Source organism: Acomys minous, assembly GCF_964271855.1.
Source record: "Acomys minous genome assembly, chromosome: 3".
Classification (NCBI taxonomy): domain Eukaryota; kingdom Metazoa; phylum Chordata; class Mammalia; order Rodentia; family Muridae; genus Acomys; species Acomys minous.
The window spans coordinates 42,467,695-42,611,873 of NC_140485.1; the positions used below are offsets into that span (position 1 = coordinate 42,467,695).

At 45.7% G+C, this 144,179-nt stretch overlaps 2 protein-coding genes and 1 long non-coding RNA gene across 8 annotated transcripts; 2 read left to right on the top strand and 1 right to left on the bottom strand.

The window, feature by feature from the left end:
• Positions 1-12,369: 12,369 nt before the first annotated feature.
• Positions 12,370-58,662, bottom strand: WT1 (WT1 transcription factor). 6 transcript variants are annotated; one of them, XM_084775600.1, is made up of 10 exons: positions 58,081-58,662; positions 52,569-52,691; positions 52,068-52,170; positions 42,369-42,446; positions 41,304-41,354; positions 21,114-21,210; positions 18,250-18,400; positions 16,748-16,837; positions 15,840-15,923; positions 12,370-13,762 (listed from the first exon to the last, which is right to left on the bottom strand). In XM_084775600.1, the coding sequence occupies exons 1-10, from the start codon at positions 58,517-58,519 to the stop codon at positions 13,641-13,643; spliced, it is 1,338 nt and encodes a 445-aa protein (XP_084631726.1). In that variant the 5' UTR covers positions 58,520-58,662; the 3' UTR covers positions 12,370-13,640. The 6 variants fall into 6 exon arrangements, with proteins under 6 accessions (XP_084631726.1, XP_084631725.1, XP_084631729.1 ...); XM_084775599.1 differs by having other exon boundaries at positions 15,831-15,923; XM_084775603.1 differs by lacking the exon at positions 58,081-58,662 and adding an exon at positions 55,466-55,486 and having other exon boundaries at positions 15,831-15,923.
• On the top strand, positions 55,511-58,091 carry LOC311594141. Its single transcript, XR_014777978.1, has 3 exons — positions 55,511-56,154; positions 57,071-57,217; positions 57,958-58,091. It is a non-coding gene; the product is annotated as an uncharacterized lncRNA (long non-coding RNA).
• A 126-nt stretch (positions 58,663-58,788) lies between the features above and the next one.
• LOC311594139 (uncharacterized protein) lies at positions 58,789-90,292 on the top strand. Its single transcript, XM_084775611.1, has 5 exons — positions 58,789-59,199; positions 61,799-61,851; positions 74,562-74,641; positions 76,423-76,456; positions 84,030-90,292. The coding sequence occupies exons 1-5, from the start codon at positions 58,970-58,972 to the stop codon at positions 84,083-84,085; spliced, it is 453 nt and encodes a 150-aa protein (XP_084631737.1). The 5' UTR covers positions 58,789-58,969; the 3' UTR covers positions 84,086-90,292.
• The last annotated feature ends 53,887 nt before the right edge of the window (positions 90,293-144,179 follow it).

A 144,179-nucleotide genomic window follows, 5' to 3' on the forward strand; every position in this document is an offset into this window, starting at 1 on the left:
GCAGCCCTAGGATCAGGATCTGGGGGTGTGGGTGGGTGTCAAACAAGCAACGCCATTTTGAAGCACTTACCAAGTCTTGTCGTGTAAAGACTTCCAATCTGAGTTGATAGAGTGACCTCTCTTGGGCCAGTTCTTCCTACTGAGTAATTTCCTGAGCCAGGATAGGTACCTCATCTCCTATTAACAAGCCTATGGGAGCCAGCTCTGAAGACCCCTATGGTGCCAGCCCTGAAAAAGAAAAGTGTCTTTTTAGACACTGGCCCGTGGCTTCCTCCCTTGTGCTGAGCAGATTAAGAAATTGCCTGTCCTTTTAGTTTTTGTAGTCCTCTCTACCTGGGAGGCTCTTTCCTCTCCTCCCTTCCTAAAAAAGTCCTGTGTGTCTTCAAGACTCAAAACCCACCCTACTAAAGCTTCCCTCACTTTTACAGGTGAAGCTAATTTTTTGATGCTTGGTCAATGTATGTGTGCATCACCTGTTAGCATTTCTGCCTCTCCTAGAAGACTGAGGCCCTGACAGGAGAGCAACATCTGACTCAGCACTAAACTAGGGGTTGAATACTCAGGAGGTCTGTAACAAATGTCTGCTAAGTGGATTGATATCGCTCCCTGGCCTACTTTAAATATCTGTGTCTCCAGAACGTCACAGGAAACTGGCCGGTGATGGACTTGGCAGCACCAGCTACTAGGTTATGTTTCTTCTCCAACTGTAGACTGCAGCTGGTCACATCAGGGGACAGAGCCCCCTCGGCCACTCTCAGATTTGAAAGACCTGCGGGCACCAGAAGCACTGTTCTGAGTGTCGGCTTTATGACAGGGCAACCAGGTGGGAGAGGTGGATTTTATGACCAAAATTTGGTCCATCTTCTGTGTTCCCTGAAAGTCTCTGAGTCCCGTAGCCTTCTCTATGGAGGGCTGCAGGCAGAGAGTGTCCTGCAGGATGTCCCCTCAGGATCTGTCAAGAGAACTTGAGCATCAAAAGGAAAGGATGCAGGACTGTGGGTGCGGGTTAAGGACAGGACCTGCTTAGCATGCCCAAAGCTCTGGCTTTGAAAATGGACACTGATAGCTCCAACCCCATACATTCCCCCAAAATAGCTAAGAATGTGGCCCAGGACCAAAAAAAAAAAAAATCATAGGCTTACTTAAAACATTATGGGGGGGGGGGAGAGGTTGCATAGATGTTTTGTGTTTTTGTTTGTTTGTTTGTTTGTTTGTTTTACAACTAGGCTATATGGTTCTCCATCATGAACTTTGCAGATGACAATGTAAGAGCCTAGACCTGTTGCCTCAAGTGGGGATTTGTAGCCTGCAAAAGAGAAGTGGGAGACGCGGGGAAAGAGAGCAGTGAATGAGAAAGGACAAGGCCACTGGAAAAGAGTAGTAATGGGCTCTACATAAACAGGTGATAAAAGCTGATAACAGCAATGGCAAAATTCAGAAAATAAAAACACTGCTCAGAAGATTTATAGACCAGCTAACGTGGAGCTTCGTTGGCAATAACTCGAGCTGATAAAAAGCAACAGGGCATCAGCCACATAAACACCCAGCCACTTCAATGCTTCCATGTATATTATGATGACCCTGGTTTGTTGACACCGAGCCACCCCCCCACCCCACCCCCCGTGACCCGGCACCAGGAACAGTGCCCGATGCCTCGGGAGGAGGTTGTGCCGGGTCGAGACTGCCAAGTAGCTTTTTCAGAAAGACAAGTTATGTTTGACTGGATGCAGATGGCCCAGTGAAAAATGAGTCCTGCCAGCAGACCCTGCCTTTATCAGCTGCAGAAGTTCAACAGGAATGAGACTTGCCCACCCCTGGCCCAACTGACAGAGCCTCTGGTTTCAGCACCGTATCACAGAACGTCCTAATGAATTCCTCCAAGTGATTGGAGTCAACACATATCTGCTTCTGGGAGTGCATCCGGGGCTCTGGGGCATGGTACGGAACATGCAGGGGCGGTGAGGATGTGGGGGGTGGGGGTGAGGGGTGTGGGCGGTGGGGTGTTCTGCCCCTACAGGGTTAGCAAAGAATACTGACAGCAGGAAAGGAGAGTGAACCCCACCAGGGGTAAGTACCTATCCCTCCCAGGGCTGTCCTGCCCTGGTCCTTTGGTCTTCCAGCTATGGTAGAAGATGCCCTGGAAAGGTCAAGAGGCTCCCACAGCACACTATGCTGAAGGACCCACATTTTGGGGCTAAATAACAAGTGAAAGTGCTGTGATGTGACTGACTTTCCTTTCTGTGTCAAACACTATGAGAGGCACTTTGCCTCACTTAATCATCCCCTGCACAGTTCTAGCACTGTGCTTTTCCCACCTTCTGACCTGTGGCCTCTCAAACTGTAAGCCAGCACAAGTCCTCCATTTTAAAGTTGCTTTTTTTTTTTCAGGTAATTTGCCAAATCAATCAGAAAAGGTAATGAATACTATGAGGGAACTGGGCATGAGAGAGGCAATGTTTGATACCCACTTAACCAGGCTGGGTAAGACTGTGTTTACCGGACAGTTAAGAAGGAAGTTAATCCTGCAAGGATCATGGAACTGACGAAGGTTTTGGGGGCTTCGCTAAGCTCCACAGAGAGCCATGCTCTTTGTGAAGTGTAAGAGGCTCTGGAATGACCCAGGCAATCAGGTCCATAGGATGCTAGCACAATCAAGAAGAGATAAGTCATACATACCTGGGCCATGAAAAAACAGATGTAGCAATATTTGGGTGTAGCTACAGTTCTGAGGGGAAACAAATGGCAAGAAGCCAAGGTCAGCATTTGGGAGATGCTAAAAGGTAATAAAGCCTAGACAGCAAACTGTCTGCTACTATGGAGGGAGGCACCATCATCCATACCCACCCAAGCCACTTTCTCCCTAACCAGGTAGTGACGGTTGCCTGCATGAGAGGTCAATGAGCGTGTGTGTGTGTGTGTGTGTGTGTGTGTGTGTGTGTGTGTGTGTGTGTGTGTGTGTGTTGGGCCCTGGCAGTCACTGGAAGCTTCAGAGACAATGAACATCAGTGGAGATGTACATAGGATGGTGCAAGTGAGGGGGGTTGGGTTTGTCCTGGCATAGGCAACAGTCCTCCCAGATAGGACACTGTGCATATTTCTCCCTGCAAAAAGTACATTGCCTGAGTCATAGAGATGGTTCCTCCAGCCCAGGGCATTTTCGGCAACCGAATGTGCCCAACTGAACCAAAGGGAGTGGCTGCAGTGGAGTTTGAAAGCTTGTCAGATCCAGAGGTCCAACTGGAAGAGAAAACACAGACCTGTTCCCACTGGCCCCAGGGTGGGCAAAGCAATGCAAGCTAGCCCTACCTAGCCCCTGGGTTGGGGATAGGTGGTAGCCCAAAGAAGCATCCCAGGATGAGAAAGTTGTTTCGTGAACAATAATCATGGACCATAGAGCATTAAATAAAGTAGTACCTTCTAGCCACACACTCTCGATGACATTACTCTTTAAGGAAATAATTGATACAGGTGGTGAGACCTTTTCATGCTAATATTGGGCTTTCTTAACTTTTTAAAATATCTTTTTGGCTGCTGAACCCCTAAACCAATCAGTATATGCCTTCAGAGATCCTACCTACCTGCAAAAGTTTTCATATTATATTGCTGCCCTCTGAGGGTCTTACAGGTGCATAAACACATACAGAAGATACATGAGTGTGCCTATAAAAGCAAAGATAGGAAGTCAGTGTGCACAAGGTGAAGAGTCAGGCACAATTATGAAATCTTCAGGGAGTTTTATGGTTGTTGAGGCATATTATGATAGTCAACAAAGTTATTAAGAAAAAATCTTGGATGTAAAGTGAGTAAATAAATTAATTAAAAAAGAAAAATCTTACAACAGCCTATACCTTAAATGCTACAGCAGAGTTTAAAGAGTTTAAATGGAGATTGCCTGCATGGAAGGAAAAAGATGCTCCCAGAACTCATAAGATCATTGAATGAAAACTCCATGTTAAGGGTAAGTTACCTCCCTATAAGTTGTGGGTCAGGAATGTCTCTAAAAGCCCTGACACACTCCAAGCTAGTGCCACAGCTCTTGGTTGCATGCCAGAGCTAAATGCTAAGATTCTGCTATCTGTATTACTAAAATGACCACATACTCTGCTTGGAATATATAAAGAAATCAGAAACAGAATTCTCCCTTTCTGTCAGAGGGGCTATGCAGGCTACTAAAGGATATTCATTGAACAATAAAGGTCACTAGCATAGGTTTTTACATCTAAGGTTACCAATGGATTTGTTGTTCATCTAGAAAGATAGTCTGTTAATGCCAACAGCATGCCAAACAAGAAGTGTCCACTGGTATAACAGTGGTAAGACTGTTACAGACACAATTGTTTCCTAATTTGATTTAAGGCACCTGCCACAGACAGGAGCTCACAGTTAATATTGTAACACAAACAAAAACATGCGGTCAGGAAGGTCATATGCTCTAGTGGAGAAACTTCTACCTTTGTTTTGTTAATTATATATAATATGCCTGTCAAATTGTTTTCTAAATAATTGTGCTTATGCCTATAGGTTATTATTGATGTTGGCCTTGGTTAACGAAACTTCTTTTTGCAGACTCATAGGTAATCAAAGTACAAAAATGGAAGTCCAACAGCAGAAATGATGAGAGAATATACGTATAATCTGGACTTTAGCATCCCTCCCAGGCTCAGGAAACATCTTGAAAGAAGCGGGCAGAAGAACCTAAGAACCAGAGGAAGGGGTCGAGTGCTGTGGAACTCTGCCCTGGAGGCACAGCATGACTGCTGCTGTCTTAGAAACACAGCAGTTTTGAGTGTCCACACCAGAACTTTGAAAGACCAGGTCCACTAATGTTGCTCTGTAGAAGGAGGGCGGATCACAGGGCCCATGAGGCAGATGAGGAGGAGGCTCAGGAGGCATGTGGGCTTTCTCCCTGAGGATATGGGAGTGGTTAACAATTGCTGGGGCTGGGGGTGGGGGGGGAGGGTGTGCATATCAGTTGCCCCTACGGTTCCCAGGCTTCTGTAAGTAACCCCTCATTTTTGTTTCTTAATCTTATTGGTTCGCTAGCTTGACTGGATAAGACCATTTCTTTGGTCTGTCATTGGTGCCTTATTTAAGGCAAATACATGTTTGCTGTATAGCACCTGGTCACCTCAGTCACTAGAAAACAGTGACAGCTTCAAATCAAGGGAGAAAGGCAAAGACTATTTTTGGGCAGAGTGGGCTTGTCAATGACCTGCTCAGCACCCAGTGAACTCAGGGCATGTTTATCAGATGAGGCATCCACAAATCGAGGTCAACAACTCCTCACAGCTGTTTCTGGGGTGGAAGCAAGTGCTGATTCGTCTAGATATGCTTGCTGTCACCTCTCTTGCTACAACATTATCGTGAGCTATTACCAGATGGCTCTCCGCTTCTCCCCCTTGCTAGGGCAGAGGTTTGTTAGGGTGCAAGATGGAAGGGAGGTTGTTCCCTCGTTACCTCAAAAGGGCTCAGAAGTAAGGGCAAGAGACATCACTGAAGGCTTCACATGTTCAGTGTTTATGTAAATGTGTTCGTGTTCATGTGTATACACATATGTGCATGTGGGTGCATGTGGGTGCGGTTGTGTGTGGAAGACAGAGGCCAACTTCAACTTTCTTCATTAATCATTCTCCAAATGTAGCCTTCCTCATATGGATGGTAAGAACTCAGCTGCGTCTTACAAAAGTGGATGTTGCCTGCTAAAAAGAAGGGCAATTCTATCCTTGGTGACACGTCCAGATGATTCTACCACCACCACCGTCACTACAAACAGCTTCCTCCCAGTCATCTCCTTTGCATGTAAGAGCTCTTTGGGAAAGCAAGACACTGTTCTCTAAGAGAGATCCCTGACCCTGAACTTTTGAATGTGTTTCTCAGTTTTCCCCTTTTCTCAGTGCCAGGCTAACACCATTCTCTTGTCAGTTCTTGAGTTCTGGTATGTGGTATAAAATACTGAATGAACGTATTAAGCAAACAGGCTCTGTGCCTGAATATAAGAGAGGGAACGTTTTGCCAGCCATGCCTGATGTCTCTGGGAATGTGAGAGGTGTCTCCAGTGTCCTGTAGAGTGAGTGATCACGGCAGCTGTGACATTGTCTGCACAGAACTACTGCTACGGCAGAGGGGTTGTGCAAGCCTGAGAGCAGAGGAAGATACAGAGCAATGTAAGAGGAGTTAGGAGCCGGCCATGGGCCATTTAGGCTGAAGTCTCCATTGTGCACAAGCTGAACAACCCTGTGTGAAGGTGAGGTGCTTCTCAGAACCCCAGTGTCTTCATCTGCAAGGTGGAGATCAATTGTTCTTAGAGCATGCACATGCAATGGTGCTGACATGCACAGAGATTCAGCAGTGCATGCGTGCAACGGTCCCCCGTGTGCCTTAAGCATCCAATATACAAGTCCTAGGGATGGTGCTAGCAGTGCAGGCCCAGGTTCATACAGGGGTCGGACTTGTCAGACCCCAACCTGACATCCACACTTCATTCCTCATCTGTCTCATTGTTCTTCCTGGCCGTGCCTTCCTCTTTCTACCCCTCCGTCTTTCCCCAGGAGTCTGCCTGTCCTCTCAGCGGACCTTGGAAGTCCCTCATGTCAGGCCATCCTTCTCCACCACTGTCAGCCTCACCAAGGCTCCAGGGACGATGCAAAGGAGGAAACCCACTTGTTCCAACCATCACCCCATGACATTTATCTCAGCCTGGTCCCCCTGGGCCACCCTTCAACCCTCCCCTGTTCCATGAAAATCACTCGGTGTTTCTCCAACACACAAATTCAGAGTCTGCTCTGCTTCTGCAGCTGATGCCTGTCTACAAGCTCTGCCCATGGCCTCCTGATAACCACCTGGTTTTCAGGCTGTGCTTACAGGCCCTGCCTCGCAGAGCCCTAAATTCAGGAGCACCCTCGTCTCCCACTCCCTAGCCCCTTGCAGCCCATCCCTATCTGGGAGACTATGCAGAATCTAAGCACCAGAATTGCTGAAGTAAGGCCTCCTGTGGACTATGCTAGGAGTTTTCAGCCTTCTGAGACACCCCTCCCTTTGTTTTCTGTCTCATTCTCCTTGAAATCCAAGAACTAACAGAATCAGGATTTTGATGAGAAAAATAGAAAAGCCCAGAGCATCCCACAGAAGCAGCTACTTTCTCAGCATAGCATCAATGATGATGGATGTTCTACCAGATCTGAGACCTTCATCATAAAAATTTATTTTTGTTATATGTGTTTGCACTGTGCTTGTGAGGCCGGGGTTGGCGTTGGGTGTTCTCCTCTATGGCTCTCCACATTACTCTTTTGAGACATGGTCTTTCATTGAACCCCATGCTCATCAGCAGGACAGTCTAACTGGCCAGAGAGCTCTGAAAATCCACCTGCCTCCGCCCCTGACACTGAGAGTTTGGAGGTGTGCTGCCACTCCGGGCTTTTTATGTGGACTCTGGGGATCTGAGTTCAGATTCTTGTGTGCATACAATGGGCATTTTGCTGTCTGCGCCGTCGCCTCCTAAACTTGTTTTTGTTTATTAACATCTGCGTGATTCTCTAAAGTGATAGAGATTTCAATCACTTGGTAAGTGATCACTAGAAGAGAAGGCTTCAGTGAAAAGAGCCAGGGGCCTCTATATTGTCTTCATTTGTTTGCCCTGTAGTTCATCTGCATTCATCCCAGAGCCCTACAAGCTACTCTGCCTGCTCAGACACTTCAAAGAAAAATGCCTCCTCAGAGTACCTATGTGAGAAAAGTGGATTCAGACATCACTTCTAAAGTACAGTTCTGAGGCACTCGTTCTCCTCTCTTAGCTGGTGACAATTCTTTCTGGCGAAAGTGACTCCTTTCTTCTATGCCAGGATCTCTCAAACCCGAGGACCACTGGCATTCAGGGATGGACAGTTCTTTGGCAGAGAGGATGGGTGTCCCGGGCATGATAGACTATTTAGCTGCTTCTCTGGTGTGAGTACCAGTGCACCTGTCATGATCACCCAAGACATGGCTGATAAGATCCTAGAGGTGCAAAGCCACGCCCTGCTTGAAAGCCCTTGTGCTGGTTAGTCTTATGCCAACTGGACACACAAACCGGAAGTTCTATCATCTTAATGGACAGATGTAGGCAGCTGTAAGGCATTTTCTTAATCAGTGGTTGATGTGGGAGAGCCTAGCCCGTTGTAGGTGACATCATCCCTGGGCAGGTGGTCCTAGGTTCTATAAGAAAGTAGGCTGAACAAGCAAGCCATGAGAAGCAAGCCAGTAAGCTGCCCTGTTTGAGTTCCTGCTCCGACTTCTTCGATGATAAACAGTGATATGGAAGTGTAAGCCAAATAAACCCTTTCCTCTCCAACTTGCTTTTTGGTCATGGTGTTTCATTGCAGCAATAAAACCCCTAACTAAGATAGCCTGGTTCTATACACGTGTGCATGTGCACACTCCCTCAAGGACACACTGGCTAGCCTGGGTTTGCTGTGGGTGCTATAGTCATTTGAATGAAAATGGCCACCATAGGCTCTTATGTTTGAATTGTCCCCAGTTGGTTGAACAGTTTGGGGAAGGATTAGGAGCTGTGGCCTAATTGAAGGAAGCATGTCATGGGGGAACACTTTCAGGCTTCAAAACTTCCTGCTATGCGCAGTGCACTCTTTACCTCCTGCTTGCAGTTTTGAGATATGCGTTACTCCTGCCACTGTACCTTTTTTCTTTCTTTCTTTCTTTCTTTCTTTCTTTCTTTCTTTCTTTCTTTCTTTCTTTTTTTCTTTTTTCTTTTCCCCATCATGGACTCTAACCCTTTGGAAAGTGTAAGCCCAATTAAGTATTTTCTTTCATAAGTTGCCTTGGTCATAGTGTCTTATCACAGCAATAGAAAAGTGGCTAATACAACCCAGATCTAGCCAATGGACAGAGCACTCTCCACAGTAGAGTGTAGAGTGGGATATGACTTTCTCACATACTCTGGTGCCTCACATTTGACCATGTCCCCTGGAGGAGGAGACCGGGTGGCACTCAGAGGAAGGACAGCAGGTTACCAAGAAGAGACTTGATACCCTATGAACATATACAGGGGGAGGTAATCCTCCTCAGGAACAGTCATAGGGGAGGGGAATAAGGGGAAAATGGGAGGGAGGGAAGAATGGGAGGATACAAGGGATGGGATAACCATTGAGATGTAACAAGAATAAATTAATAAAGGAGGAAAAAAAAGTGGCTAAGACAGAGGCTGGTACCAAGGAGTTGGCTATTGGTGTGACAGACATGACCTGGATTTGGGATGAATGTGTAATATGTTGAGACCGTCAATCAGATGAAAGGGAATGACAGGGTCTATAAAGTAACCTCCTCATGGCATGTGGTCCCTGGGCTAGAGTGCACAGTTCTTCTGGAGCCTTCTGCATGACCCTCTTGACCGTCAGCCCCATGGACTATCAAAGCAGAACCCTGGGCCATGGCAGTGGCCATTATCAAAGGTTAGCATAGTTCAGTGCCATCTTAGTATGATCGCATGTGCGTGCCATTGTCACCTTTGAGTCCCTTTTAGCAAATACTTGTTGATCCCACCCTATAGGTCCCTGTTACATGTCTCCTGTCTGCAGCCCACCCCACCCCTGGTCAGGAATCACCTGAGAGTGAGTCAGAATGCAGGTGGTCAGGTCTTCTGCTTGGGACTTCTCCAACAGAGCCTGTACCTCAGCAAAGGTGAGGTTTGGGTGGTTTCCATGGACATTAAAACTGGGAATCAGTGACACAGGGAAGGGGAAAGAAGCCCCATTTAGAAGTTCATATCAGCCAGGCATCGTGGCACATGCCTTTAATCCCAGCACTCGGGAGGCAGAAGCAGGTGGATTTCTGTGAGTTCAAGGCCAGCCTGGTCCACAAAGTGAGTCCAGGACAGCCAAGGCTACACAGAGAAACCTTGTCCCAAAAACCAAAAACCAAAACAAAACAAAAAAACAAAAAAAGAAAAGAAAAGAAAAGAAAAAAGTAGTTCATATCATGGTTGAAAAGATATGACAGACAGAAATGAAACAATGGTGCAGCATGTGGGTTTTTGTCTCCAAGCATGCTTTGGTGGGAAATGGATATTTATGACTAAGTCATTCCTCACCTATGCATGATCACTGAGACTCAATGTCTTCATCCGTAGCATGAGGACATGTTTCCTGTGTACCTTATAGGACTGCCCTACAGATTGAAACATTATACAAGAAAATATCACAATGACGTGGGGCACTGTTTAATGATATATACCCTTGAGGCTAGAGAAATCCAGAGATGAAAGGGTGAAGGACACTTTGGTATAGTGTCCAAAGATCTAGCCAAGGGGACAGAGAAGGCTAGAACTGTGGAGCCAGGGACTAGAGTAAAACAAGATGGAAAACTGCACACACTGACCAGCCTCCAGACCTGACCACAGGGATCACCTAGGACCACCACCCACCAGCTGCCTCCTGACAACCTGCAGAATGTCAGCACCATGGGTCTCAGAAACACAGGGTCAGCGGGTGCTTTGTAAAAGAGTACAAAACAAGCAGATGTGGTCTTCACGGCAAGGCTGGCAAGCCCAGGTGTTGCAAATTAATTACTGTGGTTCAAGGTACAGAGGAAGGATATTCTGTCAGGGCTGACTTGTGAGCATGCCCAGACACTGCAAGCAAAGGATGGGAGATGTAGGAAATCCACAGGTGGGCAATAATTCTAGAAAATTATCCTAAGCCGTTTTATATACTAGATTTTGTTTACATCTAATTGTCCTGTGCTCGTGTCAAGGAGGGTGCTATTGCTTTCTCATAGGTGGAAAAAAAAACCTGCAGAGGTAGGATTTGAACCCAGATCCTTCTCCTTTCCAAATCCATGTTCTTCCCTGTGTGCTGCAGTGCTGCAGACTTTTTTAAAAATTTATTCCCTTCACATCTGGATTGTAGCCTCCTCCCTCATTTCCTCCCAGTCCCACCATCCCTCTCTCTTTCCTCCTCCCCTAGTCCTCAGACAGGGGGAGCCCTCCTCCCCTATAATCTGACCCCAGCCTATCAAGTGTCATCTGGACCGCCATTCAGAAGGGCAAATAGAATAGACACCAGAAGTGGTCGAGAAGGAACAGGACAGAAGTCTACCATAGAGGTCCTCTGAAAGACTCCACCCAGCAGGGGGGAAACTCCACCCAATGGATTGAAGCAGATGCTGAGACTCACAGCCAAACTTTGGCATGGAGCACAGGGAGTCTTATGGAAGAGTTAGGGACCAGAAGGACCTTGAGTGGGCAGGAGTTCCACAAGGAGACAAACAAAGTCAACAAATCTGGCCCAGTAGGGGGTGGGGGGCTGCAGAAACTGATGCTCCAAGGACCATGCATGGTGAGGACCTAGACCCCCTGCTTGGGTGTAGTTGATAAGCCATACAGTCTCCTTGTGGGTCCTATACTATGGGGAGCAGGGGCTACTTCTAACAAGACACTTCCCCCTGGTGGGGCGGCCTTGCCAGACCACAGAGGAAGAGGATGCTGCAGACTTTGAATCTCTGTCCTGCCCTGAGCAGTGGGAACAAATGTGGCTGGATTTTTGTTGTGAAACAAGGTCTCTGACTCACTGGTGTCTGCCATGCTTGTCCTGATCTTCTCCAGAGAAATTCTGTCTTCTGGCAGGAAAAGATAAAAACGGCTGATACACATGAGTCAGCGCACTCACTATAATTAACGGTGATGCAACAGCCAGATGCAGAAGAGAAGCCTCCAGACCCTGCTTTCAGGCTGTCCCGACTCCGAGCTGCCGAGAACCTCTGTGGCTAAACTCCTTTGTGCCCAAGGTCCTTTTAAATAAAGAAGCAAAACCTGGAATGCATGCAAGCTCTGAGACAATGAATCTGAGAGGGGCTGAACAAATTTCCTTAGGATGGAAAATCATACACCAGGACCAGAGAGAGTTTACAGACCACAGAGAGTGTAAATCTTTGCTTTCCTACCCACTTGCCCTACAGTTGTCAATACAGTTGTGCTGGGTGTTCAGCTTCTGCCCTCCTGATCCTAGAAAGGTATCAGTGAACTTTTCAAAAAAGGCTGGATATCAGTAGAGCCTCTCTGTCCTCTCCTGTTCGTCTGGAAGTGATGTAATGACTATTTGATTAAAATAAACCTAGAACCACAATACCCACCACGCCTTGAGCAAGCCACCCAGCTGCCACACAAGGGCATTCCCTTCATGGCGTCGGGTGAAGGTTTCCCCCCATGCAGCTCTGATGATGGATCATTCCCAGAGCCAAACAAAAAGAAGTCAGTGGTGGCCAGGGACCTGGAAGGGCCATTACTGGTAACTATCAGTGTTGATGGGTGATGATTACCTGTTTAAAAGAGGCTCAACCAGACCTGAGATCTGAACACGATATAACCAACAGACTCCTGCATTATCTTTTTGAATAGACTTTAATTGACAGCCAAGTGAAAAAAAATGCAGGTTACATTTTTAGTATTATCATCAATGCACTGTAAGATTGATATCCACACAGTGATGTAGCTAATATCCGTACACCTCCTAATTGTAGTTGACAAAGACCACATCATATATATACATATATATTCACACAGTATTTCAAGCAACAGTAAATAATAAACTCCCTCCCTTTAAAAAAAACAACAACAACACACACACTTTTAAACAATGAATTTCTTCACAATAATATCTCTTTTTCCCCCCCACATACTTGCAGATTCAAAGATAATTAAGTTACTTAAGAACAGTCTGACCAGTGAAGGTCCTGGACCAGCCCCTAGTTTCTAGTAAAGTCATTTTAATTTGTACAGCTTGAAGCCACATAGCCAGTGTGGTCTGCACACTCTGAAGACACCCCCCAGATGATTGGAAATGAATTCTCCCACTTCCTTTGCATGAGGAAGAAAGTATATCCCTGTTGATGTACCTAATTGCAACTAAAAAAATAAATCAAACGCATTTTTAAGGAAAAAATCTCTGCTCTTAAAACATCATTTCTCAAGAGGACGGTGCTAACATTAACAGGGAATAGCTGAACAGGAAAGGGCCTTCAGGCTTCTACACAGGGGTTCTGGTTAATTCTAATCCACTACGCAGTTACTTAAAACCTATGAGCTTCACTAATCGTCTGGCAGGATTACATCCGGCTCTCCAGGTTTCCAGGGTTGCAGCCTGGCCTCTGGAGTTCTGTGCCACACTTGGCCCTGGTGCCTTGCTCTCTGATTTCTGTCTTTCTAGGGCTGTTAGTACATGGGAACTCATGGTAATGTTTACATTAGCAGACACATACACATGCCCTGGCCTATAAATATCCCGCAATAGAAAATGGAACAATCGCTCCAATCCTGGTGAAGATGAGCATAAAGGAGAAGAGGAAGGTGAGGAGATGCTACCAGCAGTGGCTCTTCTAACAGTAGAAAACCCAGACCTAACGGCAGTGTGCTTTCAAGACACCGTGAACCACTTTTTCAGGCCTGGGAGTTAACCAAGAGCCGTCGGAGCACAAACTCCTTCCAGCAAACCTGATGGGATGTAGTCGGACACGCGTGCTGTCTTGGAAGTTGGATGAAGATCCACCGCCATGTCCTTTCGTCGGCAAGTGGAGAGGAATTGCAAAATCAGAGCTGGAAGCAGGTTTGCACACTGTCCTGCCTGGGATGCTGGGCGGTCCCTGGGTCAGACCCCTCAAAGCGCCAGCTGGAGTTTGGTCATGTTTCTCTGGTGCATGTTGTGGTGGCGGACCAACTCGTCTGACCTCGCAAACTTTTTCTGACAACTGTGCCACCGACAGCTGAAGGGCTTTTCACCTGTTGACACAATTGTCAGTCAGAGACGTTTGCAGAGTGACTGTGCACAGATTCAACTATCAAAGGCCCGAATTAAACCATCACAGCCCACCCTGGGCTCCCGTGGGTCGTTCCCTCAGCTAACCAACTGACTCTTCGTCAGCAGCCTGGGATTAGTGATAGCGAGGCCCTTGGAGGGCTTGAAAACCAAAAGCACTGAAAACACAGTAAAATGGAAAACTTGGGAAATGGGAGTGAAGTCTAGGCTGTGAGGGTCTCTAAGCAACTCATAAATTAAGAGGATTTAGGAAACCTCTGTTTCCTCTCTAAGGATGTTCTGCGACCCGTGCAAATGTTTCCCTGTTGCTGTCTAGGTGGGACCTGAGCTCCAAGCATCTCTTGAGCCATCACTCTGGATACTGTTGATTGATGACAGGTCAGCAGTAGATGTGGGACTAAAGTTTTACTCTGTCTATATAGATAAAAATAAATCTTGCATACCAATGTGTATCCTATTTGCTTCTTCTCTCTCTCTCTCTCTCTCTCTCTCTCTCTCTCTCTCTCTCTCTCTCTCTCTCTCCTTCTCTCTCTCTTTCTAGTGTAAAGTATGACTCAGAAATGAGCCATCTTGGAGGGAAGGTTTTAGTTGCAACACCCATTCTGCCAAATGATGAAGACTACTTGCTCCATCTCGGGAGCTCTCATTATCATTAAAGCCTTATAAATAGCTTGTCTGTAATGCCTAACACACGGGCATCACTTATAGAAGTATGTTCATTGCCCTGTGTGTTCCCTAAAAGGGTCTCACAAAGAAACGTTATCTTCACTCTGCAGATGAGGCTGTACGGCTGCTTCAGACAGATCCAGGCAGGGATTCAAATCCAGGCATGGCTAATTCTAAAGCCCACACTTAGCTCTGTATCACACACCCCACCCCAGGCTTGCTGAGGAAAATGCCAAAGGAGCCAAGCCCTCTGCTACAAGGAGGATCTTCCCAGGGTGTTGACAGCACCACTGAGAACTGTCCCAAAAGATGTGGTGTTTTGAAGACAGACTGGGTGGCTGATAAAATATGGCAGTAAGCAGTTTGTTGGTGGCACCGGCTACAGGGGACACTCCCTAGACTATGAACTTGGGACAGACCGGAAGACAATATGTCAAAGATACCCACTGGGGCACAGGTGCTCTGACGTATCTTAAGGTATATCCTGTCGCGGAAACGTACAATAATGCCATGGCTTTCTCACCTTCTATCACTGTCCATCTGCTTTTCCTAATCTGGCTCCTGTCTGCCACTCCCACCTCCTCATGGGTACTTTTCAACTCCTTCTCATGTTGGTCCTCTCTGTGGCACCCAGTTTGGCTGACTCCAGATTCCTCTTCAAGTCCCTGGCTTCTCGGGACAGCTATCTGAACTCATACTCTATCTCCAACAGAAAGTACAATGGGGCCAAGGTGGGGCACACCTACCCTGCTCTCCTTGCAGTGATGGCTCAAAGAGGCAGAGCTAAGCTAAGAGCTGATTACTTCCTAAGGATGCAAATGTGCAACCAGGGGCATGCTATGAATCTCATCAGCCCTGTGGCAGGCACAATGGTCCAGGAGCCAATGGCTATGCCAATCCCCCATTCTCCATCTATCCATGAGTTTGTGTTAATCTGGCAAAGACCTAGACTCCTCCCAGAGCTTTAACTTGAAGTAATCGAGGAGCACTCTCCCCAGTTGGGTATGATACGTGAGCTCTCGGCAAAATAGAATATCTTGAACTCAGATCAGGCTGCCTGGTTGATTGTTCTATCAGTAATATAGCAACCTGGGGACAGTAGGGAATCAGCTTATCTTTCTAGCTTTGCTCTGAACCCCCTGAACCCTCTCTTCCCATCTCTTTCCCACTCAATGCTCTTCAACCCTTTCTCTGAAAAAAAATTTTTTTCATTTGTTATATAAAGATAGCCAGGCATTGGCATTCTCTAAATGGATTCTCAACTCTAGAACTTTTTACATGAGTCTTTCTCATTACAAACAGTTTCATTTAACAGTAGTAGCTTAGAAAATAATGAAAAATAAATGTGAAGAAAAGTTTACGCACTTGTTTTACCTGTATGAGTCCTGGTGTGGGTCTTCAGGTGGTCGGACCGGGAAAACTTTCGCTGACAAGTTTTACACTGGAAGGGTTTCACACCTAAACGGACAGAGAAGGTCTAGCCTCGGCCCTAACAACGCGGGGCACAGTGAGACAGACCCATTAGGCTGGCTTTCTGGCAGCTGGAGGAGGCCGGCAAATCCATCACATCAGCCAGGTCGGCATCTGCCTGGACCTCACGTTTCCTTGACCCCGAGGCCCAGCAGAAGCCGCCTGATCCAGGAGCTGCTCCTGACTTGGAGAAAACCGTTTCCTAACCACAAAATTCAGTTCTCACCACCGGACAAGTGTTAGAGACTGAGAAGGGTGAATCACTGCAAACCACTGCCCTGGTTCCTAAATGCACATCAGTTCATCAACAGCCTGCTGTGAGATCTCACTTGTGCTGTGGTTCTCATGAGAAACCTGAGCCATTTCCTTTCTTTCTTCTCTCTTCTTTATAAACAAAAACTTAGGATTTTTTATTATTATTTATGGGGGGTGTGTGTGTGTGTGTATGTGTGCATGTGTGCATGCGTGTGTGTGTGTGTGTGTGTGTGTGTGTGTGTGTGTGTGTAAATGTATGTCATGTGTGTGCACTGCCCTCTGAGGCCAGAAGAGAGTATCAGTTCCCCTGGAGCCATGGCTGCAGGCAGTTATGGGCCACCTGATGTGGGCACTGGGAACCAACCCTGAGTCCCATGACTCTTAATGGCCAAGTCATCATCTCCACAGCCCCTCTCTTTTTTTTAAAAAAAAAAAAAAGAAAAGTCTTCAAATATGGGGAAGGAAGTTAGGAAAATTAAAGAGACGCCCTCTCATCCATGTTCAACAGAGAAGACAGTCACAAAACCAGCTCTGACCCAAGGGCTGACACTACAAACCTGTGTGTCTCCTCTGGTGCCTTTTGAGCTGGTCTGAGCGAGAAAACCTTCTCTCGCAGTCCTTGAAGTCACACTGGTACGGTTTCTCACCTTAAGGAAGACACACACCATTCTGAGTACAATGCTGGAAACATAACGTCATCACAGGCAAGCCCTCCTAAATGCAGAGGAAGGAATCCCAGAATGCTCAAAACACTTCTGGGAGCTTGTTAGGGTAGTGCTGTGGACTTCCAGGAAGATAAAAATTCCCCTTACACACATGCGCACGGACACAGGGAGGAGTGAATGAAGATGCTCTGACTCTTACGATGCTGGGTGTGGCACAGTTCCCTCACTGTGAACCGAAGCCAATAATCTGACAACTTCAAAGGGTTCATGAACAGATTAGACTAGATCACCCATAGAGGGGACAGACTGGTGCCTATCACTGAGGCAATGCTCAAAAAGTGTTTATATTAACAAAGACTATTTAGACAAGGAAAGGAGAAAAGTTTGCTTCAAACCCCTTGGTTGAATCAGAGATAGAACTTTGGGTAGACGCGCCTTGAGGCTGGCCTCGTGAATTAAGTGTTCTATGTTTTACAGCCTGAAGATTTGGTGTTCTCTGCTACTGACTTCTTGTTCTTGGGTTCAACATCAATGATTCCATGGTTGTGAGATTCCCCAATTAAGCCAGAAGCCGGAGCCTTTAGCAAGATTGCTGTCCTTTTATCTGAACCGAGTCAGCAGGAAGATTGTGCAAGCCGGGACTCAGAAAGAAGGGCCGCACCCATCTACACAGGGAGAGTTCAGCCCAACAATGCGAGAAGAGCCCTCTGGGGTGCACTGGGCCTCTGCAAACGTTCCTACCTCCTAGAATTCTGACTCACTGAATTCTGGGATGGAGAGCTAGCTACTCAGAGTCAGTAGGGTCTTTCCTTTGATGGACGGCTCCAAGTTACCTTGCCTGCCTCACGACCTCTGAGTCATCTGATTGTCTTATCCCAGGCTTGTCTTCCCTGATAAGGATGCTAATAATCCTTCAGGAATAACACTACCATTGATTCAGGCCTAGAGACACAGATCCTATGCTAGGTGCGCTACACCTGCAACTCCTGTAATGCAATTTGAATTGAAATGCATGGCTTACGAATCTCGCAGTAGGCACTGGCATCTTTGCTGTCCATGCAGAGCATGTGGAGTTCAGAGGGATGCTGAGCAATTGGCTCAAGGTCTCACTAGGCGGTGACGAATGCAACATTCAAACGTGTGTCACTTTTATTCCATGACATTTGCTTTCCACCATCCTGTTCTGCTTTCCTGAAAATGGTTTCCTGGTTTCTTTAATAAAGGATGGGAAACCAGCATGCAAACAGCCCTGCAGCTTGGCCAGTCACCTTGCCCTGGCCTTTGAAAGTGCCAGCTTTCCATCCCACAAGTCACCTGTGTCCTTAGGGTGTGTGAGCCCAGAACGGGAGCTCATGAACCAAGAGTGCTCGAGTCTGAGCAGCGGCCACACTTACCAGTGTGCTTCCGGCTGTGCATCTGCAAGTGGGACAGCTTAAAATATCTCTTATTGCAGCCCGGGTACGCACACATGAAAGGACGTTTCTCACTGGTTTCAGATGCTGACCGGACAAGAGTTGGCGCCACTCCAGATACACGCCGCACATCCTGCAGGCAAAATATAAGAGGGATGGAGGCCTTGTGCCATATGTGAACACTCATGTCAGTACCATGGGGAACTGAGCACTGAAATATACCAAAAGAAAAGAAGGAGAGTATGCCATGAGACAAGACAAAGTAAAAAAAAAAAAAAACAACAACAACAACAAAAAGTTATCTCCATATCCTAGATGCCCATGTCAGACATCACTAGCAGATGATAGAGTAGGAAACGCTATGATGCAATGTTCTGATGCCATTACTACTGATCACCAGAACTCAGATTTGAAATGGAGCACTCTGGGGTCCCTGATACAGAACCTCTAGAGAAGAAACATCATGTCTGGAAGAGTTCTCAATCCATCTCTCACTTCTGAAATTCCATAGCCCCAGTCTGTACGTATGCCCTCCCAACTGGAGACGTGACCATGTGACTACGGACTATTAAATAACAGATGAGAACATTGTTACTAGAGAAAGACATGAAACACCGAATGAGGCCAAGACTGACCTGAGCTTCATGGGTAATAGATGGTAAAGAGGTCTCTGGATCCACCAGAATCCTGCAGCATAGGCAGCAGCATGCTCTTTAACAGTGACACAGGAAAACACTAGAAGCTGTCTGCTTTCTGTGCAATCTGCATGTCCTTCCCACAACCCCCACTGGTCCCTGTCGTCTAGCAGGGGAGGCTTGGTGAGTCCTGGATAACAGGAATGACCCCTCTTTGCTCAATTACAGATGTGCCAATCAAGGCCAAAGAGATGGACTTCTGACACAGAGATACACCTGTGATTGTCTGAAGACCTAGAAAAATCTCAACCTTCCTAGTGCTGCGGCCCTTTAATATTGTTCCTTGTGTTATAGTGACCCCCCCTCAACCATAAAATTGACTTGTTTTTTGCTGCTTCATAGCTGTATTTTTGCTATTGTTATGAATAATAATGTAAATATCTAATGTAAAGAATATTCTGATATGTGACCCCCTAAACTCAACAATCCCCTACTTCATGTGTCTTCCAATCTACCCACACTTACGTCCTTGTTCCTAGTTCACTTGCCTCACCTGAGAGGGCACTTTATTATTTGTAAGAAAAAGTTCTGTAATGCCATGCAATACTGTATTAGTAGGTGGTATACAAGTAAATGGTAGGCCAGTGGTTTGCTTGGCATATTCTAGAAGAAAAATAACAAGTTGGAAAATAACGTCTGTACAGAGGGGAGTCTACTAAAGGCTCCAGCAGTAAATCTGAGAAACTGAGTCTGATGGGAAGAAAGGAACAATAAGCCTATTCATATCTTTTCATCCTACATGAAGACAATGTAGAAATAAGACTGAAAAGCAGCCGTTACTGCCGGCCTGCGATCTGGCAAAGGATGTTCATGAAGTCTGCTCAGGACACTCAGCTGACTTCTTCAAAACTCTGTCACGTCTCCGTGTTTCTGTGGCTTGTTTATTTCTCTCCACAGAGGAGCTCGGGGTGGCAGGGCACACTGTCCGACTCCATGAAGAGCTCCACAGAGGAGCTCGGGGTGGCAGGGCACACTGTCCGACTCCAGGAAGAGCTCCACAGAGGAGCTCGGGGTGGCAGGGCACACTGTCCGACTCCATGAAGCAGAGCTCCTTGCTACACCACACAGGACCTGGCCCACATGCAACTTATTCCCAGGGTCTTAACTTTCCATGAGAGGATACGCTAGATATTTCTCTTGTGGCAGCCACTGAGTTGTGTTTGTAAGTAACGGATGTGAGTCTTTAGTAATTGTGGTTCTGACTACCCAAAAAAAGGCTTGAGGGTCGGGTGAGGCCTTCCCTGAAAAACCTATATTCTCTGAGATTGTCCACTCACCCTGGAGACCTCTCCCACCTGGTTCCACTGATAAATAATATTGTTTAATTTCCACTAGCGAATAATATTAATCAGTAAGACAAAGGTTATAGAGTCCAATAAAATGTGTATTACACATCTCAGCTCCAAGTTTCCACCTATGTGGTCTTAGACAAGTCTTATCTTCTCTTCAGTTTCCCTAACTATAAAATTTCTCCTTCTTCAATGTGCAGTGAGGGTCACATGAGAGGACAAAGGCCACACATAGACACACAGGAGTCATAAAAGCACAAAAGAAGTTAGCCTGAAAAACTGCAACACAGAGTATCCAACACTCGAGAAAAGGGAAGTGAAAGATGGAGAAAGAGAGGGAAGGAAAAGGGCATAATGTACAGGTGGTGGGGTATAAAGCAGTTTTGAGACAGTAAACTATTCCATATAATAGCATATAGATAGATTAGACAGACAGACAGATAGATAGAAAGATAGAGATAGATAAACAGAGATAGATAGATAGATAGATAGATAGATAGATAGATAGATAGATAGATAAACAGACAGGCAGACAGACAGATAGGTAGATATATGGATGGGTGGACAGATAGATAGATGGACATTATGTGTGTATCAAAGCCCATAGAACTACATGACAAAGCAATTCAGTTATAAATAATATTTTTTTTCTCGAGACAAGAGTTTCTCTGTGTAGCCTTGACTGTCCTAGAACTCACTCTGTAGACCAGGCTGGCCTCAAACTCACAGAGATCCTCCTGCCTCTGCCTCCTGAGTACTGGAATTAAAGGTGTGCACCACCACTGGCCAGCCAGTTACAGATAATATACCAACATCCATTGTAACAAGTGTGGCGTACCAGAGGACATTTACTAGCACTCACCTGAATGCCTCGGAAGACGCCGTGGGTGTGTATTCTGTACTGGGCACCGCAGAGGATGGGGGTCGTGTGGTTCTCACTCTCATACCCCGTGCTGTGACTGCAAACGAAAGGTTGAGGTTGGTTCAGGGGCACCTTTTGGAAATACTGAGTCTGGCCTCCTTACTCTGGAGCAGAGCTCTGTGAAAGCCCCGGCCACTCTATCTACGCATTATCACCTTGCAGCCGCCACTACCCCACCCCACTACCCCACCACGCCCCTAAATTCACACTCAGAGTCAAATTGTCTGTTTCTTGTTCTGTGCCTCGCTCAGACAAGCCAATAAAAGCCACAGGGGCAGGATCTCATCCCAGGGCAAGTTGTTTACCGTCTGAGGCGCGGGGTGACAGCGCGAGCATCTCAGGAATGAGCAGAATGCTCCAGGCTTCATGTGAAGCACACTGGGGTTTTGTCGGCACCTCATGACTCAGTTCTTACCAGATAGCACCAAGAACGTGATGGCATTTTACAAGAAGAGATGTCACGTCCGCAGGAGGGGGCGGGGCATGTCTGTGGCTCCACTCAGTCCCACTGATCAGTTTTCCAGATCAAGTTGAACTCTGTGTGTGTGTGTGTGTGTGTGTGTGTGTGTGTGTGTGTGTGTGTGTGTGTGTGTGTGTGTAGTTGCATGTACATATGTATAAATGTTAATGTGGAGGTCCTGAATAGACATCCTGTTTCTTCCTTGGTCTCTATATCTCACCATTATTTTTTGTGACTGGGTATCTCACTGAACCTAGAGCTCAACAATTCAGCTAGGCTGGCTGCCCAGCAACCCTCAGGGACCTCCCTGTCACCACTTCCCCAGTGCTAAGATTGCAAGCACATCTGGAAGTTTTAGATGGGTTCCCGGGAGGCATCCAACCAAGGGTCCCCTGTCTGCATGGCAAGTACTTTACCGACTGAGCCATCTCCCCACTCCCAAAATATCCTGACTTTTCAGGTTGTTCTGTTTGAAGCTTACTTCAAGTCCCTGAGGGCTTCCCTCAAGTCCCAAACTACCCGCAAGCAATGCATTTCCTAGGATCTGAGTCAGCCTGGAATGAAGGACAATTGTCCCACACTCACTGATGACCACTTAACTCTTTGTGGGTACCCTGGCCTGAAAAGACTCTCTGCTTCAGGTACAGTCCTGGAATCCTTTCTGCAGTGATTTTACTTCCAATTCAGGCAGCACAAAAATTCTCACCCACGCTTTCCGTGTAACAGAATTATGTTGAGAGTCACTGTGGGGAGGGCGATGAATCAGCTTTCATGGATACCTCTGTGAAAGGAGGCAGCTACTTCAAAATTACCTGTAAATCCCACCAAAGAATAGCTAAAAAGTGGTCATATTATACAAAAATCCTAGCTGTATTCTTAAGAGAAATAAAAGCAGATGTCCAGGGGGAAAAACATTTTTATACACCACTCATTAGAAGCCTTCTTTAGTCTCAAAAACCAGAAATGAGAATCAACTAACCAATCAACTGATAAAGGAATAAACAATGAAATATATTCACACAGTGGAATATTGTTTGGCAAGAAAAAGTGAAGTATTGATACGCTAAAGTGAATTTAAGAACTAAGGCACTAAAGACCACATATTGCACTGTTCCATTTATACAAAATATCCAGAGTAAACCGATCTATAGAAAGTAGCTTAGTCATTGGTTGCCTGGGACAAATCGAGCTGGGAAAAACATAGGAGCAACTCCTGAAAATGTCATAACTACACAGGAATAGTCACACAAGTCTGTAACCTTTATTAGAAACCGTTGCATTGTACACTCTAAGTGGGGGAACCATATGGTATGCAAAAGCAACAAAGCTCCTTTGAAATGTTTCCTTACAAGCTGAGCACTGCACTGCACACCAATAATCCCAGCACTTGGAAGGTGGAGACAGAATGAGCGGAAGTTTGAGGGTAGCCTGGGCTACATGAGACCTTTCCTTAAACAAACATACAAAACAAGAACAGCAGCAACAAGCTTTGTAGTAGCATCACTAAAAGCCTCCAAGAAAAATGAGCCGGCCGTTATGCTGAGGACCTGCCCCCTGGGCCCCTGTTGCTCCAGCCTCACGGATACCAGGATACAGACATGGGGACCTACTGGATCAGCCACTCTGTCTGATGGACTGAGGGAAGGCCTAGGACTGACTCATCCTTAACTCCCCAGGGGAAAGAATTCCTGGAAGAGAGAAGTGTCTGCCAGGACGGCTATAGTGTCCACATAGCCCAGGGCCACAGCAGCTGTGGGGTTTCACATTGAGTTCTGGCACAAGCATTGTAGAAAGAAGGGTCTGTCTTTTTTTTTTTTTGACAGTCTGGGGAGGGAGGTGGTTGCTCTGTTGCTCTGTTCCTCCTACACTACACCATCTCTCTATATACTGAATCAAGTGATCTGAGGTATCTTGGCAAGGGAAGGGGAGCCTCAGAAAGCTAAACCGGGATCAAACATGCAAAAGTTGGGGGGGGGGGGAACCACCAAACTCTGACAGCATCTGCCTTTCTGACCCTCAGAGTGTACTCGTCGGGAAAGTGAGAACGTGACTGCCTTCCCAATACACTGTTCCAAACGCTCGGAGAGGAAGAGCAGATGTGATGGCTGTGGCAGCACAGAGTCTGCAGCTGAAATGAGCTACAGGACACTGGGCCTCAACGGTTGGAAGACACTGGTTTTTATTTGGTCCCACCATCTGCATGAAGCCAAATTGTGCCTTGCACACTTCCCTGGGCTGAGAGGCATAAACGGAGAAGTCTGAATTACTCTAGGGAGAAGAATTAACAATTTTTATTGGCAGCTGTTCTCTCTGTATTGGCTGAGTTCTTCCAAGGTGGAAACAGGGAGCATGGAAAACAGATTATTATCAAGATCCTTGTCCAGTGACAGAAAGTGTCGTGTCACTCAAGGGAACAACACTGAGCATTGATCCTCAGAGCCTCCTGCAAGCCAGTAAACAAGAGAAACCACTAGAAACAAGACCATGCCTGCTCTGTCATTCAATTCCTCTACCAAGTCTGTGAATAAGAAAAACAGTTGGCTCCTGCCTGTTTATGCTTCTGTCCCCGTAAGACAGACACCCATACCATTCCACATGGCAGAAACTCTGCAAGCCAGCTTGATTCCCAGGGTGGTACGCCCAGAACACCAAGTACAATACATGGGCATTTAACTAGCAACTCCCCTCACCCCACCCCCGCCCCCGCCCAAGTCTCTCTCTCAACAAGGAAAGCCAGCTGGCTTTCATTCCATAGCCCAAAAGAAGTCGAAAGCACCTAGGAAGGTCATCTGCTTAAGGAAGAATCTCTTCTAGGTCATGCCCATGCCTGGTGACTAGTTTTCAAAATGATCATCTCATTTGGGGTCAGTTGGCTGAAATGTCCCTCACCAGGGCCTTCTAGTGATGCACGCGGTGAGTGTTATTAAGTTCCAGTCATTTCTTTGACTCAACGCTAAATTTGACCTTGAGTATAGAGTCGGCTCCCTTTTCTGCAGGCTGTACCCCTAGTAACTGTAGTAGGTAGGATTGGAGCCCCACACACATTCCCCAGGCTGGCCTGAGTCTAAACCAAGTTGTTTCAGCTATAGCAAGGTGAAATGGGGTTTATAGATTTTAGAATCAGAACTTTAACCCGAGTCCAAGAGGCTGAAGAAGTGGGACTCATCTGAAGGTATTCCATCCAAATTACTCAAAATCAGCATGTTGGCCAAGCAAGCATATGTCACTGTGGTTGTGGTCCACAGGCTGCCGGTGCTCGAGCCTTGGGCAGGAGCTCGGGCTGCTCAGCTTACTGTGGACAGAAGATTGCTTGTAGGATGACTGAAAATAAAGTTCCGCTACCCTCCAGCCACACTGCTCTTTCTCAGTCTAATACAATCTCCAGTTCTCCCCTATTCCATCCCTAATGAGCATGAACTGAAGATGGTCTCCATGGCCTTAGCTTAAAGGTGTCAGTAGGAACTGAGCACCACATGGTGACATTTTAAATTCTATCTGACTTGTCTCAGTGAGCCATGCCCAACTCCTGAAATCATTCAGATTCTGGATTTGGCTTCCAAAACATGTGTCTTCCATCCCCATATCATCTCTACATTGAAAAGCACCTTCCAAGGACTGAGGAGTTGGCTCAGTCAGTAAAGGGTATGTGATGCAAGCATGAGAAACTAAGTCCAATACCCAGAAGCCATGGTGATGTGTGCTTGTCCTGCCAGCTCTGGGGACATAAAGACAGGTGGATCTCTGGGGCTCACTGGCCAGGGAGTTTAGCCTAGTCAGCAAACCCCAAGCTAATGAAGAGACTCTGTATGAAAAAGCAAAGTAGATGGCTCTCAAAGGACCACTCTGATGCCATCTGGTCTCCATTAGCATACACATGCACCCCAAATGCACACTCACAGACACATATGCACACAGAGATGCCCTCACTAGCTGTTGATACGTGTTCTATGTCACATAGCATATGACAAATATTTCTCTGGGATATTGAGATGATGTGATTCCAGAAGAGCTCTTCATGGGACAATATGAAGGATGTCATTACAGAAAAATAAGTCTTACGGCCAGACTGCCAGGGCAGAAGTTATCCTAAGACAGAAAAGCTCGGAAAAAATGATGGTGGCCAATGCCACCACTGAGTGCTGAGCACCTCGTGCTGGCTCTATACCAGGACAACTTTCCTTGCCACACCTCATGACTCTGCTGTGGATGAAGCAAACCAAGCTAGGGTGAGGGTAGGACTCACAAAGGCAGAGAGCTACAAAGCCTGCCAAGAATGACAAGACGCATAACAGCCGTGGTGAACATTTTCCTAGAGGCAAGGATGCACATTTCAAATAAAAGGATCGCAGGCAGATCCAGCGACAGAAAGTGTTATTTACAGAGCTGAACCTAGAAAACAGGTTCTAGAGCATAGTGCGAACCCCAGTATGACAAATATCCAAGGGGGTTCCTCTTTCTGGGAAATGTAGGCAATGGCTTCCCTACCTCCCAACCAAGACAGCAAGGGAAATGAGAGAGAAAGTGAGATGTATGCATAGCAAAGTATATGAATCAAGAGTAAGCCCGGCCTTTCTTAGGCTAAGAAACTTGCTTCATAAATAGCATACCTAGTTTGCTACCTCACAAGCTTCCTCTTAAGAATAAACTACTTGATTCAACTGAACAGCAGAAGAAAAGGGTCAGATGACTCTAACATCCTTAGGAGGCCAAGGGGTTTGCAGTAAGATGTGATTGTCGGCTGAGGGTCCAGGTGGAAAGGAGCCAGTGGGCTTGGTACAGGCAGGTGAGGGTGTGAACGAGGGAACCTGGGTGATGCCGTTACTTTTCCCAGCCTGAAAGAGCTCACTCCGTTCTAGACGTCAGTCACAAAGGTTGACAAAGACACTTCAGACCATCTTTGATAAACCAACTATGAAGCATTTCACCCCTCCCCATCATGCCCACAGAACTTCTAAAAGAACTATGAAAAAATGACTTTTTGTAATAGAGATTCACCATAGCAGTTACCTTCTCCTCTCGGGATGGTAGCCCTACCAAAGAAAAGAAGTAGACTAGGGCTTGTGTCTTCTATATGACTGAGCAACTTTGTTTCTTACTAGTTTGGTTTCTTCCTTGAATTCTCTGAAAGCTCCAGGGTTTCCAAAATTCAAGGCTTTTACTCGTCTCAACTCCTCCATCACCCCTCTCATTCTGCACAAGTTGAGAGAGTATCAGACAAGGGGACATGTGTTTGATGACAAAATGCGGGCTTGGTTCTTTTCACTTAAAGCAGAGCCACAAACTCAGATATCCCTAATGGGTTCAAGTAAACTAAAAGCAAACAATGGAGACCCTGAGGAACTACAGGCCCCTCAGCAGAGAGTGGCCCCAGCTATGCTGCCTATGTGTCACATGTCTGCCAGCCCATCACTGTCCCCATGAACCTACGGCTAGTCTCTCCTCCCATTCTTGAAGGACTTCTCCAAGATTCCCTGAATTTTGCATTCTTACAAATAACTTCACTTTTGAATCCTTTTTCTGACCTAAGAGCTACCCATCTGCATCTTCTCCTTCCAAAACCTCTTCCAGTCCATGAAAACTTAAAAGAATGCAATGGCCCGGTGTGGTGGTGCACACCTTTAATCCCAGCACTTGGGAGGCAGAGGCAGGTGGATCGCTGTGAGTTCGAGGCCAGCCTGGTCTACAAAGTGAGTCCAGGATAGTCAAGGCTACACAGAGAGACCCTGTCTTGAAAACCCAAAAAGAAAAAGAAAAGAAAAGAACGCTATGCTTGTGTGTGTGTGTGTGTGTGTGTGTGTGTGTGTGTGTTTGCCTGAATGAATGTATATGCATTATATACATATACATATATATGCATGCCTGGTGTCCATGGAGGGAAGAGCAAGGGACAGATGCCCTGGAACTGGAGTTATAGAAGTCTGTGAACAATGGGTAGGTGCTGAGAAGCAAACCCAAGTCCTCTGCAAGAACAGTGCTCCTAACTTCCAAGCCATCTCTCCGGCCTCCAGGGATGCTGTACTTACACAGCAGGAACGGCCATTGATGTTACAGCAGAGTCTAGTTTAAAACTGTAGGTGTTCATGATTAGCTTCACTAGACCATTAAACAACAGGTTTAAGCACTGATGTTATAGACAGAAAACCATGCCCATCACACCAGCAGTCTAAAAATATTAGTTTCTCATGACCGCTGTAATAAAGTAGCACAAATTGGGGGGCTTAAATCAAAACAAATTTATCCTCTCACAGCTCTGGGCAACAAAGTATCATCACTGAGCAGGGTAAAGCAGGAGGATTGCTGCAACTGTCAGCCCAACGGGCTACACAGTGAGTACAAAGCCAGCCTGGGATAGAGAGGGAAACACTGTCTCAAAAAAAAGGATGTTCAAAATCAACCTAAGTCCCAGGATACTGGGAGGGCTTCTTTCTTCCAATGGCTCTGAGGCGAGTGTCTTCCCTGGCCTTGTTGAGTTCCTGGTAGTTGTTCACATGTCTTGGTCCCTTTTTCCACGCATGGTACCTGCTCTCTGCCTCCTCCGACTTTCCTGTAGTCAAGTACCACCACTGTCTCCGTCTCCCTATTCTAAGGACACTGCGCTTGCATGTAGACAACTGAGTGCCCCCTCCCTGAGATAATCCTGGGTCATGCCACCATTACCACCTCATGACCCTAGCTGAAGCATTTTGCCAGTTGCCACATAAGTCAGCATGCATGGCTTCAGAAATTAGGATCCAGATTCTAGGTATCTCTACGTACTTAGCCAATCATACTGAGGGAACCGGTGTGTTGCACTTCTTGCAGATGGCGTTGAAAAGGCTAAATTCATCTGGATCTTTCATCTCCAGATTACTCTGAGGACACATTGTTCCAGAATCCAAAAGCCTGAGTCCCAGGCCCACTTCTACCACTTACTTTCCCCCCTGTGGCCAATGAGTCATCTCATTGTTTCTGTAGCCAAGATTCATCATTTGCAGGATGAGACTAATAGCCTACTTTGCAGTTTTGTTTGAAGATTAAAGAGGTGAACTATTCAGAGAGCAAAAGCTAAATATTTCTGAATCACCCTAACCCAGCAATATTCAGGAGGTCTGTGAATGTCAACACTCAATGACCCACACCCATAAAAATTATTTACACCATGCTTCATATGAGCCTGGTGATGAAAACTGATAAAATTTGTATTTTTTTTTTATCTTGAATACAATCCTAGAAACAATTAAAAATGCACCCATTCCCTCAGTTCAATGACTTAGTTTCCCTGGGCCCTGCTCCATGTAAAGTGAAAATAACAGTGCCAGCCCTATATGACTGTGAGAAGCCCAAACCAGGTCAGGGAAGCATTACACAACACTTGGAGCATCATAGCCATTAAATAAATGTTCAGTGTTGCTTCCATAGTTACCACTGTCATCTCATTACAAAGTATTCTGAGGTTTAAGGAGAAGTTGAATTATATGACCAATGTCAGAAAAGGGACAAATGGCAGAGCTGAGGTCTGAGTCCAGTACATCTCTGCTCCTTTTACAACTGGCAGGACAATGTTTGTGGTACAATCCCATGTTCTATCATCATGACACTTGAATGACCTCCAGCTCTTTCCTCCAGGGTCTGACTCAAGTCAGGCATGTTGATGTTTTAACTGTAGCCAGGGGAAGGGAGGAAAGAAAAGGGAATGTGTGTACAACAAGTTGAGTTGAGCACACTGTGGCTTCTACTATTAAACTGTATTTAGCTAGGTATAAAAACAATTCCAATGCTGGGGTAGGGGGCTGGACCGGTCAGGGAAGGGCTTGCTGCAGAAGATGAAGATCTGAGTTTAGATCCCCAGCACAGATGTAAAAAAAAAAAAAAACACAAAAATTTAGACACAGCATGGCTAAGTATATCTGCAATCCCAATCCTTAGGGAGGCAGAGCCTGGAGGATCCCTGGGAGTTGCTAGCCAGCCAGCCTAGCTGAGTCAGGGAGTTCCTGGTTCAGTGAGAGAGCCTGTCTCAAAAGGTAAGTGGGTGGTGATTGAGGAAGATGCATGATGTTGGGTTCTGATTCTAAACACACACACACACACACACACACACACACACACACACACACACACACACACACGCACAGGCGCCCGCGCGGGCGGGGGGTGGGGTGGGGTGGGGGGAGAGGGGGTGGGGGGGCGGCTGAGGAGGTACTGTGCAATGCTAATTAATGGAAATGCCCTGCTAACAGGTGACTGAGCAGTCCAAACTGCCCAATTTTTACAAAAAAACAACCTCTTTCCTTTCCATCAAACCATACAGAGGTAGTTACAGCACAGCGCACATCTGCCTTCATTCCCCCAAAGCACCATAGACTGTACAGCAGCTTTCACAGGCATACAATATGTCCTGAGAAAGTCTGTTTTCCCTACACAGCTTTAAAGTATATCAGCACACATCCAGAGAAAGCTTACAGAAAGAGGAAAGTGTCCTTCACAGAACGCAAATGATGAACCCTCTTCTTTCTAAAAATGTGTACACTGAGGTCTGGCTCAGGAAAGACACAAGAGCATTCGACGAGAAGCTTCTTTAGAAATGATTAATTCTGATATTCCACAGGCACAAGAAGATTAATAAAAAGGAATTGAGGTTTTACAGATGAAGAAAACCAGAGTTCTCCTGAAAGCCCTTACCAACAGAAGAAGTTAAAAGAGAGAGAGAGAGAGAGAGAGAGAGAGAGAGAGAGAAAGAAAGAAAGAAAGAGAGAAGTGCCTTTTAAAGGCAATTAGCATTTAATATGAATATTCTGAAAGAAAACATCTTGGCTTGTGATTTTTTCCCTCCACCTCTAGTTATTGAGCAAGTATGCAAGCCCCTACACTCCTACACCATCACCACCTCTGCCTTCTCACCTCGACAGAGCTCATCAGGGAAGGGTGCAGACAACCTGTAGCTCTTACGCATCAGGCCATGGAATTTACCCAGAAGGCTCTCTGCACTCTCTATCCTCAACACCCAGGGTTCAACCATGAGACATGCAAATAAGTGCCTTTCTTATTGGTGTTGTCTATAAACTTTGCTGCAAGCCTTGAGGCCCAACACCCCCTTGTCTAGTGTGCAATTTCTGAAGAGAAAAAAGACTTAAAAACTGTGACTTCCTTGAAGGTTAAGCCCAGGGCTGAAACTGAGCTCCCTCTGCATCACTTACCAAAATATCCTTGCCTGAAGCTAAAGAAGCCCACAGCTGGCCAAGCCTCTAGATTTAATTATCTGATTGTGGAAATGCAGGACCTCAGGGTCTGATGTTGCAAGTCTGACAGAGGCAGCAGTCTCCCAAACAGCTGTCAAGTACCTCAACAGAGACAAAGGCTTCAAGAGAGGATGGTCAACAAGAGTCAAACAACAGGAGCCTCCCAAGGAGTACTCAGGGAGAAGCAGGATGGACCACAGCCAGCTCAAACTAGAACACTTGAGGCCAAACGACCCCAGGAACCAAGCCTGGAAGTCCCGGTAGTCATCAGTGAACGCTCACGGGTAGAGCATCACAGAATGAACATCCAGCTTCCTTGTAGCCAGAGGCATTTCAAAACCCACTGTCATAAATGCAGATGAGATCTAACTGGGGAAATGAAGGGCTGCCTGATCATCTGCATTCAGAGCTAGTGACAACCTGGCATCAAGGCGTCTAGATCAACGTGAGCGCTACTTCATTCTGTCTGACTGTGGTCACCTGAGAGCAAGGTAGAACCAACAGTTATACAAAGCCATACAGCCACAGTCATCTCTTCGTGAAATGCACTTCAGTTTTTCTAGTGACCACAACACGTTGATTAATATGCTGGACACACCTGTCAAAGTTCAAAGACCAACTGACAGTGGTATACCCCAATTCCAATGGTTGCATCTACAACACAGCCCCTATGCCAGAAGCTTAAGGAATATCTCAGAAGAAGGGGCAGAAATAAGAGCCAGAGGACCAAGATGTCCGCTGCTAGATACTGTCTTTCATTGTTACAGAGAAGCACTCGCACGCATGCACAACTCTCAATGATGTGATCTCACAGATGAGACCCAAAAATGACAGCAGTTAACATGGCATCATGGATGGGGGCATCTCACAAAGCCTTACCCTGAGATGAAAAGCTTCAGGTTATTAATTGTTGCTGAAAAAAGGAAGAATCAGAAACAAGCCCCTGATGGGTGCTCCAGCTGTAAATATATATACATATGAGCAATACTAACTAAACTCAGCAGTTTGCACTTATATGTGTGTGTATGTAAAAATAATTAAAGGTCTGGGCGTGGTGGCATATGCCTTTAATCCCATCACTCAAGAGGCAGAGACAGGTAGATCTCTGTGAGTTCGAGGCCAGCTTGGTCTACAAAGTGAGTACAGAATACCCAAGGCTACACAGAGAAACCCTGTCTTGAAAAAAACAAAAACAAAAAACAAAAATTAAAGAATAGGAGGCCAGGGGGCTGGAGAGATGGCTCAGTGGTTAAGAGTACTGTCTGCTCTTCCAAAGGACCCAGGTTCAAGTCCCAGCACTCAACTGGCATCCCACACCTATCTGTAACCAGTACTAAAGGATCTGATACCTTCATGCTAGTGTACATAAAATAAATCTTAAAAAAAAAAAAAGAATAGGAGGCCAAGAGTTTGGAGAATAGTGTGTGGGAGGGCATGGGTGGATTTGGATGGGAAAGGGGAGGGGGATGATGTAAATAGAGCACACACATAGACAATTCTTTTTTTAAAATGATTGTTCTGAGCTACTCATATAAAGATGAAGCTAGAGAAATGTCTGCTTTTACTATACAGCACAGTGCATAAAGACTTAAAATCAAACAACCAAGCTAATCCAACTTCGCAGACAGATGTACAGAGAAGGAGAGGGGGGGGGAGGGAGGGAGGGAGGGAGGGAGGGAGGGAGGGAGAGAAACAGACAGACAGAGGGAGACAGAGATAGACAAAGACAGAGACAGAGACAGAGACAGAGAGAGACTCCTATCTATTTATCTGATAACTCAAAAGCAGAAAATTTCCTCAAAACTAGCCTTAGAAAACTAGCCTTATTTTAACTTGGAAAGTGTTGATTTATTTCAATTTAGAGATTAAAGAAATGTTTTGGGTTTTTTGTTGTTGTTGTTGTTGTTTTTGCTTGCTTGCTTGCTTGCTTTTTAGGAAAAAAATGAATTAATTAATGTGGTTGTGTGTGTGTGTGTGTGTGTGAGAGAGAGAGAGAGAGAGAGAGAGAGAGAGAGAGAGAGAGAGAGAGAGAGAGAGAGAGAGAAGGCCCAAGTGTGGAAGTCAGAAAACACATGGAAGTTGGCTTTCTCTTTTCACTATTGAGTCCTGGAGACTGAACTTGGGTCCTGGGCTTGCTAGCAAGCACTTTGACCTACTGAGTCATCTTGCCAGACCATTTCATGCTTTAAAAAGGAAAAAACAAAAAAATTGATTTATTGGAGTGTTTTGGCTGCATGTGCGAATATGTACTAAGAACTTGTGTACCTGGTTCGGAAGAGAGAGTTGGGTCCCACGGACCTGGAGGTCCAGGCGGGACTGATCCACCATTTGAGTACTGAAAACCAAACCTGTGTCCTCTGCAAGAGCCACAAGTGCTCTTGACGATGGCGCTTTCTCTAGCCCCTCATTTAATGTTTTTCTAAGTATTTCGTTTTTGAAACTATAACACAATTTCATCACTTCCTCCTTCTCATCCCTCCCTCCAACCACCCCCACAGGCCCCCTCCTTGTTCTCTTTCAAATTCATAGCCTCTTTTTTCATTAATTGTTGTTATACACATATATGTTTAAGTCTGTACACATATATTCCTAAATGCATAAGTATACTCGGTTCAGTCTGTCTTATGCTATCTGTATTTGCTTTCAGTGCTAGCCATTTGTCACTGCATAACCAATTGGGATTCTCTTCTCTTGAAAAGACTATTATTTCTCCTGCTCTCAGCATTCGTCAGGTGCCTCTGGCTCTTTGTGTAGGGTTGAGTACTTTTTTTTTTTTTTTTTGAGACAGGGTTTCTCTGTGTAGCCCTGCCTGTTCTGGAACCTGCTCTATAGACCAGGCTGGCCTCGAACTCAAAGATCTGCCTGCCTCTTCCTCCTGAGTGCTCAGATTAAAGGTGTGCGCCACCACAGCCAGCCTTGAGTCCTGTTTAACAAACCTTTCCCTTGAGACTGAGAAATCACACGCTGCCATCCACCCTTCGCTCCTACTCCATCCTGACTTACACATCTCATGGCGTCCATCTTCCTATACTCCGTATACCCACTCTACCATCACCAGCTCTGGCGTTTAAAACTTCTTCATTGAATATCTCTTGTTCTGGGGCTCACAGACCTCCCCCACCCTTGGATAAGAGCATCCTTTGCCTCCTCTTCTATTCACATCCTCAGCCTCACAAACCGACAGCACTGCATACCCCAGTCACAGACCAACCCAGGAAGCCTTTCTCACTAAGAAGCTATGGATGTCAGAATCCTAAGCTGTTTTTACCACAGTGGAGAGAGTCTACCTGAAATGGCAACCTATACAGACAGGCAAGAGACAGGTGTCAACAAGACAGTATTCTAATGGCTGCCCAAATCCATGAATCCAGGCAAACCTTTTAAAATACAATAAAAGTACAGCCGGAGAAATGGCTTAGTGGTTAAGAGAACTGTGGCTCTGCTCCCTGCGCCCATGTTAGTCAGTTAATGGCTGTCTGTAACATCAGCTGTATGGGACCCAATGCCCTCTTCTGGACTCTGCAGGCACCTGCTCCTATATGCACATATACACATAATTTAAAAATAATAAAAATAAACATTTTAAATATACAATAAAATAACATACTGAATTCCCCCTTGATTTCATCAATCACACCTGGGATTCTGCCTATGCAAAAGGGCACGATTATCTAATAGTCCCGTAAGGGCAATTGGCATATAGACTCTTTACCATTTTTATCATTTAAAAGATACCCGTTTGACTTTCACATGAACTCTGGTGCCCCATATTTGACCACGTCCCCTGGATGGAGAGGCCTGGTAGCACTCAGAGGAAAGATAGGAGGCTATCAAGAAGAGACTTGATCAACCCTATGAGCATATACAGGGGAGGAAGTCCCCCTCAGTCACAGTCATAGGGGAGAGGAGTAAAGGGAAAATAGGAAGGGAGAAATGGGAGGATACAAGGGATGGGATAACAATTGAGATGTAATATGAATAAATTAATAAAATATATTAAAAAAATAAAAATAGTAAATAAATAAAATAATAAAAGACGCCTGCTTATTACATCCACACTGTTATTGCTAAACCTTGACTATAACCCCTTTTTTGAAGGTTTCTTTCTAGATATGGCTCATTTGTCTCCATTCGCCATGCAGCCTGGTCCTCCATCACGGTTTAATAAGAAACACAGACTCAGTGGTTCGTAGCCACTTCTCCCGCTGTATAACTCAGCCCTTACTTGCAGCAGAATCGTCACCACATGCAATGGTACTCACACTTCTCCTAGCTGATCTCGTCATATTTCACACTCAGAACAGAGCCACAAGACACTCTGTTACCCCGTGTCTGCTGGCGCAGGACGCTCAGCACAATGTTTTCAGGTGGAACTTCCCTTCCTACATGACACGCAGACACGGGAACCCCTAGTGTCACAGACTACATCATCAGACCACACAAGAAGTGTCTGTCGGGACTGTCCTCATCTGTCCCTGGCCATGGCATGCTAATCTATCAGACTCGCTATTCCATCTAAATTATGGGGTTCTTCTGTGGTCTCGATAGCGTGGCTCCACGGCAAGATGCTTCTACTGGCTTCACCTGAGAAGCAGCAGGACCCTAAACCTAAATGACAGGTGAGCTGCTCACCCCTGTGATGGAAAAGATGACGGGGGCCTTCACACCTCGGTTCTCAGAGGGACACATCCAGCTCGCTCGCTCACTCTTGCATCTGAGAAAAGCTATTCCAACTATGTAAGAACTTCCAGAAATGAACCAATGGCCCTCAGTCCTCAGTCCTGGACCAGCACAGGGTTCTGGGCACTAAAAGCTTGCACTTCCAGTTGCAATGGAGACACGTAGGGGGTTAAAAACTTCAAAACAAACAAACAAAAATCCCATCCGACCCACCCTTCAAAATTACCCTGATTAGCAAAACAAATGGGCTGGTGAGGTTGTCCCAGAGGTAGCATGCTCACCTGACATGCAGGAAGGCCTGCATGGGGAGATGGGTTCAATCTCCAGGACAGAAAAAAATAAACAAACAAAAACCTCAAAGAAGCAAAGGAAACCTTATGTAATAATTCAAGTGAATCCCACTCTCAAAGAGATTATGGCTTCTACTATAACACTAAAATCCTTCTTTCTTGGTGTTGGTGATGGTGGCTTTTTGAGACAAGGATTCTCTGTGTAGCTGTAGCTGTCCTGGACTCACTTTGTAGCCGAGGTTGACCTTGAACTCACAAAGATCTACCTGCTTCCAACTCCCTGAGTGCAGGGATTACAGGTGTGTACCACCACCCCCGGTTTCGTGAGCTCAGAGATCTACCTGCCTCTGCCTCTTGACTGCTGGAATCAAAGGCATGCACCACCACTTCCCAGCTAAGAAAAATCTTTTACCAGAAGGAAAAAAAAAAAGCCATTGTCAAGAATTAAAATACAAAAGAGACACTATCTACAGTACATGTGACAAGGAAAAGACCTTGTATATGCAGGCACTTGTGACGTAATACCATTACTAAATAAGTACTCCAGCTTCTATCCAGCCTCTCAGCAGAACCGAAGGGGCTTCCCCTGGCCCCTACATTGCTCCATCATCCCGTCTAACATCCAGTTGTGATCATTCTCACCGGCAAACAAATATGCTATGCTTCCTGTTGCCTAGTAACTAAAACATTTTTTTTTAAAGCCACCCTCTCTGGACCTGCTTCCCCAAATCAGCCAGAACTCTTGCGTTTGGGTTTCTGCTCTCATTTGCGTAGAGCTACCTGAAGAAGATGTCTTTATGGTGTGTCTTCAGTGCATCCCCTCCCATTAGCCCTTGGTCATGTTAGGCAAGCACACCGCCCCTAAACTACACTCCGGCCTGTTAATACAGGCATACTGCCAGTGTTTTCTCCCTGCAGATACACACACAACAAATGTTGCTTTTTTTTAAAAAAAAAAATTATCTAGGTGGTAAGATAAAGGACAATCTCTTCGTAATGGTTTAGCACTGGCTGAATTATTTTTTAATGAGAGATTTATGTTATTTTCTAATCAAGGGGAAAACCGATTCCATCTTAGATAAAGTGAGCGTCTTTGCTTTATGAAGCACTCCATCTGTGGCTTGTTTCAAAAGTGAAGAATTGGGAAGAAAGCTAAGACAAATAAGCGTGTTTGTTTTCAGTAGAGAAACACCTACTAAAATATGCAGCAGTCCCTCATTTCTGAGAAACATTTGCAAGACTTTTTAGAAGCGTACATTCTAGGTCCATATTTTATCTCCCTAGCTGGAGATGATTATCTCGCCTTGGGCAGAGGAGAGAGAGAAGGATAAATGGTGGTTGGGGGGGGGGGGTCTCGGAAAGGCTGGGAGGAGCCAGATCTGAAACACTCCTTGAGTCATAGCACATCCCTTCCCTCATCTCGTGTGTTCTCTCTTCCTATAACAGCTCATTCGCCCCACCACACCCATCAGAACACTCACGAACTTCACCTCCTCTCCAAGTGCGGAAGCTGCCATGGTCCTCATTTCCAAGTTGCCCCCCTGGTACCACTTTCCTTTCCCAGCTTGTTCTGAACAAGCCTGTCATTTCCCTCTCGTGTTCATGAGAGCAACAAAATTCTCACCTTAGCACTCAACAGCTAGAAACATACTTTTGGGCAATAAGCCTACAGTACTCAAAATTTTTTTTAATTAGAAATAATTTTATGATAATTTTAAGGGAATATTTTCCAATAATCAACACTCTTATAGGTGTGAAATGTCAATTTTATGATGGTTTATCAATATGTATTTACTGGACTCAATAGGTAGAGTCAATCACTTCTTAAGAACAAAAATGGCACGGGGTAAATATATATATACATACACACACACACACACACACACACACACATATACACATATATATCTACACACATAGAAAGTCTAAAGAAATGTGTGTCAAGTGGTAACGATACTCCTTTGGGCTACTGGATTGGGGAGATAGTTGTTGCCTTCCCTATTATCACTGCATTTTTCTTGAATGTTGTGGTTTTCACAACTACTTAAAGAATTTTAAAAGTAAATGTGCTAACTAGTAAATGCTCAAAGAGAAAGAGAGGGAGAGTAAGAACAAGAAAGCAGAGCAAGTATTCCTCTAGTCAGAGGGGGGAGGACACTGGCCTGAATCTTGAGTCTCCAGCGAACCAAGCAGTCCACTCTTTAGAGTGTACATCTATCAGACCTCAGCCAGATCCAAGGCGAGGCAAAAACACACAAGTGTGGTTTGGGCGGTGCAACTCGGTGGCAAAGAACACACTTAGCATGCAAGAGATAGGAGTTCCATCCCAGCAATCCAAAAGGAAGAGGATTGCTTCCACAGCATACGTGGGGCCATTTCAAAGGCTTGGGGCAGACAGTCAAAGAGTGAACTCAGGAACGGTCTATTCACAGAGCTGCTCATGTTCCTGGAATCAGGGCTCCCCACCTTTACTTTGGCATCTGAAGCACAAGGAGCTACTTAAGAGCGGGTTGTATGTTTTCCAGAAGTAAATCTCTGGGACAGGTATTGTGTGCGCAGGCGCCGAGGGGAGGTGCTGGCTGTGCAGGAGCTCCGAGCCGGAGCCTCAGCTATCTCTTTTGGCAGAGGTTCTCAGGGATGAGACCATGTCTAGTGGGGATTTTCTCCAGCTTTGACAGCCTTGGCCCCACCAAAATACACAGCTTTGTTTCCCCCATACATCACTCCTTGGGAGTCTTCTGGGTTTTTCCTTTCCAGCATCCACAGGTCAAATACTGTGTGTTCCCAACAGTCTGGGAACTTCTTGGAGCAGCAAAGGGACTTTGGTTTTGCTCAGCACTCCTTTTGAGTTTCTATTGTGTTGGATTTCCCACTCCCCCTACCACGTCCCCAGAGAGTAACTTCCTCCTTGCTCTAATAACTTGGACCACAGTCAAGGTTGATGTGTTTCTCCATTTTGCAGGCTATTTTCTTCAGAAGAGACAAAACAGAGGCCAGCAGGGTAGCTGAGGTTTGTCAGCAGCCTTAGGAAGTCAGCAGCCATTAAGAATACACAAAGAAAAATGTTATCAAACAAATACAAAGTAGACAGAACAAGACATCAGAAATAGAAGTGTTCAAAATGGAGAACTTATGCTCTGCAGGGACTCCCCAGAAATGTCTTGTCCTAAGAACTCACTTTTTAAAAAGAATGGATTTTTTTTTTTTTTTACGCCTCAGGAGATGACACAGTAGGTAAGAGTGGTTGCTCTGCAAGCATGAGGACCCAAGTTCAAATCCCCAGCATTCAACACAAAAACCCACACATAACACCATGTGCCTATAACCTCAGTATTGGGGCCCAGAAACACACAAATCCTGAGAGCTTGCTACTTGCTGGCCATCCAACCTAATCAAAAGGGAAAGACCCCACCACAAGCCAGTAATGTGGAAATGACAGAAAAAAGTGCCCAATGGCCTTTTTTTTTCCTTTCTCTACACTCATCTGCAGACCACACACACACACACACACACACACACACACACACACACACACACACACACACACATTCATTTGTCTATGGGAAAGGAAAGAAAGACTCCACAAAATGCCTTCTCTCTAACTGAAACTGAGATACAGGATTCTCCCATTCAAGGTGATAAAAGCAGTGTGATCCCCAGGGACACGAGGAAATTAAAAACTAGGCAAAGAGGAGCTGCAGAGATGGCTCCACAGTTAAGAGCACTAGCTGCTCTTCCAGAGGGCAAGGATTCAATTCCCACCACCCTTGTAGCAACTCACAACCATCTGTAACACAAGTTCCAGGAGATCCAATGCCCTCTTTTGGCCTGTGTGGGCACTACAGGCAAAACACCCATAAAACGATAAAATAAAATAAAATAAAATCTTAGGGGTAGGAGTGAGACAGGGTCTTTCTAGTTAGGCCTGGCTGGCCTTGAACTCCCTGGCTGGTCTCAGTGATCACCTGCTTCTGCCTCCTTGGAATGCCAGGCCAAAAAATAAATCTTTAGAAAGATAGGTAGATAGATAGAAAGGTGATAGATAGATAGATAGATAGATAGATAGATAGATAGATAGATAAAGAGTCATCTCTTCCAGAGTGGAAAATGGGTTCAGTCTGAGGCACACGGTATTTTAATTTTAAGAACTGACATTTTTATGAGTGATATGTGAAGTGCCTTTTTTCTTGAAATTATGAGTCCAACTGTCAGTGTTTCTCATCACTGAGGAAAAATTAATTCCTTTCACACAGCACTCTAAGTAAAGTCAGTATTCAAGAAATCCACTTTTATGTCAGAACTCTTTTTCCAAGATGAAAATAATGAATCAGCAAAAAAAGTTTCTCCTTTTTTTGCACTTAGCAGCAATTTCCAGCCACTGCCAATGGCTGCATTTTACACAGTCAAGGCAGGCATGGTGTCCTACTTGGGAGCCCAAGCAGGAGGATCTCTATAAGTTCCCAGCCATGCTGATCTACACAGTGAGTTCCAGGCTAACCAGGGATCCACAGTGAGACCCTGTCTCAAAAAAATAATAATAATGGGCTAAATAAAAAGATATCAAAATTGTCTCCATCGTGGCAGGACTCAGAATCAAATACATGCCAGGATTCCTTACCCATAGTTCCTGGACTCAAACCATGAAGCCTGTATTCTGGCATGAATAGTATTTGAAAATTAAAACACACTGCATACTTCAGAATCACACTCTGGCATTTCACCTGGGGAGAATTACTGAATTCTGAATGGTGAAGAGTAGAACCCAAAAAGCAAGGAAACAGTGGAAATGGAGAGGGCAATGTTTCAGAACTATAGAGGTCTTTGCTTTGCTTTCAGATCCACAGAGAGGGAACAGACACCTGGATAAAATAGCAGAAAAACAGAAGGACAGGGAGAGAGGTCTCAGAAGACAAAAATGTGACTCCTCTGATGGCTGAAGGCGAACTTATAAGAACCAACAAAGGAAGGAAGATGAAGGCCAGTCCTGATGTTTAAGCAGAGAAAATAAAATCAAAAGATAGCCCCCAGAAATGTCCCAGAGCACAGCCTACAGGGCTGGCGAAGCAAGTGCACGTGTGGGGATGAATGCCTTTGCAAAATCTACCCACACAAAGTCACGGTGGTAAAAAGTCGGCTCTCTCTGGAAAATGTAAATCAACGGGGGAAAGCGAGGTTAAGTTAAGCAAGGCCGAAAGACCTGACTGACCTACAAGGGACACATTCGACGCCACAGATAGATTGCTCTGTGAGACAAGGACATGAGCGGGGTTCCGGCTGCATGGATTTTTAAAATTGCTTTGCATGGATAATGATGAGAAAAATATCACCAGCTCCATGTGGTCTGCAATAAGTCTACAATAAACAAGAAGGCTGATGTAAAGATAGATAAATCTCCCCCGCCCCCAACTTCTACCCTGATTCCCCACGTAAGGCCTAACTCCTACTTTGTCCCAGATGCCGGTCAACAAAGCCATTGTCCACTCACTTGCTCTGCCCTTCTGTCCATTTCACTGAGCTGGAGCTCCCAGCAGCCATTCTAGAAGAGAAGAAAGGTAGGAGATGGGGAATATGGGGAGGAGGCATGGTTCCGGCAAGCCCCCTGGCTCCCGGAATCCAGGGAGAAGTTTTGAAACGAACGGTCTTGTCAAGAGTGCTGAAATACATGCCCAGTCCCACTGGTTGGGGTCCAAGGCACCCTCAGAAAAGCTACACAGAGTCTGAGCTTTGGAATCAGATCTGGGCTTGGGAATCCAAGCTCTCCCGCTAACCGGATGGGGACTTGGAAAGCGATGTGACTCTGTAGGATGTGTTAACTCGTCTGTAACACGGGTGACAGTGCCTGGGGTCCAGAAGCCAAGATGCAGTGGCCTAGGAGAGCACCTGAGGTCATCTTCTCCGACTTGTTAGAAACTGCAAGTGAGCTCTTAGACTGTTGAAAACCAGCCCCACCTGCTGTCCTTGTTTTCCTTTTTTTTTTTTTTTTTAAGGCGCAAAGAGAAGCTCTATACATATTTGGCAGCAGTGGGGGGGGGGGGGGGAGGCCACCCATGGCTGTTCAGCAGCTGGGGGGCCCCCCTCCATGGTTGTTGTACATCTTATGTGAGCAAAGCCTGTCAGTACAACCTGGAGTGGACACATCTAACTTCAGACTGTTCCAATCAACATCACACCGATACAGTCCAGATTGTAGACTTTGTACATGCAGAGCATTTCTTGATAAGATAATATAATGGTTGCATCAGTGATAGCGCCAGTGGAAACTTAAATACTCAGTGAAGGTTCATGGGCACGGCGCCTTTGAAGAATTGTAAAACATTCAACAAAGAAAGACCACACTGAGGCTTCCCAATAGTCCTTGTCCCTGCTCCAGACAAAACCATCCCATTTACATTTTTGAAAATTTAATGTTAAATAGACCCCTCCTAATGGGAGAGGGAGAAAAGCCTCTGAGTGCCACTGTGAGCTATGCCCCCTTTTAGGCCTAGGCCTATGGTCCCTTCAGAAGCTATAAATACCATGAAAATGATTTAAGCAGGAGTAAGTTCCTTACCCCTTTAAGGTGGCTCCTAGGTTCATCTGATTCCAGGTCATGCATTCAAGCTGGGAGGTCATTTGGTATAAATTGTCACTGCGGAAAACATCACAGTTAGAAGCACAGCCACATACACAAGGACAGCGCTATTTCTTTAAATGAAATTGAGTTTTTACTTTAGAGCAGGTACCTCCGCGTTTTCCAAAATGATGATGAATATGTGAATCTGAAATGCTTTTCATTTTATACCACTGATCTCTGCATACACACACACACACACACACACACACACACACACACACAGCAGAAAAGGTGAGAGTAATTTGGCTATTAAAGAAAAAAGCCTCAGTATAGTGAACTTTGGAGTTTCTAAAGAGATATTAAACCTTGGAGGGGAATGGGCAGGGGAGTAAGGCTTTGAATGGTAACACAGGCTGGATAGCTCAACATTAAAATTAAAGGCCTGAAGCTGAGAATAAAATGACAGCAGATTAATTATTCGTGAAAAGGCCATTACGTTTGTTTAATCAAAAGGATAAGTATCATGTGGATTATGAGGGTCCAAAAGGTCAGAGTGATAGGTGATTAATAGGCTAATACCCAAGGATGTGACGAGCAAAAAAACAGGGCAATACTCCCAGCACACAGGCAAGGAAGGATTTTGCATGTATTTTATAATTCTAGTGCAAGCCGAGTAAAGTTAAAAAAAAAAAAAAAACTTAAACAGCCCATGATTTACATTAATAACTCAAAGGTGAAAATATACTTCCATGTAAACCAGCCAAGAGCTGTTCTCTCTCCGTTGTGTTTCTCACTACTAACACATAAACCAGTGACCAGAAATCCACAGTGACCAAGCCCTGAAAGGGTTAATTATGAAATCTGAGGCCCAAGAGAGTAATGGTTTGTCTGGAAACCTTCGGCCTAAACGTATTACAGGAGAAAATTTTCACCCTACCTTCACAGCAGAAGTGAAACCGAGATAAGATGCGTCCAATACCTAATGCATGAAACCAGATCACAAATCCCGGACAATCTCCTGTCTTGTCCCAGCATTCCTTTCTGTTGCTTCATCTGGCACAAGCCATATGAGTTGTTTTTTTTTTTTTTTTAATTCAGAAAAGAGTTTTCTGGGCCAACTGAACTGAGAACTTGTGGAGGGCTGACAGAAGTCACACTGCTCTGAATCAGTGAATCCTGCGCGTGCTCCCTGGTTCTCAACCTTGCTTGATAAACAACAGCAGAGTCCATCTGACTCTCTTCTAATCTCTCTGCAAATTATTTAGAACTCATTAAGGCCAGAACATAGGCGGCTGAGGAGGGAAATCAGCTTCCAGGAGGAGATTTTTTGCATATGAAAAGTAAAATGACTTCAAACTCCAAGTATGTGTCGCTTCATTAATCAGTATATATCTGGGCCCCATCATTCATCCCTGGGTCTGACGAGTTATTATGCTACCACAATATCCTACATATCAACGGGGGAAAAAAAAAGATTAGTCTCTGCTGGAGCTTCTCCATTTGCTGCAGCAGCCCGTGCTGGTCTGTGCCACTGCATCTCACAATTCCACGAATTCTTTCTGTAAGGCTGATGTAATTAATTCCTGAAAGACCCCAACTTTTTATTAGACGGGCCAGCCTTGCAGCCTCTACCACAGCCCAGTTTCTTGAACTTTCTGTGGGCTGACAGTTCATTAATAAGTGGCCTCCTCCACAACCTCTCCGCTGGTTTTTGTTCTCCTATGCCTTTTCATCAAGCGACGCATTTATTAATCGTGCCATTAATCTCAGCCAACGAGCATTGTATTCCCCAGGTAGCTCTAGATTTTTGTCACTGATTTTTAAAAAATTGTTCACCAACTAAAATCACTCAGCTGCAGCTGACAATTTTTCCTGGGCCCCGTTGGGACGTGGGGGGGTCTCTCTGGGCTGATTTAATCCTTACATGAGACCCAGAATATGATCGTTTTCAAGAAAAGCTGGGAAATAAGGTGAGTGGCAGCAGTTGGTACATAAGGATGAATGACTCCCAAATATCTAGAGATTTTCCAGACTCAATGCACAGTCCCATTGATTGCTAATTGCGTCATACAAAAAGCTGTCACAAACAAATATCATTAAATGTATTTCCTTGATCCCTAGAAAGAATTTTCTCAAATACAGAATGTATATCTTATGTGTATGTGTTTTCCTACAAGATAACTAACAAAAACTCTGTATTGCACTGGCCAATATGGAAATCACTAGCCTGAAGGGCTTTTGAACACTGAAAATAGAGCCTCATTAAGATAAAGTTTGGGCTATACGGGGTCAAGTACAATGTTTTATAACAAGCTTCTTTTTCTTCTTATTTTAATGTGGCTACTAGCACATTTCAAATACACATACGGCTCATACTATGTTTCTACTGGACGGCGGTACTTACGAGTGGCATTTGGTATGTCCTGTTCCTTTGGAAGCATTTGGCATCTGTGTCTAGTTCTCATTTCCATCTGTATAATAATCATACTCTTACCATAATCTCATAATACAATTTTTAAATACTACTACTAATTCTAAAAAGATATTTTCTCACTGTGAGCTTTCTCTACAGAAGCCCTTAGGGATCAATGGGATTGTGTTTTGAGTCTATGTGAAAAATCAGAGCAAATTGCTGTTGGGCTCTCTGTGCCTCAGATTTCTCATCTATCGAGTGTGAAAATTAATCTTCGTCTCATTCTGTAGGGTATCGTAAGGCTCAGAGAGGCTGATTCTCATAATGGCTCTCCGAGGATGGTGTAGAGAGTATACTGTCTTATCTGGCACATTCGCACATTCTGGGTATCGCTCTCAACAACTTCATGAAGTCATCCCCACTATTTGTTAGACAAGGTCTGGGAGTCAAGGGGTTACCTGGTGCTAGAACGCCTGATGACACTCTTCCTGCTCCTTTAGAGGGTCCTGGGCTTGACTCAACGTCTGAGCCTGTACTATCATTTATACAACAGCAGGACAGAGAGAGGCTGGAGGTGAAAGATGACACACACAAAGGAACGTCAGGACCAGAGACTCCTGGAGGCTGCAAGGATGCAAGATGCCTCCTGTATCCCTTCCTACTCACTCTGCATGGTGCATTCTCCCTGCCAGGTGACTGACCTCCCAACCGACCCTTCAGTTGTTCTGATATCTCAGCTACAGGCCTTCAAAAGAGGGAAATGTAGAGAGATGGATTGGGAGAGAATGGGTAGAGGAAAATCCCCAAGCTACTAGCGGACTTCCTTAACCGTATCCTGCCTTCTGCTGGCTGGAGCGCCACAGAGGCTCAGGGGCTGCGTGGCACAGCTTTTCCTCTAAAGCCAATGGAAGTAACAATTACTGCTGCAGCACAAAGCACAGAATGTCAATGCGAGCTAAAGACACTGAGTCACACCATAGGCGGATTCTGATCTCCCTGGGCAATCAGGCAACACCCACCTCTCATCATGGAAGCCTGTGGAAAGAGGCAGCAGCATCCAGGGAATACTGACCTCTGGCAAATGAAGCATTTACTCACTGAGTGGCCATGGTCAGTCTCTGGCACTTCATCCCCAGAAGGGATTAGATAAGCAGGTGGTTTGGCTCAAGGCAGGCCCAGTGGTCACGTAGACAGTTCAGCTCCAACCATTAAGCTCTGCCTGATCGGAAGTGGACTCTGAAGCTACAGGCTGCTAAAATATATTCCCAAAGTCATGATATCCTTTATAATTTTAAGGAGATTTTTTTTTTAAGTCACTTGTTTCCTATGTAAGACATGTTTGAAGTCAGAGGCAAGGGAGAGAGAAAAGAAACTTCTATAGCTGGGATTAATGTGAGTTGGAGTAAAATAAAAGGAAGTCAGCCCTAGCAAAAAGGGGAACTTAAAAGGAAATCAGTAGTAGATCATATAGTTTGTTTTGGCCTGGATTGCAGAATTACTGTGTTCTTGACCTCTACACAAAAGAAAGGAAGGGGAGAAAAAAACTCCACTATTATCTAGACCAGAAACTCCCCTACTCTTCAAATGCTGTGGACGCAAGCACGTTTTCATCTTTAAGTGTGTTTACTATACTCAGCTGAACAAGGCAGAAAGGATCCTCTTGGAATCCGCTAACTAACCTGTTTGGGATCACAGTTCCTTCTGCCACTGCTTCTGTAGCTGGACAAAGAGAATCACAGCAGAGGCAAAGCTTCCCCATCAGATTAAAAGACAGTTCAACACTTTTGTTTTTTGTTTTATAAGTAGAGATACCAGGCAATGGTGGTAGGCCTTTGAGCTAAGGGCTTCTGCTATGACGGCCTAGCCCTGCACCAAAAGAGAGGTCTCCGTGGCCTTGCCTCTACCCCTTAAGCAAGGTGCATGAGGAAAGACTTCCACAGCTCTTTTCCTGCACTGATTTCCCCCTCCATGGCGCCATGGAGGCTGACTTCCCTGAACTTTCTGCCCAGCAGGCTACAGTGAATAATTATTTCATAGTCATTCTCTTGGTATTGTATTTTCCCTCAAGCTCACTGGCCAACCAAAGGAAACCCCACTAGGGATTCAATTTCTAATAATAAACACTTGGTTAGCACACACGTTACAGGAATATTTGGAACTAGATTTTTCTCCCTCCCTGGAGACGGATTCAATTCAAGCCTGTGGCTTTGACAACATGGCCCACCGCCCTGGATACCACTTTAGACCCTTCCACCTTCTGCCTGCTTCTGCAGGAAACAAACAGTGGTGTTGTAGCACATAAAAATATGCTGCATAATGTGCATGGATCCACAAGTGAAGACAGGCAAAATTAATGGTGATTTTATTTTGAGTACAGCTGTCGTCTGATTTACGACTTAATTGAAGTCCAGTCCACATGGCAAGTCATGGATATCCCTTTGACCTCCAGCTTCCAAAATTCCACAGAAACTCTATGGCTTCTAAGGTGGTTGATGCCCTGTAGGTCAGGGACTCTAGTGACCACATCAGTATTAGAGCATCATTAGCATTCCTTTGAAGCATAAGTTTTTAGAATTGAAGAAATGCTATCTGCTAAAGAGCAAAGATGGGGAAAAAAAATCTTCTCACTTAACCCTGTAGCACAGCTAAAGAAAGCCAAATAAAGCTATGGGCTAGAGCAGTGATTCTCACCCTGTGGGTTCCAACCCCCACAAGGGTCCCATATCAGATGTTTACATTACAATTCATAACAGTAGCCAAATTACAGTTGTGAGGTAGCAATAAAATAATTTTATGGTTGGGGTCACCACAACATGACCTGTATTAACAGGTCAAAGAATTAGGAAGGCTGAGATCCACCAGGCTAGAGAGATGGCTCAGCCCTTAAGAGCACTGCCTGCTCTTCCAGAAAATCAGAGTTCAATTCCCATGGAGGCTAACAACCATCTATAATTCTTGCCCTAGGTGATCTAACACTCCTTTTAGTCACTTTATGTATGTAGTACACAGACATACAGACAAACAAAACACCATACACATAAAACAAATAAATACAATTTTTAAAAAGACATACAAAGCTAATAGAAAAGGTAAAAGGGTGGGTAAAAAAACTTGAGTGTGGGGAAAAATCATTACAAATAGGAATATGTTTCAAACACAGTGCCCAGACTTTTTCAAAGTGGCTGTGAGGCTGGCTCACCCCATGCCATAGGGAGTGGCAGCTCCTACAGTAGGATTAGGCTAGCAAGCTGAAGAGACAAACAGACCTGGAAACAATGCCCAGCTAGCTGCCTTGTCTGGGTAGAAACTGCAATAGGTTCTGATGCATGAGGTTGGACTTCATTAATCCCCACTCTGGGAGATCATGGGGTCCACTCTTCCCTGAGACCGTGCTTCTGGTCAAGCACAAACCAGTTAAGCCCAAAAGAAGTGCTCCCAGACAGCACAGAGAGAAGAAAGATCTGTACTCTAGATGTCTTTTGGAGGCTTCTACTGTCCTGAGCATGATCCCAGTGCTATTTGCCCAACGGTAAAGATGAAGCTGATCAGATGTGCAGCTTGTTCTTTATGAGGGTCCCCTAACAATTACACAGTGGCTGCCTCTGGCTCTGTAGCCTGCCTTGTCTTGCCTTAGTGGGAGAGGATGCACTTAGTCCTACTGTGACTTGATGTGCCAGGGTGGGTTGGTACCCATGAGGGGCCTCCCTTTCTCTGAGGAGAAGGGGAGGGAAAATGGGGAAAGGGTGTAAGGGTGAGACTGGGAGGAGAGAAAGGAGGGTGCTGCGATCAGGGTGTAAAGTGGTTAAATAAATTAATTAATGGAAAAAGGAGGAAAAGTGCAACAACAAAAAAACGAAGCCGAAGGAGCCTGGAGATACTGATTTTGACTATACCCTCCAGGGAAAAGAGTGCCTATAACACTCTCTACAGGAGCTGCGAGTGAAGTGGACTTGCACTATGGGAGATAATAAGAATGGTGACACATGCCACCTTCCGGGAATGGCACTCAGCCATGTGACAGGGAGCAGAGTGCAGAGAGTAAAAGAATGGATTGGATCCTCACTATCTGAATTTGAGCCCAAAATTATGTTTCTTACCATGTCCCACTGGCGGAAAAAAACACATCTCACTTTCTTCCTTTGCAAAATGGAGGTGAAAACCCATTGCCCAACTCAAATAGTGATGTGGACTAAAGAAGACAATACCCCTAAGGTACTTTACACTGGCACCTGACCTAATAGGTCTATGAAAGCATTTGCACTTACTCTTCATGAGTAAAAGATCCTGACATAGAAAGGAGCACAATCCAAGGAAGTGGTCCAGATTCACTCAAGTTCGTAGTACAGATGGGCTTTGGACTCTCTTTATCAAGTTATCTTAAGTTTCTAAACTTACCTCCTCATCAGTAAACTGGAAATTATAGTATCTACCTCACAGATGGTCAGATCCGTGGATGAGCCGAGCACGCTACTGGAGAGACAAGAGAATGATGCAGGGGACAAAAGAGCTGAAACGCTGAGAATGTCTTCAAAGCAGACACTAGTACGCTAGGTGTACCATTTCCTATATCTCAAACCAGAGACAGAAACTAGATTCCGAGCCTGGGGAGACAGAGAGGGCTGTGGTGTGGGGAGCAAAGGAAAAGTAGTCTGCCTCGGGGTACCAAGTGCCGCAGCAAACCTTTCCCAGGTGTTCTCAACTTTACAACAAAAAAGATAAAGAGCCAAGGACCACACCACTGGCCATCTAAAATTCAGAAGTTAAGCCATGTAGCAATTAAAGTTTGCTCCCATTTTCTTCGCTGCTTAAGCATTGCACTCATGTAAATATTTAAACACCCTCCAAATGTTTTTTTTAGAACGAGAAAAGAAGTGTGCAGCCTCAGGTGTGTACGTGCCCACTCATCCTTCCTGTGGAAATTTTATGTGCATTTGGTAGAGGGATTGCTAATACTGTGAATCTGAGGTGAGAGGAGCATCAAAGACTCAGGAGAAGGCTTTAAGGGAGTAATCTCTTTTCTTACAGGGGTCACAATTGCTCTTGCTATGCTTCTACTTAGGAAATTTCTGTAGTAGGAGAAAATTGTGTTTTTATGAGATCAGCGTTTAAAAAAAAAGATCAAAACAAGTTTTAGAACGTCCTAGAAAGAATAAATGGATACACACATATTTATTTAAGGTCAGTCAACTATGACTAGTCCAGAGCTAGGCTAGAAAATGTACATAAAATATGGTCTTGGTGTAGGGCAATATAGTCTAGTGGTAATGTGAATGCTTGGCACAAAAATGGTCCCAGCGACAAAAACTGTAACAATCAGAATGACTTTCCCTGTCTTGATTAAAAACCATAGATTCATCCCCAAGTCAAAATCCATCACATATTCTCCCTAAATCAAAAATCCATAGTGGCAACTTCATTTGAAAAAAAATGATTCTAAGTCATAAATTGTGACTTCATCCAAAACACCCTCTTGTGGCTGCTCAGCCCTTCTGATGGCACCCTTCTCAGAGTCCCTCAATACTGGGCAGAAGCGAGGACACACACACACACACACACACACACACACACACACACACACACAAGTTACATCTTGCCCATCCCCTCCCCCAAGAAGGTACCGGCCCATTCCCACACCGTGCTCTTCTTCCTGACTGAGGGGACCAAGGTCTTCACACAGGGAACTGTTCCAGCAGCCTCCCTTATAGCTACTAGAATAACAACGATGACACTCTAGCAATAGACAGGAAGGATGTCTGTGGCCGGCTGCCACCACCCCCGTAAGGGAAGAGGCTTCCAGCAGGAGTGCACACCAATTTTGTACTCATGCTGGTGCTTTGACACCACTGGGACTGTGGCCTCTGGGTAGCATGCTGCCTTGGCAGTGCCAGCCCAGGACGGCTTTCTAGCTAGGGAAGGGAGAAAAGGCAAGTGATCATCTCTGTTCCCTGTGCATACATGTCTCTCCCTCCTGCCTGAAGAAAAGTGATGCGCAACCCAAGATCCAATTAGAGAGGATGCATTTTTCACACCAAATAGAAAAGGTTTCTTAGTCTGTGCCTCTCTACTCGATGGGAGAATCAGACCAGCCCTAAAGTCAATTTCATAAATGCACCTGAGACCCTAAAATTCACCCCTGCATTGCAAGCTTCAGAGTCTAGAGCATGGACGCGCCCCTCCTCCACCTGGGGGACTGGAGGTCCCCAGGCGCGGCCAGTCTCCCACCCAATCTCCCAAGACAGACGCTTTTCCTTCCTTCATTACCTCACTACCTCCTTCCCTTGACGTCAACCTCCCGGAGCTGAGGGGCTGGAGGATGGGGATGGGTTTGGGGCAGTCGGTGTCAGGATCCTCTCAGTACCGGGGAGGAGGGAGCGGTGAGGTAATGCGCACCCAATCCTCTGCAGCCAAGACCGGCCTGCAGCACCTTCCAGCCTGTCAGCCTGTCGGGACGGTGTGTATGCATCGCAGTTACTAAGCAACGCTATCTGAGAAGCGGGATGCCGGCCAAGTTCACCCAAAGTTGAGGAATAAATTTGGGGAAGAAAAGGTGCAGAGTGGAACTAGAGACCAGAGAAGGGGGAGGGAGCAGCCGGTCTTCCTTCCCCCGGGAACAAGAAGGAAGGGCTTGCTTGCTTGCTGTGTGCGCCCTTGCACACGCTTCCCTGAACACCCGCCTAGGGTCTAGCTCCAGAGAGCACACACGGCAGCCACAAACCACGTCCACAAAAGCCTGCCAAGGGCCAAAACTCTTGAGAGGAAGGATGTGGCCCACTGTATGCAGCTTTAAGTAGTTTGGCCTATGAAGCCAGTTGGCGCTGAAGGCTTTAGCTAGAAGAACGGAGAGTGAGACCTTAACCCTTGCTCCTTAATTTTTGATACTGGGGAGGTTGAAGGGCTCCCAACAAAAACCGTTAAGAAATAATATGACTGGGCATGGTGGCGCATGCCTTTAATCTCATCCCTGGGAAGAGAGAGACAGGCGGATCCCTCAGTTCGAGGCCAAACTGGTCTGTAGAGCAAGTACCAGGTCAGAAAAATTCTGACTCTAAAAATCAAGGAAAAGGAACAACCCGTGAAGGCTGCAGCTCCTTTTTTTTTTTTAATCTCCAAACATAATGGCCTTCATGTATATCAAAGCAAGAACCCTGGGCACCTGCTTAGAGTGTCTGGTTTCCTTTGCCTCCTGTTATCAGCGAAGCCCAGGCTCTGGTGTTCCCTCGCTGCCGGCTCACCTACACCTCGGGATCGCCAGGACCCAGTACTGGTGCTCCGCACCTTCTTACCTGCTGTAGGGCGTCCTCAGCAGCAGGGCCTGGCTGCCTGTGCAGCTGTCAGTAGGGGTGTGGCAGCCATACACCGGGGGCGGCACCGAGTATTGCTGCTCGCCTGCCAGAGAGCCAAGGGCAGCAGTGAGCGGGACTCAGGAGTGTGAGGCACAGGAAGGGGTTCTGGTGTGTGGGAGAGCGCGTGCTGACCCTCGGACTGTGGAGCCTGGCGCCAGCTGTGTGAGGCCGGCTCTGAGCTCAGGGAACTTCCTCATTTAGGTTAAATTGCAGTCATTCTCTGGCTTTGGTAGCCTTGCCTGGATGGCATTTTTCCATAACATACTTTAAATGAAAGAAGATTCCATCTTTCAAATAGAGTAAACAAGCTATTATTTCTAAGGTCCTTTTGGATACGCTCTACTTGCTTCCTCAATTTGCTGGGGCTAGGAAATTCGGGTAGGAAGCGGTAATATAGATGGAGGCACTGGCCAAAGACCCGCATCTTTCCCATCCACTTACCCAGCGAGCCCTGCTGACCCATGGGGTCCTCGTGTTTGAAGGAATGGTTGGGAAATTGCGCCGCGTGGTGCGGGGGCGTGTGGCCGTAGCTGGGCGCCCCATCGAAAGTGACCGTGCTGTACCCTAAAGAAGTAGCAAAAAGAAGCAGCGTCAATTCGAGTCCTGAAAAGGCAGGGGCATTGGGGCTACTAGAACGTGGTGGGGGTGGGGGAGGGGCGCGCGGCAGGTACCTGATTCCCGAATTCAAGTCAGCTGTAGAGTGCTCCCCGCCCACCCCACCCCCACCCGCAGGACTTTAAGCTCTGTGGCTGAAACCCACCCTATCTTTTTCCCAGTTAAAATCCCGAGCTCTCCGCCGTTCCCCACTTCTTCTATGCCTCAGCCCTCCAATGCTGAACGGAGCCTCCAGCAAGTTAGGTGTAAAAACCCTCACCCTCCTCCAAACCGAGAAGTTGCCTTTCTCAAAAACAAACAACACCGTGGCTCTCGCGCAGGGGCGGCTTGGCCCAGAGGACTGAGTTTCCTCCGCTGACCCTGTTTTGACTCAGGGCTGTAAATCAGCCGGCTGCCCGCCCCCCCCCCCCGCACCAACTTTCATTAATTACTCGGAGCCAGTTCAACGGTCTGCACTTTAAATGTAGAGAGTAATTACCAGGGTATATTACCTCTCTGGGATGCACAGCCTGACACCAAGACACCCAACGCCTTTAGGAAAGCTTGTAGGGGCAGAAAGAAAGGACCCTTACAGTTGGGTTGAGTCCTTCTCCCCGCCCCACCCCTCACGCCTACCTGGAGCCTAAGAGAGCCTAATCCTGACCACTGCAGTGGTGATCATCCTTCTTGCCCTACAGGCCAGAAAAAAAACGTTTTAACTTTTTATTGATTCTTTGTGAGTTTCACATCATGCACCTCAGTCCCACTCATATCTCTGTCCCCTCATATCTGCCCTTCACTCTTTCAATGCCCCCCCCCAAACAAAGAAAACTTATTTCAAAGTGTGGGGGGGAAACTGTCACTACCTGTGCCTGGGCAGTAGCTTCCCTGTTGAGAAACAGAGGCTGAGGCTCTTCCTTAGATCTCAAATGGATGAAAAGCAATGTGGAGTCTTGAAAATCTTATACTTGCATGATATTACTAAATTTCTATAAGCACATACCCCACCTGTTTTGCCAAAGCTCAAGTTGATGCGGAAGGGGCATGATGGGGTGGGGCCTCCCGGTCCCTTGGGGGTAAAAAAAAAAAAGCCTAGACTTGCATGATAGAATGCAAATAAGAGCTGGCCAGTCCGTCAGAGCTGCTACCCCCCTTCCCTTCCGGGCCATCGGAGCAGCCCCAAGAGCTTCCTACTGCGCAGTCCCTAAATCCAAATAAATCGTAGGGGCCAAGGAAGAACCAAGCGCCCACCCTTGCAGCAGCTGACCAACGCTCTTCAGTAAGAGGTTGGCCGGCCACCTCCACCTTCAAAATACAGAGGGGACACCCAGGACCCAACCAAAGCTCCGAGCTTCTGTGAGGTCACTCCCAGAGCAAATTCAGGCGAATGGGAGGAACAGGGCACGATGGGAAACCAAGTTGTGTCCTGGGAAGACTAAGTACCCCAGAGCTGTATGGTTAGTGACTGAGGAATCAGCCAGCTTTTCAACCCGGGTGATCCCAGAGTGCCTCTGTTTCTCCGATTGTGAAGTGGGAAAAGATAATCCCCAACTTTAATAGCTCTTGGGCGCAGATCAATACGTACGTATGACCTTCCAGAGACTTCCTTTTGAGAGAAGGCCTGATCCTACTCGAGCCTACAGCTTACAAACAAAATATGAGTCCCGACACCCACCCCAGTTTTCCTAGCAGAAACGCAAAGTTTGTGAGAGAGCACTTAAACAAACAAAAACAAAAACAAAAAAAAGGGAGGGGAAGGTAGATGCAATAAATAAATTTTCTCTAAACGAACCCTTCTCCATTCCTGAGCAGAGCAGCCAATGACCTTAGGCCACGCACAATCGCTGGTAGCGAGAGCTGCTGGCGCCGGGATGCAGCTCACGCCGATGACCTAAACTTTGTGTTCCCGAACTCCATCTCAAGGATGCAGGTGTCGGCAAGGCTCCCAGGCCGCCTGCTTATAGAAGAGACCCGCGGGCAGCGGCAACTTCGGGGCCCCTCCCTTGGGGCTCCTGGGAGGGGCAGCAGTGAAAGCAGCGGGGACCGGAGGGACAGCTCTTTTAATCAGAAGCTTATCAGACCTGGGGCTGATTAGGAACCCGCTGTACCCCGCACTGAGCTGAGCCCAGCTCGAAATGGGCGGGAGTGGGAGCCGGGGGAGAGACTGCTGACTCCGCGAAGTATCAGAGTATTCAAAGGCTTCTAGTCCAGGCCTTGGAGGGAGAGACCCTGGAAGCCAAGGTAGCCACTTTCCCACGGTTGGTCTGGACCAGGGTCGGGAAAGCAACCTTGACTTTGAGGGAAGGAGCTCTGAGCTCTCCTCCCCTGCCTCTACTGCGGAGGAGCCCAGAACAGTCTGCCCCAGCCTGGCCCTGGGGAGTTGCTGGGGGGGGTGGGGGTGGGGGGTCCTACAGCAAGCTAAGCCTGGAAGGTGTTCCGGGAAAGCCAGCTGCTACGGGATAGGGGGAGTCCTCCCACCCGACTGTCCTTGAGAAAACCAGAGAGGGGGCTTTTGGCCCCATCACAGTTGGTTAAGCTACCAAGCTAAGGGCAGAGCAGTGATTCCCCAGGGCCTAGGCTCACTACAGGACTGGGGAGGGGGGAATGAAGGCGTGGGGGTCAGAGGCTGTCGGACTAAGAAAACACACACACACACACACACACACACACACACACACACACACACATGCGCGAGCGCGCTTGCTTCTGGGTCCTGACAGACTTTGCAACCATCTAACCCTCACAAGTTGTTCAGGGCCTATTCAGCTGGGCAGAGAGCAACCACTTCAACCGTGAAGCCAAATCTGGGAGAAAACAGGAGGAAAATGTGGGTTTGGAGTCCTAGCTCTGTCACTGCGTAGGAGGCCTCTTGAAGTCTCACCTCCTAGTGACTGGCTCCTTCCACCTTAGTGTTTCTTGTTCCTATAGCCATCAGCTGTTTTAAGAGCCAATCTACACCCACCACGCCCCACCAAGTCAGGTTTTGGTGTTTGCTAAATTAAGGTTTAGAAGACTAGAATGCCAGTTATATAAGAAATGGCGAGTAGCCTTAAGAAACTGAGGAAGGGGTGGGTGAATGCCAGGAGGTAAGCTCCCAGGCTTGCGTACAGGTAACTAGCTTGAATTCCTCTCCAGTGGCAGCTGAACAAGGAACGCTGATGGCCATTCTCACATTTTCCAGGGACAGCTGACACCTTCTCCTAATCAAAAACCCCAGACCAAATTCTGCATTGTTGAAAGGATCCATAGGAACCCTAGAAGTAAAAGATGTGACTGTTCTAAGAATCTCAGACCTCAAGGCTCTGGCCTAGTTGCCATGGGGACTGGGAAAGGGGTGTAGCTGCTTCACAGGACTCACTTCCGATCCCTGAAGCCAAGGAAGCCCACAGACTGGACCTGCACAACATACTTGTTTTAACTGGGAGAGAAAAAGGTAAGTGCCCTGACAGGAACCTGCTTCTAGGGTATGACCCTACGCTGGAAACATCTCCCACTGGCCTTTTCTGGCTCAGCGCAACAAGAGAAAGGCATTGGGTGGAGGGCAGAGACCTTCACCTGCTGGGCCCATCCTCAGCTCCCAAGCTCTTCTGTAGCAGCCCAACCAGTCTAGTCCAGGAGACTCTGCCCCACCCCCACCCCCCAGTGTAATGGCAATACCTTTGGGCTTTAAATTCTCAGCCCCACCCACCTTCTACTAAGGCCTTCTATTAGACCTGCAGTGCAGAATGCTAATCGTGGTCCTCACACAAAGCAGCAAAGCCCCTGCCCAGTCCCAACTCAAAAAGATGGTGGCCCACTAATATTTGTTCTCCAGAAGGTTATATATAGGTCAGTGAGCCTCTCCGAGTAACTGGCCTGCTCACTCAAGTCATACACATGCCTGACAGTGGCATGGTTTCTGACGCAGGGAGGTTTTAGGTGGGCTGTGTTTTCTGGATTTAGAGCCTGGTCAGGCTTCCCCCCGTTTGGCCTATCACTTTTGTCCTAAGGCAGACTCCCAGTTACCCACCTCAGCTCTCCTCATAGAGACAAGCAAACTGGCCTGGAGGCTTGCCAAAGGTAACACCTGCCTACTAGAAAGTGATGGCGTGATCCCAGAGCTTCTGCAAAGGCACCAAGCTCTTCCAGCGTCTCCTGTATAAAACACTTACTGAATTTATGAAAGACTTAGAACGGAAGGACCCCCTGAGTCTGCTTCAGGTTGCCCGCCAAGACCCATCCCTCAGCGGTTTCGGTTTTGCTAGGGCTTCGGGTAGTTGAGGTGTTCCAAGGCTGGGTTCAGAAGACCCTGAGAGCCCTTCTGCACCTCCCACAAATAGTGCCTGCTCTGCTTTCCCCTTCCCACGCAGAAATGCCCAGACCAAGGACAGCAAAATCTTTGGTCCAAGAAAAGCATCAGCCTCTGTGTCGGGAAAGATTTTCCCTAAAACATCAGCTCAGAAATCAAATGAGAAGAAAACTACAGTGGCTCCGTCCAGGATGCTAACGAAAGAGAGGTGAGGGTGCCTGTGAGAGCATATATACATACACAAGATTGTACATTGAAGACCGCCAGTACACTTGGTCTTGTTCCAACATCCCAAGCCTTATGAAACCTTTCCCTATGCTAACCTCAGTGTGTATGTGACTAGGAAACAGCCAAGGAGCACCCGAAAGGAAAAAGGCCACCTTTTCCCAGCCTCGCTCCAGGGATTTGGTTCCTACCCGTTGAAGACCGGCCAGTCAGGGTGTCTTCCATTCCCTTGGCCTTGCGTCCCTACAGTGCTACCTTTTCCATAAGCTACTTGCTTGTGGAACATTGACTGTGCCCCCAAAGTGTTAATTCCCCATTCCAAAGCCTCCTAACTAGCAATGAGCCAGCGCCTATGGAGAGCTAGTTCTTCTTCAGTGGTCTTAGGGCTTGTCAGAGGCATCACAGGGGAATCCTAAACGCTGATCCCACTCTCGGAGTCCTCTACGTAGTAGTCGGCCTATCCTAGCCGTCTAAAAGGGTCGACGCTTGGTGAGGCCTTAAGCATCTGACCTTTCCTCAGTTCAGAGCCACACTCTTCAACCAATCCCCCTCCTTCCCTGCTCCTGTGGAGTCCTGGGGCCCCAGATGTCCTCCCGCGTCCTGCGAAGACTCTGGGATCTTGCTTTGCCTGCAGCGCGTGTGTGTGTTTTGCGGGGGGTGGGGGCTGTCGCTAGCACTTGACAGAGTCCACTCTTCCCTGGCCCGCCACCCGCTACTTTCCAGACTCCTTGGGAAGTCAGCTGGGTACGAGCTGGAATCAGGAAGAAACTGGGAAGAGAAGCCGCGTGGGATCCGGACCCGTAGACATTGCCACTCGCTGAGGGAGCGCTGTCCCGACCCCCTTACCTTGGTTGCGGATGGTGGGCTGGCTCTCCAGGCAGCTGGGCAGGTAAGGGGCATTGGGGAACATCCTGGCCTGGCCGGAGGACGCCTGGCTGGGTGGGGGAGGACCGAAGGGTCCGTAGCGACAGGCTCCCGCTGTACCGGTGAACTGGCCGGAGAAGTGCAAGGTGAAGGCGCTCAAGCACTGCTCCTCGTGCGGCTCGGCACCGCCCCAGCTGGGCTCTTGTTTGATGAAGGAGTGGGGTGGCGGCGGAGGCGGCGGCGGAGCGGGAGGAGGCGCGGGACCGCCCAGCGACCCGTAAGCCGAGGCTCCCGGAGGCGCGAAGTCCAGCACCGGCGCCCACTGCGCCGCGCCGCTCACAGGGAGTCCGCAGCCGCCACCGCCGCCCAGCGAGGACACCGCGGGCAGCAGCGCGTTCAGGTCCCGCACGTCGGAACCCATTAGTGGCGGTTCGGACCCAGACGGCCCTCCGCTCCTGCGATCCTGTGGACTCTCAGCGCTGGACTTGGCCCAGGTGCTGCGGGAGCCTCGATTCCCAGACTGCTCCGGCTGCTGAACACACCCGAGCTCACGGCGGTGCGTGTGCTGAGACGCCGGCTCCGGGACACACGTGGAAGCCGGCTCCTGCGACAGGAAGAAGTCCAGGATCGCGGCGAGGAGGCGGCGGGCCCCAGTTCCTGGGCTGCCGTCCTCGCTCTGGGTGGGTGGGTGAATGAGTGGGTGGGAGGGAGGGCGGGAAAGGAAGAGGGGGAGCCGGCAAGCAGTCCGGTTGCGGAGAGCCCCCCGGGTGTGGGCGCTGTCTTGAACTCCTTACCCCGGCTGCCCGGCTGCCCCCAGCTACCCAATGCTCAAATAAGAGGGGCCGGCAGCGGGGAAGGAGGAGGAGCCAGGATGCTCGGCCGCTCCATTCACACAGCAGCCCCAGCCAGGCCCAGCCGCGCGCCCCGCTCGCCCCAGTTACTCGCAGCGGGGGTGTGGGGCGGGCCCGAGGGAGCGTACGTCTCAAAGACAACCTCCTCTCTGGCCCGCCACGTGCTCTCAGCTGGAGGGTTTGGAAAGGTTCTCCCTGATTCCCTAGCTGGCCTCCCCGGTTGTAGGCGACCTGAGGCAAGACCCTCTAGGTAAGTAGTGTGTCTCTTAGGCGTCGGACCTAGGTGGGAGTAGAGTCTGGGTTATTAATCAGAGAGGTTGGGGTGAAGGGAGGGGGAGGTGGGCTCCAAGAGGGCGGGAACTAGAGAGCCCAGAGAACTCTCCTGGGTTCTGAGGCGGAAAGCGTAACTTTGAATCTTATCCCCTCCCAAGTCCAGAACCCTAGAGCCTAACCGCAGGGTCACTTTAGGCGATTGGTCTCTTTGGATTCATAGGTTGAGATTCAAGGTGAAATTGTTCGAGATGGGTAATTGTGAAGTGTGACGTCAGTGGTGACAGCGGGATATTTTCAGTTGTCTGGTATCTGGTTCTTTGGTGAAGTTGGAACCCAGAGGGCAGTTGCTGCCTACCTAAAATCAGTGCAGATGGCACTTACTGGCCCTTTCCAGCAAGGAATGTCTAAACCTTATATTAAATGGGGAAATTGCAGCTAGTAGGCGCGGGCGGGGTGGGGGGTGGGGAGGGCGTTGCTGGAGGCGAAGGCAGGCGCTTAGCAGAAATGCCCAGACCCTACTTTGAGTCTGGTGGGAACGCTTTGGCCGCGAAACCAGCAGGAAGAGTGTGGCCCCAGAATGCTGCTTCGCCAAGCAAAGCTTCCTCTAGTGATGAAGGAACGATTGTGGACCTGCGGCGATTGATCGGGAGAAGCGAACCAGTTAGGCTAACCTAGAAATAAGCCAGGGAGAGGCTCCATTGACCGCTAGGAAAGTTCCCAGAGAGTGGCTTCTAAAAAACAATTACTCCCTCCACCTTGTAGCTGTTTGCGACTAGAACAGGTGTTTGGGGCTTGGTTTGGGTTATTTCAGGTCTCCTAAAGCAATGGGATCTATGTGGGAAACAACCTGTGGGGAAGGAGAAGCCTGCGGAGTGCCGGGTGAGGTGGGCTTCTGCGCGCGGGCCAGACTCTGGGAGTCCTGGCGGCGGCGGCAGCAAAGGCACGGCTTGGAACTGCAGCGAAGCCGCGGGTTGCAGTGGGCATCCCGAACTGGGCTGGGGCTTGAAGCTTTCTAACTAAACCTACCCAAAACAACAGTCAAGGGCACTGACCTGAATACGAAGAAACCTAGCTGTTCAATGGTCTTAATGTATTCTCCGTTTGCTGCACGTTGGTTTTTAACTCACATAGATACGTGGATGCAGAATTGCCTTGAATTCTGGTTTAGGTCCTGAGGCGTCCTAGGGCTCAGAAAATATTGCCTTGAGCAATTACCCACTTCTCTTTCGGTCGCGCAATTTATATAGGTAAAGAAAATCCCAAGGAAGATTAAAGTGCTACACTATCCGTTGCTACTCTTTCACTTTCACCGTGGTGGAACTCATTGCGTGCGGCTTTGGGAGTTTGACTGATTGGTAATGGATTAGAACCACCACCTCCGCCACCACCACCAGCACCCACCCCACCACCAACCACCCCGCCTTTTATCCAAGCTTTCAAAAAAAGAAATGCAGGGCCTTCAAGACAAGCTTTCCCCCTAAACTCTGTCCTGCCCGCTTCCGTTCTTTATCATTAAACGTGGAAGTGGGCGCAGGGCCGTTGGTCTTCTTGGCCAAGACAGGCCCTTTGGGACACAACTTCTCAAGCCCAGCTGGCCCTGAAAGCCCCAAGCCTCACTCCCTTCTTCCCTCCTCCTGACCTCTTATTTCTACTTCGAAGTCGTTTTCCTTAACTTGGACTCCCGCCGCTGAGGGAGGAGAAGCCCTTCGTGAAGAGCCAGGGTTTCCTTAGCAGAGGAAAGTGGAAATGGTTTCTTTTTCAGTCTCCTGCTTTGGGAGGGGGCTGTGGATGGAAGCGGTGTGTAGACAGGCCGATGTGATTTGAGCTCCTAGGAGTTTTTGTGTTTCAGAAACGGGGGAGAAGGGGACACGTTTTTTTCTGCCTCCGCGTTTACATTTTTCGTTTTTGCCTGGGGGTAGGTTGACGAGAAGAGGGGTGGCATACAGGCATGAGAAGAAAGGGACAGCCCGAAAAATTTGGGGAAAAAAATTGTTGTTCCTTTTCTCAGAAAATTTGAGGGGGAGCTCAGGAAGCATAAGGTGGATTCCTCATTTCAACCCCAGGGTGCCCTCTCGTCCCCATCTTCTCCGGTCATAAAAAGTAGCATCAGGAGCTTCTCAGCAGTCCGCTGGGTGGAGAAATAAGTGCAGGGAAATTCAGGAAGCTGCTATGCAGTTGGAGGCCCTCTGGTCAGCCTAGACGCTGCTGAGATCGCCCCTTGCCTATCCCAAGTCTAGAAGCCGGGTATCACAGGATACCCCATTCCTCCCACGATCCATCTTTCTCTTCAGGATAATTGTTGTTTACCTGAGCCCCCCTCCCCCGCCAGCAGACACGTAGCTGCACTGACTTGGGTACCTTCAGCCGACTGACTGTGAGAACTAAATACAGCCTGGCTAAGGGGTGTCGCACCTGCCGCCCACCCTAAACCTCCTTCCACTAAGGCCCGCCGCGGTTCCCTTAAAATGAAGGTCATGGTAAACTAGGAGCTTCCTATACAGTTAGTTCCCTTTTCCCACCACGACAGAGCAGACTCAGACCTTGAAAGGATCACGTTCTGAATTGTCTGTCCATAGGCAAAGCGGGCAATTAAACTCAAGCCAGAGGAGGAAACTGAGGCCCAACAGAGGTAAGAAAAGCAAATGGCACAACTGTGGTTAGAAGCAAGGTGGCTTGAAATTGAGATATCAATTTCACCTGGTAATCATCAGTGTAGGACCCCAGGTGAGTTCTATGGTATTTTTAAGCCTGTTTCCTTATTGGTGGTCGACGGAGAAAATATGACAGCGGTCCACCTTTCGGGTGTTCTCTTTACAGCAAAACCACTGAATTTTGATACTATTATTGTTCTAAGACGTATAGAACGATTTTTGGCCAAGCTCAACTAAACCCAACGTTCATTTCGTTCGTACTGATAACTATAGAAGAAAAGAGAGACCCTGGCAGTCTAGATGACTTCAATACGAGTCTTAGAAGGCACATAATTATTACAAGATGAGAACATCATCTTATCTAGGTGGAAGGGGATCTCAACCCTATCTTTCATCCGGGGCTGCCAACAGCATCTGGCTGAGCATAGAGCCAGGCCACTAAAGCCCTGGCCCCAGGGACCGGCGCGCACGCCGGGGCCGCGCTCCCGCGGGTCACCCGGCCGCTGCTGACAATTGAATAAACAAGCTGAAGCCCTGCGGTCTGTCAGTGGCTGAGACCGCCAACCCGCGCCAGGGAATGGCGTGAAGAGTGACCCGATCTCCGAGCCGCCAGTTACCGGGTTAGCGGCTACCCTAGAGTTCGGCGTCTTGAGCTCCAAGAACAGGACAGCCAGAGCTGTTCCTCTCTTTCACGGTTCTTAAGTTAGCAATCTGCTCAGGGCTACGGTGAAGGCACATAGGGGTTAGCTTCCAGACTGGCGCAGTTGGCAAAAGCATCACAGATTCATTTTGCAAAATAAAAGAAAAATGTAAACATCGGAGGGCCTTTTGTGATACAGCTTAGCCTTAGGCTTCTTTCATTTGAAATTTGTCTCGATTTTTTTTTCTTTTTCTTTTTTAATCCACCTCCCATCTGGGCTTCCAACTCTCCTCCCTGGGCTGGTTATGGGGCTAGAACCACCTAGCGCTGCCTGGTGCGAAGTGTAAAATTTGCCCTTTCCCCCAGTTCGTGGTGCCTGGAGCCGCAGTGTTTTGACACCACACCACGGGTTCCCCACCTCCCTGAGAGCCCCCAATGAAAGGATTCAGCAGCGAGGCCTCTATTATTATCCCGTAAATCTTTTTAAATTCTGGAACTAATTATATAGAGGATATGTCTCAATTTGTTCTGCATTAATGCCACAGTGGGGATGGAGACCAGGCCGTGGCCAGAGCAGATATGGAAGCCCATGAAATTGATGAACTGAGAGTTGCTTCCAGTCCAGAGCACACCATCTGGAATTCCAGTCTGAGGTTACAATTAGAACTCCTGACCCCAGATTCAACTTTGCAAACAAGGGAAAGAAATGGAAAAAAAAAAAAAAAAGGGAGGGGAGAAAAGAAGAAGACAGAAAAAGAAGAAGAAGAGGAGGAGGAAAGAAAAGACAGAGAGAAATTTATTCTACACTACACCTGGAGAGGAGAGAGAGAGAGAGAGAGAGAGAGAGGAGACTTAAAATCTTCCCATTTGAGAAAATTCAAAGTATTTGTTTTTTATGTTTTTAACCTATAAAAGCTATCTTTTATAGGCAGGATTTCATTTCATCCCCTTCACTCTTGGCTATACTCAGTCTGAAGCCCTGCAGTCTGTCACTTTTCTGTCAACGTTGGATTTAATTATATATGAATGACTTATTCCTCAGAAAACTAGCTTGCTAGATCTAAATATCACTTTGGGATTTCCCCTTTGATAAGTAATATAATTGCAGAACTGTATGTAGACTAGTCCTCTCTCTCTCTCTCTCTCTCTCTCTCTCTCTCTCTCTCCCTCCCTCCCTCCCTCCCTCCCTCCCTCCTCTGCCCTTTCTTCAGTTTAACTTTAATCAGAGTTTTTATTTGTGTTGTAATTTTATTTGGGTTCTAAATTCAGTGGAAGCAATTTCTTCTTTCTTCCAGTAATATGCTCCTTTATTTTTCTCTCACCTCAACTCCCAGAAGAAATGAAGGACCAGGCAGTACTGGGAAATCTGTTAAATTTATTAGCATAAATGCCTAGACAAAATGAGTTATAAATCATTTGGATGTATTAAGCCATAAAGTATGCCAATGAAGTCAGCCCCGTGCTGGGGTCCTGGTGTATACAGGTTCATATAAAGCACAGCATCCCTACTGGAACTCGCCCTGGAGTTGTAAGAATATGCAAATGTTAAGTTAGGACTACCCCCCTGACATCCTGTCAGGGAGAGAGACTCTGGACAGTCTGCATTTGAGTCTTGGGCAGAATTTTGTTTCGTGTTTGTTTGTTTGTTTGTTTGTTTGGAGGGTTGTAGAAAAGTCTACAAGATACGTTTAGTGGGGTGGAGGGATACTGCGGGGGGGGGCAGAATCAATGTTTTCCTAAGACCAGTCAGCTTCATGAAAATCAAGTTAGAAAGGGACTTGGCATTTCCCGCAGACAACAGATTAGCTTTAGTGAAAAGCCACCTGGGTCTCTGTCAGTGCCCACCTAGTTGGCAGGGACATAGGTATTCACAGGAGTCGGGTGGAGAGGAGGACGGGGGAGTCAGTAACTTCCTAACAGAGGTTTACCAAGACAGATCAGGCCGACTGAGCCAAGGAGAAAGAGGGCTTAGCTGGGAAAGGGATGTAGTGCTACGCTTGACGACCTGAGTTAGGTCCTTGGCATGAGAAGCGGGAATCCAACCCTGGGGAAGTTGTCTAACTTCCACACAGATGCCTCAACATATACCACCTCCCCCCCCAAGTACACGCAAACACAAGCAAATACTCTTTAGAAAACAGACAAACAGTTCAAGGAGCCAGCTCATAATCTCAACTGTAAATCTTGGCAAATTAGGGCATCTTTAGTTTCTAGAAACAAGTGTCCTCAAGATTTTCTCTCCGTCAAGACCCTCCTCTTCATCCTCAAAGACGGTGTGTGTTCATCTTCCCAGTGCTGCTCATTCGGGCACTGTGTAGGGACTGTACATTGGCACTCCTCACCTGCCAGCTGTGTAGAGAGACTCAGGATTCAGTGGTGACAGGATCTGGCCTTCCTTCGCCCTCAGGGACCATCCAGGCCAGGAGGCATGCAGGCAGCTCTCCCATGGAACACATCAAGTACTTCCCAATAGTCTAAGTACTGTAAAGGAAGGGGTGGTGGTGGTGGTGGTGGGGTGACCACAGGGTTAGACAACGGATGAAAGGAACTTGGGAGGGGACAGCTGAGAGCTTCTTGTGGCCTTCTGCTCCATTTGAATGCATCCGGGAAGTGTTCTACTCACAAACAGAGATGTTCTGAAGGATTTGGAAAACAAGGTGGAGGAAAAAAAATCTCCACCCAGCCCTACACAGCCTTCCAGAAGTTAGTTACAGTTCTTGACGCAGATCCAGGGTAAGTCACCACGGCCACCAGCCAAGGGACTCTGAAAGTCACTTAAACCCAGAAAAACTTAGTTTTCCTGTCTTCAAGGTAAAAAAAAAAAAAAAAAACCAATGAGATCACAACTACTGTTGTGAAAATAGATGAGGTGAGGGGTGGCCATCTCTTGCCCCACCCTGACCCCTGTAAGTGTGGCTACTCTTCACACAGAGATATAATTTGTCCTGATTTGCTTGTTATTAACTGTCGAGTTCTAGGCTTAGAAGTATGAGTTGGAGCAGAGAAAAGGGCAGGAAGTAAAAACTTTGTTAAAAGAATTTAACCTTAAACAAAATTCTTGCTATTTCAAAGGAAACTGAAATAATTTGTCCTAAAACAGGAAATAGGGGGCTTTTTATTTTTTATTTTTTAAAGACTAGAGGTTCACATAGGCTTGTAAAAACTGAGATTGCACTGACTGTACAGCCAAACATTGGGTGTGAATGGCATGTCTGTAATGTCAAAGAGTTCAGAGCCAGGTATAAAAACACGAAGCTCCAGGCCTGCCTCTGCCAGTGGTCACGGCCTTGAGGAAATGATGAAAGCCTCTCATCTCTCAGCACTGTTATCTGTAAGTGAGAACAATACTAGAAACCAAAGTGCTAGACAATGCAGAGGCCCGACTTCTGCAGCATGTGGACATGAGGAAAAGAAGATGCCTCTAAAGAAAACTCTGTGTGAGTGTGTGTGTGTGTGTGTGTGTGTGTGTGTGTGTGTGTGTGTGTGTGTGCGCCTGCATGTATGTGGAGACAAGAGGTCAACACTGGTGTCTTCTGGGATCACTCTCCACTTTATTTTTGGGACAGGATCTCTACTGAATGAGACCTTCAGAGACTCGCCTAGAATGGCACATTGGCTTTGGAATCCACCTGTCTCCACTCTCCCGTGCCCGGTAGGCAATGGGCTTACAGGCTGTCCTCACGATGCCAGGCTATTTTACATGGGGGCCTTCACAGTAAGCACTTTTGCCCATTGATCTGTCTTCCCAGACTCTGCTGCTGCAGTTTCCTAATGCTGAACTGGAGTGGATAATAACACTACTCCATAGATTTGTTCTGAGGACAAATTAATACAGCCATGAGGAAAAAAAAATGTTAAGCTTCATTTACACTTCCACATTTTATACAACACTTGGGAGAGGAAACAAGATGTTAATTGAATGATGGAGCAAATGAGTGAATGAAAAAAAAACCAAGCAATAATCCTAAAATCCCAGTACATTAAAAAAAAAAAATCAGGGAGGCAGAGGCAGGTGGATCGCTGTGAGTTCAAGGCCAGCCTAGTCTCCAAAGCAAGGACAGCTAAGGCTATACAGAGAAAGCCTGACTTGAAAAACTAAAAAAATAAATAAATAAATAAACAAACAAAAACCATATATAAACTGCATATATGATGCCTGGCAAAGTAATAGGATATTAATAACTGATAGTTATTGAGCTTTCAGATAGTAACCTTGACTAAAAAGTCAGCCATCTGCATCTTGAATTAGAGCACGCACACATCCTAGCCATGCAGAGGAATGAGTGTCCATCTGCCTTCTGCTTTCAGGTCCATGTTGAAATCTCACTCTTTCATGTGCAAAGCACTGTGCGGTCGTGTCATGGCACTGACTGGGCTCCTCATGTTTGGCTTTGAGCCCTTATTGACTCCCCATTACTATTACCCTTTACAACATCCGACGAATGCCCAGCATCCCTCAAGGACTCTGAAATCCCATGTTTTCCCAAAGAAGCAGGGAAGTGTTTCCAGCGAATGCAGAGGGGAAAAGCCATTTGACCCTCTTCCTGAGAACTACCACGTAACATGTATTAATAGTCCTGTAAGCATGCTTAAGCATGGCATCAGCTCGCTGTTCAAGAATTGCACACATTCATGAGGAGTCCCTCGGGAAAAACCAGACCGAGTCGCTGGAAATCTAACACTGCTCCATAGGGCGCTTATTCGGGACTCCATAAATCAGTCCAGTGGGCCTCCTATTGTGATCAGTCTTCCAGATCTGAGACAGCCCCCGTCAGTGGAGAAATCACACCCAGAGCCCAGCATGTTTCTCTCTACCAGTTACGGAGACTAATTACAAAATTTCCCAAGAGATAATAAATATTACACTCCTATCAACTCATGTGATGCAAGATAAATAAGAAGCACATAACTTAGCCTCGGTTCTCTATGCCGGGTACATATTTGTCTTTAATTATCTCCCACCCGGGATGGAATAATCATTATCTGTGATGTTTACTCTATACCTGAAGGATCATTCATTTGAGGTAGGACTGTCTCAACTTGAGCTGCTAACCCCAGTTAATTATAAACTGCTCTTCTTGTATTCCTAAAGCACCCTGATTTGGGTGGTAGGTATTAAGAATGCACCATTTACTTAAGATTTTTATTTTATGCCTGACATGGCAGAGGAGGCCTTTAATCCTTGCACTTGGGAGGCAGAGCAGGTGGATCTTTATGAGTTCAAGTCCAGCCTGGGTCACATAGTGAGTTCCAGAATAACCAAGGGATACACAGTGAGACTGTGTTTCAAAGGAAAACATTTTTTTTCTTTTACTTTACAAGAAAGGAAGTCTTAAGTAAGCCATTAGCAAGGGTGAAAGACCCGAGTTAAGTGGGGCAAGTAAGATGAAAAGATTGTCTCATATTAAGTTATTAAAAATCAAAGGATAAAAATAAATATGTAATTGACCAGAAAGATGTGGGTCTGAGCTTCCTCATAGACACGCAAAAAGGTTTTTTCTTTCTTTCTCTTTTTGCAAAAGATAAACCTTTCTCTCACTAAAACTCTGAAAACACGTACCACACTGGGCTTTCACACAGTGACTTCAACAAGAATGTTTTAAAGAAGCACTGCGACAGTCTCTGCTTAGTGGTCCCTCCCTCCAACCCAGACTAAGTCAAGCAAACCTAATAACTAATTTGTACAAATTCCCTACTGGCAATCTTAAAATGCATCCTTTGTTCTTAGTCATCAAATAACTGAACATAGGCCCACCTGTGACTAAAGGCCCTTTTCCCTGTCTCCAAAAACTCTAAGAAGAAGTGAGGAGCCCCCACCAGCAAAGCTTCTTAGCTGACCACTGGCTCCCAGGAATCATCATGCAGTACCTAGTCCAGTAGCTCTCACTCTGAAATCCTTTAATATGGTTCCTCATGTTGTGGTGACGCCCCCCCCCCCCACAACCATAAAATCATTTTTGTTGCTACTTCATAAGTGTAATTTTGCTGCTGTTATGAATCGTAATGTAAATATTTTTGGAGATAAAGAGTTGTTAAAGGGACCACAACTCACAGGCTGAGAACCACTGGCCTAGAGCCTTCTGTGGACAGTAGATGCTGCTACCATCTAGTAGGCAGAGGCCAAGGATGCCTCCATATGCTCCAGTGTAAAGCACGAGGCAGCCACTGAAAACAGAGAACAGCCTAACACATGGCAGGGCTGAGTTTGAAAATCTGCTTTAGAGTACCATCAGTATAAGATGGTGACTTCATCTCTGCTGGGGTGTGGGGGACGGTGGGAGAGGGAGCCTCAGGCCACATCTCTTCACCCCAGCTCTTTCCCAGTGGAGCCTGGAGATGCCTTCCCCCCCCCCCCCCCAGCTAACGAAAGGTTGATGAAAGAACTAGGGAGGTGACAAGAGGCAAGGCCTGTCGTTGGATGCAGTCCACAAAGGGAACTGTGGAAACAATAGTTTAACCAGGAGGCTCTGTGTTGGAGCAGTAGGACAGCCAGAGGACACGCAAACTCAGGGCAGATGCTCGAAGATCCTTAAATACTGCTAGTGTGTTTTGAAATCTCACAAATCAAAGGCAGCATAAACTTTTATGTTCGCAGAGATCATCTTTGGAACACTGGCTTGTGGTGTATAGAGAGATACATATTTTTCTTCCTCTCCCCCATATCATTTCTCACCATTTGCACAGCGGGGATTCACTGTGACTCCTCCTTACATCACAATAACCTTAAAAACTTGTGCTTACATTAAAATACAACCTATCAAGGCACAGAAAACCCTAAACTCCCACTGTAATTCAATGACACTGAGGAAATCTCTGTTAAGAAATATCCTGACCCGGTTCTCTGTGTCAGGTTGCAGAGCAGCCTTCTCTGGAGTCATGAGACACTCTGTGAGGAAAGACTACAAAACTGAGTCCTTTGATAGCGGCCATCTCACCCCTCAAAGTTCATCCCGGAGGAGGACAAAAGCCTTCGTCACCTTGTTGACATGTTTACTTACGATGCAGGAAAATACTACCATTACCCAGTTCAGCTTCCCGTTAGGCTCACTTGCCTAGAGACTTATATTTTATGTGCCTCTTTGATGATCTACAAATAAATTAGCAAGATCCACTGAGGTCTGCCAACATATATGCATTACTAAAGAAATCCGAGATGTTGAAAAATGATCGTAATTTATCCTATCCCAATACTTTCTTCTTGAGAACCAAATAAATACCATCAGCTGGTTTATGCACCTGACATTTATTGCAGCATTCCCACGAGCACTTCCCACTGTCCTGGGTTCTCACACGTTGTTTTCACAAATCTCGCTTTGAAAACAGTTGAGGGGAAGTCAGGCCAGAGAAGAGAGAGGTTACCATTTGGGAAGGGTCAGCCCACTCTTAGTGGAAGAAGACGCTTCGTGCAAGGTTCGGGAAGCCAGCGTCCTCCAGTGTGTGAAATAAATCCACAGGATCAGGATCTGGGATTTTGCGCTGGGACCTTGAAGTCAATATGAACACTAGAGTCACCTTCCAAATAAACACAGTGTATCATTGTCATTATCGGACAAGCAGGGACATCTGTCCAGTCAAGCTTGCCATGCTTCTTTAAAGACGGCTTTCTTTTCTAAATGCAGTCCCGTGTCCTTCACAAACAGATCTGAGAAGGACTTAGGGCACCCATGCTGACCCCCATCTCTGTACTCAAAAATTAGGTTTTAAAAGACAGAGAGAGAGACAGAGACAGAAAGAGAGGGAGAGAGGGAGGGAGAGAGAGGAGAGAGAGACAGAGAGAGAGAGGAGAGAGAAAGACAGAGACACAGAGAGACAGAGTCAGAGACAGGGAGAGAGACAGAGAGAGGGAAAGACAGAGACAGAGAGGGAGAGAGAGAGGGAGAGACAGAGACAGAGAGGGAGAGAGAGAGGGAGAGAGAGAGGGAGAGAGAGAGGAGAGTGCTGACTGTAGGAGAACTGTGTGCATATAGCGACATAGGCTCAAGTGCTTGTCTGATTTTCACCCACTGAGCTTTTGTGAAAGATGGATCCTGGAGGTAGCTGGTCTTCATTGTTTTAAAGGAATATCATCGTGAGTATCTGTGTGGGTAAGAGGAGTCTAAGTGTTGCTAAGATGTCTTTCACCTTTTCCTAACTCAATTTGGCACCTTCTTAGGTATCACTTAGTCAGATGGGATGTGGAAAACATCTTTTTTACTGACTGGAGTCTCATTTGTAGCAAGGTACAAAATGCAAGAGACTTTTGAGAGCACACAGTCTTACCCCTCTTTCTCAGACAAGATGTGGATGTGGGTTGCCCAAGCCAAACCTGTGTGAATGGAGACCCCACTTCGTGTTACACATGGCATTCACTTTCTCTGACCAAGCAGCCTTTACAGGCCCAGTGACCAAACTGGGGACATATAACATGGGCTTTTAGATCCTGGTTATGCTATAGGATTTGGTTATAATTACAACATGTTCTCCTATAAGAAGTGTCCTTGGGGGCCAGTGAAGTGGCTCAAAGTAGGAAAAGGCACTTGGTGTGCAGGCTTGAAGACCTGTGTTTCATTCCTGGAACCCATGGTGGAAGAGAGAATTAATTTTGGTGAAGTTGTCCTCTGACCTCCAAACATATATTTAATAGTAATAAATTATTTTAAAAAGAAGCATTAGAGAAAAATCTTCACTTACACCAGATCTGGGAATTCCCTTTAGTTCTTCCCTGTGTTTCTTGAAAGAGACTAACAGCCACTCAGATTTCACGTGGAGTATGTGAATAATTAGCTAATCACAATATTGTCAGAACAAGAAAAGCACTGCTGCACTTCACTGGGATACCTAGCCTGTTGATGGCATCCTTTTCTAGAATTACTCACCGATGCCTGAAGCAGACGTTGTTCTGGTTCAGAAGAGAATTGGAATGACGGGCTGATCAGCCCTGAAAGATCAATCTCTCAAAGCTTCGCTAAGTAGCACAGTCACTGGAAGATAACCAGAAAGCCCCAAAGAAACAGCTCGTCTTCTCCACCCTCTGTCTTTGTTGCCTGTTTGATGCTGATGAAGTTCCAACAGCCTTCAGAGGGAGTATTACACAATGTGCAAACATCACAGACATTTACTATAGATCACATCCCAAGACTTAAAACAAAATACAATTTAAAAAAAAAACAATTTCTCCAAATCCGGCTCCCAAAGGACCCCCAAAAGCATTTTAAACGTGTCCAGCAAGACATTAAAAATACTCGTCCTGGACAGAAATCAGCCTCTTGGTTGTTTTAATGTTCTTTTGTCGACAAACAAGGGCAGTTTTCAAAACCACTGCCTTGGCTGACTTTGGAAGGTCTCTGAAATAAAAGTACTTGGGTGACCCCAGCATTACTGGGCAACAATGACCAAAGCTGTGGATGAAGCTGGAAAAGATTTTTTTAAAAAAAATCTGATGATGCTTGATGTCAAAACTAAAATATTGCCACAATCAAGAAATGTTTCTAAGCTGAAGTTTATAAACAGAAACCACCCTACAGGGAACTTAAGTGAGTCTCTTGAAAAGAGTGTTCAGATTTTTTCAAAGTACATATAAACTCACTCCTGTGCATCCCAAATAGCTCTCTGGGGGGGGGGGTGCTTCATAGAAGTAGACTGTTTTCCCCCTTTCCTCTGCCCTCCTCCTATCTCCCCTTCTCTTCTAATCCCCGTTCTTATTAGCCGCTTACTGCATGTTCTCGGCTCTCAGCCATTCCCTTTGCTTCTCACAACAGCCATTTTAAGAAGAGGTCATTATACCCACGTCCTTGACAAGGCCTGGGATGGCCACTGTTCTCTATCCAAACACAGTGTAGGCAGGTCGGGTAGGATAGACTATTCAGGAAATGGAGATGACTAAGCACCCGAGGTGCATATCGGCCTCGGCCTCTGTGTCACTTATGCAGCTGTGACCCCACCAGATCATAGCAAGACCGGCAGGCCAAAGTGGAGTTCAGTTGCTTTGTCACAGAATGTTTCTTCCGTACAGTTTGCACTGAAGTCAGACTCCTTACTTCCTCGTCATACGAAGTCCTAACATTCCCCATTCTGCAGTCCTTGAAATGGATTTTTAGTATCGTGTTGTCATATACAATGAAGAGCAACGCCAGTGCATTCTGTGGGGATTACAAAAAGAGTCAGCCCCTCTAGGAAGCCCATGGTGACTGTTTTTCCCATCTCTGAATCATTTTGCTCTCTCCAAATGAGAACAGGTCGGGTACTTGGGAATCATCAAGCCTCTAAAACGTGTGTTTTGGCACTGTTCCGCTTTGGGGTCTGTGGGCAGCACACAGAGCCAGCCCTCAGAGGCCACCAGCCCTGACTTCCAGAACACAGAGCCAGCCCCCCAGAGGCCACCAGCCCTGACTTCCAGACTTCAAGCCAGGAAGCATGAGCACCATTCTCACCCAAACACATATTTCAGAGGCATCAATAAATCTTCCCCCTCTTTGAGGATCCCTTCTGAACCTTTAAGGAGATATAAATACAGCTCTGGCGATTTATTTTGGTTGCTTGGCCCCTTGGTAGACCAGGTTAACAATGGCACAGAGGTAATCACAGGAAATAACAACTAGTTTTTGTCACTTACTAAGTGACAGCCACCATACAACATGTTTTCTAAGTTTATATAATTTGATCCTCACAGAAATGCCAAGTGAAAAGTCAAAAAAGCAGGGCTGGAAAATGGCTCCCTGATTAAAGCCCTTACTACACAATCATGAAGATGAGAGTTTATATTTCCAGAATCCATGTAAGCTGCTGGATGGGAGTTGGGGTCCACTTGCAATCCCAGCACTAGGAAGGCAGAGACAGGAGATGCTTACAGCAAGCTGGCCAGCCAAACTAGCTGGATTGGTGAGTTCTGTGTTCAGCTAAGAGATTCTGCCTCAAAGAGCAGTGTGGAGAGCAATTAGGGAAGACTCCTGATGTCAGCCTCTGGCCTCTACATGCAGGCACCCCCACACATGCGAGCACACATACACATGAGAAAAAAATTAAGTCATAAAAACAAACCCTGTTTTTGAGCTCAAGATGTGACTCCATGGTAGAGTACATGTCTGAGATCTTAGATTCTTCTTACCCCCTTCAATCAATCAATCAATCATCAATCAATCAACCAACCAATCAATCAGTCAGTCAGCCAATCAGTTAAGCCTCCTTTTTTTTTTTTTTAAACATATGAGACATAGAAAGCTTGTCATTTGTTCAAACTCTTACACCTGGGATGTGGCAGAGCCCAGGAGGATGAGTGTCTAAAGTAGTACTAACCACTGTGCCATGTTAGAGAAGGGAAGCCATCCATTGGTCCTCCAGCCATCCATGTGGGTTAAGGAGACGGAAATAAATTCAAGTAGAGCTACCGAGAGATATTAACGCACAATCTAATTCTTAAAATGTAGACAAGACTAAGTAAAACTCATAAGAGTGTTGAGTTTCCAGGCTCTAGCCAGTAGGGAGCCTGTCCCCATCCCTGAGGTTGAGAGGAGAGTAACTTCCAGAACCCAGATGGCGCAAGTGAAGTTGCTATGGAGAGTGGAGAGGTCTATCTGCAAGGAAGGCAGACATTCTGGAAGGAATACAGTGAGCACACTTCTCTTCCTCCCTCTCAACTCAGGCAGTGTTTCCCACTGGCCAGACTGGAGGTGGAAGCCTGGATCCCATCAAAACCATCCATACTGACTGAAGACATTGTTCTGTGCTCTTTCTCATCTGTTCTTGGTTTGTAGAAATTAAAGCCACCCTTTACGTTGAGCGCATATGGTAACTAGTACTTTCTCTTAGGAGGTTGAGAGGACAACCTCTTTAGAAATCCTCCAAATGGCCCAACTGAATTCCCATAATAATTTTTTAAAGATATTCACATATTTAATAAATGGTCCCAACAAAATTTTAAAGGACAATTTATAGACTTTTTTAAAAAAATTACCATTTTTTAAAGCAATTCCTTTTCTCGTGGGCATAAGGATCAGGGTTTTCACTGTTGTTGTTCTGTGTTTTGTTTAATTTTTTTTCTTATTTATGACAAGATTTTATTATATTGCCCAGACTGCTGTGAAACTCAGAATTCTCCTGCTCTACCTCCCACGTATCCAGACTATGGACCTGCCCTACCACACCCAGCAGAGGTATGCCATTTTAAATTCTATTTTAAAATATGTTGTTTTGAACAAATAAAATGTTAAAGACACATGTAAAATAATTAACAACTGAAGGATCCTTCAAAACTTGTTATTTCTCCACAAGAGCTAGTTATTCCGTCTCTCCATGAAAATAAGGTCCGGGGTTGACTGTGAACAGTGAGTGTCTTTTCATAGCAACGTGAGACCACAATCCCTTAGAAAAAACAAACAAGCAAAAACAGCTGGGCCCAGCCGATACTTCTCTTAGTAGAACCATGGGCTGTCTTTCTAAGGAGCTCTAGCACATCTGGGAGAAAGGTTGCCCTCTTCTGGGACCCACCGTCCAGTGCACTGTGGCCCTGAAACAGAGCAGCTAGTGACAGAAACTCTTTTGTGAGTTGTAACCTTGCGATGGAGCCAAAGTTGGTTGGCAGGCTGATTTCCATGGTCCACTAAACACCAAAGATGAGCCTGGCTCGCGGCCACAAACACAACCAACAAGCCCTGCCTCCATCCACTCAAGGCTGCTCTGACTTTTGATATTTTAAACAATGGAAGTGAAACCGCCACAGTGAAGAGAGAGAACAATGGTGTTTTGACAAATGGAACAAAGACAGGCTCTGACTGACCACTCGGGTCAGAAAAAAAAATTAAGGAAAATACTTAGAACCTTCTGCCTCCTACCAAGAAGCCAATGCCCTGGGTTAGGGAGGGTTTTCAGCAAGATGACAGATCCCTTCGGGGTGGTCCTTTGGATTCAACGGTTTAGTTAAATATTTTGTTTCACTTTTTAATTAAAAAAAAACATTTATTTTATTTATTTTTATGTACATTGGTGTTTTGCCTGCATGTATATCTGTATGAGGGTGTCAGATCCCCTGGAACAGGAGTTCCAGAGAGTTATGAGCTGCCATGTGGGTGCTGGGAATTGAACCTGAGTCCTCTGGCCACTGAGCCATCTCTCTAGCCCTTATTATGTATGTATGTGGGTACACACATGCTATTGTGGGTCTGTAAGGTCAGAGTACAACTTAAAGGACTCATGTCTGTCCTTTATATAGGTCCCAGGGCTTGAACCCAAGAGCGGCCTTGCCAGCCCTTGATAGAAATAGTCTTCGAGGAGGGACTTAGTACTTTAAACCCAGTTATAGTAAAATATGTGTGCCTGGTCCCAAGCAACCACAAAACCAGAGGTCTAAGAAGAAAGACCTAGGTGAATAGAGATTCCAAGACACACGGAAAATGTCCTTTCGTCTTTTTGGAATCTGCTGAAATGGCTGGAGCAGAGCTGTGACCAGGAAACTGGTATGAAGCAAGAAACCTCTTGCCACCCTTCGGAGACCAGTAGTCCTCTAAAGATGGAAACTAAGAAGCATTCATTAATGACCTTAAAATGCTATATATATATATATATATATATATATATATATATATATATATATATATATAGAGAGAGAGAGAGAGAGAGAGAGAGAGAGAGAGAGAGAGCGAGCGCATCATATCAGTAAGCTGGGAAGGGATATGTGAAAGCTGTTAGCGTGCGTGCCATTCCCCACCTTGACCCCCACAGGAATGTGTAAATTGTAGCCCATGGAATGTAAGCGGCTGGGGCCATGTTTCATAAATCTGCCTTGCAATGAGCCTCACAAGGCTTTGCGTGAGAACAGGCCCCAAGAAGGGAGAGACCGTGAATGTCTAGTGATTAATTGGGCCAGAATCTGGCAACTGACAAGTTCCTCACAATGTTTTTTAATAATACTGTTTTTTGTTTTTTTTTTTTAACAAAGGGGCACTTTCTGGAGGAACCCATCCCTGGAGGAGGTAGGTTCAGCCTTCTGCCAAATCCTGAGCAAAGCAGAAACCACGCCCACCTCTAAAAAGGAGCCTGATTTCACATGCGACTGTGTCTTACAAGTTTGGCATGCCGGAGAGGACAGGGGTCACCATGGAGGCCCAAGCCTGTTGCTAAGCTGGTAACTCACTCCTCCCTCCCACCATCTTTTATAGATAAGTGGACTCTTCATATTTTTGTTTCACACTCTGATAGACAAGAAAAGACTGACCAGTACACCCCAAATCCCCTCAGTACTCTTCACGTAAACCCCAGCTCCTGTCATTAATTTCCATATTGACCATTAAGATTAAATAAAATGAGCCAGTGGTGGTGGAGCACACCTTTAATCCCAGCACTCAGGAGGCAAAGGCAGGCAGAGCTCTGAGTTTGAGTCCTGGTCAGCTTGAGTCTTACAGAGTGAGTCCAGGACAGCCAGGGATACACAGAGAAATCCTGTCTTGAAAAAACAAAACAAAAAAAAAAGAAAGAAAGAAGGAAAGAAAACATTCTCTCCAAATGCAAATTTATCCGTGTTTCCTTATATTGCTAAGACAGATGCTCTGTTCTCTGGTGTATTTATTCATTCACCAAAGATTTGCATGTGGGGACTGGGGTGACAGGTAGAGACTTGATCCTTCCAACCCATGTGGCCAGAACTGAGGAGTCAAGTGACAGGCTGAGCCCTCGGGCTCTCTAGCTAGGCAGCCAAGCCGACTTGACAAATTCCAGGCCAGTGAGAGCCCCTGTCTCAAAGATGTGTGACACCTGAAGGCCAGCGCTGAAAGTGTTCCTCTGGCCTCCACATATGTGTGCATAGCCATGCATACATCCTGATCCACTCTTGCACATGCATAGACAGATCTACATACATATAGTGTGGCAGGTGTGAAAGATACAAAAGTAAAATAGAAATCTCTGTGAGGCCCCCAGGGCTAGACCTGTTCCCAGGGCTGCTGTTCCCTGCGGTGGGCACTGAGTTAGCTTCCCCGAGATGTGCCCATCCGGGTACTTGAAAGTATGTTTCTTGGAACAGTGAGACCCTGCAGAGATAATTAAGTTGATACACTGACAAAGGAGGTAATCATGGGTTCCCCGGGGGGCAGGGGGCACGTGAGCCGGGGAGCGCATGGTCACAGGAATCCTTATGATAGTGAGGGAGGGTCAGAGGCTGAGATATACCAAGATATGTACAGAAGGAGAGATGCAGTTGTTTCCAGGGGCCACAAGCCAAGGAAGGAGGACAGCTCTGGGGCTGGGACGCCAGCAGCAGAGACCAGGACAGCAGCACGGGGTGGCCCATGCCTTACATCTAACCCGAGGCCCAGCGGGACATATGATAGCTATATCTGTTAAAAGATATATTTGTGCAGCTTTAAGCCCCTACATTTATAGTCATTTGTTTTACCAGCACTAGAAAACAGGACAGTCCCAACCCCGGCCAGGACCAGGAACGCACCGTTACTCACTCACTGCTCACACTGGGCTAAGGAGAAACAACTCATTTGCCATGCTGCAGGGTCTATACTGCAAGTCACACCAGAATGTGATATTCCTGGCATTATCATATAGACAAATATTAATTACTTGGCTTTTTTTTTCCCATTCTTTTAGATATGCCCCACCCCTGAAATTGCTGTGTGCCCTTGGTCAAATCAGATACATCTCTGTCTTTGACGCTTCTATCTTTGAAGCGAGAGTAAAGATGAAGTTGTCTCTGGTGAGACAACTGTGAGGATTTGATGAGTCGGACCTGAAGCATTAGCAGAGGCGGGTGGCATGATGTGGGCTGTCGGTGGTATCATGGCTGTTCGCCTGTACTTGGGCTTCCATGATACTTTCTGGTTACTCTGCCAGAAACATGCAGAAAACACACCACACACACACACCACATACACACACACCACATATACACACACCACACACACATACCACATACACACACACATACACCACACCACACACATACCACATCACACACACACACCACACACACCACACACATCTCACACACATACCACACACCACACACCACACACACCACACACACCACACACACACACACCACACACACACATACCACAGACACACACACACACACACACACACACACACACACACACACACACGGCAGTTGATAGGATCTAGTCAAGAAGAGATGAACAAGAATAATGATTATTTACCTGGTCAGACTTCAGAGAAGATGACACGTGTCCGTGTGTCTGAGATGATAGAGTATGGAGCCTAAGAGTGGCGTATAAACCCGGTGTGAGGCAGAGCCTTACTCTCCCTCCAGTCTTCTCCTACTGCCGCACTTTTTCTTCTTTCTATATTAATGGCACATCACCAAAGGAAAGGAAGGAAAAGAAAGAAAGCCAGGACTGAAAAGGGACTCTAGGGAAGGCCAGAAGCAGGACTTCCTGGCATGCGTGGAAAAGCTGGAGACCCAGCTTCTATGTGCATTTCAGCCTGTTGGTGTTGGAATCCAAAAACCCCTGTAATAGGGCAGAAAGAGAGAGTCTAAGACGATAGAAAAAACAGAGAGGCCATGAGATGGCTCAATGAATTATTTGGTCATCAAGCCTGGCAAACTAAGTTCTAGCCACAGAACCCTGAAGGGTGTAAACAGAAAATTAATATTCCTGTAGTTTGTCCCCTGACCTCTACACACAAATTGTGGCACACTCCAACAATAAATAAATAAATATTTCAATTAAAAGGGAAAAAATAAATAAGAAGTGAAATGTCTGGTTGGTTTGTGTTTGTTTGGAGACAAGGTCTCCTTATGTGCCCATGGATGATGGAACTGGAACTCACTATGTAGATCAGGACAACCTTGAACCCATAGAGATCAGTTTGCCGATGCCTCCCAATTGCTGAGATTAAAGAAGTCCATCAGCGTGCCTAGACGGATTGATTTCAAACGCACACGTGGAGTAAAAAAGATGTTTTAAATATCCCTCATGCAATTGAAGGAGATCTGAGGGAAGTGAGGACCATTCATTCTAGGCCCATTGAGAGGGTATGGGGACACCACCAGGGACTGATGGGAAAGCGAATATTCTAGAAACAGAGGCAGGAAATGTCTTGTCATCCCTGGCTTTGCCCTCAATTGACTCAAGTATAGAAATCCCTGATAGTCTCCCTGTTCAATTAGCTCTTGCGAGGAACCGGTGAGATGGTCAAGCATTTGTGGTCTTAGACTCACCTACATTCTATGCAGTTATTTCCAAAGATAGCCCACCTTTCTGGCATGTCCCATGCCTTTAACCTCTGACAACCCACTAGGTTGAGTTACCGGAGGCAAGGGGTCCGCTCTACCCAGCAAACCCTCTGCTTCTGTCTTCCCAAAGTGGCTTCTGTTCAAGGCAAAATGTTTGGCTTGTTAGGCACTTCTGTCAAGGTCTGTGACTTGGCTGTGCTCGGCAAAAGGGAGGCAGGAAGGCATACTCTGAAACTGTAGCAAGCCTTTGAGCTGATTCAGGTCTATTCTGGATACAACTATCAAGGAGAAGCCTCTGCTCCCCTGCTTTGCTTACTGCGGAGGTGTGGGATGCTCCACAGAAGGGCGTGCTGATTTGCCAGGCTTGCTGATACTGATACGGTACCATAGGCAGAGGGTGCCTGGGAACCAGAGGGACAGGCAGCTTCCTGGGGATGCTGTGCTGTACTCACAGAGAGCAGAAGGGCAAGAGAACTGATCAGACTTCAGCCTTGCCACCAATGTGTTGTGTTCCCTCTTGCTTATGCTTTGCTTTGATGCTTCGGTCTCCTAAAATAAAAGGACTGGAACAGATGGTCTCAAAGGACCCTTCCCCCAGCGTTCTTTGAATCAGGCATCTGGAGCATCTACAGATGCTGAGGAGTACGGCAAGCTATGGGTGTCTGATAAGAAATGACACAACTGCTGGGGAAGGGTGGAGTTTATTTTTTATTTTTATTTTTTAATGGCACATCCTTTGGCCCTGGAATGTCCTTTCGTAGGCTGTGTTATACGGCGATAACTAGCATAAATGTTCAAATGTGGATGTTTGGAACTGTAAATCATCAAGATCAATGCAGATGGCCACTAGCCGGAGATACAGATAAATAATCTATACATAGCTACTATAATGACTGCAGATCCGCATACACTAAAAAGAACCAAGGGCTGGGGAGGTGGTTCCGTAAATACTGCCTAAGTGCTTGCTCTCGCAAGCAGTAAGACCCCAGTTTGGATCTCCAGATCCCAAGTAAAAGCTGGGCGCAGAGACATGTACCTGGAACCTCGGGTGAGGACAGAGGGATCCTGGTAGATCCTGGAGGCTCACCAGCTGATCGCTCTAACCAAAACTTCAAGAGCCAGATGCAGTGAGAGACCTGTCTTTTAAAAAAAAATGGGGACAGAGAGATGGCTCAGCAGTTAGGAGCACTTGCAGCTCTTGCAGAAGACCTGCCTTATGTTCCCAGCACCTGCGTAGTGGCTTACAGTGTCCTTAACTCCAATCCCAGGGGATCGGACGCCTTCTGACTTCCCGGACACCAGGCACGCACAGGGTGCACATAGATGCATACAGCTAAATGAATACATAAAATAAAAACGAATCTTAAAAAGAAATTTGAAGACACCCAAATATCTACGCTGACACACAAGCACATGCACGCACACACTAGCATACATCCAAAATATAACTTCATATTAAAAAAAAAACCTAGATTGCTCAGTAAAATACACACAATACTTCATTAAATTTCCTGAAATAAAATTTAGATATGTATTTGTATTAATAATAGTAGATCGTATTTGTTTAATTACACATTTCTGTATAGTCATAAACATAAAGAGCTATGACAACTCCAGATCAAACTCACAACAGGGTTGAGGTTTCATAGCTCAGGAGGGTAGTAACAAGTCTAACATGGTGCTGGACTAACAGACAAACTACAAGTTTAGTTGACTTAATTTTAGTCACTTGAATTTTTATTTAAAAATCTGGTACTTGGCTCATTTTTTGGAAAGCTTTTTAATCACTTAAGTATATAAATCTAGTTTTTCGGCCAGAACAGCTTTTTTTTAAAAGATTGATTTATTATGTATACAGCGCTCTGCCTGTACCCCTATAGGTTGGAAGAGGGCATTAGATCACATTATAGATGGTTGTGAGCCACCATGTGGTTTCTGGGAATTGAACTCACAACCTCTGAAACAGCAGTCAGTGCTCTTAACTGCTGAGCCATCTCTCCAGCCCCAGAACAGCTTTTTATTTCCAGTGAGAGTTAAGCATCCAAATGGAGAGATGTCTAAGTATGAACTACACAGTAGATACAGAAGACAGCACAAACAGTAACAAACACATCTCAATGATAATTTTATGTCTCATTAGTAATTTTGTTATATATTGAAATAATCACTTTAATACATTCATCTAAATGAAATATGTGGCTAAAATTACTGTCACCCATTTCCTCTTCCTGTTTTAAATGCCACATGTGAGCTGACCTTGCAATGTTACTGGACCAACTGCTCTTAGAAGTGAGGTGGAGGAGGGGCTGGCCAGGCTTGGAGTTTTTTGTTTTTTGTTTTTTACTTTATATATTTCTGTATTCGCTGATTCTGTTATAGTGCCCATGTGTTACCTTCATCATCTACAAAGACCAATAGAAGATCTTAAGTCATTCAAGCAAATTTACTTCCCATGATTATGTATGTATATATTGTATGTGTATGTGTGGGTATGCATGCACATGCCTGTATGTGAAGGCAAGCATGCATATGTATGCACCTACATGTGGAAGTCAGAGGAAGGTTGATTTTCTTTTAAAATTATTTTCCATCTTATCTTTTGAGAGTCTCTGAGAGCATCAGGCTCACTGATTGGTTAGACTGGCTGCCTAGCAAACCCTACAGTACTGGAATTCCAGGTGTGTGCCCCATGTGCCTAACTTTTTACACATGAGGACCAAAGATCTGAACACACCTCACCTCCTCATGCTTGTACAGCTGCTGTTTCTTTCGAACTGAGCCATTTCCCAAGCCCCCCTAAAATATACTTTGAAATATCAAGGAAACTGTAAGAGTCTTCCCCTAATTCATTTCTGTGATACTGTTGGCCGAGTCTGAAATAAATGTTTTCCCACAGATGACAATAAAATTTCCTCAGTGTCTCTCTGATTTACCAGCAGTTTCTAATCGCCTAACCCCCTCTTTTTTTTTTATTACTGCTATCATTAACAAGGTACCCCTGCTTGACAGCCATCCCAGCTGGATTGGTAAGGAATCATTTTCAAGAGTAGGAATTAATCCCAGGAGAGCTGGAGAAAAAGGAGAGAGAGAGAGAGAGAGAGAGAGAGAGAGAGAGAGAGAGAGAGAGAGGATAAATAACCCTTAAAGAAATCTCTCCTTTTCCCCCAGTTCCCTCCTGATCCCATATCAAGATTCCCCAAAGCTTTGGGGTCTGTAGCTCTAGGCTAAACTTCCTACCTTACTAATTGACATGACCAGGGCTTGAGCCTTCCCCCTACAGACACGTCTGTGTTATACATAAAGACGTCTGTGTTACACATAAACATGCTATGATGGTAACAATATCACTTTCAAAGGAGCACTAATCTGCTGAAGTCATCCAGCTAGCAAACATTTGCTTGTCCGTGTCTTGTGTCTGAGCTGCGTGTGTAAAAAGAAGAAAATGAGGAGGGAAGACAGGAGGACCGGAGGAAGAAAGAGCAATTGTACTTTTTTTTTTTTTGCGTGCGCTCCTGGTGGGGGCTGGGGTGGGCTGTCTCACATACCCCCAAGCTTGTCTCCTGCTTGCTATTAGGGATGAGGATGGTCTTGAACTTCTGGTCCTCCCACCTCTACCTCCTGAGCTCTAGGCTTACAAGTCAGGAGCTACCACAGCTGGCTGATGCAGAGTTTGGGGTAGCATCCAGGGATCTGTACAAGCTCAGTGAGCATTCTCCCCACATACCCACATACCTGCATCCGCAGCCTGCAACAGTGCGTTTATAAGCCTCAACTCTGTAAACATAAAACTGATTCTCTGCCTATTCGCTGTTGTGTTATCATCAGGTTTCACAGTATCTACCCTGTGCTTTAAAAAGCAAGCTGCAAGCTTTCTACACAAACTTAGCAGTGTTTCACACGAAAGTTAGGGAAGACACGGTTGGGTTTAAATGGATGTCAGTGTGGCTGTGGTTCTCCGAGAGATTGGGAAATAGCTGTCCGTGTGCCCTCAAAACTGTGTGTGGGGTCATCTCCCTGGGTCATATTTGTCTGCTTTTTTCTTCCTTGCTAGGCTGAAGAATCCAGTAAGTCACCACTATGGCCCATACCCAGCTAAGTGCAGCCAACAGCAGCCTGGGTGAAACTGTCCTGATTACTCCATGAAAGAGTGAAGACACAGCTGGACCTGTCATCACCGGCAACACTGATGAAATGAGAGTTTGCCACAGAGAAAGGCTTGAAAACACTGCTAATCCTATCGATCTTATCGTAGACCATATGAAGTGCCTATTACGGGTTATCAGCCAGCTACACAAGGGTGAATTGAAACCCATACATCCCTGCTTCTGTTTACATTCTAGGAGGAGAAAGGAGGCAGAGGACGGGCATCCATAAACTGAGTGTAAAACTTCAGTAAGCTCTGCCAACAGTAGGATGGGAGTATGGTGAAGAATAGAGGTGCTACAACAGCTTAACCAACTTCTCGCTCCTCCAGGGGACAATTATGGTGAAAGCAAAGATGAAAATTTGGGGGCTTGAACTTTTGGACTTACCTGCCAGGCATACATTCTATGGCTGTGTAACACTACACCCTTGGGGGTCACTATTAAATCACTAAATCCTACACGAGGAGGAAGCAGCCCAGGAGAGAGAGAGACAGAGAGAGAGAGAGAGAGAGAGAGAGAGAGAGAGAGAGAGAGAGAGAGAGAGAGAGAGAGAGACAGAGAGACAGAGAGAGAGAGAGAGAGAGAGTCAGAGAGACAGAGAGGAGATATGAGCCTTCCTAGAACCTGGATCAGGGTCAGCTGCCTGTGCCACTCACCGCTAAAACAGCAGCTTGACCTTGATTGATTCACATGGGTTGGACGGCATATGAATTGGCCCAAAGGAGGGTCACTGTCTGTGGGAACCCACATGCTGAGAATGCAGAGAGGGCGATTCCTCTTACTTGTAGGGTGGTGTCTTTAGGAGGGGGTGCTATGATGGGGTGAGGAATGGCCAGCAGCTGGCTGGTGGGTTTCATTCATTTCTTGCAAAGCCATTCTGATCTGCTCTCATTCAGAAATTTCTGCTTTTGAAATACTTTCTCTTTTTTTTCTCCTAGAAAGTTGTTGAGGGTGAAGGAAGTTGTAGGGATTAAAAAGTTGAGAATTCTCATATTTCACTGTGCACTCATGTCCTTCTTGAATATTTTTGGCCACTGGTTTTTTTTTTAATTTATTTGTATTATTTTTTTAAAAGTAGGTACAGGGGTGTATGACTGCATGTGTGTATGTGCACATGAATTCAGGAGCCCATCGAGGTCAGAGGCACTGGGTCCCATGGAGCTGGAGTTACAGATAGCTGTGAGTTGTCTGAGGCGAGTGCTAGGAACTGAACTAGCATCCTCCAGAAGAGCAGCAAGTGCCCTTACCTGCTGAACCACGTCTCGAGCCTGCCGTCAAGCTTTATAAGTTAAACTGGAGTCAACGAAAGTTATAAACTGAGTATACGGTGTTGTCCGTCATATCACAACCCTGTGACCGTGGCCAGGGGTTGGTTTTCCTCCCTGATTATTTATGAAGTACACGCTTAATGTTATAGAATGTAAATAATTCAGGAAGAAAGAAAAGTTGACATAATTTAATCATACAGATTACCATTGCTACTATTCTGGTCATTTGCTTATTCATTCATTTATTGTTTTCTTCAGATAGAGTCTAATTCTGTAGCTCAGGCTGGCCTTAAAGTTGTAGCAGTCCTCCTGCCTCAGCCTCCTGGGTTCTGGGGTTGTGCTCCCCTCCACTAATAATATTTACAGATCCCTCTTTCTCAATATCTTAAAAAATAAGGTCAATTTTTATATAATTGATAAGCTGATATTTTTTTTTGTCTTTAGAAACAGGATTTCTCTGGGTAGCCTTGGCTTTTCTGGACTAGCTTTGTAGACCAGGCTGGCCTTGAACTCATGGAGATTTGCCTGCCTCTGCCTGATAAGCTGATTCTTTTTTTTTTTTTAAGGATGTATTTATTATGTATATAGTGTTCTGCCTGCATGTATGCCTGCATGCCAGAAGAGGGCACCAAATCACATTATAGATGTGGTTGCTGGGAATCTAACTCAGGACCTTTGGAAGAGCAGCCAATGCTCTTAACCTCTGAGCCACCTCTCCAGCCAGATAAGCTGATTCTTAATTAAGTATATGTAGGCACATTTCCATGGCAATTGATGTCAAGTTTTTATATGGCTAGTCACAATTTTAGTTAACCAATGCTCTCTCGACCATTATTTTGGTTGTGACTGTTCATTATATAATTAACTTTGTCGCTAAATATTTGTGGGAAATTTACGTGCCTGTCATCATCCAGGAGACTTGCTTGATTCCTCAACATCTAACATGTAACAGTGCTCCTTACTCTGGTAATTAAAAGTAAGATGTTCTTTGCAAACATATGGCCAGGAAATATGAATTATGTTTCATAAGGTGCAAACATGAGACACAAAGACAAAAATTTACCAAATAGAATGCAGAGTTGTTCCTTAACTTCATAAAAGAATTTGTGTCAAGTTTCACTTACTATCAGTGACTTACCTGGAAGGCTTCATGGGCAGTGGGGAGTCATGTCTGTGGCTTCCTAATGCCCCATGAGTGACTGATTGCTTGCTTGCTCCAATGGACGTTCGAATATGCTATCTACCACTGAGCCACATCCCTGGCCTCATAAATACTGTCATTTCAAAATTAACCTACTAACCAGGCATTCTCGAGCCCCGTGCCTATGATTCCAGCACTCGGGAGGCTAAGGCAGGAAGAACGTTAACTCAAGCTAGCCTGTCCTACATGGCAAGGTACCATCTCAAACAAAGAAAGAAGAAACCAACTTGCTCTGTTCTAAGTGTAGAGGGCTGATAGAGTCCACTGCTCCCATTTAAGATGCCACCCTCTGGCCAAGAAAACAGACAGGTCAAGGTGTGGGCCCAAGGCAGAATACAATACACCCAGAAGTCAGAAATAGTAGGATGGGAGGATGTTGCCAATCAGAAGTCCACACAGGCCAGGGCTAGAGAAAGGAAACCTCAATAGATCGCTCTGCAATTAAACAGAACGGAGCCGAGGCCTGGCAGTTTTTGTGCTGGGTCAGCCTCTGTTTCCACGCCGGAGGTCCACACCGATCCATTCCACCCTCAAACCTGACGTTCTCCTTGGTTACAAGTCAGTGATTTTCAAAAAGACTTTTCTGTTTCTTTTTTGGCCGTAGCAACCTGCTCTCTTAAATAGCTTCGTTATCTGGTGCAGTAATTACGGACTGTGACTAACCGCTGCAGTTCATAAACACGCGTTTTACCGTGAGGGTCAGTCGTTCCTCTTGGTCTTGGCTGAATGGCAACTCCCCCAGCTGAGCTCAGCACTGAATGAGGCGACTCTCGCTCAGGCTCAGCGCTGGGCTGGTTCTCGTGGGTGCAGTTCACTGTGGGAGGGTTCCAGCTGCCTGTTATAAAAGAGGTCACATTTTTATTAAAATTGAAGTCTAATATCAAAACATGCTTCAGGAGGTTGTTGCCCAGACATTTTAATTTTCCCTTTAACTTCTTTTTATGTTCCAAATGATCAGCAGTGTGTGCACATTTCTTCTATATTCAGGGAGAGTGAGAGAGAAAAAAAAATGCCTTTTCGAAAAGTCATTCATAAGGAGCTGGTGCGATGGCTCAGCTAGAAAAGGTATTTACAGCGCAAGCCTGGTGATGTGAGCACTATTCCAGAAGCCCAAGTGGTGGAAGGAGAGAGCTGGTTCCCAACGCTGCCCTCTGACTCCTGTGTAGTTGGTGTGGCATGCACGCCCTCCCTCCACACCCTTACACACGATAAAGACATTCATACCTATAAAACCTTTAAAAGAAAATGTCACAGGAAGTCTGCAAGTTCTAAGTTTAGGAAGGGAGTCCCTAGACAATACCAAAGGCATAATCCACACACACAAAAGAAACAACTGGTAAAATAAACTACACACACAAAATATTTTTAATTCACCGAGAAATTCTTTGCTAAAAGGAACAGATGACCTGCTACATGATGGAAAAATCTCTTCAGACCACATATCCTAACAAGGACTCCAATCTATTTTTTGTATGCAATTCTCAAATTTTGATATTGAAAACCATAAAGTTAGAGAGAAGAAAAAAATATAAAACAAAAAGTAAGCCAAGGAAAACTAGTCAGCATCTTTCCCCCTGATGAGGAAACGCAAAGACCACAAGCACGTGTCACTACATATCTATTAGAACAGTGGACCCAAAAGGGTAAGGGTGTCCAGCACTAGGAAGGCTGAGACAGGAGGATTAAGATTTCCAAGCTAACCTAGGCTACCCAGTAAGATCCGGTTGTTGTGTGCCCTCTCCTCCCAAATGTGTGAACAGCTGGGTCGTGGCTGCATTGATGGTGATACATTCAAACAGAAGTGGGTTGTGACCCCTTCGGAGGATGAAGGACCTTTCACTGGGGTTGCCTAAGACTATTGGAAAACACAAATATTTACATTGTGATTCATAACAGTAGCAAAATTATGGTTATGAGGTAGCAATGAAAATAATTTTATGATTGGGGGGGTCATCACACATGAGGAACTGTATTAAAGGGTCACAGCATGAGGAAAGATGAGACCCAGTGTCAAATGGTCCAGCCTATCTGAAGCTAGTTTGATACTCTCTTAAAAACCAAGCACATACTCTATCCGTGATACAACTCTGCAATCGTATTTCTTGCCTTTTACAGAGTAAAGAAAGTTCATATCTACACAAACATCTGCCCACCAGTGTTCATAGCTACAGGACATCTTGCTGACTGGAAGCAGCTGATCTTCTCAAAATCAAATACTTTATGATTCTATCTACTAGTTATAGGCAGCCTAGAACTGGCAACATGACAGAAATGAAGAAAGTGAGCAGTTGCCCTTGGTTAGGATTGGTAGGTAGAGGTAGGAATTGAAAGGACAAACAGGAAAGAGAGCTTCCTGGGGAAAAGGTGGCTTTGTGTCTTTATTTCAGTCTTAGCAAGTCTCTAAGGGCTAAAATAGCAAACATTGATTGTATCAATGTCAACTTCCTGGGTTCCATTTGAACACGGTAATGTAATGTTGTAACCACTGAGGGGAAACTGGGTGCTAGGACCCAACCTAATATCTTTGCAAATTCCTGTGTATTGCTGATGCTTTTAAAACAAAAAGCCTTCTGAAAAAGCAATTCACACTGGGTAGAAAATTATAGAAGTTGCAGGAAAATGTAAGATCGCTGATTTTACCATTTAGAACCTTTGGGTATTTGTTTTTAGGATATTGGGAGCTACTGCTTAATATCTGGTTTTGATCCCCACCCCTCCCAAGATACACTTCACATAACATAGGCCACCATCTTTTAAGTTGTATTATGATTATTTGTGTGTACAGGCTTGTGCAGAGGTCAGAGAACCTGTAGGAATAGCTTCTGTCCTGTGACTGCCTGGGACTGAACTCAGATTTTCAGCCTTGGTACCAAGCCCCTTAACTTTATGCATCCTTCATCATTGTGCTGCTTCAGAGCTGCTGCTTCTTCTTCTTCTTCTTTTTCTTCTTCTTCTTCTTCTTCTTCTTCTTCTTCTTCTTCTTCTCCTCCTCCTCCTCCTCCTCCTCCTCCTCCTCCTCCTCCTCCTCCTCCTCCTCTCTCTCTCTCTCTCTCTCTCTCTCTCTCTCTCTCTCTCTCTCTCTCTCTCTCTCTGTTTTGTTTTTGTTTTCGTTTTTTTGAGACAGGCTTTCTCTGTTAAGCCTTGACTGTCCTGGACTCGCTTTGTAGACCAGGCTGGCCTTGACCTCACAGCAATCCAATTGCCTCTGCCTCCTCAGTGCTGGGCAACAACAAAAATAATTTTATGGCTGGGGTTAACCACAACATGAGGAATAGTATTAAAAGGTGGCAGCATTAGGAAGGCTGAGAGCCACTGTCAACCACATATCTGCACACCTTCTTTCCACCTGTGCTTTTAAGACAGATGTAACCATTAAGCATATGGCTGTTCTATTTCTTTCACTGAGCATACTGTTTTTAAGGTTTATCAGTTCAGTATCACACAACAGTAACATTCCTTTTTATGAATAAATAATATTCTACACATGGATATGTTTAAATTTGGGTTTGTTTGTTTGTTTGTTTTGACACAGGGTTTCTCTGTATAGCCTTGGCTGTCCTGAACTTGCTTTGTAGACCAGGGGAAGCCCCTTAAACAAGAAAGTAAACAACTCAAAATAGCTTTAGGAAGTCTCTGAAACTGTCCAGATTCAGTAGGCTTCTCCTTGTCAGAGTAACAGTAAAAGTGGAGAGTCCCTCTGAACCAAACTGAGCTAGAGAGGAGACTGAGACCAGACCGGCTGCCTAGAAGAAACAGAAACCCCCTGATCTGCCTGGAAGAGACCTGGATGAGAGTCACTTGGAAAAGACATTCTCCAACATGTTAAGCTGCCTGCAGGCCATCAGTGTACTCCAGGCTCCCAGCTTCGTGGTCCAGGCTCCCAGCTTTGTGAGTTGTCATCCATGCTGCGGTGGCCTTTGATGATGCAGTTTTCTGTGAGTTATTTCTGTTCCAGTATGTAACCCCAATAAAACTCATTGGTTGACCAAGTTGGACTTTGGTGGTATGTGTACTTTGATCTGTCATGGTATCCCTATTGGGATAAGTAGGTGTGTGTTGAATCTCCCCAGGAAAAATTTTGTCACACAACAATCACCCTGATTGACTTGAACAGGACTTATCAGTCAAGTCCTCCAAACATAGATCAGCCAGCCAGCCTATGCTCACATTCTGGCTCCCTCTTTGTTACATGTTTGACCTTAGGTTTTGTTTCCTCATCTGTAAAATGGGCTAATAATAAAAGCTGATGCTTAAGGTTGTTTTTAAAAACCACAAATATGATGTCTCTAACTCTGAGAGCTATTCCACCTGACCAATAGTAAAGGCTCTGTTGACTATACTCATGATTTTGTTAGTATGCTGCCTTTTTGTTTGGTTTGGTTTGGGTTTTGGTTTTTCAACACAGGGTTTCTTTCTGTAGCCTTGGCTATCCTGGACTTGCTTTGTAGAACAGGCTGGCCTCGAACTCACAGTGATCTGGCTACCTCTGCCTCCTGAGTGTTGGGATTAAAGTCATGAGCCACCACCCCTGGCTAGTATGCTGCTTTTTAAGAATGAGAAAGTGGTTTGATGTGAAATGACCCCCATAGCCTTATACATTTGAACATTTTGTCCTCAGCCTGTCACTTAGTTTGGGAATATTGTACAGTCTTTTAGGAGGTAGAGCCTTGCTTGTGGGTCACCAGGGGAGAGCCTTGAGCTCCTAGAGCCCAGCTCCACTCTCTGTTTATGTTTTGCTCCCTGAGTGCAGATGCATTGTAGGTCGGTATAATTTCTTGAGTACCACATGGTTTCTTAACCTGTCAATAAACACCTGATTGGCCTACAGCTGAGGCAGGAAATAGGAGGGAGGAGTTCCAGTAGAGAAAGTAAATGCTGGGATAGAGTGCAGGCACAGAGAATTCACTCTGGGACACTGGGGAAGACAGATGCCTGAATCCTGAGCACAGATAACCAGCCATGTATAAGAACTTAGAATAGAATAAACGTAGGATTAGTTGTAAGCAAGTGAGGGAACATGCCAGCTATATTGATTGGCCTAGGCTTTTGCAAAAATATTTAACTCTCAAAATGGTTATCTCTGGGAACTAAGGGCATGGGTGAAAAACCATCTTCTTCAGTGCGATGTGACCAGTAGCCTCCAGCTCCTGCTGCCATACCCTCCCCACCATGATACACTGTAGCCCCTTGGACTGCAAGCCAAAACAAACCCTCTCTCCCGTAAGCTGCTTTTTTTCTCCAGGTATTTTGCCACACAACAACAATAACAACAACAACAAAAGAAGCTAAAGCAATGCCATCTACCTACCTTGGGATTCTACTAGCAAGGTTATCACCAGATGAGGTCCTCTGATTGTGACCCTTCAGAAGTATGAGCCAAGCCAGGCGTAGTGGCACATGCCATTAATCTCAGCACTCTGGGAGGCAGAGGCAGGTGGGTCTCTGTGAGTTCAAAGTCAGCCTGGTCTACAAAGCCAGTTCAGGACAGCAGGGTTACATAGAGAAATCCTGTTTAAAAAACAAAAAAACAAGAAATGCGAGCCAAAATAAGCCCACTTTCATAAACCTCTCTCCATTGCATTACCTTCTTTGGTAGTAGAAAATGAATAAGGGCTCAGTAGACAACACTGGGAAAACAGAGCATGTATCTTGTATACATCATGTATAATCTCCAATGGAAAAAAGAACAGCCACACATTTCTATGGATGAACCTTTCATCATGTTAAGTTCATAAAATCAAGTCTCCACTAACAAATGGACTGACAAAATGTGCTGTGTCTATACCACAAAACAGCCTGGGATTAAAAGAGGCGAAGGGATGAGGTATGATTCAACATGAATGAGGCCAAGAAGAATATGAAAATTGAGGGGGCCACTCAAAAGCCTGCATGCAGTGTGGTTCCATTCACCTCAAAGCCAGGCACGGAGATGCAGCAGTGAAGGTCCATGGCCGATGGTCCAGTTCTCTATCATCTGAGCCACACTGCCCCAAACCAGATGCTTCTTCTCTGTGAGAAGGCCAGCAGGTCACGTCCATGCAGAGAGCTGCATCCTTAGAATAATTCTGAACACACGGAATCAAGTGCTGTTATGTTCTATGGGGCTGGAGAGGGAGGATGGGCCTAGGTCTGGGGCCCTGGCTTGATGAGGATTAGATCAGACAGCACTGTAGATTCAGAATGACTAGGGAATGGCTGCTCCTGCTCGTGTTACATGAATGGATGAACATCAACATAGGATGTCAGCCATTCAACTGAACTTAGTTCAGTCTTTGTCCCCCTAGTGCCTCTAAGTTATCACAGGGACTGTGTGGAGCATTGTCCTGGAGGGTTCAAATGATGAGAGAGCAGGGAGCCATCTTCTTTGGGTATCTCATGATCATGTTATGGAATTTGAAGGTGTCCAAACTGGCGTGTGTGTGTGTGTGTGTGTGAGAGAGAGAGAGAGAGAGAGAGAGAGAGAGAGACAGAGAGAGAGACAGAGAGACAGAGAGAGAAAGAGACAGAGAGAGAGACAGAGAGAGAAAGAGACAGAGAGAGAGACAGAGAGAGAGACAGAGACAGAGAGACAGAGACAGAGAGACAGAGACAGAGAGACAGAGACAGAGAGAGAGACAGAAAGAGAGAGAGACAGAAAGAGAGAGAGACAGAGAGAGAGAGAGACAGAGAGAGAGAGACAGAGAGAAAGAGAGAGAGAGAGAGAGAGAGAGAGAGAGAGAGAGAGAGAATTTGTACACATAAATGCAGTACTCTTGAAGGCCAGAGGAGGGTATCAGATTGAGTTGCAGGCAGGTGAGCCACCTTACGTGAATGCCAAGCTATGACACCTTGCATCTTAGAGCACACACACCATTAGCCAGCGAACCATCTCTCTAGCCACTTGTTTAATTTTTCTTACACCGCAAACAAAAAAATGTAAATGTCTTTCAAGCATTTCAGAAGCCCAGCCTTCACTCTGTGCAGTCTTGGTCTTCGTGTGAGCAATCTTAACCTTTTATTTTTTTTTCCCTTGTAGCCTAAATATTTCTGCAAATGCATTTAAAACCAGACTCAAAAGTATCAGTTCCATGCAGAAGGCAACAGTACTTTAAGAATGCCGCGGCGAATTGAGCTGCATCTGAAAGCAGATTAAAGTTGTTTGAAATGCTTCAAAGAGAAGGAAAACTTTAATCCCCCAAGGCCTCCATCAAATCCATATTCCTTAATTTCAGAAAAATTCCCAAGTCATTTAGAAGTCGCAAATATCATTTTACAGCTTGGAAGAAGTAATAGAGAACCTTCCAAATGTTTCCAAACATTCTTCCTCTCTTGAAGGGCTCGGTAAAGCCGAGTCTCCTTTGCAGAGGCTAGCCCAAGCCTACAGATGACCCTCCTGTCTTGGGGGTGGGGACAGCCTTCCCTAGGGCTCAGCCTTGAGTTCACGCCTAATGGCTACCTGGAGAATTCCTTCAAACTGCAGAGTCAGGCATTTTCCCTGTTGTTTCTGGGTGAGATTCTCATGTCTGTCACTGTGTGGAAGAACGCCCAGTCCCTCCAGAATGCAACACTGAAGGCGAGAAAGCTTCCAAGTGAGCAGAAAAACAAGGCAGGCTGGAAGTGGAACCGATCCTTCCCTGTTCCCGTCACTGTCTCCATCACTCAGAGGGGAACACCCTTTCTCATCCTTGCTGCCCATAGAAACACTCAGCTATAACCAATTCATGGAGCTGACAACATGCCCAAGACTGTGCCTAAGACCCCACATGCAGTACATGCAGAGACTGTTGAGGCAAATCCCTTGTCTGAGTTCTGTATGACACAGGAGAAAAGCAAGGTATAGACAGGCTAATGAACTTCCTGTTGTCACAGCGACTTAGTATTTGATCAGGATTCTCTCTCTCTCTCTCTCTCTCTCTCTCTCTCTCTCTCTCTCTCTCTCTCTCTGTGTGTGTGTGTGTGTGTGTGTGTGTGTGTGTGTGTGTGTGCGTCTGTGTGTGTGTGTCTGTGTGAATGTGTGTGTGTGTGAATGTGTGAATGTGTGAATGTGTGTGTGTGTGTGTCTGTGTGTCTGTGTGTGTCTGTGTGTGTATGTGCATGTGTGCATTTGCAGGTATGTAAGTTTTCAAAGCGTGGTGGGGAGGGCCAGATTGGACAGTTAGGCAAAGTCTCCATTGTGGAATTACATTGAAGTTAAACCACTTCCTGGGTTTTGGCTAAGACGTTTACTCGTTTAACCCTTCCCAGTAGAGTCAAATGATATATATCCCTCTGCCCCTGGGAAAACGCTCTTCTCCACTGGCCTCTTCACTCCTGCTTCCTTCCTCCTGCCTCTGAAGCTCGGAGGTGTTAAGTGCCTGCTCACTCCATGTTGTCTTGCTTCCAGCCTGCCCTAGCACAAACCCCACAGAGGTAGCAAAAGGCAGGAGGGGATTTCGATTGTCTTCTGTGTTCCTTGGAGATGAATCAAGAGGGCTTCACCTCGCTGGCTTAGCAGGCAGTGCCAGAACATGACCTCAGACCACAGCCCCATTGCTGATTCCCAGTCAGCCTGCTCCAGAGGTGATAGAGTGGCCTTCCTTTTGAAAAGGAGATAAAACAGTGAAGAAACAGCACTTGCCTTAGTGCTCTGAAAAGTTGGCCTCCTTCCAGGACAGACTTATGTTCTTGGAAGAAAAAGAGAGAGAGAGAGAGAGAGATGGGATTTGGGCCAAGAATGGTCCTACAAATGAGAGAAATATAGAGCAGGCAGCTGGAGCAGAGCGGCCAAGTGGTACCACCAGCTGCAGGCCCATTAATTAACGTTCCCTGGTATGTGGCGGTTCCCGTGACCTTGATTCCTGTTGACTTTACAGAGATAATTTTAACAGAGCCTCTGCTTTTCTCGCTGGAGTATATTTATCCAAGGAGCACCTTACATATTTCCCCTCATCTTTCCAAGCAGTAAATTTATTCTAATTGCAAAGAGATATAGTAAAAAGCCTGATTGAATGCTTGGCAGTTTATAGAGATTTATTTCTTGGGCTTAAGGTTTTTTTTTCTTCTTTTTAGAGTGTGTGACTAGAAGAAGGGTTCAGGGAAGCTGGGAGAAAGGAACCCAAGAGAAAATGTAGGTTTAATGGATCTATAAAATGACCCCATTGTAGATAACTGACGGAGCTTAAACAGCCTGGCTAAAGCCAGCATCCGTGACAGGCGGTCTGACGTGAGATGCCCTCAGCCTCTCTTGCTTCCCTTTGGGTTTTCACTGTTACCCTCCAGGCAGAGGTTGGGGGCATGGGGGTGTCTCCCCCGAGTGGGAAGTGGATAAAAAGTATATTTAATAGCACGTTTCCAAGTACGAACTTACAGGTATGAAAAGAGGCTAAAGGGAACTACCAATACCTGCCCTGCACACCACTGCCATCTCAGAATCCCAGGATTGTGACACCCTGCCCTCTGTCTGTCCCTAGGTTTCTGACCAGCAATGGAGAGTCTTTCAGAGCCTGTGGCTCTCCCACCTAATGAGATAGACGGATGTTTCAACCCCAAAAGGGGCCTTTTTGCTTAAAATAAGCCTTGCACACACACACACACACACACACACACACACACACACACACACTACTGAACTTTTCCCCGAAAACCCTCCAGGCTTTTGATCCCCAGAGAGACATTCATCTTTTTTGCAGCTGCTTCGCAAGTTCCGCTGGGGCTGAATTTCAGGACTCTCAACTGTTAGGCTGGTTATATTGTAAATCTACCCACGGTGCTGAAATGGAGACATCTGTCATGGAGGAAGAGGTGAGACAGGAGAGGGTCTCAAGTAGAAGCCATTAGGCAGCAGGACCAGAATGAAGATGCTGGACTCCTTGGCCACAGTCATTTGACATAGGTGACCTCAGAGGAAACTGTTGAACCTTTTCACTGTCAAGTGTGACACTCATACGGAAAAGTGACACTCAGCCAGTAGTGACAGAGTCAGTAGTGATGTCAAGAGCTGCCACAGGACAGTGTTTCTTTTGTAACCTGGGAGAAAAATCATGATCATGACTTGAGTAGGAATGACTTCTAAATGATTTGGCCTCTGAGTAGACATCATCTATGGATGCATAGTATGAGGTTCGGTCGTATCTGCTTCGAAACTTTATATACATGGAACTGATGCCCTGGCTGGTTTTGTGTGTCGATTTAGCACAAGCTGGAGTCATCAGAGAGGAAGGAGCCTCAGTTGAGAAAATGCCTCCATGAGATCCAGCTATAAGGCATTTTCTCAATTAGTGATCAGCCTACTGTGGGTGGTGCCATCCCTGGGCAGGCAGTCCCGGGTTCTATAAGAGAGCAGGCTCAGCACAGCAAGGTATGTGAATTGCACCAGTAAGCAGTCCTCCTCCACGGCCTCTGCATCAGCTCCTCCCTCCAGCCCTGACTTGAGTTTCTGTCCTGACTTCCTCCAGTGATGGACTGTGATCTGGAAGTCTAGGCCAAATACACCCTTTCCTCCTCAACTTGCTTTTTGCTCATGGTGTTTTGTCACAGCAATGAAAACTCTGGCTAAGACAGCCCTGGTGTGTGTGTGTGTGTGTGTGTGTGTGTGTGTGTGTGTGTGTGTGTGTGTTCGAGTCTTTGGCTCCACCGTGTATACGTGAGGCCCTCCATCTGTAGCTCGTGTTTGTTGTAACACTGGCATTTGGGACACACAGTGCTGAGAGGCATTCTGAGTGTTTCCAGCTTGGTGATGTTGCTGGCGAAGCTCAGAAAGCGTTCTTGGGCATGTGTAAGGAGACATGTGAGATTTTGTTCAGCCTGTCTGTCGAGCCTTGACCCTTGAGGATCAAGGCTATCCCTAAATTTAAGGACATCAGCAAGATTTGTCACTTGTTCCCTCATTTAACAAACACAAACCAAGAAAAGACTGCTAAGGATCAGAGATGGGTGGTACCACTGAGGTTTTTATGTGTCAATCTGGCAAAGCCATAGAACCCAGATATATATGATCAAACATTATTCTAGGTACTCTCACAAAGGCATCTAAGATGAAATTAACACTTAACTTAGCAGACTTTGAGGGGAAAGGATCACCCTCCATGACATGGGTGGTCCTCATCCAACCAGTTGAAGGTTCTTATAGCAAAACAACTGATTCCCCCAAGAAATGAAGCTCTGCCAGCAGGTGCCTTTAGGCTAGAACTGTATCTCTAACCTGAGGTCTACCTTGCAGATTTTGGGTTTACTGACCTCTGCAAGGGTGTGAGACAGTTCCTTAACAATCTCTTTCTCTCCCACTCCTCAATCAGAGGCATACAGCTGGTACACTCTTTATATGTGATTGGCTGGTATTACAGGAATGGAAAGTTTCTCATTTAAGCAATGGGGTGCTTTTAAAGGAAACAGTTTTAACTTTCACATGCCCACAGCTTCCTATAATTGGATGTAGATGATGAACAAAAGTTCTTATGGGAGACACACACACACACACACACACACACACAGTGGGTGGGAGCTTTAAGAAGCAGGGCCTAGTGGGAAGTCTCTAGCCCATTCTGTGGTGTATCTTCAGAAGGGATTCTGGATCTTCAAGAAGGCTAGTGTGCTGACCTCTTATTCTAGGGATGTAGGGTTGTGACCTTACCTCATGGGCATCCCAGCAGGGACCAGCTGATGAGTCATGCTCTTGAAACTCCAGAACTATGAGCTAAGCAAGCCTTTTTACTTTCTAAAGTTACCTTGCCTCAAATATTTTGTCACAGTAATGCAGAATGGACTGATACACAGATTTAGACAGTGTGCATTCCTACACAATCCTGTAGCTGCTCCGAGCCAATGAGTAGAGCTCTTGCTACACTGTGCTGAACGTACCCTGTGATCTACACTGTTCTATTCTGGCCTCCTTGTCTGATACCATATTTGTGTTTTGACCAGCAGTTTTGACCCAAGACTACTGTGTATGATAACAGAACTACTGCAAAGAAATAAAAGAAAGTGTGTGTGTGTGTGTGTGTGTGTGTGTGTGTGCGCGCGCGCGCGCGCGCGGGGGTGTGCTGAAAGTTAGAATCAGACATTCCAAAGGCTGCCTGAAAAAGCAGATGTGGCACCAGGAGAATCTTTTGACATCGTGGAGGGCTCCATGCATGTCAGAGCAGCTCAGGATTGACCGTGAATTATATGAACAGGAGCTGAGACAAGCTACAGCCATAGAAGTGAAGAATTATTACGATGGGAGAATCCTAGGTCCTGTCTCCATGGTGACTGTACCAGCCAGCTTGGGTGGTGGCTGATAAACACAGTGGTGTGATGGCCAGGCCTGTGCTCTGTTGCTCCAGCATCTTCCCCACATTTTCCTCTCAACAGATCGGCCTCTAATGCAAGCTTGGTTCCGCAAGTTAGGCCACAACGTACGTGGGCTTAGATTTGGCCGTGAGTTACTGCAGCAGACACGGCACTGTCAGTGTGTTGCTCAGGTCCTCCATCTTGTCTTGTGCACTGATATGGATTAGTTAGGGTTCGCTAAAGGAACAGAACTGATTTATTAGAACAGCTTACAAGCTGTGATCTTGTGTCATCCAGCAATGGCTGTCTCCTGACCAAAAGGCCCAAGATCTGGCTGACGTTCGATCCACAAGACTGGATGTCTCAGCCATCCTCACCTGGTGCTGAAGTCCCAGGGAAGTCTTAGAGAGCTAACAGGCTTCCATCAGCATCGGAATCCCAGAGACATATGTTCAAACCCCGGTGAGGGAATGCCTCTGGAACAGTATAGGTGAACTTGCCATGGAGTGTGAAAGCGAGCCGGCAAAAATCAAGAACATCCTCCGCGTCCTTTTATGTAGGCTAGTACCAGAGGTGTGGCCCATATTTAGGGCATGTCCTCTCACCTCACACCAGCTACTCAAGCAAATCCTCCCTCCGTGAGCGTGCTCAGCTGCTTGGGTTTCACTTGCTTCCAGATGCGGTCAAATTGCCAGCCAGGATTAGCCATCACTTGCTGCATGTGTTGGGCTCCCGCTGGGTTTCTGCTAGACTGCTCTCACTGAGCTGCAGCCAGTGCAGGTGAGAAGTCCTCAAATGAACAATGACAAACAAATGAGCAAGGCCGGGTCTTTCCTGTTCCCCTGTGAGACAGTACGACCTGGCTCTGGACTCAAAGTGTCTCAGGAGAGGTTGAGCTGCAGTTTCCCAACGTGGTAACTGGCTCACAGCTCAGCTTTTGTTCACGTTTCCCTTTCCTCTGCCTCACTTTCCCCACTCTCAGGGATGCTTCCTGACACTCCCTCGCGGGCAAACTTCCTGCAGTGACATCGTCTCAAGGCCACAATTAGAGGCCACAGTTCTGTGTGACTCTCCAGTGGCCAAACTTTCTGACTCCTAGTCCCGAAGACTCTTAGGTCAGAATTTTGCACAGAAATCTTACTTTCCCAGATCAGTGGTCACACGTGCATTCTCTGACTCATGCAGCTGTTTGTGAGGTGGGTCAGGGAGAGCTAGTGTTATGCAGAATATGATTGACAGCTATAGCTTCTCTGTGCCGGCTGTTGTGCTGGACAGTGGGGCACACAAGAGAGCCAAGTCCATCCCTGGCCTTAAGAAATAGATGTGCAGACAATACTTACGAAATGGTAACTTCATTTTGCACAAGTGCATGAGTGTTACAGTAACAGGAGAAGCACAGGATGAGGTATCGAAGGGTGGTGAGAGAAATAGTCTAGGGAAAACGGAAGTGAGTCAATGCCTACATCTCCCTGGCTGCCCAGGAGCTCACATCCTTTCTTTGTGTTTGGCTTTCTTCCAAGGAGGAACAGCAAGGGACCAAGAGAGAACCTCAGATACTTTGGGATTCAAACTTGCTATTCATATTTTCCCCCACTGATGAGGAAATCGGTCACACGGTCACACGTTGTGAGCAGAGGAAAATGTTGTTTTATAGTTGAGGAAGAGAAGGTTAGCAAATGGAAACTGGACCAGGACGCCAGAGACGGGAAGATGGCTTTATTTGCACACAGCAGTGGCACCTGAGGTAACCAGAATATTTAGAAGCAGTAAGCAGCCAGTTTGAGTGAATTTGCATGAATCTTCTGTCCTCACCTGCACCCCAAACCAAATTACCCTCGTCTTCTAAACACCTGCAAAGACTTATCTTCCTGTGGAAGAAACCCAAAAGTAAGGACAATAGTTGAAATATTTAACTGTTGTGCCAATCAGAAACGACACTGGGGTTGGCCAGGCTAAGTGTATACATACCGAGCCCCAAGCTTGTTTTAGCCACCATCAAACTCTTTGTTTTGCGACAGAGACCTCAAGTCTCTGAAGCTCCCACCCCAGCTCTCCCCAGGGTGTGACGTGGCCTTGAAGTCTGTGTGTGGCAAGCAAAGCACACAACTGGGTCTATCCGAGGTGTCCACTCACACTCGACTGTCCCTGAGAAGGGTGTTTCATTCTTGCTTGCCACAAATTTAGGGAGTGCCCAAGGAAACAAGCTCTTGTGCCTCCACTCAGAATTAGATCTCCCACTTTCCTGAAGAGTTAGCCTTGAAAACGCTTTGCCATCGCTCAATAAGTGCCTGCTGTATGCTTATGAGACTGAGTGATAGAACACGATGGTTGTAGTGGAATAGGTTTTTTTATCTTTCAGATTTTTGTAGAATAAAATTTCCCATTTTGTTGATTTTTTTTATTAATTTCATATATGTAGAAGGCATGTTTAGTTTCACCCCACCCCCACCCTCTCCTCATCTACATCTCACGTGTTCTCACCCCAGGGTCTAGAGTCTCACATTCATGTCAAGGACAATAAGTGTAGAGACTCATGGCTGCTTAAGGAACTTAGAATAATTGACAGTTGAGTTTATGGAGCATTTATACCACCCTCCATGCAGCTCAAAGAATGTCACTGCAGAGAGAGCAAAAAGAGTACATACAGCCCATGGAAGAGGGGGGGGAAGTGCTGAGCAACGCTGTCCTCAGGCCATTGCAGGAGGCCTGCATTGGACACAAGACTGTCACCAGGCAGCTATGGGTTCCGGCATTGGTCACAAGACTGTCACCAGGCAGCTATGGATTCCGGAGATTCTGTGAGGTTCTACCTGTCCATGCTGAGCTATTGGCTACTGATGGATTCTGAAGGGGGGCAGTCATTGTCTTCGGTTCCGTACCCAGAGCTAATTGCAAACCTTTCGTCGCACCGATGGTCCTGGTAAAAACCCATGGGAATAGTTTTTTTGTTGTTGTTTTTTTGTTTTGTTTTGTTTTGTTTTTTGTCTTAAAAGGCTCTCAGACAGACAAGAAATGTCATTATTAGGCCCTATGTGGTGGTGATAGCCTTAAGTCCCAGCACTCAGGAGGCAGAGACAGGCCAGTCTTTGTGAGTTCAAGGCTAGCCTGATCTACATAGTGAATTTCAGGATATCCAGGGGCTACACAATGAGACCCTGTCTCAAAAGACTCATCTCTGGCATCCTCCCTCAGCCTTCTCTCTCCACAGCATGGTCCCTCAAGGCTCAAACCATAATAATCATAATCATAATCATAGTGATATGATGATGATAAAGACTGTATTTATTTTTAACATGTGCATACCAATTCACAGAACAAAATGCTCTTGCATTTAACTCAATTTTTATTTTGATAAAATACACAAATACAAAAGTTGCCACCTGATCCACTTTTAAGTTTTGCGCCGTAAGATGCCAAGGGCAAAGTTTTCACCAAGAAAGGCTGGATCTGATATGTTGCCTGCTTAAAATCTCCGTGCAAAGCGTCACAAAGCGTGGATGCCTGGCTGATGTGATGAGAAAGGGTACTAATGTGCTATTTCAGCCAACCATCCTGCCACACAAACTTCCTAACCATCATTCCCGGCGAAGAATGACTTGTCTACGCTTAACTTTGGCACAGATGGTGTATGTAAGAATACCCATGCTAGCCGGGCGATGGCAGCGCACACCTTTAACCCCAGCACTCGGGAGGCAAAGGAGGCAGGAGGACCTCTGTGAGTTCCAGGCCAGCTTGGTCTACAGAGTGAATTTCCAGGACAGCCAGAACTATACCAGAGAAACCTTGTCCCCTGGCAAAAAAAAAAAAAGAAAGCAAGAAAGAAAGACAACCACCCTTGAAGACCTCAGGGGGTTGGTCTGGTCCCACACCCTATGCTTTCAGCTCAGACCTCTGTCCTTCTTTCTGGATCTAACTAGACCTCAACCTCTACCATATTCTAACCTGATAACTGTTCTGGGGGCCACCTCTGCCTGCCGGTGAGAACACCCCACCCCGACCCCCGTGTTGGGTGTGGTATTGTCTGTTCAAAGGGTAACTAGCTCATAGCGAGGACAGTGCAAACTGACAAGCCTTGAAGACAGGGAAAACCAGGTCTGCACGGAGGGGTTTTGTTCGCTGTGATGAAACTTAGATGTGAGGACGCTTTTGTTTGTATTCTGTACTCTTATGAAGACAAACTTTGTCGTTTGCATGTGTTCACCAAACAGCTTCAACCCGTGGCTCTGCAGCACCTGTCTGCAGTACTGTCTTCCGTAAGGGACAGGAAGAAACCGGGATGCTGTGCCAAGGACTCTGGTTTCAGATCACAGCTCTCCTGAGTCCCGATTCCATATATCCAGTGTGTTGGTGGGTCCCTCTGCCTGCAGATACTCAAGGAACTTCAAATTCAGGGTGTATTTAACCAAATATCACCCCCCCCCCATCCCAAGGTAACTGTTCCTCCTGACGTTTAATGTATCTTAATGGTGTTATGTTACCTGATGGTTGCATTTACAACCTTCAGATGGTCTCTGTGTCTTTCTTTCCCCTTGGTCCCCGTCTCTGGGAAATTGAGGCTTCTATAATGCCATCTCCAAAGATGTCCTGATGCATTCCTTCCTTTCCTTTCCATCCCCAGTCTGCTGCTTTGGGCTCTCCTGAGCGCTGGCTGGGAACACCATGGCAGTTTCTTCACACTGGTGTCTGGCCTCTATGATGTCTGTGTCAATCTACCTAGGTTCTTTTTCTTGTTTTTTTTCTTTTTCTTTTCTTTTCTTTTCTTTTAAGAACACAGACTGCATTTTCTCATTTTGGAAGCTGCAGCCAGTGATTTTTTTTAATGATTTATTTATTTTTTTACTGTATGTGCATTGGTGTTTTGCTTCCACGTATGTCTGTGTGAGGGTGTCAGATTATCTTGGAGTTACAGACAGTTGTGAGCTGCCATGTGGGTGCTGGGAATTGAACCCAGGTCCTTTGGAAGAGCAGCCAGGGCTCTCAACCGCTGAGCCATCTCTCCAGTGCACCTAGGTTCATTTTCAATCCTGTTACTGGAGGGTGGCCTAAGCAAAGGAATGAAATATTTTATTCATTTTCATATTCCCAATTCTTTTTCTTTTTCTTTCTTTCTTTCTTTCTTTTTTTTCTGTGTAGCCTTGGTTGTCCTAGACTCGCCTGCCTCTGCCTCCCTGAGTGCTGGGTTTACATGCATGTGTCACCGAGCACAGCTATATTCTCAATTCTTAAAGTAGTACCCAAAGAAAATATGCAGTAACAGCTAGATTGACATTTTAATTTCTCCCCAAAAGTTTTCAGTGGCTTTTTTTTTTCCTCTACAGAGTGGCAGCCCTCTGTGTTTGGTTGGTTGGCATTTAAGTCCTATTCCCCTTGGTCATCCTCGTCCCGTGCGCAGGAAAACACAACTGTTTCTCTCCTGCGAGCACTCGCCACGCTGCCTCTTCCCTTTCCCCTTTGGAATGCACATCCGTTAAACGTCTGCCCACACTCTACTTGTTTTCTAAATTTAAGAACACGTAAATTTAAAAACACATGAGTGATAAGCACATGTTACTTCCACAATCAGGAAAGCGCTGAGCACTTTTAAATTGGTCTGTTTGAAATAGTGAATGATAAAATTTGTTTTAATCCCCCACTAATCTGGACCATTATCCATTAAACTGGCGTTTTAAAATGACAGTGATGGCTGCTTATTATATAACACTTTAAAAGGTTTTTAAATGCGTGGTTACCTATGATATGTCAAAACACAGAACTGCTTATAAGGTTGAGTGAAAAAAAAAAAGAATGTAATAACTGCCAACAGTGTTCACGGACTGTCCAGTTCTCTTCTTCCTAAGCAAATTCCTCAGCCTGCTTGGACGAAGGTGTGGTCCCATCACTCTCTTGCTTTGACCAACCAACAGTCAGCAGCAAAGCTACACGCTGCTTCCCCACAAACGCCTTTAGCGGCCAGTGCACGCGTGCTCTTGCTTTCTTCCTCCTCGAACACAGAGCCCTGCAGACTGAGACGGCCTCATAGCTTGTGCAGGAAACACCTTTATCTCTAAGCTGTTGTTAAAGACCAGGGTTGGTTGTTGCTGCAGCAGGAGACTGTCTACCCTGACTGATACTGAACAGGGGTAGCCTCAAGCAGTATCAATAACTGAACACCTGGGGGACCTGGCCAACTACAAAATGCATGGCTGAACTGAACAGTGTAGGAGCAGTCCTTCAAGAAAACCAGCTGAAACCAGAGTGAAGAGTGAAGTATTAGAAAATTTGGTTGCCTGCAGATGAAACCGTTAGAACAACACATGCAGCCTGGAGGCACCTGTAAGATGGGAAAAGCAAGACTCTGAGACTTCTGCAGTAGGCCAGGGCACTCCAAAAGCAGCCGAAAGGTACCTCATTCTCCCAGCAGAAGAAGATGCCCATCTTCACAGCTGGAAAGCCACGGATACCCACCAGCCAGGCACTATGTACTAGACCAATGGTTCTCAACCTGTGGGTCGCTACCCCACATGGGTTGTATATCAGATATTCTGTCTATCAACCATTTACATTACGATTCATAATAGTAGTGAAACTACAGTTATAAAGTAGCAATGGAATAATTTTATGGGTGGGAGTCACCACAACATGAGGAACTGTGTTAAAGGGTCACAGCAGTGGAAAGGTTGAGAGCCACTGATCTAGACTCTGAAAATAGGCTCATATAACAAAAGGAAGCTGGGTGTGGTGGCGCAGGCCTTTAATGCCAGCACTTGGGAGGCAGAGGCAGGCAGGTGGATCGCTGTGAGTTCGAGGCCAGCTTGGTCTACAAAGTGAGACCAGGATGACCAAAGCTACACAGAAAGACCCTGTCTCAAAAAAACAAAAACAACAACAACAACAAAGGAAAAGCATGCCTGGGTTTGATCCTCAGCATTAGGGAAAAGGTAGTTAGAAGGCTGAGACAAGGTAGAGCAGCTGAGGCACAGTCGTCCAATTAGTCATGTGTCCCTCATCAGCGTCAGTGTGGCAGCACTACAATATGAAGTCAGGAAGTCTGAGCCTAAAGTCTTCATCTCTGGGGATGGAGAGATGGCTGAGCAGTTAAGAGTACTTGATGTTCTTGCAGAGGACCCAGGTTCACTCTCAACATTTACGTGTGATTTCCAACCATCAGTACTTTCAGTTCCACAGAATCTGGCTTACTTCTTTGACCTCTGTGGGCACCAGGCATGCACATGGTACATGTATACATACATACATACATACATACATACATACATACATACATGTGTGTATGCACATATATGTGTATATCTAGAAAGAGGTATGTGTATACAATTAAATATAAAATATTTAAATCTTTAAAGTCTTTATCCTTATATTTTTCTGCCTTTCTAACAACAAATGGTAAGACATAAATGGTAAATGAGGACTGGGATCTTACAAAAAGCAAACAATGAAAGAGCCCCTGTGTGACTAGGCAGATCTGAAGTTGGGGGCAGGCGCCAGAGACAGAGACAGGCAGACAGAGAGAATCCTTAAGACTGAAAAATAAAGTTAATTCAATGAATGTTAAATGTCTGAGGAGCTAATTCATGAACTGAAAAGCCACCTGAAGAAAATATTCAGAATTTGAGAGATAAAAAGAAGTGGAAAATAAGAAAACAGAAATTAATGGTAAATTGTCAAAGATAGGAAAAAAATAGGATGAGAAGTCATCTAGAATCCATTTAATTTGAATTTTATAAAGAAAGGGTAGAATACAGGGAGGCAATCTTTGAAGGAGCTGAGAGTTTTTCTGAACTGGGTGAAATATATAAGCCCACAGACATGACAACGGAAAGCTATGCCCTGGGCATGCTAGGAAGAAACAGACCAAAGAGAAACAAAACAGCTACAGACAAGGAGGGCCATAGAGCGACTGGCATCAGCTCACCCACAGATCTCCCGAGAGCCTCCGAGAAGGCAGCAAGGCAAGTGTGGAAGGAAAATAGCCATCCATCACACCTCAAGAAAGGCTGCCTTTCATAAATGTGAGCAAAATAGACATTTAAAGATAAAACTTCTCAGACCTCAGCTAAAGAATCTCACACATATCCTTCAGGATTCATCTAAGATATTATTTATTTTTATAGGGAATTGTGCATAGAGTCTTCTTTGAGAGCCTCAGCAGCATTTTACTTGAGTCTCTCTCTCTCTCTCTCTCTCTCTCTCTCTCTCTCTCTCTCTCTCTCTCTCTCTCTCTCTCTCAAACAGTTTTGTATCAGACCCACGTGCTGGTAAAGTGATGTGTGCTTTTTAAAATACCTTCTGCACCAGACATTACAGTCTGGGGCTACTTTGCTAACTCAGATTGCTTTCCGAACACTTCTGGTCTTGATGCCTGCATGCAGTGGGTGTTGGTGTTTGATGGTATCAGAAGGTCATTCTCTCGTGTGTATCATAGACTAGGAGGACTAAAAGCCCAGAAGAGATGACCCATCATATTGGGTTTCTAGGTGTCTAACTCCAGCTAGGTAGTGTACTAAGGAGATCATGAAAAATTAAGCTTTTTTATTTCTTTTTGGCTGAGCACTAATCTCCGTGGCTACATGGTAGAGAGCACTGCACTTTAGGTGATAAGTTAACGTAAAAGTGTAGGATGTTTTTCAACCCAGTGGCTCCACATGTCTGATAGTGCTTTCTGAGAGTATTTCAATGATAAGACTTTGGCCCTCAACTCTAAAACTGTTTCCTTAAGAATTTTTAACTCAACCCTGTATTTACGTAATTGTATCAGTTATATGATGAGAAATTATAATGATAGGAGTATTTTAGTCATAGAGCAGTGTATTGTTAGAAGAAGAAAAAAGAAACATAAGTCAAAGAATCATGCACTACACTGTGTCAGTGAGAATTCTTGGCACGCAACTACACAAGTCACTTCACATGGAAATGAATAAAATATAAACACAGCATTTTATCTTGGATACGGCAAGAAACATGCAAGACCGTAGTGTGCATTAAGATAACATTCCAAACCTTTCCTTTCAAGTTTCCAGCCAAGAATTTGTTTTTATAATTTCTTTGCACTTGGCAAACAGCTTTCCTCTCCTTGAGAAATCTATTTTCGAGCTGATGGTCCTGACCCCATTGCGTGTGACTGTTGATGCGCTGGGTGACCAGGCCTGATTCACTGCCACGACTCCAACCCAAAGGAAAGGCTCACTCAGCTCTCTCAGCTTCTTCTGCCTTTTAAAAGATGTGACTCCAAAGCCGGAGTATGGTGGGCCCCGTCTTTAATCCCAGCACTCGGGATGCTGAGGCAGGAGGATCACTGTGACCAGTCTGGTCTACAAAGCAACTCCAGGAAAGCCAAGTCTACACACAGAAACCCTGTCTTGTGGGCGGGGAGGAAGGGCAGAAGCTGTGACTACAGCTAATGGTTAAAAATACTTGCCAGCATTAGTTTAAAACAAAAAGAAAACTTGAGCTAGGTTAGTAACCTGCTTGTTTTGGTGCTAGTTAGCAGCTGAATGCTTAGACATTTTTGTTTGTTTGGTAAGGGTTTTGTTTTGTTTTGTTTTGTTGGAAGGCATGCAGGGTGTTAGCATGCATGTGGATGTGTGTGCAGGCTGGAGATCAGCCTTAGGTGTTGGTCCTCAGGAGCTGGTCACACTGTGTTTTGAGACAGCCTTTCACTGGGACCTGGGACTCGCTGATTAGACTAGACTGGGGCCAGCCATCTTGTCTCCACCTCCCCAACACTGGAATTACCAATGCCCACTACCACGCAAGCCTTTTTATGCAGTTTCTGGGCACCAAACTAAAGTCCCCGTGCTGGCGTGTCAAGTGTTTTCATGGTTTTACCTATCTCCCCAGCACAAGCCATGCTTGTTCTGAGTCACGATTCCTTTCGGAGTTCCCCGAATTGTATCAGATTTTGGACAAAAACAGCTATTACCTGCCTGTCCACCATTCGCGAGATAACTTTAAACATCTTTTCCCCAAGCTGAGGGACGGCGTGGACACTGCTCATGCTGCCAAAGTGCTTATGCCTCACGGCTGCTGAGAGTGTGAGGGCAGCTAGCCTTCCACTGAGACCCTCAGATGAAAGGGCTGTTTTGCCTAAAGCCACACCTGGGGCTCAGCCCTGCGCCCCCATGGGTCTACATCTAAAGGGCCATGCCTGTGTGCCTAAGTTCCTGAAAGGTGATAAGGCTTTTATTGTAGGCACACTTACTACTGTTGCAGGTGGGCTTCTCCCCTGGCACGCACCTCCATGTGGCATGCTCCCAATAAACCCCCAACACAGAAGGTCCAGCCTTAGCCTGCTTCTTAGAGATCTTGAATTATCCAAGCCACACATGGACCTGCATTCTAAATTGGGTTCTCTCTGTTTCTAATGTGAGACCTGGAATTTGTTCCAGCAAAATAGGAATAAAGATAACTGCCTGGTGGAATTGTGTATTATAACAAAATGTGCAAACAAATCCCAAGTACACAGTAAATGACCCACAGACACAAAGCCCACAGTCACGGAGCGTTCGCCACGTGTCAGGGTCTGGTTTGCGGACTTTTCCACCAAAGTACTCAGTGAGGAGCACAGCAGCCTTACTTCCCAGAGGAGAAAAACCAAGGCATGGATAAGAAGTAGCTTCATCAAGATCACACAGCTAATAAATCATAGCCAAGGAAACAAACCAGGCAGCCAGACTGCAGAGCCAGCATCCTCACCAAAACTCTACTGCCTCCCAACAAAGAAAGAACATTATTTTAAATAAATAAATTTTGTATAACGATAATAAAGGCCCATGCTATCATCTGACTCTAGAAGGAGTGTGCATCTTTATTCCTGTGCTTTCTGGGTGTGCATAAAAGTAGCTTATGCTTGCTTTTGTTTTAGATCAACCCCTTGACACGAAGGGTGAGCCAAAAAACAGGAGGCTGCTCGGGCTGTGTCCTGGTACGTAGTCAATTAGTCATTGACTCTGGGTTGATAATTGGATCCCTGGAATCACTACAGCACCTGTTGTTGTTGTTTGTTTCTGTTCTGATGAAACATGGGCTGGGTGTCTTTTCTTTGTGAACCCTCACCGAGTGTAATGCTAATAGATGAAACAGAAACGTTTCACTAGTTGAGCAGCAAGTTCACGTACTGGCCAAGTTTGAGTCCCACCACTCCCTATGGTGTTATCCTCCTATCTCCCCAGGATTATTGGGAAAGACTTGGGGAGTGGGGAGGTAAGGGGGACGGTGGCAAAGGTCCCATCGTTTTCCCCTCCTCTCCTCTAATTACAGTTCATACCTGTATTTCCTTCAGACAGGTCAGCACCCAAAGGAAGCCATTTATTTCCCATGCCGACTTTACTGCCATCAGGTTTGCACCATAATTTTTCTCTTAGGGAAAACTACATCAGTGGTGCTTGTTTGGACCCCTGTTAATACTTTGCAAAGTCAGAGGAGTCCCTTACGCTTTCAGGCGCAAGTCTGTTAAAGTTTTTACGACATGCAATCGAAATGGTTTTTCATCTTCTCCTATGAGACAGCCGAAGTGGAAGAGAGCAGCCTTCCACACCGAATAAATTAAGTATCCTAGTAATATACAGTCCCGGGTACCGTTGCCAGACTAGCGTAACTGAATAAAGTCAACAGACTAAATGTTCCCTTGGCAGTCGGCGAGGGTATGAGATATAGCACCTGGGCTGTCCCGTGGGTCTCTTCATTAAATCACAGCCAGGAGCTCAGAATCCCAGTGTCCCAAGAGAGGCAGGCGCTGGTGTGTGCAGCACTCAGCCCATTCTCAGTGACATAGTTGTCACTCCTCTTTCTGGAGGAGTAGAAACTCTCGGAACAAGGAAGAAGGAAGAGGGAAGGAAGTGGGGGAACGGTCCTTCAATATGAGAGCCAGGCATCGTCGCCATCTCAGAGGAAAACTCGGTGTTGGGGGTATTTTGCGTGTAGAGCCAATATTTATCATTTTGAAGGCCAGAACAACAGCTAGCCAGAAAAACACAGTACAGTTCCCCTCTCCCCTGTTTCTAGGTGTGGATCAGCACCTGATTTTGCTGGAGAAGAAGTCTCCGTCTACAAGGCTGATAAAAACAACACAGGAAAACATCTGTGTGCAGGCTCCATTTAGTCAGTTCATTCTGTGGACAGCTTCAGAGGGCTGGGACCCTGCCCTCAGTCATCTGCTTGTTGACCAAATGGAGCTTTAAAATTAGGATATGGTCTTGAACTTGTCCATCTCACCCTGGGAGAGTTCGGGCAGGCAGTGGGAAGCTGGGATGAGGAAGCAACAGGTACCATTTACTTAATCGATAGAATTTCCACTTCCCGTGTTATTATGTGATCTGTGTGTCTGACACATGAACGGGTTTGTACAGGCGTGCGCATCAGGTGGAGTCCACAGGTTAATGTCAGATGTCTTCCTCAATTGCTTTCACCTTGTCTTTAAAGACGGATCTCTCACTGAAGCTAGAGCTTATCAATAATTCCTCCAGGACAGCTGGCCGGGGAAGTTCCAGGGATCTGCCCCTCGCTGCCTCACCAGCAGTGGGGTTATAGGGGCGGTTATGGGGACACCGCACCCAGCTTTTTCCATGAGTGCTGGACATCTGAACTCGGGTCCTCATGCTTGTGTGGCACCCACTTTACCAACGGACTCATCCCCTAAGCTCTGGAAATCCATTTTTAGACGGTATTTCTCACACTGTAGACAAACAGGATCAAAGGGCTGGGAGGGAAGCTCAGAACAGCACAAGCACAGTTGACGCAGCATCTCCAGAGAGGAGCGTGGAAAGAAAAGGAGACGCTATGTGGGTTATGTTGCCTACTGACACCCCCCCCCCCAGGGGCAGTTACAAGACAGGATAGCCCCTTTGGGGAGGGGTAAAGGAGAAGAGTGAAGGCATGGCTTGGGCTGTACATCCCACAGAGCATCTCAACTTAAGGCAAAACCTTTGCATGGAATCCATTACGGAGTCAGTCCTGGGCACACTGACATCTTTGTGTCTTTTTTAGAAAGAAACAGAAGAGAAGAGAAACTTCCCAGGGCCTGAGCTATGACTGTGACCTTCAAAGTGTCAACAGGCTTATTGTCTTGTTGAGTCTGCAGCCACACAGCAGCGCAGCAGGTGTGAGTGTCGCCCCCCCCACCCCCCCACCCCCCGCCACCCCCCCACCCCCCGCCACCCCCCACATCAGAGGCAGCTCGCTTTGAAGCTGGAGAATCAAGGACGCTTCAAGGACGCTGGTACCTTCAAGGAAGCAGGGATATAATCATCTAACGCCCTCTTTGTCGGTGACCTTCCATTCCTCAGGCTTGTCCCACTCCCTCTGCTGGCACTGACCCAGGTCCTTAAGACAGAGCTCAGTGTCCCAGACGTTGAGATGGAGGAGCGGGCCCCTCAGACACCCTCTGAAATTGTTCCTAATCTTCGTCCTACTATACAGCTTTTTTCGACATAAATCTGCCAGCCCCAGGGGCCCCAAACCCCGTCCACCGGCCGGCACACACCACTGGAGTTTGAGCAGCTCAGATGTGAAATGTACACTTCCCTTTCCTTCACCCGAACCCCACCTGTCTGGGGCCTCAGACACCAGTGTGTCTGTGAAGGGCCAAACACAATCTCGTAGCTTCCTGCCAAGCCACCACCATCACCTCCATCCTCAAAGCCAACTTTTCAAGGACACAGGAAGCTCAGAGTGGGGACTATTAACTACTGTATTTGAGATATCGAAATCAGGAGCCTAATAGAGTAAGTGCAGGAAAACAAAGGAAAAATAACTTATTTGAAAGAACGCTAAGAATCCAGCTACTCTGGAACACCTCGGAGTGATTTCTCAGCTATAGCCACTCTACCGTTTGGGTCCGTGTCTTAGAGGAGAAGAAAACCCTGGGCTGTTTACTAAGCTTCTGAGTGAAATGTCCAAACTCAAGGGTTATACAACACTTCTACCCTGCTTCTTCACACACACGCATGTGCATATGCACACACACATGCATCCATGTACACACACACACCACCACCTCCCCCATATAGTAGCCTTGGTCCTAAGAGAGCCACTAAATTGTAGGAATTCTTTCAGAATACTGGAAATGTATTATATACTCCCACAAAACAATCATTGTTGTTGTTTAATGTATTATTTATCTTAATAACAGAGTAAAATTCTATTTTCTGCACTCTATAAAAACTGCCTAAATGTATAAATATTTTTCTGGGAGGGAAAAAAAACATCAGAAGCGTTGTTCCCCATAAAGTCAGAAACAGATTAGGAATTCAAATGTCACTGTTAAGATTAAAACATCTTGAAATTTCTAAAGCATTAATTGTTAACTGGCGGAGACTTCACCTCTTAGTAGACACTGAGCAGCACATAGAGCCAGCTTTGGTTGTCCCAACTTTGGAGCTGAGAGTGCTACTGGCATCTGGTAGGGGAGGAGCCAGGGATGTGATAAGCACCTATGAGGCACAGGGTAATCCATGACAAAGAATTATCCAGCCCAAACTCCAGAGCGCTGAAGCTGAAAGGCTGTGTTCTATGTGCTGCAAAAATAACCCCACAAATATAAATAACAGATGAAGCTACGGAGAGTCTTAGTTCCCATGCCATTAACTGGGAGTGATCCGGGTCGCCCAGAGAAAGAAGAGCACAAATAGGATTGGGCCCCTGCTCAGTGGCTGGGAACTTGCCTGATTGCGCACGTACTAGTTGCTTTCCTAGTGCTACAAAGAAGAATATTTTTCCAGGAGGTTTATTTAGTTTCACAACAAAAACACTTAGCAGGCATTAGTTATTAATTCTAGTATAATTATATAAAGGTCATAATGCCCTTCAAGACCAGAGAGTCAACTCAACTTTAAAATGTTTTTGGTGCTTTTTAAATCAATCAGATCATTTGTGTGTGTGTGGATGGATGTGTGGATGGGTGGGTGGGTGAAGGCACAGTCCATGTATGAAGGTCAGAGGACAACTCTAGGGATCTTGTTCTCTCCTGCCACCTTGTGGGATCCAGGGATCAAACTCAGGCCATCAGGCCTATGAGTAAGTGCCTCTACTCACTGAGCAATCTCATTGCTAGGCTGACATGCCAACCTTACCACAAAAATGCTTTTTAAGATAGAGTTCTAATTGTTTGTTCCTTCAGTCCTTGCTCCATCTTTGTCCCTGCCCATCTTATACGCAGGAATATTTGGGGTTGGAGGTTTTGTGGGTGAGTTGGTGCCCTTATCCCTCCACCGGAAGTCCTGCCTGGCTGCAGGACGTGGCCACTGCAGGCTCCATATCCCCTGCTGCTAGGAGTTTCAGCCAGGGTGACCCCCACAGACTTCCTGGGGACAGGGTCTCTGACAAGTCCCAGAGCTGCTCACTACCTTTGATTTCCACTCTCTCACCCGGCTCTCTCTCCCCTGTTCTCCCTATATGTGAAGGAAGAACACCCATATGCATTGTGTTGAGGGGGGGTGAGTGTGCACACATGTATACACAAAAACTAAGAGGTTGCCTTTAGGTCTCTAGCCATATATTGACCTACAATCTCAACGATTATAGCACAGCATCCAAGAACCCACATCTGGAAGGTTGAATTATATTGTAATCAACATTTTAATATAATTATTATATTAAATAATATAATAGCTACAGCTATGAAGTGTATAGTACAGGCTAAAAATAGAGAACCCACAGGAATGACCATTGATATTTTACTAAGGACAATAAACCCAAGTTTTAAACATTAAACATTTGAGAACATCTACAAATATCTATATGCAAATAACCTAATTATGTCAACTGTTTCCTTCATTTTATGATAAGCCTTTGGGATTTGAAGGAAAGGAGAGAAATGAGAATAATGAAAACTTAGGAAATTTTGGGAACTGATTAAAAACGTTTCCCTTCTTAATCACTTCTATCCAACCTTGTCCATTTGCTCCAGAACTCAGAATATTTCAAAGTATTTACTTTGTATCCCTAAGGATTTGAAAATACTGCCATCAATTTTACTATAAGCCAGGGCAGACATATAGGAACAGTGTTCAATAGTAAATGCATTCCAAAATCTCATTCTCTGTAATATAAAGTGTGACACTTAGGGACAAAGGAAAGAAAGGAAAATCTCCATTCACAGAACTCATGCTGTGTGCCAGACCTCCTCTCATAGAACTTGCTTTGCATCCTTCCAACCGGCTCTCATCACTTACATCTTAGTTGCTATGACAACACATCTTACGTCTTTAATTGCTTGCTTATATTTTTGGTGGTGCTACAAGCACTCTATCACGGAGTTATATCCCTAAGCCACCCTCCTTTCTGGTGATGGGGTAGAGTCTCGCTGTGCTAACTCAGCCTGTCCTTGAATCTAAGTCTGAACTAAGTTAAGTCAAAGCTAAGTCTAACATTGAACACTCAGTCTTCCTGCCTCAACCCTTCCAGCTCTGGGACCCCAGGTATGTTCCACCACCACCATCTCGAGCTGTGGGACCCCAGGTGTATATCACCACCACTATCTCCAGCTCTGGGACCCCAGATGTGTACCACCACCACCACCATCTCCAGCTCTGGGACCCCAGGTGTGTACCACCACCACCACCATCTCTGGCTCTGGGACCCCAGGTGTGTACCACCACCACCACCATTTCTGGCTCTGGGACCCCAGGTGTGTACCACCACCACCATCTCCAGCTCTGGGACCCCAGGTGTGTACCACCACCACCACCATCTCTGGCTCTGGGACCCCAGGTGTGTACCACCACCACCACCATCTCTGGCTCTGGGACCCCAGGTGTGTACCACCACCACCACCATCTCTGGCTCTGGGACCCCAGATGTGTACCACCACCACCACCATCTCTGGCTCTGGGACCCCAGGTGTGTACCACCACCACCACCATTTCTGGCTCTGGGACCCCAGGTGTGTACCACCACCACCATCTCCAGCTCTGGGACCCCAGGTGTGTACCACCACCACCATCTCCAGCTCTGGGACCCCAGGTGTGTACCACCACCATCTCCAGATTCATTACCCTTCTTGGAGTCGGGGAAGGAAATTGTTCCCGCAGGAATCTTCTGACCTCTCCAGGACAGCAGTTCTAAGGTAGATATCACCGTGCCCTGCCCCCACCCCCCGACCAAGAATAGCCTCCTAGAACCAACCATTCAATAAACAAAAATGTTCTGGGGGGTTGGGGGTGGAACAAATCACTTTCTTGATAAACGGATATTTTTATTTGTATATTCTTAGAGTGGATTGGAGAACAGTGGGAAGAAATAAAATAATCACACTGCATGTTGACTTACTGTTTTCTCCCCTGCACTGGCAACCTTTATCGGACTGCGTGCAGAACCTCCAGGACCGGGGTCCCTGGGAAGCCTATCCCAGGGGAGGAATTGGGTGTGTGTGATGAGGGATGGGGCTGGCAATAATATTTTCCAGGTTCTATTCAGACAAGTTGTATCTCCTACCATCTCCACTCTATTCTGCTATCAATTTTTCCGACACTTGATGGCTAGTTCACCTCATAAATCAGTCTGTACAAGGGGTCAGAGGCCAACCAGAGCCAATTAAAACCTCCTCACAATATGTCATCCAAGAACTCACTGTCAGTTTTCCTCAGGTCCTCAAGGGCCTTGTTTACTCTGATCAGATTGGCAGAGGACGAATTAAATTGAGTAGACACATTTTTCTGTTAGCTCAAGGCACAAACCCAATTAAAAAAAAAATAAGGAAGGAAGACGAAAGGGGGAAAGATGTAATAAAAGAAAAAGAATGGACAGAAAAAAAGAGGAAGGAGCATCACAGCTTAGAGTGGGGATCCTAAGAATCCCACAGAAAGTAGCTCTTTGTCTTAGAGTGCTGTCTCAAAGGTTGATGGCTGAGTCCTGTTCATGTTGTGTCCAACAAGTGTAACCGAACCACTGGTTAGCGTGTGCCAGGACAGGTGAGACGCTACGGAGGACTGGAAGGAACCAGTTACATTGATTGCCTTCTAAGAAAGATTTGTTAGCTTTTAAATGTATGAATGTCTATATATGCCTGCTTGAGTTTATGTGCACCACATGCATGCGGGTGCCTGCAGATGCCAGAGGACACAGGAAGTAGAGTAGCACGTGGTTGTGAGCTGCCGGATGTGGATGCTGGGACCTTGGCATTCTCCTGCTGACACAGTAAGAACTCTTAACCGCGGCGCCATCTCTCCAGTCCCATGTTTATTACATTCTAGAAGACTTTGTGAAGATTAGCAAAGGTTCGCGAGGTGTAAGAAAGCCCTACAAAAATTTGGAGAGTATATAGCATAGGCCTATACACACGTCTAACTGTAAACATACGGGTGACGTCTAAGGGGCTCTGTGTAACCTAGCCTATGCCTATGACTAGCAAGGACCTGAGTTAGTCATCCTCTCACGATGCCTCCACATGCCTGCAGAGCCTGCAGCAACTTAAAAGAAAAATTTTAATCACCCATATAACATAACTATACAGTTATAATAGTCATTGTCACAATGGATATTTATATATTTTTCAGTAGTGCTAGGATGGAACCCAGGGCCTGGTCCAAGGCAGGCAAGTGCTGTACCACCGAGCTAAACCAAGCCCATTGCTTTTGTCTGGTTGGTTGGGTTGGTTTGATGAACGAATTAGTGAGCAATTGAAATATGTAATTTTCATTATAAGATGGGGAACAACAATAGTACTAATTTAGAAGCGTGTGGAAATTAAATGGAGATGTCTAAAAAAAATACAGTGTGTCCCCAGGCTCCCAGAGTACAGCTCAATGCTGGCCTCAAATGAGCATCCTATATGCTGGGACCACGGCAGGCTCCCTAGTTACCAGGTCGTTCAGGTGAAACTCCTCCTCACGGTCCTGGTGCCTTCCACATTTATGAGAACTGCAGGATTCTGCAGGGCAGGGATGTGCCCTCAGCCACCCTCTTCCAATCTCCAGGCTCTTCAGGCTCTTCCACAGGGCCGTGTAGCACAGTTGGGACCATCTGCCTTTCTTAAGGAGCTTGATCAGGCTCAGCTTGCTTCCACCTGCTTAGCAAAGCTCTGACTGAATGTCCCTTTGGAGCAGCCTAGGAGACATCAGTAGGCCTTCCAGGTACTTTGTTGTTGGTGTTTGGTTTGACATTTTGTGAGACAAGGTCTTAAGAAACCCAGGCTGGTTGTCTGCTGCTAAGAATGACCTTGAATTTCTGATTTTCTGCTTCCCACCTCCCAAGTCACAGGAGAACAACCTTGCACCCCCAGGCTGGGTTTTAGACAGTGCTGGAAATGTAGCCCAGGGTCTCGGCATGCTGAACAAGCCCTCTACCAGCTGAGCCACATTGTGTAGTACTCAGTTTGTTGGTTTGAGACTGGATTTTATTACCCAGCCAAGGCTAGCCTTGAACTTGTGAACTTCCTGCCTCAACCTTGCCAGTGCTAAGATCACAAGAACCTACTTTTTAAGGCAAAGTCTTCAATTTTCCCCTAGTTATGAACAGGCAAAGTATTTGTTCATAACAAATTGACAGATTTGGCTGTGTAACTAAAAAACTCAAAGTCTTTTCCACCTTTTTTTTCTCTACTTCCTGCTCTGAATATTCATACTAAGTGTGTTCTTAGTATTTATACTGTTTTGTGAATATTTGTCCACAATTTGTAAATGCAGTTGGGCCTCTATATTTCTTGACTCTATATCCAAGGATTCAATCAACTATGGGTGGAAAACAGTTTTTAAAACAAAACAAACAAATAAAAGACAACTACCAGAAAGTTCTAAAAGCAAGATTTGCTGCATGCTAAGTGCTACCCTGAATTCACATGAGTGGTGTGATCTGTAAGTATTTTGGGTATAATATGGGGTTATAAGCAATTATATTACATCTATTTTAAGTATTTTAAGCAACCTAGTGATGATTTAAAATACACAGGGAGACCATGGAGGTTATATATAAATGCTAAAGTATTTTATTGAAAGGGCTTGGGCACCTACAGATCCCACGAGGATGACTGCACTTTAAAAACATATGCACAAGCAAATGCAATCATGCATCTGTATTGTAAATACTTCTACATTTACCCATGCCCCAAGGTCAAAGTCTCATGGACATCCTGGCAAAACTGTGAGGTCTTTCTCCAAGTTCTGCCAGGCATGCAGCAAAGTCGAATTGAAATTGACTTTGTCTCCCTTGAGTTTATAACTGTTTTTGTTCTCTGTATAACAATGTGGCCTGACTCTTTTTTGTTGTTGTTGTTGTTGTTTGATTGGTTGGTTGGTTGGTTGGTTTTGGTTTTTGGTTTTTTGAGACAGGGTTTCTCTGTGTAGCCTTGGCTGTCCTGGACTCACTTATAGACCAGGCTGGCCTCGAACTCACAAAGATCCACCGGCCTCTGCCTCCCAAGTGCTGGGATTAAAGGCATGTGCCACCATGCCCAGCTCCCACCCTGACTCTTAAGAAAGCACACTACAGTGAACAGCACACTCTCAGGACGGATAGCTTTAGGAACGGCAGGTGTTTTCATCTGCCGAGCTCAGGTGAGTCTAAGAGAGGACCAAAAAGTAGCCTTTCTCATCAAGCCCTAGGCCCTTCTTGAGGAAACAGAAGCAAGCGGGATCCTGCCTCACACCCAAGGCTCCACAGAAACAGAAGAGAAGTCTGGAGAGGGTCACTGCAATCATAGTCAGCTCAGCTTGCCTCTTTGTTCTGTATGGATTACCTGCATCGGTAGGAAAAATCCATCTAGAAGGAAATATTCCTCTGATAAAGAATTCTGGTATCTCTCTCAGCTCTACCAGGAACACATCCCCCAGCGCCTCTCTGTGCAAGAACACAGTTGAATCAAAGTTCAGCAGAGGACATGTTACAGATTTTGAAAGAGAACAGTGTTCTAAGACCCTATATGCCTGCACAAAGGAGGGAAGGAGGCTGCCTCCAGGCAGAAGTCAGAACAGCTCCTCTGTATTTATTTAATTACTCACCGCCATGTTTGTTAACCTCCGGGAGCCAGAGAAAGTGGTTGTTTGTGGTGGGTTAGAAGTCAAGGCACTTCAAACGGGATTCCTGAGAGTCCTAGAGCCTGACAGAGGTTAGAACACTAAGGTCACATGACACAGAGACCAATACATGTCCGGATTCTCTTACCATGTCACGTGTATATCTGTCACTGTGGCCTTATACCTAGTGTATGTCTCAAAATGCAGGTTCCCTTCTGTTTATCTCCAGTCTGCAGGTTTTCATTCATGAAAGGCCAATAAGCCATGCGTAGCCTTTCCTCAGAACACCAGAAGAAAACATGAGAGCCAAGGAGGAACTGGGGGAGCTGGGGGCAAGATCCACTTGGGTAAACACTCCCAGTTTACCACAGACAAGGTCTGGTGAGATCTTTTGCCCCATCAAAGATGCTTCGTGCATGCTTGACCCTCAGGCTGAGCACACACAAGACTGTATTTCAATAGGACTCCAGGTGACAGGCATTTAACTTAGCCTCTTCTAAGAATACTCCATGTTTGTCATACGCTCTCTTTTTATAATCGGAAAATACATTATCGATGGGTATGCAGTAGTGTGGTTATGTGTCAATAGATAAATAAGCACATTGAGACACATACCAAAAACATTGTTGTAACAGATGGTTGGAGACTACTAAGCTAGCAACAGCTGTCTTAAGCAGAGTGATGTCTTTTTCAATGACATCTGATACTTGGTTTTTCTCTGCCTTGTAAACCATTCAAGGGTTTGGACGGACGGGACGTCACATGTGTGAAGATTGGTGTTCCCACTCTGAATGAGAGTCCAGTGTTGGTTTTATGGGCATGAGCCTGAAAAGACGGTTTCCTTTCCTGTTTTCATCACTAGCAAACGGTGGTCATTGTTTCCCATTCTGGCAGGTGACAGAAGGGGACGTTTCTTCTGCTTACACTCTGCCTGCTCTGCACAACAAAGTGGAAATTAATTTGGAAATTATTTAGTGTGCAAGGCTGGTATTGCCTCAGGACAAAATGAAATTGAGTAAATTTAAGTTGTATAGTATAATGATTTAATATGTGCACATATTGTATAATAATTCCTACAGTCAAGTTAATGTACCATTATGAAGGAGGGTAAGGACACAAGATCTATGCATCAGAAGCTGGGCATAGTGGCACACGCCTGTAATTTCTGCACTCGGGGAGGCAGAGGCAAGTGGATCTCTGTGAGTTCAAGGCCAGCCTGGTCTACAAAGCGAGTCCAGGACAGCCAAGGCTACACAGAGAAATCCTGTCTCAAAAAAACAAAACAAAACTTCTCCTGGTAAGTTTCAAGTAAACAGCTCACAAATCACTTATTTTGTTTGTTAAATATTAATTATACTGTTGAGCATTGTTCTAGAACTAAGTTCTACAAGAGAATATCTTCATCCAGCTCTGCTTGGTAAGGTGCCTGCTGCACAGGGCCTGAGTTTGGATCCCCAGCACCCACATAAAAAGATGGGTAAAGCACTTGCCATGCAAGTGTAAAGACCTGAGGTAGATCCTCAGAACCCGGGTAAAGCCAGATGTGGGGGGTCCATACTGTAATCCCAGCCCTCCTACAACAAGACAGTGGGCAGAGACAGGAGGAGCCCCAGAAGCTCACAGCCAGCTAGCCTTGGCCATGCAGCAGCAGAGAACCAGCAAGGTGGGGGGGTGAGGACTGTCATCTGTCCCCTGGTCTCCCCATGTTCCTGCACTCACACACTTGAACATGCACACACATGCAAATGTACACCTAGCATACACACAGAGAGAGATAAAAAAAGAAATATTGGCAGTAAAATGCCCATATGCAGCTCAAGCAAAATGTTGGACCTTCGGCACTTATTTCTGACACACTTACGTCAATTCCAACTCTGCCTTTATTGGTGCATTCTGCCCCACCCCAGGTGACACCTGCCTCTCTTTTGACACCTGAGTGTATGACCTTGGGATAAGTCTTTTAGGTTTATCATATATATTCTGTTTTTAAAGACTTGACTATCCACACAAATGCAGTAAATTTGTCCAAATTGGGGGAAAACATTAAAGCAAATACAATATACACCAAAAGTTTTTGTTTTTTTTGTTTTTTTCTGGAAAAACCTACAAACATTCATCAATAGTGAACAATTAAACAAACTCAGTACACCCATACAATGAATCACAGTACTGGTACACATGGTAATGTAGATGCATTTTAGAAAATATTTTGCTGAGTGAGAAAATCTTGCTACAAAAGTATGCATGCCACCGGGTTCCATTGCGTTATCTTCATCATACTGTTGGATACACAGCTGTGGGGGGGGGGGGGCGGTTGTTTTGTTCTGTCTTGTTGTCAGAACTCACTCAAGGAGCTGACAAGATGGCTCCTCCGGTCAAGCAAGGCGCTTGCCAAGCCCGAGGATCTGAGTTTGGTCCCTGGGACCCACACAGTGGAACAAGAGAACCGACTCCTGAAAGTGGTCTCCTCACCTCCAAATGTGTGTTGCAGCACCCGTGTGCCCACATGTGTGCACACACACACACTAAATGAATTTTTTTGAAATGTGAAAAAGATTATTCAGACTACATGCCTTAAGTGGGTACTGTTAAATGTGTGTAAATTAAAACATCAATAAAGTCAATTTTTTAAGAGTGCCTTTGTGTCTGTTTTCCTTTGTATTTGCTGGATGTGAGCCTGTGGCCAGTGTGCTGTGGAGGTGTGGTGGGAGCCTGCTGCTGGAGCTGCCATCTTACAGCCCAGGTCTCTCTGGGACCGACCTGATGCTCCATTGGAAGTCCTCGCTGTTTTTCCATCCTTCAGGGGTTTGCTGCGGAACACCGCCCCCAAGTTCATTATCTCAGCACTTAATGTTTTGCTTTTGTTTTTTCAAAATACAGAAAAGTAATTAGAAGACATGATGGGCAATAACCTCTGTCCCGAATTATCTTTTTTAATTGGATGGTGCTTTTGAATTGTTCAAGCTCAAATAATTAATTTTAAAACTGCCAGTCTCTTGATGGGATTTTTTTTTTTTTTTTGGAATGTGCATGCCAAGTGTTACAAGGAATGTTTCTTTCATGGTCAAATCTTAACCCCTGAAGACACACGATGAACACCAGCCCACTGATCTGCTTGAGACACTCCACAGGTACCCAGCCACAAGAAGAAAATGATTGTTCAGGCAACCTCGCACAGTGAGTGTTGAGTGTTCCTTTAGTGACCCTAATAAAAACACATGCTTTAATCGGATCCCACGGAGACGGAGTCAGGTTTCAGACTCACTGGGGTTTGATAATTGAGTGCACTCCCGGCATGTCTCAGGAGCACTGTGGCTCTGAAGGGAAACCTTGGACATGAAGGGTAGAGGCGTTGTGAACTTCAGTAAAGAACACACTCCCACCAGGCGTGGTGGCACATGCCTTTAGCCCCAGCACTTGGGAAGCAGTGGCAGGCAGATTGATGTGAGTCCGAGGCCAGCCTGGTCTACAAAGCGAGTCCAGGACAGCCAAGGCTACACAGAGAAACTCCATCTCGGGGCGGGGTGGGAGGGGGAGAGAACACACTCCCTACTAACTACACTGGTGAGGGAAAGACTGTGGGTCTTGCTTCTATCGGAGGAAACAATCAACCTCATCTTTTTTTATTATAATTTATTCAGATTACACCCTGATCCTTATCCCCCCATTTGTATCTTCCCATTCCCACACTCTCTCACTCTTTCACCCTATTCCCCTCCCCTAGACCTGTGACAGAAGGGGACCTCCTTCCCCACCATATGACCACAGCCTATCGCGTCTCATCTGGACAGCCTGTTTCCCCTTCCTCTGTGTGCCACCGGGCTAGCTATACCACTCCTGGGCGTATACCCGAGAGATCAGCCTCCTTTGTATTGCCAGCTAGCCCATCAGCTAAGAAGGTCAAGGAGCACAGTGTGGTCCTTCTTGCTAGAAAGAGGCACAGCCTGCCTTTCTCTCTCCACTGTTGATGGGGTGTCTTCACCAGAGCTGGCCTCCCTACACTCGGTTGCAGAATTCCAGGCCATCTTTTGTAAATGTTTGTTCTTCACAAGGGCAGGGCGACTTCCTAAGTGTGTAAGCTGGCTGGAGATCTGAGAGAGCTTACAAAAGAGAATCAGGTCTGTCCTTGAACTTGAAGAAGCATGCACAGGGGCACACACACAGCCGCGTTAGCTTGGGGCCCTGAAGTGGAGCCCTAAGTGGCCTCAGAAAAGTTGTAGTGCTTCAGAGCACAGGGCTGTGCCTACCTCCAAGTCTTTACCCTGTTGTAAAAAAGCAGTGGATGAGACTTTAAAGTCAGGGTCTTCCTAATACAGACTTACACACCCTAGACCTGCCAAAAAGAGTGCCCAAGTTGTGTGTGTGTGTGTGTGTGTGTGTGTGTGTGTGTGTGTGTGTGTGTACACTAAGATCAGACTCAGGTCCCCATGTGTACATAGCAAGCCCTTTACCAAGTGAGCCACCTCCCCACTCTAAGAGTAGGCAAGTTTTAATCTCACCTATAAAAAAAGCTGATAGAGTCTAGAACATATGGTGAAAATGGACCTCTAAGATTACTTGTCCTTTTTTCCCCCTTTTTTCTTCTTTCTTTCTTTTCTTTTTCTTTCTTTCTTTCTTCTTCTTCTTTTTTTTATTTTTAATTTTTTTTTTAATTTTGGCTAGTGCATGCTTAACACAAAGTAAGCACAAAATATATTTGGCTTTGAATTCCACCTATACCTCCTGTCTCATTTTCCTCTTGTTTTTAAGGTCTGGATTGAGTACTGCTAATGAGATGCACCCTTTTAGAAAGACCTGTGATGTTTGGGGCTCCAAAGAAAAGCTTTGGGTTGCTTCAGGACTTTGGGTCAATATAGGAATGAAATGGAAGGTTCATCTTTTGGCATTGGTACCCACTGCTACTGTTGCTCTGATATGAGTTGCTAAAAAAAGCAAACAAATTGAGATAAGATAAGTAAATCATAAAAATTGTTGGAAAGAATCCTACGGTGAGGCCATTGTGTTTAGGTCCTTTAGCCTAACATGTCACTTAAATCATAAGAGCTGCAGAAGTGATAAAAATCCTAGTGGTGGTGCTGGAGATGGCTCAGCAGTTTAGAGCACTTACTGGCCTTGCAGTCTCCAACTCCAATTCTTCATACTGTGGCTCACAGTCGCCCTCTTCTGGCACCTGCAGGCACTGCATGCACATGGTGCACATATACAAATGAGGCAAAACACTCATGCACAAAAAGTAAACAAATCTTTGGAAAAGTAACAGAGTTGAGGATCTTCTAGAGCAGCGGTTCTCAACCTTCCTCATGCTGCAACCCTTTAACCCAGTTCCATGTGTTTTGGTGACCCCCAACCATAAAATTATTTCATTGCTGTTTCATAACTACAATTTTGTTACTGCTATGAATCATAATGTAAACATCTGATCGGCAGAACAGCTGATATTTGACCTCTGTGAAAGTGCCATCCAATCCCCTCCTCAAAGGGTCATGACCCACTGGTTTAGAACCGCTGTCCTAGAGACTGTGGTAGTGCACCAGGGAGCCTACCTGTTTGACAGTATCCTTTTCCAGGTTACAATTTGTTCCGCATTCTTAAGTGCCATCTCACTCAAGACACTGCTGTGACACCTAGGTCACCTACAAAGGCCTCTTGAAATCCTGAACTGAACCTGGGGCACTCTGCACCCCGCATCAGGAGAGCACCTCGGCGCTGTTGCCACACTGTCTGTTGGTCCTTTGCTGGTCCTTTTAGTACTCTCACCTCCTTCGGGATCACTGTGACCGCTGGGATAGGGTTATTCTGACTGCAACTCACTCGTCTTTTGGTGTTAATTATTCCCGTTCTCTTACTAGTTCTCTATATTCCCTCTGCATCCCAACACCTGTCTCTCTCTCCATCTCTGGCCACCTCAGGCTTATAGCGTCCCTAAAATGTCCACAGTGCAGAACTACCCCAACCTCCCCGCTAACCTGACAAAGCATCTTTACTGATAACCTGCAGGTCATCTTCATGGTTACGACCTCGCCTTGTCCCCAGTGCCTGTTCTTCTCTAGGGTGTCCAGTCTCCACGCTGTTACTTTCTGACTCATCCCATACTTCTGGCTATAGTAGGTGTCTTAGTTAGGGTTTCATTGCTGTGAAGAGACACCATGACAACGGCAACGCTTATAAAGGAGAACATTTAACTGGGGCTGGCCTACCGATTCAGAGGTTTAGTCCATTGTCAGAGTGGCAGGAAGCATGGCAGCACACAGACAGACATGACGCTGGAGGAGCCAAGAAGTCTGTCTTGATTCAAAGGCAGCAGGAGACTGTCTGACACACAGGATGTATCTTGAGCACTGGAGACCTCAAAGCCCGCCCCCATAGTGACACACTTCCTCCAACAAGGCCACACCTACTACAATGGCCATACCTCCTAAGAGTGGCATACCCTATGGGCCAAGTGTTCACACACCTGAGTCTGTGGGGGCCGTACCTGTTCAAACCACCACACTATGTACTGATAGATGCCCTCTGCCTGATGGAGCTCACGGCTGGAGCTCACTTCCCAGTCCTGCATTTCAGACAGATGGCAAGATACGAGGAGACTGCATGGCAGCTTGAAAGCATTCCTGGGGTCACAATGAGAAACTGAGGCTGCGACATCTGAATCGTGTTCTCAGAAACAATCTGTATTTTCCAGCAAACGTCAGCAGCCTCCATGACAGCTCTTTCTTTGACTCCATTTATCCTGTCTCTGAACTCAGCATCTCCATGTTTTGAACCACACAGTTTGAAACTGTGCTGTTTTGTATTTTTTTGTTGTTGTTGTTTTGTTTCAATATCATACCCAGGGCTAGAGAGATGGCTCAGTGCCTAAGAGCACTAGCTACTCTTCCAGAGGACTCAGGTTCAATTTCCAGTACCCAACTAGCAGATCACAACTGTCTGTGGCTCCAGCTTCAGGGGATCCAACACCATTACACAGACACACATGCAGGCAAAACACCAACCTACTTGAAATAAAAATAAAACCCTAATTTTTAAAAAAAATGACTTCAATACCATACCCAGCAAAAGGCTTAAAAATGGCAAAGAGCAAAACAGTGTCCTGTTTTTCTTTAACATTTTCAGGTTTGAGATGTGTGTGTGTGTGTGTGTGTGTGTGTGTGTGTGTGTGTACACAGAGGTAGGGGCATGAGTGTGCATTAGCATATATGGGGATGTGCACAGGCTACAGTGCACCTGCAGAGGTCAGAGGACATCTTCCAATGTCACTCTTCACCTTCTACCTTGTTTTTGGCAGAGTCTCATCCCTCCTTCCTGTGCCAGGCAGCTGGCCTGTAAACTCCCGAGGGTTCACCTGTCCTCACTTCTCATCCATAGGCGGACTGGGATCATAGACATGAGAGATACCACACCCAGCTTTCCTGTGGGGTCTGGAGCTCTGAGCTCATGTCCTCATGCATACTCGGCAAGCTCTTCACCCACTGAAACAGCTCCCCAGCCCCTCATTTGTCAGCTTTAGGAGTGTTGCACAGAAATACACTTAGTGCCTGATCAGTGCTTGATTGATGCGTCGTTGATTTAATTAAGCTGTAAGTTTGGGGCGTTAATGTGGGCGTGTTTGGAAAGTGTAGTCTTTGTTCATAGATACATGTGACCAAAGCTAAATGTAGAGTTGGCTAAAGTTAGGAAGCTGGGAGGCTGCACACGACAGCATTCCCACGTCCCTGGAAGGCAGGGTTTCACAATTCTGGACAAAAGGGCAGCCCTTCCTGTTTGTTTCTCGATGATTAGATTGTTCACTCGTTTGTTAACACGGTGAATTCTGCTGAGACATGATCATGTGCCATGGGTAACATAACACGGAAGAGACACAGAAAGTCCGAGTCCTGCAGTGCAGGTGCCCAGGCTCAGTGGAAGTCCCATCAGACAAGGTCCTGGCTCTTCCTCTTGGAAGAGCACAGGGGTCAGCATCTGCTAACTGTGGGTACCCTACATCACTGTCCTGACTGCGAGCTAGACCCATCTGTCCCAGTGAGAACAGAAGCCATGGCTGGGACCTTGAATCCAGACTCTCTGGAACTCTCTTCTTCCTTTGTGAAGAATGTTAAAAGTGTTTTAAGCAGAGAAATCAGGAGTAGAAAAGAAGGACCTATAACCACTTCAAACACACAGACTTCATTCTAAAATCAGTCTGGAAAAGCCAGTGACCCCAAGCATATTTAAAAAGAAGAGTTCAAAATCTGTCTCACTAGACCATGCACGCCAATAACTCCAATGTGATGGGTTGGAACTGTGTTCAGTACTGGTGCTAAGTGGAAAATTCATTCACTCACTCACTCGCTCACTCACTCACTCGCTCACTCCCCCACTCACTCACTCATCATCCATTGGTTCACTGGTCCTTTCACATAGTCATTTACTTGGCAGACGTTTGGTGAGTAAAGTATATTTTAGGTATTCTGAGTGACACGAAGACTCTGACTGTACCCTCTGGCCTAACAAGCATTTGGAAGAAAGAAGAGATAAAGTATGCATTTTAAAATGCAGATAAAAATGCTGTCAATTAGCGGGGCTTGGTGGTGCACGCCTTTAATCTCAGCACTCCGGAGGCAGAGGCAGGTGGACCACTGTGAGTTGGAGGCCAGCCTGGTCTACAAAGCGAGTCCAGGACAGCCGAGGCTACACAGAGAAACCCTGTCTCGAAAAACAAAAACAAAAATAAAAAAAGTCAATTGCTCAAGAGATTGAAGTGGGGTAGCCAGAAAGGGCTTCACTGGGTAGTGGGGCTTAAAGAAAAGACAGGTAGCCAGCACAGGGAAACGGGTGTGAGAATGAGGATTGGAAATTGACATGATTTTTATTCATTTATATTTAGATATACAAGGACACTGAAGCAAACAAAGATTAATCACTTACTAGGTTGGTTGTGTGGACATTACAGATAAGATAACCAGAACGCGAGCTCTTGGTGAATACTCAGACATCTGGATCAGGCTTTCAACGGATCTGTCTTTAATATTTATTTAGTGAGTGAACTTAGGAATTTTCATTTTCTACTTTTTCATTTCAAAAGTTACTTATTTTATCTATAGGGATGTGTGCCTGACTGTCTATATGTGCACCACATACATGCAAAGTATCCAAGGAGGCCAGAGAAAGCAGCAGGTGCCCTGGTACTGGGCTTCTAGGTAGTTGAGAGCCTCCTGATATGGATGCTGCCTCTCCAGCTCTAGATTTATTTTCAAAGTCATTTTTTAATGAATAACACACAAATATAACCTCATAGTTGAGTAACCTGTTTTTTTTTCTTTACTAGATTTGTGTGTTTTGGCTTTCATTAATCAGTGGTATCACTATGAAATTAATAATGCATGACAAATGTTCACTAACATGGTATGCAGGCTGTAAGTTCACAATTTTCATAAAATATAAACAACAGTCCTTGCCCTGTGTGGTGGTACTCACCTTCAGGGAATGAAAGCAAACTGATCTGTGCGGATTTTGTGCCAAACTGATCCACACAGCAAGTTCTAAGCCAACCAGAAGTACATCGTGAGCCTCTTTAGCAAAAGAAGGAAAGAAAAAAAAGGAAGGAAGAAAGGGAGGGAGACAGAGGGAGGGAAGGAGGGAGGGAGGCTTTAGCCATGACTTAGACCCTCTGGAACTGTAAGCCAAAACAAACCCTTCTTTCTTTAAGCTGTAAAACCCAGTAGTTGATGTTTTTATGACCCTTCCTCGCTCTCTCCTCCCTTTCCCCTCCCCTTCTCTCCCTCTCCATCACTGCTGTAATGAGCACTGTGGGGCGCTTCCTGGACCCCCCTTCAGGGTGTGTGCTGGTCAGTGTCCAACAGCTCACAGCAGGCTCCATCTCCAGAAAGCTGCCCTTTCCAGGTTAGGCTCCCTCCCTGGGGATGACCTTTGTCTTCTAATGGGTGGATAGCAAAGGTGGAAGTTAGGATGAAATAGAAACGCCTCATTCAGTGCAGCCCTGCAAAACTCCCCCAACTCCCCGCCTCCTGTAGATGCAGAGGAAGCCTTGGCTGCACACAGTCCGGGTTCCACTTCTCACTATACCCAACCCACCCTCCCTCCTGCTCTCAAGAATGTACGGTTCTTAAGAACTTCCTCTGAAGAAGGCCTGCCGGAAGGATTCCAATTCAGTGCCAATATCTTGGAAATCCTATCTAAGCCAGCTGCTATTTATTGCCACATCTAAAAAAAAAAAAGCTCTGGAGAGATGGTTCAGTAGATAAAGTGCTTGACACGAAAGCATGAGAGCCTGAGTTCAGATCCTCCAAACCGGAAGAAGAAACCAAGTTCAGCAGTGCACACCTATAACCTCAGCACTGGGGAGGCAGAAGTAGGCGAATCCAGGGGGTCCCTGGCCAACCTGTCGAGCCAAACTGATGTGTTCTGAGTTCATTGAGAAACCTTGTCTCCTCAAAAATATAAGAGAGCAATTGAGCAAGGCACTAGACATTGACCTCTGGCTTCTACACACACACACACACACACACACACACACACACACACACACACACACACACATATGTGCATACCCATGCCCATGTAGACACCCATGAATATAAACTCACACACAAAAACTCCACAATCAAAAACATATTGTGTCATACACCTAGAATTCCAGTACTAGACAGCTGAAGCCAGATGATCACAAAAGTAAGGCCAATCTGGGGTCCACAGTGAAGCTCTCTCTCATAAAACAAAAACCAGAATGAATTAATAACTAGGATTACCAAACAACAAACTAAATGCAGTTTTCATGATTTCTCAATGATAAGCCTCAATTACACATTTTGGGTAGCAAGGCTCAGCTTCCTTCACGTGCTTATTATTGAACATTCCCAGTTCTTTCTAGCCCAGCTGTCCTGGTAGGTACAGTACCAAAGGAACTGCACAGGAACAGCACAGTCCCTGCCTCTCACCATGACTGCAGACAGCAAGAATTGTCTGTCACTACTGCTCTGTCCAAGAGTAAGCATGTTTTTATCATCAGGTGATCTGCACGGCCCTTGAAGAGCACGCATTGGTTTCCTTTGCTTGCTGACAGGATCTCCTACAAAAGGACCATCAGTCTTTCCCACAGAAACAGTTGCTAATGGGAGGTATTGTCTGTGGCACCTACATTTCATGGACACTGGAAACCACAATAGTCCTGGCTGTTCAAAATAGAGGTCTGGTCCAAACCATCTGAGCTTTCCATCCCACTACTGATAAACTTTTTTTTTAATGCCACTAAAACATGAGCCACTTGGTCCAGGTTTTAGATAAGAGTCTGGGGAAATAGATATAAACTGTGTATCAGGGCACGCACACCTTCATAGTCACCTTGATGTGCAAGCAACAGAAGATTACTAAAGCCATGAACCGGAGAGTGTTATTTCATACTTTTGTTGTTGTTGTTGTTGTTTGTTTTTGTTTGTTTGTTTTTCAAGACAAGGTTTCTCTGTGTAGCCTTGGCTGTCCTCGACTTGCTTTGTAGACCAGGCTGGCCTCGAACTCACAGTGATCCGCCTGCCTCTGCCTCCTGAGTGCTGGCATTAAAGACGTGCACCACCACACCCGCCTTCATACTTCTTAACCTTGAGTGAATGCAGGTTTGCCCTTCACTGCCATCACTGCAACTAACAAAGCTCAGAAGAAGAACTACACACTCAATAAAATGTTCCAGGCGATGTGACAGACCAGTGGCATGGTCTCGGTGCATACTGTGTGCCTGGAGGTTGCCGTCAGTCTAAGATGCACGGCAACCAAGTCCTTAGTGAACGTCAAGCAGTGCAATCTGCCAAGAGTCAGCAGCCAATCCACAAGGTTTCCTTAGTAGCTGCACATGAGCACTTCCTGGGTTAATAGAAGGTGCTACTTAATGCGTGCAGACGTGGAGGGTTGCATATATAAAACAACCACTTCAGACAAAGTATGCTGAGCCGAACAGCTAAAGGTGCCTGCTTGACTTCCATATATTATACATAAATTTTATTTCTTTCATATATGAATAAATTTATTTCGATCAAATTCCCTGCCTCATTCTACCATTCCAATTCTTCCCAGGTCCCCCTAATCTCTCTATAATCACCTCCTAATTTCATGTCCATGTCCGTGTCCCTGTGCATGTGCGTGTGTGTAAAATATACTGAGAGATTTTACCCTGGGCAACCTACCTGGGACTCCAAGCCTGAGGAAATCTGACTTCCTCTCTCCAGCATCCACTGAGCTGCCTATAGCTTCTCCTGAGAGTGGGGCCCTGTGAGTGCCCACCATCTGTGCTGGATATTGACTTGGCTGATCCTGGGCAGGTCGTTTACAGGCGACCACAGCTGCAGGGAGCTCACGAGCACAGTTGCCTGTCACGTCCAAAAGACACTGTTCACAGCTGTCCTCCCAACCTTTGGCTTCTACAAGCTTTCTACCCTCTCTTCATAGATGTTTCCTGAGCCTCGGGGCAGGAGTGTCCTGGAGCTATCTTGTGTAGGGTTGAGCACTTTCCCCACTTTGATGGTCTGGAGTTCCTAAGTTAACCTCCATCCACTTTGAAAAGAAGCTTCTCTGAGCCACAGAGCCACGGTTACATTAGATAAAAAAAAGTCAATTCTTTTTTTATCAAGCCAAAAGAAAAGCCAAGTGTCACCAGAGATTGCAGCCTTGCACTGAGGATTTGAATTGGTTGTTTAAAGTCAATGTCTTCTGTGGCTTCTGTGCTGGAATTACAGGCATGAGTCACCATCCCCTGCAACACTTTGTTGTTGTTGTTGTTGTTGTTGTTGTTGTTGTTGTTGTTGTTGTTGTTTGAGATAGGGTTTCTCTGTGTAACAGCTCTGGCTGTCTGGGCTCACTTTGTAGACCAGGCTGGCCTTGAACTCACAGCGATCAGCTTGCCTCTGCCTCCCGAGTGCTGGGATTCACACACCTGGAATTTGCTGCTATTATTTTTATATTTGTAAGAATCAAGAATAGTCACAAGAGATGTCTGAGGTAGACACAGGGGGGTGGGAAGGCAGCAACCCGCCAGGCATGTGTTCAGGGTTCCCTATTGGGCATCAGTTCCCTTGGAAAGCCTCCACTGAGCATCTATTCGCTGTAACTGTGTAAATATTGCCATTGAATCATGCCGACAAATTACCAACTGTACCTTATTGCTGCGCTGCAGCCTTTCCCAGTCGTAGCAGGTTCAATAAGGCACATGGTAATGAAAATTTAAGAAGAAATTAGTCTTTAGCTGAAATTATTTCATTCTGATGTTCCACTTCCAGACAATAATTGCTCTTCAGAAATGCCAGCAGGATACAAGAAGCTGTAAAGGCGAGAAATGTGAACATTAACAGAAAAGCCAGCTCTGTTATGATGTCATTAAATAAAGCACACACTCGCATAACCAGGAGCCAAACAGACCATGAAACAGCTGCTCTCTTTCCATGCAGACCCGCAGAGCCTACCTTAAGAGTGAGGGTAATTTTCACCGGTTAGATGTTTTCCAAAAGTGGAACGAGGACAATTCAAGCTCCAAAGATAAGTACATGACAGTAAAAAATAATCGTCACAAATGACACATTTACAAAGGTGTACTGAGATTAAAAACATTGCTGTCTCCAAGCCTTTCTGAACACAGTGGGTTTGTAGAGCACACTGTAACTTCGTAAATGGAAGAGGTATGAAAATCAACGTTCAAGGCCAGCCTGACTCTAGAATGAGCACAAAGCAAGCCTGGGTAACCTAGTGAGTCCCACCCACAAAATAAAAAAGTAAACAGGGGGCTGAACACACAGTTCAGTACTAGGGTATCTATCTGCCTAGAACAGTTCGGTCCTAGCCTGATTCCAAGTACTGAAAAAAAATCTAGTTGTTTTTAAATTACAAACTGGACAAATAAGTATTTTAATGTGAATTTTGGAAGTTTGAAGTATTAGGTGATATTTTCTAATGTCTGTCCTCAATCTCAGTGTGAAATTCCTTGGTGTTCCCATGTTAAAGAAAAGTTACAGCATCACTGTTTCGGTCTAGTAATGAGTAATATCAATTGCTGCCTACATTAACTCAACTTTAGAAGCTGCTTGTTAGCTTCTGTGGGGAACATAAGATAGACTTCATACAAGCGCTGGTTCATGGAGCTGCATCGCCAGCTAATTCAGTGTGTGGTGTGCGTGAGCATGTGCACACATGCATGTGCTGAATCTTTTTAAGAAGCTGCTCTAGCTTACTAGTCTTTTACTATATTTTAGACTTACTTTATTTTTGCATGTATGAGTATTTTTCCTGAATGTGTATATGTGTACCACATGTGTGCACGGTGCCTGTGGGGACCAGAAGAAGGTGCCAGGCGCCCTGAAACTAAGCAACCATGTGGGTGCCCGGACTCAAACCTGTCCCTGTATCTCTGGGGCATCTCTCCAGCTCCTCTAATCTTATATCTCTAATGGCAATTATTTATCTAAAAATGTCAATGGATTTTATGCTTTTGGTTAATTGTACACTATGCTTTACTGTGAATTATAAATTAAAACAGTCTAGAAGAAAATTTTAAGCTTTTAGAGGCTACGGATCATAGGAAAAATTCAATTTATATTTCAATGTCTGTCTCTGAGAACTATGAATGTCTGATAAAAATTTTTTTTCCAAGGTTAAAATAATTTATGTGTGTTGCTACAGGTCTGTAAAAGACGGAGCATGAGGCACAAATAGCAAGGGAGAGTCTTTAAAGTCCTGTCCTTGCAGGTGGCAGGTGTTTTAGGGAGTGACTCTATCATAGTACGATCATCAGGGTCTGTTGTTTTCTGAAATGGAGATTGACCTATACCAGGTGAGCAAACCCAGATGGCCACCTGGCCGTGGGTTTCCCTATGAAAGAAGACCTATCGTGAGCTGGACTTGTGGTAGGTAATCTATTTACTGGCTTTGGGCAACCATTATGATAGCGGTGAAGGGAGCCTCAGTCACTGTGTACTGTGTACTCTTTATAATCAGCCATTACAATGGGGACTTATCACACAGTGCAGAAATGATGCGCCTATTACTGTGAATTGGGGCTGAACTGGAGAAGGGTATCACAGCTAGGAGCTGGAGTCCACCACCAGCCAAGAGCCTTAGCAAGAAAAGAGGGGTAGAAGGGAAACTGCAGAAAAAGTGGGAGGTGAGAAAGCAGCTGTAAAACCAACAAACAAAACCAACAAAACAAAACAAAAGAAAAGAACCACCTTTTTTGGGTTTTTGTTTGTTTGTTATTGTTGTTGGTTTTTGTTTTTGTTTTTGTTTTTGTTTTGAGACAGAGTTTCTCTGTGCAACCTTGGCTGTCCTGGGCTCTCTTTGTAGACCAGGCTGGCTTCAAAGTCACAGAGATCCACCTGCCTCTGTTTCCCTGAATGCTGGGGTTACAGACGTGTGCCACCATGCCAGGCTCAGAAAGTGGCTTTTAAGAACGTAGCCAGTTACGGGCAAGGGGAAGAGATGGGACGGTGACCAGAGGATGGACTGGGGGAGCAGGGACAGTCCAGACACAATCCGTGTCCCCCTTCTCTCCAGTACATGTAAGAAATGGGTCTTAGAATCTGCCTATAATGGTCCCTCAAAGTGCCTTAACCCTAAAACAGAACCCATGATGTGGTGTGGGGGAACAGCATGGGCTTTAGACTGCAGAAGCCATGATGGGGTGCTTCTCCTCCTGTGTGCTTCCCCTTAGCAGATGCATGACTCTGGGCATGTCACTTAGCCTCAGCTTCCGAATAGAAAGAGTGGGCATAAACAGAACTGTGGCAAGCTGTGACAGTATTCACATCCTGCAAAAGCTCCAGCCAGATGTGACAGTATTCACATCCTCCAAAAGCTCCAGCCAGATGTCACAGCATTCACATGCGGCAAAAGCTCCAGCCAGACACAATCCCAGCAACAGAGAGCGGGGTGGGCATGATGTCATGATGTCCCACCCCTCCTGAGGACCTGTCAGTAACTGGGACAGGGAGAGCTTGTTTTGTAATGGTGTGGCCCTCATTGGACTTTACACTGCAGCATATGGGCAGCACAAATCAGCCTTGATAGGTTCAAAAAATAAAAAATAAAAAGGACAAAAAGTTGAGTGGGTCGGGAAGTGGGGTAGATCTAGGAAGAGTCAGGGGATGGGCTGAGTGTGACCAAAATACAACGTATGGAATTCTTGATTAATAACTGTTTTAAAAGAGTTGCAGCCTGACTGGACTATAAAACATAACTATGCTGTAAACTGAGGACACCCACAGGCAGAGCTCTGTAACACAGCACGCAGGCACACGCGCAGCACCATCCATGTCCATCAGAAAACTCCAGGTGCTTCTTGGTCCCATAGGACTTTTGCTTTGGAGAACAGAAGTTTGGAGATACAAGTCAGTAGCAACCGCCTAAGAAGACTCTGATCTTATTAAAAAGAACCTGTTCTCCAGAATGTTTGATTTTTTTTTTTTTTTTTGTAAGAGCACCAAGCTTGAGAGAGACAGGATCTGGACTGGCCTGAGCGTCTGACCCACAGCCTTCTAGCACAGCGCACTTACTCTGCCATGTTTTGCTCTTGGTTTCTGTGTTGACATCTAAAAGGACATTTTTGTTGTGGTGATTTTCCCCCTCATCGCCCCATTATGGTGGAATTTGCTTTTTAGCTAAGAGCGATCCACACAGCATAGTCTCAACTGGGAAGAGAAATCCCTGTTAGAACACAGCAGGCTTAGTATCAGGCTGCGGGAATAAAGAAAGCACTGGCACGCCCAAGGGAATGGCTGGGAAGGGCCCACAGCAGCCTCAACTCATGCAGCCTTCTGGAGCATGGGCCTTCGCCTTGGCAGGGTCAACGCACGAGCTTAACCTTTTAAGACAGATAAATTGAGTTGCTGGAATGTCCCTGCTTGGTGGACTCATAGGAGTCTTCCAGATGAGCCCTTGCTAAGTGAAGCTTGGTCTGCTTTGCATCAATTTTACACAGTCTCAAGATAGTCTCTGGCTGGGTCTCCACAAGGCCAAAGCCAGCAGCAGGAAGTTCAATGCATCAGCTCTCAATCTGCAAGGGAAAGTGCTTGTGTTGCCCATAGCAACATATTTATTACAGGGGAGTTTGGAAGTTATGCCTCCGAGAGCCAAGAGATATTTACATAAGTTCTGATCCACTTATAGGAGGGACTAGTGTCCCGCTAACGGCTACTACTGCTTTCTAAGAACCCAAGCATCTCATGCAGACAAGATGTGCATACCTGTAATTCTAGCACTCCAGAAGCTGATGCAGGAAGGTCACAAGTTCAAGGCCAGCCTGGACCATGTAGTGAGGTCTGTCTCAGACTACTAAAATAAAACTAGAAGAGCTAGGGATGTGTCTTAGTGGTGGAACACTCACGTGGCATGCAGGAGGCCCTCTGTTCAAGCTCCATACAGAAAAAAGGAAAAGGGGAAAGAAGAAAGAATCAAATCACCTCCAATTAATTCTTTAAAATAAATTAACAACATGTGATTGACAAATGTCACAATACTGACACAGCCTCAGCAAGACCTGCTATGCAACCTTTTACCATGTTTCTGTTTACTGAACATCATAACGTGTAGCCCATCTTGTATTCTCCTAACTGCGACAAATATCTTCTTTCCTCGTGGAATTTATGAGAACAGGGTGCAATTAATCCTACAAGTGGGTTTAGTCTTTTCTGGTGCTGAAAGATATGAAACTCTTGGCAAAATAAAAGTTCAGATGGCATATCTGTTAAGTGTGTGTCCTGATTATTTAAAATAATTTTTTTCTACCAAGTGAAAGCTTTCCTGGTACAACGTATCTTCAGTGTCCAGTTCTGACACTGTAACGGCAGCGTAAGTGCTTCCGAGAGAACGAGAAAGAAGCCTGCAGTAATAAGTTTACCAAGGATGAGGTGAAGGTGGACTGTTGCAACATTTCCCATGAAGATGTAACAGGGCCAATCACTTTGGAAGTGTTTGGCAGTTTCTCAGAACATTAACCATAGAGTCACAATGTGACCCAAAATTCTATTCCTTGATACCTAAAAAAATAGATCTGAAACATAGATTCATATATAAACTTGTACATATATGTTAACAACAGCAGCAGCATTGTTCACATCAGCCCCTCAAAAAGGAAACAGCTCAAATTTCCATCAACTGAAGAATTAACAAGTAAAACAGGTATATCTCTACAGTGGAATACTATCTGGCTGTAAAAAAAAAAAAAAATGAGTTGTTAATACATGCTACAGGGTGGAAGAGATTTGAAAACACTCTGTTAAAAGAAAGTTGTCCTTCCAGTATCACATGTAGCGTGATTCCATTTGTATGAAATGTGTGTTAAGGACACAACATCAGTGATCGTCTAAGCCGAGCATTTGGGGGAAACGGAGATTTCCTTTCGGCGGTGACTCAAATGCTCTAAGGTTGGTGGTAACGGCTACACCACTCTGACTATGGGAAACAAACAGATTATACGGTATATGAGTGGGCTATATGGTATGAGAATTATAGCTCAATAAAACTGTTAAAGGGAAACTCAGAGACTAATGTGCTCTTTGATTAAACTCAGAGTCACACACAGTCTGAAGTGGAGGGCTTGCTTCTCTGAATTTGGAAGGACTGAGGTCCCTGAAAGTTTTCAAAAGCATAAATGTATCTGGAGCCATCAAGAAATACAGTGTCCCAAACCGAGAAGAGCAATGCACTGGGTTATCAGGCTGAATCAATTAAACAAGTGAAATGTCATCTACAGTGTTTCACTTGGGACCTGGGCGGAAACGACCATTTGAACCACCGCAAAAGCCAGTGGAAAACCATAATCTATACGGTATTTAGTGCTACCAGCCCAGCGATTGCCTTAACCAATTGATCCTAATCTGTTTATCAGAGGCAAAGCGATTTTGACAGATCTTTCTCTTTAGCCAGGAAGGCATTCCCACATAATAATCACATCCTTACAGAAATTGAAAACGTATGTTCAAGCCCTGGTGGTCCTGCAAAGCCGTATAGTGTCCCTCGGTTTGCTGTCATCATTCATTTTGTCTTAAGGAAAAACCGGAGTTTCTAGCCTATACAATGACCGATAGCTTTTTTCATAAAAGGATATTTTACAAAATATTGAAATGTAGCCCATTTCTACCTGATAAATGACTGGACCTGTGCACTTTGACCTCTCATTGGCCTTTGTTGCTTGTGACCTTGCTTAGATGATTAATGTCCTTTTAACAACTGCAGGCCTCTGAAGGCAGCATGTACTCACCGTGCAGAGGACTTGAGGCAAAGCGAAGCTGTTCAAAGACAAACCTCCTGATAATATGCAAGGATCGTTTTTGTTTTGGGTACTCTACTAAAAGGCAGGAGCTTGTAAGTGGTGTATTTTTGAAATCTATGATATTTATTTACTTATTCATTTATTTTATTGGGACAGGGTCTCATTACACATAATGATACACTCTATAGACTAGGCTGGCCTCATACTAACATGGATTCTCCTGCCTCTGGCCCCTGAGTGCTGAGATTAAAGGAATGTGCCTTCACTCCCGGTCAGTTTCATTTTTTGAAGTTATAAATCTTTTTGTTAAGTAAGTTTTGTCTGCTTTTGTATTTTATTTTGGTTTGGTTTGGTTTTGGGGTTTTTTTTGGGGGGGTTACTTTGTTTTTTTGAGATTGAGGTCAAACTACATAATATAAACTGGCCTCAGACTTGTGATAATACTTCTGCCTCAAGCCTCTAGAGTGCTGAGATTACAGGCATGCACAAAAATTTAGCTAGGGTTTTTTGTTATTGTTGTTGTTTTGTTTTGTTTTGATTTCTGAAAGACAGCATGAGTGATATGTTGACACAACTCTGTCATTCTTAAGTTCAAAGTGACATATAATTATGATTTCCTCATCACACAGTGTTGTTTCAGTTGGTGTCCTGTGGCTTTGGGACCACTTAGCTCTTATTGCGGTGATGCCCCAATATAACCTTCCCATAATCAGCTCTATGGACTGTCAGAATCAAAACCTATAGCTGACGACGGAGCCTGGTGGTAGAGTGGGCCTGGCTGTCAGGTCCTGGCTTCATTCCCTCCTTGCCAAAAAGAACCAAAACAAACAAACAGATGAATAAATAGAATGAAAGAATGAACAACCTACAACAGCAATGACAACAAACTTAAATATCAGAACTTGGGCCTTTACCAGCAACCAAGAGAATCTCTTCAGGGACTGGGTGGGAGATAGACCAGATCTTTCTTAACTAACACTACTCTGGAAATGATGAAATAAACCAATGTTTCTCATTGGCTCACACTAACTTTAAAGGAAAAGTCAGAAGGAAACATAAGAGCAAGAAATGAGAGAGAGGGGGCGGGGGGAGAGAGGGAGACAGACTGACACACAGAGACACAGAGACAGAGACAGACAGACACACACACACAGAAAGAGAGAGAGAGAGAGAGAGAGAGAGAGAGAGAGAGAGAGAGCTGTGAGCCATTTTCTTGGCTTACAAAATGTTTTATGAGTCTAGTGTCCCCTGAGCAGGTTCATAAAAAATAAATTAAAAGTCTTTAGCAGTTTGCTTGGTATCTATCATTACTCCCTGCTGGTAAAATGATATTTGCAATTCTGAAAACAAGTGTGTGTGATAGAATGCATTTTCTTATGACTTTGGTAAGAAAGGTCCTTCGTTTTAGAGACAAGGAGGAGGGAGGAGGAAGAGGGGCCAGGAAGCTGGGAGCACAGCTTTGTTTCGAAGACCTCATCTGCCGTGAAATCAATGGGTTATTACATCAACACCACAAACAAGGCATTTCCTACCTCTTCTAAGTTCCATAGCACTCCATGGAGAGGGTTTTTTTTTTTCAGCAATTTACATAAAATATTATTAGAGTGAGGGTTTTCTTTTTTCTTAATGGCTCAAAGGTTAAAGTTGAAAATACCAACTTGATGCTGTGCCGAGATGTGGCCATATTGAATGTCACTTCCATGTTTTCCAGTAAATCATTTCATTATCCATAATAATAATCTTCGCTGGCTTTACAAAGAATTGCTTCGTTCAACTTAAAGGAAGTCTGATTTAATTTGCTATCTACATCTACATTCTTGTTTTCTTTTTATAGATTAAAAAAAAAACCAAGTTATCAGTAAGATCTCCCTTCACTCAAACATAAGTGAAAGTTTTATCTATCTCGAGATATCACTAGAATAATTTATTGCTAGGGAAACAAAACCTTTTGTCTGGAAGTATATCTCTTCCCGACAGCTGTGGCATTTCAGAGGAGGCAGCAGAGCCATGATGGTCTGGACGGCAATCAACCGTTCTTAATAGGAAACTTTACAGACTTTTAATAAGATATCCTCCAATAATTTATGGGCCGAGGTTTTGAAGTGAAGAGGCATTGTTTGGCAATATGTTCTTCCTCTAATCTCAGGAAATTTAAATAAAAGCGCACTCATTTCCTCTGAACTCAGCAGTTCTTCTGGCTTAAAAAAAAAAAAAAAAGATTAAGAAAAACACCTGCTCCAACAGTCTGAAACTATATTCTCCGTGCCTCAAGCAAGACCGTGCTAAGACAAACAAACAACTATCTGGATGCTAGAGTTCTCCTGCAGACTTCCTGCTTTCTGCTGGTGTACTAGGGAGGCGGCTCAGCCCCTAGAGCGCTTCCTGCACAAGCGTGAGGATCTAAGTTCGGATTCTCAGCCCTCTGTGAAGAGCTGGGAATGGTAGTGTGTGCTTGTGTTCTGGGAAGACAGAGACGGGAGAGTCCCTGGAGCTTGAATGCCAGTCACTCTAGCCAAATGTTTGAGCTCCAGGTTGCACGGTGAAAGATCCTGTCAAAGCAAATAAGGTGGAGACGAAGGGAGCAAATCAACTGAGGTTAACCTCTGACCTCCACATGCACGGCACCCCCACCCCAACAAGAATTCTTCTAAAGAATCCATAGGGAATGCTGCTTAAAAATGATCAGAAGGTCTGTCCTTGTTTGCAAAGTAGTCCCTGAGCCTCCGCTGCCTCAGTCCACTGGGTCTTAACCTGCCCCATATAGACATCTTCATGTCCCACCTCCACCGTTTCTTGAGACTTAATTTAATGCTTAATTCTTCCCACAAATCATCTCCATTCTTCTTGGTTTTACCACCGTTGTGTTGTGGGCTTTGGCTTGGTCTTTCCCTCCTCACAATGGAACTTAAAATCCCTCTTACCCATAGCCACAACAACAGTTTCATCACCTTAGGTCACACCAGCTCCCTCCCCCCCGGGGCAGCAGATGGTGGTACCTGTGTTTCTTATGCTTTAATGCCCTAACCCCTTGGACTCCTTGGCTCTGCCTTAGCAGGTCTGACGTGGGGACATACATTCCATATCTCTAAGAAGCTCCTGTTCAGAGCCAAGTGCTGCTGGCCCTGCAACCACAGTGACCAGCAGGGACTTGCATGATATCAAGGCTCCTTCCAATTTAGATGTCATATCCTGGAGTCCCAGTGGGGTTCTTCAGGGGCTAGTGGAGAGTCTAAAAATGCTCTAAAATGCTCATGAGAACTAGAGACTTTGACAAGCACACATTAATGCCTCTTCTTCAGGAAATGCAATTAGGAACAGGAGTGGGGTGGGGGAGCCATCTATCCTTAACTGATTAGCAGTCAATGCATTGTTGGCTTTATCTTTGTACTGTTTCAAGAAAAGATGGCTCTGTCTGTTTTCATGCCAGTGCTCTCCCTCCCCCTCCCCCTCCCCCTCCCCCCTCTCTCTCCCCCTCCCATTCCTTCTCCCTTCCCCTCTCCCTCTCCCTCTCCCTCCAATGTCTTAACCAGTCCCCACATGGGCAGCCTCTCTACTCACTGACACTTTGCTTTCATTTATCAACCATCATCAGAAGTTCACAAGTCTGTAATACTAGGGAGGAAAGGAGTTGCCAAGCAAAGCCTCTGACAAACGTCAAAGCATAGCTGTGTCCTCTTAGGTAAAAAGAAATAAGGAAGCAATCTTACATGATCTCGAGATACCCAGAGTCTTAGCCACTATGTGGGAGACTTGGTTCTCTGATACCTGATTTTTCCCGCATCGTCCATACTGTGTCTGTAGCTGGAAACGAATCTTCGAAGCCTTGAGCCAAGTCATGAGTGAAGAGTTCCTTCAAATCTTAAAACTAACCCTTAGCTCAGAACTCACTGTTGTGGCCAGTGTTTCGTAACTTTTTGTTTTCTTTTTGGCATTAAAGGTATACTAACTTAGAAAAATAGAAAACTGAAGTTTCCGCTTCTCTGATATCTCTGTTTCCATTTTCCGAATTTTCCAAATGACCAGATCAAGGACAATGACCTCAGTTTCCTACTTAACTTTGTAGATGAGCATCCAATTTAATAAAAGACTTCAAGAACATTTGCTCACGGGTACATGCGAGTGGAAGGAATTTTCAAGATATTACTTTTTTGTAAAAGTTCCAAATCCATTTGCATAAGCCTTGGGTCAGATTGTTTCAGTCATTCAGAGATCAAAACAACCAATGCCTCACAATCCAAAGGGAAAGCCTTAGCAACAACAGGCAAACAGACAAACAGACAAGCAGACGAGTGGAGAAGTGGGATGAAGAACAGCTACAAGGAGAAGGTTTCCCTTTGAGGGAATGGACAATCAGCGCTGTGAGGGAGAAAGGGGATTGCCGGGCTAGTGTCATCAATCCAAGAAATTGATGTCACGGCACATGACACATGCACAACTTTAGTTCAGAAGTTGTTGCTGTTGTAAGGAATCTTAAAAGCAGCTTGAAAACAAATAGCTGTCTTCACTGTGTCGCATAGTTTTGTACATCAGGAGTTTGACCTGACTTAAAAGCTCTTCCACGCGATACCAACAAAGGCCACCGGGGGCATGAGCCCATGGCTAGGACCCAGGATGACCTCGTGGGCTTGCCTGTCAAGCTGATAGGGATGGCTGTAGGCTAGGCTTGCCTGCGTTTGTTGATCAGAGACTTCTCAGAACGGCCAAGGGAAATTCATTGACAAAGGGAACCATGCAGTACTTTATGATCCAGCTTTGGAGGTCATGTAACATCATTTCTCTGTGTTCTTTTGGCCAAAGAAATCACAATTCCATCACGTTGAAAGGGAACAAAGACATACCCTCATCCCCATCTATCGTAGCGAGAAATGTCAGAAAAAATTCATGGCCATTTCAAAACCTGTCACACCTTTAGAAATGAGGGAGATCGGTAGCTAAGTATTGGCTACCACAGTGAATATAAACTCAAACAAACGTACCCCTTCTTCTCAGCACAGAGGTCACTCACTAACTTAGTACTATATTCACTTATAAAATACATTAGAATCTTAGAATCTAGGGAAAATTTTGTGGTGGTTGTTGTTGTTGTTGCTGTTGTTGTTTTGGTTTTTTCAGGCAGGGTTTCTCTGTGTAATAGCTATGGCTGTCCTGGAACTAACTCTCTTTGTAGACCAGGCTGGTCTTGAACTCACAGAGATCCACCTGCTTCTGTCTCCCAAGTGCTGGAACAAAAGCCATGCACCACCACCCCTGGCTGGGTTAGGGCAGATTTTTAAAGGAAAGTATGCATGATGAGATGGTCACATTCTTAGGTGTTTACTGTCCATGTTGCCACATACCTTAAATTGCTCATGAAAATGTCAGGGAAAACCTCTCTGACCTTGACCTAATATTCTCCTGGTGTAGTGACAGCTGAGATTTCCATGGCGCTAATCAAAAGGAAACCAGTAAATATCTGAAACATTGAGGGCCTAAAAC

Excerpts from the sequence above, each read along its gene's own strand:
- WT1 (XM_084775599.1), bottom strand. The coding sequence starts at position 58,519 with ATGGGTTCCGACGTGCGGGACCTGAACGCGCTGCTGCCCGCGGTGTCC. Across the intron at positions 16,838-18,249 it reads GCACAGCCGGAAGCACACTG|GTGAGAAACCGTACCAGTGT; the intron begins GTAAGTGTGGCC and ends GTCTTCCTTAAG. Across the intron at positions 13,763-15,830 it reads GACTCATACAGGTAAAACAA|GTGAAAAGCCCTTCAGCTGT; the intron begins GTGCGTAAACTT and ends TTGTGTCAACAG.
- LOC311594139 (XM_084775611.1), top strand. The coding sequence starts at position 58,970 with ATGCTCGGCCGCTCCATTCACACAGCAGCCCCAGCCAGGCCCAGCCGC. Across the intron at positions 59,200-61,798 it reads CCTGAGGCAAGACCCTCTAG|GCAAAGCGGGCAATTAAACT; the intron begins GTAAGTAGTGTG and ends GTCTGTCCATAG. Across the intron at positions 76,457-84,029 it reads GGAACCCATCCCTGGAGGAG|GAGGAGAAAGGAGGCAGAGG; the intron begins GTAGGTTCAGCC and ends TTTACATTCTAG.